The sequence below is a fragment of the Trematomus bernacchii genome, unplaced genomic scaffold (assembly GCF_902827165.1).
Source record: "Trematomus bernacchii unplaced genomic scaffold, fTreBer1.1, whole genome shotgun sequence".
Classification (NCBI taxonomy): domain Eukaryota; kingdom Metazoa; phylum Chordata; class Actinopteri; order Perciformes; family Nototheniidae; genus Trematomus; species Trematomus bernacchii.
Window position 1 is genome coordinate 19422867 of NW_022987739.1, and position 144179 is coordinate 19567045.

At 39.5% G+C, this 144179-nt stretch overlaps 1 protein-coding gene and 1 long non-coding RNA gene across 2 annotated transcripts; both read left to right on the forward strand.

Annotated features, from left to right (window-relative positions):
- The first annotated feature begins 14565 nt into the window (after positions 1 to 14565).
- Positions 14566 to 67855, forward strand: LOC117495936 (BMP/retinoic acid-inducible neural-specific protein 3-like). The gene is made up of 9 exons (XM_034147548.1): positions 14566 to 14887; positions 31335 to 31703; positions 48543 to 48733; positions 51219 to 51409; positions 56916 to 57021; positions 57204 to 57440; positions 59387 to 59609; positions 63761 to 64103; positions 66397 to 67855. Exons 2-9 carry the CDS (start codon positions 31483 to 31485, stop codon positions 67165 to 67167), a joined length of 2283 nt encoding a protein of 760 aa, XP_034003439.1. The 5' UTR covers positions 14566 to 14887; positions 31335 to 31482; the 3' UTR covers positions 67168 to 67855.
- A 62304-nt stretch (positions 67856 to 130159) lies between these two features.
- LOC117496172 lies at positions 130160 to 143483 on the forward strand. Its single transcript, XR_004557244.1, has 3 exons — positions 130160 to 130314; positions 140467 to 140471; positions 143473 to 143483. It is a non-coding gene; the product is annotated as an uncharacterized LOC117496172 (long non-coding RNA).
- The last annotated feature ends 696 nt before the right edge of the window (positions 143484 to 144179 follow it).

Sequence of the window (144179 nt, forward strand, 5' to 3'; positions counted from 1 at the left end):
TCTCCTCTTGTCTCGTCTCTGTGTGTGTGTTTGAATCTATCGTGCTGGCTCACTGACTGCACCGATTTGATTGGCTGAGTAGCGTCACCTCCTTAAAACATTAAACAATAACTTTTTTAAACCTTTTTATCTTTATGTTTTAAACATATTGTATACAACTCCCCCACTACTTGGACTATTCCTTGCACCCCTCTAGAATAAGCCCAAATGGTCTCAACCATATTGCATCAGTAATAACGTGCACTTTGTTGTTATCGTTATAACAAGATCGCAAGGACAGTGGTAGCGATCGGACAATTGAGTGTTGTTCAGTTTGTGTGTTGTGGAACATGCGTGTCCGTGCATGAAAATATACCACACACCCAATTACAATAGCATGTTCAATTCACTACCCTGGAAGTTAATAAAGTTGTTAAAGTTGGAACAGCCTGTGGACAGCCGTTCTTCCTTGCATGTCAGTCGCCGACACCTTCTTACAGAGGACAGGCAAATCTAGCTGCAGCACGACCCGTATATTTTCGCACGCCGTGTTCTCAACACATATTTTTAAAACATTTTTAACATTTTCAACATCGTGGATAAATCCTTATATGTTCCCGGCAACACACTGAACGTCAATTTTGCCTCCTTATTACACTCATCCCTACTTTAGTGGGAACAATGAGTCTGCGTCTTTGATGCACACAGGAATAAACGCAGATCATACTCTGCACTTGATTTTGATCAAAGTCCATGCGGAAAACCCGCACTCACACAGGTAGGTGGAGATGAAGGGAATGAGCACTGTTACAGCCTTTTTGGCGAAGTGGGGGAACTCGGTCTCCACAGACAGCCAAAAGTGGGCAAGTGTCACTTTTCTCATCTTTTCTCGTTATTTTTTTTCTCACGCTGCGCCTCCCCTGAAGCTCTCTGGCGCCCCCCAGGGGAGGCGCGCCTCACACTTTGAAAACAGCTGCTCTACGGCAAAGGGAAAGGTGGGTCCCCATAAATCAGTGTTTGAACTGGTACGAGGAAAAAGTCCTGACAAACCACCTGTGTGTGTGTGTGTGTGTGTGTGTGTGTGTGTGTGTGTGTGTGTGTGTGTGTGTGTGTGTGTGTGTGTGTGTGTGTGTGTGTGTGTGTGTGTGTGTGTGTGTGTGTGTGTGTGTGTGTGTGTGTGTGTGTGTGTGTGTGTGTGTGTGTATTCGGGGCTCATGGTCCACATAATACATCCATAAGGGCAAATGTTGAGATCTGCCTGCGGCTTTTTAGATACTTAAAAAATCCCTTTTGTAGAATAGAATAATGCTCTTCATCACATAAAGTTATAGCACAAAGGTAATTCAACCTATACTCACACCTATTGTCCAGCAGTCTCACGTTTCTCTTTTCCTCTCATTTTCACATAGTGATTTGCCACATGACTGACTGTTTCATGTATTAAAACCTACCTTAACCATGACTGTTGACATGGTTACGACTCCCAGCAGAATCAATATGTAGCTAAGCAGCAGCGGCACATTATGATATGGATTTTTCGAATCAGTACCCATATAAAAGCCTTCCATAACTAGTTTCTGTGGCATCTTCTGCCTTCGAATTCACTGAAAAAAAGAAAGAAAAGAAAGCCGGAGATTTTGACATCTTTAACGACGGAGGAAGAATCAACACCCAACTGGCCAGACAGCGCACCCGCCAGCTCCTCCCTGATAAATTAACTGTGGACAACACAGTGCCAAAGCCATCACTGCTTCGACAGCTTAAGTAGAGGTAGGTGTAATAAATGATTCACTATAGTCCTGAGAAGTAGGGTGCCAATTTGTACTGTCCTCCAAATGCCCAAGCAGCTCTGCCTACAGCCACAGAGCTTACAGATTTGTCTGAAACCAGTCGTAAATTTAATTTTAATGGTGCGACACCTTTCGCTGAGTCATGCACTTTCCCCCCTTCTGTGCTTTTCCCCACTCCTCTGCTTTTCCCAACGCTGTCACAAAACAGTCTTTCTCTCTCTCTGTATTATCTCTGTCAGCAGAGATCTTTCAGGCCAAGCTGGGAAATACAGATAGTGACAGGGGTAATGTGGACCGGGTCACTTCACAAGCCTTTACTTGTCCTTTTCTTTCAACGCTCAATCCTCTGCAAACCACATGCTGGGAATTTATCTGTGTGTCTTCCACTCAGCGTTGTGTCATCTGTTTACTCTGTTCAAGCTGAAAAAAAAAAAGTTGGATAAGAAGAATACACAAAGGGGAAAATGACAAGACAATCATTACATTTGCCAACACTGCGCAGTTGCAGTAATATTTTTTAATTTCTTTAAAATGTAGAAACCCACCCCCCAAGCCTAAATCATAAAGTGGTGCTGGGATGAGATGCCATAGATTTATTCTTAAAGGGAGCAACATCTCATCTCTCAGCAACTGATAACAAAGAAACATGAGATATCATTATTCTGTCCTTTTTCACGACCCAGGCAGAACTAGATCCCAACACCACACTGTCGTTCTTCTCTTTAAATCGACATTGGCCGAATAATAGTGAATAAGTAAACTGAAATCAAGCAAGATGGTTCAACGTGTACTTTCTTTTCTGCTGTTCTGTATGACCTTTTGAAAATACCATATCTGCCACATCTCCCTTGGGCAGCGTCCTTTTGCTCAGTGTCTTATTGAAAAATGTCAAGTAAAAGCAACGAGCAGCACATGGACACCATGCGCCGACCTCAGTGTCTGAGGAGTAAAACTAGTGCTAGAGTGCCTTAACCCTTGTGTTGTGTTCAAAAGCTGTTTCCGTTCATGGTGTTCGTGGGTCAATTTTGACTCATGATTTATCTCAGTCCAAAACACAAAAAAAAAATGACTATCATCCAATATTGTTTTAACTGCATCATAACTAATTTATTATGCATTCATAACCATATAGTACAGCGGATAAGCTCTCATATTATAACAATTGTGCATTTTATGAGAAAAGCATGACATTTCTAACATAGTTAGTGCATACCATAAGGTTTATTTTCAGATGTGGAGGGAAGTCAGATTTGACCTGTGAGGACCGTGAGAGGTCAAATCCAAGATGGCCGCCAGTCTCTCGGGTCAAATGTTCAAACACGCTTAATTTTGGAACCAAACATTGTAGAAAAACATTTAAGGTGTCATATCCAACAAAATTAGGGATGCCCAATCATTTGGTGATACTTTTGAGATCACCAGAATTCAAGAAAATGCATTTAGGTGAAGATAAAGGTAGAAATTGACCAAAAATAAGCTGTCAATCAGTTGAGGTGTGTGTGTGTGTGTGTGTGTGTGTGTGTGTGTGTGTGTGTGTGTGTGTGTGTGTGTGTGTGTGTGTGTGTGTGTGTGTGTGTGTGTGTGTGTGTGTGTGTGTGTGTGTGTGTGTGTGTGTGTGTGTGTGTGTGTGTGATGGCGCAGTTATGTATTGTATTTAATTTTTGTTGAAGTATTTCACTAAAAAGCAACCTTAGCAAAACAGGAAATTATGTCAAATTCATATTTTAAGAATTAGCAAGCACCTATCTATTTTCAAACGTTTTATTTAGCTAATGTTGCAATCGTTGCAAAATCGCTACTGTATTTTTTTAATGCGAAATATTGGAATATTTTGCATTTTTTTGTTGTTTACACTCTCATGATTTTAAGTTATTTCAGGTTGAAAATATCCCGTACAACCACAAATTAAAAAGGGCTTCGGTACAGGATTAGTGTAGCATCAGTGTGGACATGTATCATGTCTCTGCTGTTATGTATGGGTTGTAGATCTTAAGAGGATGACTACAAGGGATCCAAATTAAGTTTATTATCAGAGATATTTAAGTTAATTGATTTTCTACATAAAAAGAAGGCTCCTTGCACATTTGCTTGAGCTTGAATTTAGTTCACCTTATAGTATAGTCCCTGTTCATCCCTTTATAACCATTTATTGCCACCACGACAACGAAATGGTGTGCATAATATATATTTTAAAAGTAATAATTCCAATATTATGTCCTGCTCGGATAAAACTTGTTATATCCTTAGAGTCATTTAAAATGAGTTTTGTTCTCCATACCATGGAGTCTAAATGGGTAAACCTTTGTATTTGTAATTGTACAGCCATGCTAGGACAAACAAATCCCCTTTGCCCATGTTCTCTCTGTACTCTCTGTCACACACACAACATACATAACCCTTTCTTTGCATGACCTCTAAGTGTCCATGTGAGCCACTAAAGAACAGAAAAAAAGCTGCGCTACCTTGGACGTTTTATAGGTGGACAGGCAGGGAATCGAACCCCAACCCTCTATAAGTGGAAAGGGACAGCGGTGAACCTTGTAGTTGAGTGCATCCCTTTGTTATAACAGCGAGGGTTAAGAGAGCTGTTTGTGCTCTACATGGAACTGTTTTCCATCTCCCTCTTTGGTTTACATTATTTCAGCATGTTGTCCCTCTCTAAACCTTTCTGTTCCCCATTCTTCTTTCTCCAATAAGAGGTACATCATTATTTTTCTATTAAATATGACATTGGGGAATAAAACGCTGTTTTGTTGATAGTTCCATCCATTTATACATACTTCATCCTCCTGTCACGGAGTTCAAGCACTTAGACTTAGAGTGTTGGGCGGGGAACAAATATTATGCTCGTCACAATCATGTAAGTATGTATTTGAAGACAAAAACAAATGTTTTCTTCAGCATGCAGACTGTGCCAAGTAAAGCCATATTCCTCCAGTCTCTGTATTAATGCTAGCACTGGGTGACCATAAATCCACTGGAATATACTATACCACATCACTCACATACGCACACGCACACACACACACACACACACACACACACACACACACACACACATTTTGCAAATTTCAACTGATTGACAGCTTATTTTTGGTCAATTTCTACCTTTATCTTCACCTAAATTAATTTTCTTGAATTCTGGCAATCTCAAAAGTATCACCAAATGATTGGGCATCCCTAATTTAGTTGGATATGACACCTTAAATGTTTTTCTACAATGTTTGGTTCCAAAAGTAAGCGTGTTTGAACATTTGACCCAAGAGACTGGCGGCCATCTTGGATTTGACCTCTCACGGTCCTCACAGGTCAAATCTGACTTCCCTCCACATCTGAAAATAAACCTTATGGTATGCACTAACTATGTTAGAAATGTCATGCTTTTCTCATAAAATGCACAATTGTTGTACTAATACAATCCTGTTGTAATTTAATGTTATGGCCCAAAACACATTACACCACATATTGCACACGTGCATATGCAGTGGCGTTTTTATATGTACAAAAGTGGTGGGGCACAAAAAACTTAGATGTCTATATATAAGCTTCTGCAGTGACGTGCAGTGAGGTTCATGGCTGGTGAGGCACTGGCACTGACTCTTCAGGTTTACAAATTTATATTTTGACCTAAACCAAAATATAATATTATTTTCAAAAGCTTTTTTTGTCTGATGCTTCGATTAATTTTAAACAGACAGTTCAACAAAAGGATACCCAAAAAATGTCATTTTATCATTTAAATATTGAATTGTTCTCTCTTAGTAAGATCCCATTTTCAATAAAATGGCGGTCTTACCTTGACTTGAAGATGAAGTCCATTTGCCTATCCTTCTGGACAAACATTTCTATTACTTTTTTGTAAAAGTCCTCCTTATGTTCTTGTAGTTTCAAAAGTCTATCATAAATCTAATCCATAGATTTATGATAAAAAAATTATATAAGTAGGGTAGACATGTGGATGTTATCCGGCTAATCAAAACGTGCATTTATCTAACAGGTACGTTTCCCACAGATCTTATTTCGAGCTATTTTCTAAAATCCTCTGGAGAAATCTCATTGCTTTTTTGTGCTTACTTCCTGGTTTTAGGACGCGCCACTGCAGCTCTCTCGTCTCCTCTTCACACAGCACACTTTTCGCGGCACACGTACTTACAGCCAATCAGCTCTGAATGATTTGAGATGACGTATGGTGGGGATGGTAGCTCCATGCCCCTCTGGTCATTATTTTTTTGCCACACACATTTCATTACAAAATACTCTGAGCATGCGCAGTGAAGTTTTTACAGTCACCGTTGACTTCACAGCGAGAGGAAGGGGCATAATCAGGTTTTGTCCCACATGGCTCTAAACAGCTCAATAGGCACACACTGTGACTGTAGACACACTAATTAGAAGAACACAGACTAAAACAGCAATGTACAGACGAATCAGATGATTAAACATGATCTTAAAATATATTTTATATATTTTTTTATTTATTTTTTTGCATTTTTGTAATCATTATTTGTAATACTTTCTGCTGACACTAGGTGGGGCTGTGCCCCACCTGCCCCTAATGACCAGTCGCCACTGTGCATATGTGTGTTCAGGTTCAAGTGTTAGTGTACATATTCTTTGAGAAAGGTTGAGTTCCCGTGGGGGGAAGGGGGCAGAGGGAGGGGAGACCAGGTGCTTGTTGCGAACAATTATTGTTACAGTGGATGAAGGGGGTTGGGTGTCTAAAGTCAAAGACGAATCTTGATTGGGCCAAATTTGACCTCGAGTCACCCAAAACAATTCTGCCGGGTACCCCCAGACCCGAACACCAAATTATACACTTTTTTTTTTAGAGACCTTCAGACTTGGCAACAATTGTCAAAATCTGTTTCGTAGTGTTTATATAGCTGTTGTGGAGGATATCATGAAGCCTTGTTCCAATACAAAAAACTAGAGCGTAGTTATTATATAATTTTAACTTGAAACGGGTCACAGGAGACACGAACGCAACATAAGGGTTAAACCAAAAGGGTGTGACTCCACTGATCTCACAAAGAAGTTTGAATGTATCGAAGTCTACGAGAAAATTACCTGATTTCTCCCAACAAAAATGTTACCTTTTTACCACATTTACCAGTGGTGGTTGGCATCCCAAAGGATAGTTTAAGCATTATGTTTATTTTGTAAATAATGGTTCATTTCCTTCCTATAAATAAATTGAAAAAAACAGAGTATGCCTTAGGGCGTGGCCACATTGTGATAGATGGATTACATTACATTGGTAAATGTGGTAAAAAGGTAACATTTTTTTTGGGAGAAATCAGGTAATTTTCTCGTAGAGTTCGATACATTCAAACTTCTTTGTGAGATCAGTGGAGTCACACCCTTTTGGTTTAACCCTTATGTTGCGTTCGTGTCTCCTGTGACCCGTTTCAAGTTAAAATTATATAATAACTACGCTCTAGTTTTTTTTATCGGAACAAGGCTTCATGATATCCTCCACAACAGCTATACTGTATAAACACTACAACACTTATTTTGACAATTTTTGCCAAGTCTGATGGTCTCTAAAAAAAAAAGTGTATAATTTGGTGTTCGGGTCTGGGGAAACCCGGCAGAATTGTTTTGGGTGACTCAAGGTCAAATTTGGCCCAATCAAGATTCATCTTTGACTTTAGACACCTCAGCCCCACCCCCTTCATCCACTGTAACAATAATTTGTCGCAACATGCACCTGGTCTCCCCTCCCTCTGCCCCCCTCCCCCTTTTTTCTGAAGTCTTTACACTGGCTTCCAGTCTGCCAAAGAATTGATTTTAAAATACTATTGCTAGTTTTTAAATCACTAAATGGCTTAGGACCGAGGTATATAAACAATATCCTGCATAACTATGAACCATCCAGGAGTCTCAGGTCCTCTGGGTTGGGTCTGCTCTCTGTTCCAAGAACTAAACATGGAAAAGCAGCGTTTAGCTACTATGCCCCGACAATCTGGAACAAACTGCCCGAATCGTGCACGTCCGCTGAAACACTTCCTATTCCAAATCCAGACTAAAAACATATCTATTTGCCGCTGCTTTTAATTGAGCTGCCCATACTCACACTGCAGTATGTCTTTTATTCATGTATTCTGTACCTGCTGTGTTTATTTATTTCATTATATTTGCTTTTTTATGCCTGTTTTTAAATGCCATTCAATAATGTGTTTATGCTGTATTAATTCTTAAATGTCTTTTGTAAAGCGCCTTGCCTTGCCTTGCCTTGCCTCGCCTCGCCTCGCCTCGCCTCGCCTCGCCTCAAAGCGACTTACATACATTCAATACTGTGTGAAATCACAGGAACAATTTGGGGTGAAGTGTCTTGTCCAAGGACACAGCGGAATGTTTGACTGCAGCAGGATTCGAACCATGTGATCCGAAGATCAGCGCACTATCCACTGAGCCACAACCTCCTAGTTCTCTCTCAAGACTTCAGAATATCAGAATAAATATTTCATAGGAGACATGTGCACACCCCAAATCTGTCTTCTCGAAATGATGTTGATATGCAATATAATAATAATAATCTGTTTTCCCTATTATGTGGTGATAATATTTCAAAATTGCTGAAGGGAAAATGTTCACAAGCTTGGAAGCCAAAGGAAGTTGATCAGGGCCAATGATTGGGCTGGGTATACCTAGGAAATCTGTATTATTACGGACTTGTGTATGCATACCAGGTGATTTTAGGCAACAACTGTTAATATAAAAATAATACTTCCTGTTTCAAACTTTTAAGTTACTCTGGACTTTTACTGTATAAAACCAGGCCAAGGATCAGTCCATAACCTTAACTAAATACTGTGAGTGCCTTAACCAAACTTAAAAGTGTTAAATTATGCTTAAGTTGCTAGGAACAGCTAATAGGAAAACAAAATATGTATTCAGTATTGTTTCCTAAAAATTATGTATTCTGTTAGAAATGAGTTATATTTCTAAGAGACAGAGTTGGTACAACAGTCAATCATTAATAATAACACTGTTAGTAATAAGATTAACATTTCTTAAAATGTAAACATGTTTCAGAAGTGATTACAAATGCTTTTGGCTGACGTGTGTGTGTGTAATTCTATATTTTCTTCATGGGAAACAAAAAAGGCCGTCTGAATCCTTTCCAGATCCCTGCTAAAAAACAATATACAGGATATTACCTTTTATTGGAAACCCTAAGCTATAGGCTATATTTCTTTAATGCATGGACATACTTTTTTTTTTTAAAGTGTATAAATTGGCTCATTAACTTTAATGCATGCATTAGGCAATGCATGTACAGTATAAAAGGAAATGTAATATAAAGTGTCTGCTGATGGAGGTCAACCCAATATTCAAAGGAGTGCAATCAGGACTGTGGGCGAAAATCTTAAGTAGAACATTGCTATTAAAACGAGACTGTTATGGTCAGGATATTACCATGCAATGTTATTGCTGAGGGTCATGTCTTGTGCAGCTCTTGAAAGATGAGTCACATCGTGTAGGTTGAAAATGTCTGTTTACTTCACACTGAAATACAAAATCAAGTCTCTCCAGTGCGGCAGTTTGGGGCCACCAAAGTGAAAAACCAAACACAGCTTGGGACAGATTTTCTCAGACTCACGGTCGTCAAACATTTACAACAAAACACAACATGCAGGCTCAGCAAGAGTCTGTTTATCACCATCAATGTCGAATAAAACAGGTGCAAGCTAGTGAAGACACACTCCAGCTGCACGGTGTGACAATAGCCTTCTGACTTCACCTTCGAGCGCTGATGTTGAGGAGTGGGGGCTTTCCTTCCCGTGTCTGGAGACAAATTGTGTGTTTTTCTTGTTTTCGGTCAGTGCACACACACCACCCCCCAACAAGTAGTGTTGATATGAGTTTCCTCGTACAAAGACAAGCTCTGCTGTTGTATTGAAAAGAGGAGGCAGTGTATACGGGGATGGCCATGGGGGGGTTGTTGCTTTCATCAAGGAGGTCAGCCCCTCAGCAAGAGCTTCTGCTGCCTAGTAGTGTATCTGCAATACATCACCTGTGATGGATGGGTAATGGAGAAACCTTAGCCTTCTCATTCACTATATCATTTCTGATAAATCTCCAACCTATCTGTTCAGTGGGTTTCAATGATAGGCTTCCTCCCTACTACAAATAGTCAAGGTAGAAATGAACACAGGTCTATCCATATCTCGCCTCTCAATAACCCATTTATTTTCCTGGAAGAGGACTGACTGATAATATCTGCCGTTTTGAAATGTGTAACAACAAAGAAGCATAGACACTGGGCTACAGATCACAATTCTTTTTTACATTTTTTAAGTTTTCAACTAGACATTTGAAAAATAATACATTGCAGCAGCAACAAGGGAGCGTTTGCAGTGGGAATACTTCGTCACATGTTTATTACATCGCTGTTTTGTTGGCCAATGAACAGCTTAACAGAGATGGTTAAAAGTTCAGTACATCACCTAAGGGTACTTTAACGGTTAAATATTTTTTCTTTCAGTCTGTCCAGGGATTTGTGCAAACAACTTATTTTTGTTACTTCTCCAACAAGAAAGAACATTTGCATTTCCAGTTAAAACTTTACTAAAGCCCTCTAAGCCTGGAGTTGTATGGCATCATATGTGAAGAATAGCACTGATATTGCTAATGTGATCCATGTTTACTCAAGTGTAAACAAAGCAGCTTACCTTCCTCATCCCCCTCCACAGTTGCTTTATCAATCCTGAAATCCCACCGAATTAGCAGACACACTGTTAAGCACTGAAGCTGTCATACCATGATAAATATCTTGAATGAAATCACTGATGACTATCGCAGTATTACCGTCGCTGCTTTCAGCCCAAAACAAGGTTATCTCACCTTTTATAACACTGCCTGTGGTATCAACTTAATTCCTTCTCTCATCAGGGTCATCACGAAGCCTCGTATTCACCATTACGCAAAGTGATGTTATTCTTAATGGTATTATGAGTACAACAGTAGGGTGATTTAGGAACAACAGTAGGGTGATTTAGGAACAACAGTAGGGTGATTTAGGAACAACAGTAGGGTGATTTAGGAACAACAGTAGGGTGATTTAGGAACAACAGTAGGGTGATTTAAGAACAACAGTAGGGTGATTTAGGAACAACAGTAGGGTGATTTAGGAACAACAGTAGGGTGATTTAAGAACAACAGTAGGATGATTTAGGAACTGGTTATGATATGAGCAGAACCAGTAGATCAAAACATTAACCCTGGCCACCATTAAGTCTTATTCAGCGCCCAGTAAGAAGCCGTGTCAATGGGCTTCTTCTTGAGATTTTTATCAATAATGGTGATTGCTGCTCAACTTTTCAAAAAGTCAAGAGGTGTTGTAGCTGAATGTGCTCTGTGATCAGAAAAATTCAAAGTAACATTTTGCCTCTGAGCTTTTTAAAACTTCCTTCTGTTCATGAACCTTTTGTCCTGGGTAAGCTGTGATAAGCATACAGCCTAACAAACAGGGTATGATACCGCAGGCACCGGCTTATATTCTAATACTGAATCTGTAGTGCGGCAATAGATGGAAGGTAACACAAGATAGCTTGAGGTAATCTGTATGAAGTATGAGGTATATTCATCCCCTGCACCAAATAATCCTGGCTGCTTTAAATATAGAATAGATAACTGCCGGTCTGATGGTATTCTTGGGGAAATGATAGACGGTGAAATGGAGCCAAAATGAATGGGCCTTTAGTTGAACAGACCTAAATGCATTTCACAGGCCCAGCGGAATGGAGCTATCTGAATCAACTGTCCTCCATTGCAGCCGGAGGGGTATTGGAGACGGCTAAGGTCAAATTATAGAGGGGTTCAGCTTGTGTGTGACTGGGGAGGAATTGCCTTAAGAGTCCGATGGAGCCTGACTGTCAGGCATCCTGCGACGTTATAAGATCCCCTAAGATGGAGAACAGAATGGGGAGAAAATGCAAATCCCGTTGTGTGCATAAGTATTGTCAGAAATGTAAAAACAAACAAGCACAACCAAACTGCCTCAACCACTGAAAGGTTATCTGTCTGAATCAGACATTACTCATCTTTGACATGGACGTGAACTCTTCTTTGCCGGATTAAGGAAACGAAGAAAGTCAAAATGTTTCACATAACAGCCTTCCAGTTGGTGGAACATTTTCTGCACCCGTCCAGACAAGTCACAGGGCTACAATAAATGTGATGCTCTCTGTAGCACTCCCAAGTCCCCTAATGAGTCTGTGCTTAAGGTGTAAATTAGTTACACAGCCTAGCTCATCACAGGCGCTGCAGCGGCAAATCCACTGGGTTGCTCCAGTTCCACCAGACATGATGGAGATCCGTTTCATGAACATCGCTCATTAATATGCTAATGCCTGTCATTAATGGTTAATGGTTAAATTAATGGAATTACAGTTCTTAGCGGGTCGTGGCCAAGAAGAAAAGGAAATGTGAAGAGATAAAGGTATTTCCGTTGTTAAAGTGTTGACTCATGTTTTTCGTCAAACAAAACACAATCATATTAAGTGGTTGATAATTATCATGTTTTGTTTGCTGTTATGTAAGGAGAGCACTCTTGATAAGGCATGGATAAACACTTAAAATCACTCATCCAAAGCTCCATTTGAACAGATTTTAATCGAAAAGTTAAACCTTGATGATCACAGATGTTCCAAACAGCTTGTTGATGGTTATTCAGCACCACGGACAGCACCCCTGTCCACAAGATTATCACTGACAACAACAATCGCAGAACTGGAAAGCTTTAACAAGAATGATAAATGGAATGGGATGGGAACAGCGATGTTGTTTCTCTAAAGCTGCACGCGGATGGATGAATACACTTAAGGAAACGGTTAAATTAATGACACTTTCTCAACAAGTTGTCTCTTTTTGGCACCAACATCTTGATCAGAATTGACAGTTAGGAATATAGAACGGAGTCTTTGTCACACCAAATCTGGCACATATCTCTGCTGGGACGCGACATAAATCAACTTCAGAACCACGGACAGCTTCAGGACAGCACAGCATACTAAATGGACGCTGACATGCACGGGGAACTGGGTTAATTAGCACCACACTGAGGCTGCTGTGCCTGTAGAATTCCACGACCTGATTGCTTCCACAGATTAATTTATGCTGTTTCTGGGTAGATATTGTGTCTTTTATGTAGCCCCGGAAGAATATATAATTAACAAATGGGCTATGGACACCACCCACAGTGTACTGATACAGCACCCCAATCCTTCACATTAGATACATGTCTCAACAGTTCCAGTATTTATAACAAGCCTGCATTTGTCCACATGAAAACACTAATCACAACAAAATAGCATTTGAATTTCATCATTTGGTACATTGGACAGGTGTTCCCTACACACACTTATTACAATGCACTTGGTCATCCTGCACACATGCTAGATACTGTGATATCTGCATATGAAAACATTATAAAACGTATAGGCTATAAGGGGGGATTCAACAAACGTTTCTTATTTTCTTAATTAACTGATCAATTGTTCTATAAAATCTCAGAATAATGGATTGAACATCAATTGTTTGTATGGTTATTAATCTGTCAATTACTAACTCTCATTGATAAATTGTTGAACAAAATGTCAGAAAAAGTTGGTAAATGTTGATCAGTGTTTCCGAAAAGCCAAAACGTGATTGCATTTGATTCAAAAATATATGAGTAAATAAAATAAATTGAAATAAAATGTACATTTTAAAAGCAAAAATCGAAGAAATGTGTCTGTTTTGAGTTCAAACCCTTCTCTTGCACTAGTTCGGATCAATGAAATATGAATTGATCCAAGTAGCATTAGCATACAGTTTAACAGCACTGATCCCTATAATTATAATGTGTGCTGCCAGAGTCATTATGAAAATGCCAGCATATTCGTTCACTTAGTAACCTGTCTGCTGCATGGGGCTTTTAGCAGAGCTGCATTTGTAGTGCCACTTAATGACTCATGGCTCATGCATAGGCATGCTCCACAAGACAAAACCAAAAGAGGATTAAGCATTATGCTCAGCACCTTCGCTCCTCTCTGTCTAATGTGACAGCTCTCACAGATCAGGACTCAAATGTTGTTATCCTCTCTGGAGGACGCTTTTTTGAACTGGACTAGCAGAGCAGTAATGAGGGTATGACATAACTCCCATTGCTCCTTTTATAAATAACTGCGACAAGAACTATACTGGGGCATACAGTTAATGATACGAGTGCCATTTCGCTTAGTTTGCACCCGTGCTTTTAATTTAAAGTGAAAAGGAGAGACTGTTAACTTGTTATAATTCTCCCCACGTCGCCCACGTTAGTCTATACTCCTTTGGCGGCTAGTACAGAGGGTTACTTGTGTCTTAAACATGTGACTGAGTGAGAGAGGGCGAACACAGAGAGCTCAGGCGTCCATGCCTGTTATGCTGGGGCGCGTATCTCCAGCTTCCATAGCTCCTGCGCTCCTCCACACAGCGATGCGCAGTAGGCGGGACAAGTTGGGGAGAAAAACTCCGCTGGGGGTGAATTCATAACGGGATATTTAACAGTCTTCATGGGGTGTCTTTCTGCGTCCTGCTAGCTGCATTCCGTCGCATATGTCCGAGGCTGGACCCCGCCGGTGTGTGGCTGAAACAAATGCGCAGACGCGTCTTTTTAGTCCTGTCCGACAGCCCCTTTGCGCTCCTTGAGTCTCTCTCCTCCTCTTCCTCCTCCTCCTCCTCTCTCTCCTCGTCTCTCCTCTTGACTACATCTCCTGCTGGATGATTTCATTTTGTAAAGTCATTATCCCCCAGAAAGGTCAAAGCCTCTGCTTCCAGGAACTGAATTACACTGGGATAAGACGACTTTTCACCTCCCAAGCGAAAGTCAAAGTTTCTTGCCGGTGTAGAACCGTGCGACGGATTGCTCCGGAGCAGCCTTCAGCACCGATCACTGCTCCCTCTGCTCGGATCCCTGAGTCTGTACTAGTGTTTTTTGGAGTGCTGTTTTTTGCCTCTCTCCGCGGAGTTGCTGTTGAATGCTCATAAACTGTGACATGAGTTTACAATATCGGCAGTTGAGATCCACCGAGATTCAGCAAGAGAATGGGACATACTGAGTTAAACTTTACCTGCTGTTCCAAACCGCGGTGAGTTGTTGACATCATGCATTTTATTGTATCGAATTTGGATGTATGAATATAGCATAGAAAACATAAAACATATACATCACCTACCTGTGGATATTTTCTGCAAATGTGTTTTGTTTCTTTTCTGGAAAATAACATAACAGCAGTGTGCTCGACCTGGATACAAATCTGCTGTGCTGTTGTACATGTATTGCTTTCTGAGGCTTGACCATAATACAAGTACAAACTCCCACAGAAACACAAATACACACACACACACACACACACACACACACACACGCACACAGTCACTCATGCACGACCATGACTCATGCATATAAACAAACTATCTCCAGCTGCTTTCAGGAAAAGCATACACCATATTGCTTTTCATGCCTTGTCAGTACATACATGAGCACAATCAGACTCATCTCCGCCCTTCCTCACTCCTTGCCTCACTTCTCCACCCCCCCCCACCCCTTACCAATACAGCCACCCTCTATCTGCCTTTCCCAACAAACATATCTAATCTATATTCCTTAGGGTGTATTGGCATCCTTGCCTGTAGGATCAGATCTCAAACACTGATGTGTGCACGCAGCACCGTTTGCCAAGCACCAGGGAGGCACACAAAACCCAGCTCGCTTTCTCAAAAAAATAAAAAGTCTCAGTGATTTCATAATTATACATTTCACCCTCAAGCAATAACCCTGGAATAGGGCACATGAGTCAGGGCAGCCTTGTGGGACTGTCGGTGGATGCTCTGATTATCTGCCAAATGCCCTGGAAGAAAACAAATAACATTTTAAATGCAATCATATTGGCCCAAGGGCAGGCTGGCATAGGTGTTATTTAAACTTAACTTTATATTGAGCCAGTGAGAAACCCACTCCAGTTGCAAGAAGGTGGTCTTGTAGCAAAGCTTTATGGGGGAAAAAATATGTGAATCACCGTTGTTATTCGCATTGCCACTTGCCAGTGTTAGGCAGAAGTGCCAGATTCTTAGAGTTTTTATAGGGCCACAACAGGGCCACTGTTCAGTGCTGTCCTCATCTATCCTGGGAGACTGGTGAACCCGACCGTGTCTAGGCCTGAAAGGCACACTGTCTCCTCCTATGAAAAGAGAGATTTCTCTCCTTGAATTGCTCTCCTGCCCCACAAAAAAAGAAGAACTCACCCACTTAACACATTTCTAAATGTTCCCATTGTTAGCATGTCCATTTCAGGCTTGTGGTTTTTTCGTGTGTGCTTTCCTTTCAGGTTGCTTGTGGATTTGCTTGTCGCTGATAAAAAAACAGATGTCTCTGATGAGCACATACTTGAAAAGGAGACAAATTGTGCTTGAAAAACACTTTAACACGGCAACTGTGACTGAGCAGAGAGCCATCTATAGGCTTCTAGACTAAGGAGGGATTGCACGCCTGACAGGGCTCCTTGTTCTTACTGTTAAGTGTTGGGTGCCTGATATGGATGAGGCATCATCCGTAGGTGTGATGGCTGGGGAGAGAATGGGAGAGGAGGGAAAACGAAAGGAAATCTGCCACCCCCCACCCACAGCCACTGTAAACACATCACAAGGGAATGGAAATACTCTGTGGAGTAAATGGTTCTCTATTGCTTTCGGTAAGGGGTGGGTGGGATGTAAGAAAGCTAATAAGTGTTTGATGTAATGAAGAGCGCCTTTTCTGCGTGAAATGCCATGGAAATATATGCGATCATAACCTATTTTTGCAAGGAAGGAAGTGGGAGGTAAAGACAGGTAAAAAGTCTGAAATAAGAAGATAAGGGGTAGAAAGTAAAGAACTGGGCATGAAAAGAAGAAATGACTGACTAAGCAGGTTTTGGTGGTATTTCGGGGTCAAGTCTTGCCAGGATCTGCTCAATCTCCACATCCCATTATTTTATGATAATGAGCAAACAGACCAGTTTGACTTTAATCTGAGCCGATGGAAAAGAGTGGGTTGAGAAGACAAGATGAGAAAAAGGCAAAAAAGGGAGAATGTCTGTAAAAGTGGACCGACATTTTTTATCATTGGGCGGTTTGAGACTGACAAGGGTGTTAAAGTAAAATATGTCAGATTAAGTCGGACTGTTGCATTAAACTGAACTTCTCTCCGAGGTCACTGGTAATTGAATGTAGAGAGTGAACATAATGCTGTAAAAGCACAGAGAGACACTTCCTTTCTCTTGCGGCAAATGTGCAGTGAGGCACAAAAAGTAATGTACTCAATTTCATTATGTTTGAAGTGGGTACTTCTTTTCACTAAAACAGGCTAGCATCAGCGATTCAACTATCATAACCAAGGACGAACTAAATGCTTGACTAAAATGAATCAGTACGTAAATGTACGTCAAATATCTCCCTCGTTATGTCATGTTATCGCCACAAAACGAATCTTAAACACTCCTGTCATGTTTGGGTCAAATCTGACCAATTTACTACTGTCATCAATCACAAATATTGTGTTTTAGATTTGATTGCCTAAAGGACTTATGACTCCACTGTAGGCATTTGAACATACTATTTATACAATTGCTGATCAGCACTTCAACTTTGTAATACCTGTGTTTTTCCTGGTCAAAAATGAATCATAGGAATTGAATGGGTAAACAGCCTAGATTATATTCATCCATCAGATAGTTCACACTAACAAATCGACAACCATGTTAATTTTGGGATTCATTTTCAGTGTCTATTTTTTGCTTATTCACTGCAGTGACAGCATCTATGTAAACCAGTAGTCTAAGACAGTGTGTATAGCTTAAACGGGTGTTAAATAAAAGTTAGTGATGATTAATGGTTTTTGGAGCTGTTAAAACTGACCGAACACCAAAGAAAGGGGGGAGAAAATAACACGACGGGAAGTTAAAGCTGCCTTACAAAGGAAATGTTGAAGGGTGTATTTTCAACGTACAACGACAAGATGACGTGAAAATAACAGCCTTAACAGATTGCATGCTTTCTACATCTCCTAAAGGAAGTGAAGTAAGAATAGACCAGAATCATGTTTTATTTGGCCAATGTTCCAGTAGAAGACAGAAGCTAAAAAAAAAAATCCAGAGAGAAAAGTGCAAAAGGAATGCATTGCAACCTTTGTCCCTGTGTGTGAAAGGCCACCAGCCGAATAGATCTATTTGTGTTTTACTGAGATTTATAGAAGCCTTAGTCTCTGTTTGCTCACTCGGTGATATGCAGCCCATATAAAACACGTGCAAGCCAGAAGTTTTACAGTCTGAGTAGCAATTATTAAGGTGACTTTTCTCCTGTTTGCTTTCAACTTGAAAATGTACAATAGCTTCAAATGATTTGCGACAACACCCTTGAAGATTGGAAATTGCACACATCATTTCAACGTGTTAAAAGCCTCACATGTACACACATATGGACCGCCAGCTGAGTAATTGATTGACTCCGCCCGTATAATTAATCTCCTATTGCTGCCACAGTCATCAAGGAAAAGATTAACACGCACATACATTCTGAGATACACACACACACACACACACACACACACATGTTCTGTCTGTACTTGCCGAGTTATATTGACAATCAAATATCAAGGTTTGTATAGAACTGATTCGTGGGAGCATGGACATATGGGAGTTAGCTTTTTGTTATTATATTTAGCATAATTTTTTTCCTATTTGCGTGATGATAGGAAATGTATATTGCAGACTGTGAGGTGGCTGGCTTCATTGCAAGCCGTCTTCCATAATGAATTGTCGCCGTATTAAAAAAGGTCCATTTGCTTTGGTTTTTCATCAGGTTAATGCTTCCTGCAGCCAAAATACGATCTTGCTTCTGTGAGAGAACGGATTTGTTGGCCTGATCTGTTTCCATGCTGGGCCTTGGAGATGTCTTCTGGGTAGTTTCTCCATTTTTATGAGCAATGCTTTTTTTTTTTTGGAAATATTGGTTGAGGGATAAAATGGGATTTCAGATGTGATTTATTCCTTATGCTCCTTGACGCTTGAGTAAGCAGTTTTCTGAAAAAGGCAAACAAATAGATGGAATAAATGTTCTCGTCCCTGCAGTCAAGGGACGAGATTAAAATGTAATGTCACAAATTCAGGTCAAATGTAGTTGCTATTCACAAATGTATCTTTATAATCGTCAAACTATTTCCTAAAAGATTCCAACAACACATAGTGGGATCACTTTATTTTACATTTGGTTTGGATCACAGATAGGATAAATGCCTGTTTTGGTGAAAAAACAAACAGTTGGTAACCCTAAACAAGTACAAGTACAAGTACAATAGCTTCGCATATACTTTAAGACCTGATGTTAAAATGTTTAAGTTGTATAAAAATGACCCTTCTGTTTTCACATACTGTCTTTTTTAAGGCTTTTTTTTGTAAGGCTCAAGCTAGCTACATAAACATCAAGCTACAGTAGCCACAATCGTGAGCCTTTAGCTAGCAGCATTCTAAACTATTTGCAACATTTTCCTCTCCTTCTATTGAGACATGTTCTTAAACCTTACGTTATACTGTATGGATTGTTTGCCAAATAAAAAACCCAAAAAAGACTGCCTTTCCCATTTGTAATAAGATGCTGTCTTTGTGAATATTGGTTGAAATATCGAATGGGATCTTACAAAAGTCGTTTCTGATGTTAGGTACATTTCTGATCCTAGAAAACAATGACACACTATAACAAATCACTGGTGTATTTGTGGCACACACTGACCAGGTCTAACTGTTACCTGGTTTAAATGTTGATCAACTGCTTTGATTGAATTTAGAACACAGCAATTTTAGACGATTTGGATTTCTGTCTAGCAGTAACAACCAAACCCCAGCAAACTGACTAACAGGCAGATAACCTCGGAGCTTTGCTTATTCTTGTTTAATCAATGTTCAAACCGCTTGATATTTCATGACGTTTACTCATTTTTTGAGAATTGCTTATTAACATGAATGGATGGCATGTTTCAGAAGCCAGCTACAGAAAGCTGTTTGTTCTTTGAGACTCCTGCTGTATAACAAGGTTACAGTAGATACAATGGATTTTCATATGCTCCATAACTGTGATTGATGTTGGCGGTTCTTTTTTTCGCATATTTCTGCTTCTCCCAGGTCCCAAATTCGTCTATTTGGATTTCTGTTATGTTTGTTTTTGGAGTTTATTATTCTATAGCAAACAAAAAGGAATATATAACTACTGATGAATAGCCAATAACACAAGATGTAATCCGTAATAACGTAATGGTGGATTTTGTATTCTGTTAATGAAATGTTTTTTTATCAGTTGCCTTGACTGTTACAAATCAATCTAAAAAAAATCAGATTTACAATGTGACAATGGGTTTTTGGTTAAGACACAACAACGTCTTGGTTAGGTTTGGGGACAGATAGTAGTATATCAAGGGTTAAAATAACTGCAAAGTGTCAACGCCTCGCTCCGCAGACTTTGACACTGTATAGCAATGTTACCCTACTCTCTCCTTTGTTCCTGTCCTATATTTACAGCTGCTAAATGGTTACAGGCATAGTCCACTTAGAGGGGTATTTTTTAAAACAAGTTTTGTCCCTATTTACTCTTTAAATAAAGTCTTGTCCACAAAAAAAAAAGAAATCATGTCCATAAACATGCAAAAACACAATTGAATTGCTGTCATGGCCAGTGTACAGGTTAGGACACACACACAGGTAACATTTAAAACTGGTTTGGGGTCTGTGTCATCAGGATATTGTATTAGGGGAAATGTAGAACATTCTGGGGCCTTTGTTAAAACACTACACGAAAAGATTGAAAGTGAAGTTTCTCAAAAATATCGACCCTAGTGTTTTACAAATGTCAGTTTTCATTGACCTAAAACTGCTCGGTTGTAGAAAAAAGGCCAAAATGCATAGAAAAAGCTTTCGTTAGGAACAAAAAATACAGTGTTCTTAAGGACTAGGCTTTGGTAAAGACATGTCATATTGGGGCACTCTTTACGAATGTGGAAGCACAGTTTGTGGCAAAACAATTGAAAACGCTACAGTAAATTGTTATACTTTGGGTTAGATTCTGTCAGATGAAAAAAACAAACTAATTTAATACATTCTTCAATAATAATTAATTATTAAATATGCAGCACTGGGGTTCACAGACCCAAAACAATTAGGCTGTTTCAGTTTGTGTGCTCTTCTTATTAATAATATCTCTAAATATACAATCTCCATAAATGAGTCTGCATCATTATAACAGCAGCCCATGTAAAAAACCAAAGTAAATACATTTGTTCTTTGTTGTGTGGCACCACTTAACTAATTTACATACAAAATGGATTATAAGAGATAAATAATATTGAAGCTAAAATGCAAATCATCATAATTTAAGTCAGACTTTACGGTGCTTATCTTTTTAAATTTGTTTTAAATGTTATTGCCTTATGTTGGGGTTTTTGGTGGGTTATTTTTTGTATTATTTTTCAAACCATTCAATCCCTAATTTAGAGCTACAACATATCTAGGAGGTTAAACAGTTAATCCAGTAGTTCACAGAAAAACACCTTCACAAACGTTTGAGCAAAACAAAAAAGCAAAGCAACATCTGCTTTTCATGCACTATCACTTTGAGTTTTCATACTTTGAGTTTTCATGTCTGGCGCTTTTATACGCCCATTTGTAGATCTGTACGTGTGTGTTCGTGATTGTTTGTAGCTGCGCTTTACAATGCAACATGTTTTGCTTTGATGTGGTTTTTTTCCGAGGACACGACGGGAGCTCATCCTTTGTATTTATTTGTAAGACAGCCGGATGAGTGCAACTGGCAGTCATATATTATAATTTCACAAAGGCTGTGTTTCACCGCTGGTGCCAGTTTGAGAGGTATTGTTGACAGTTGTTGGAGGAGAAGATAACTGGGTTAATTAGGGCCAAAAACCTCATTAGTCAGCACGGAGGGGAAGATGTAAAGTTTATCAGTTCCTGTTTCCCTACTTTGAGGATGATTTCAGGGTTGGCTAGCAGAAAAATTACAAAGCGGATACTGTTGGAGAAATTATAATGAAATGTTTTAATCAAGCCCCCTCCACCCCCTGCAAAGCGTGCGCCTACACTCCATCTCTTTTTTCCCTTCAAATGTGTTCAAAGTGTGAGGTATCACAAAAAGAGACTCATTTCAATTTGCATACATGCAGTGCCAACTAAGAGGATCTGCTTTGGCGAGTGTTCCAGTACTGGATATGAACACACATTGCAACAACACACATACATACATCTACACACACGAGGCTCAGGTAGGTGACCGATACGGCTCCGTCATCCCAAAAGAGAGCAGATGTTTGGGGAATGAATGCTCTGCTTTGTCCCGCTCTCCAATGAACACGACTGCTGAAATGCTCGAAAAAAAGATTAGGCTCGGGGGTTCCCACATCTCATCAAGCTTACTGTATCCTCCAAAAGAAAGGGTGAGATTCAGGACCCAACACTGCATTTAGTAGCTAGACCTATAACTCTGCAGGGAAGATGGGATTCTGGCAGCCGCACAAAGTTACAGGAAGTGCTGCCTGGAAGAAGTGCTCCCAAATCTTGTGAAGACAGATAATCTATTCATCTAAAAAATCACAGATTGGTGGGAAAGGCAAATAAGTGAGCTTGTTCTCGTTGTCAAAATCAATTGAGATATTAACTCAAAGTGGCAAGACCGGCCATTTAATTTAATTAAGCTCTCAAAGTCTGCGACTCCATCACATCATTTCTTGAATAACGTCAATAATATTACCCACCATGGCTTTTTTTAAATGATGTATTTCACCAAAATGACACATTTGCACATTTACAATATGTCAACTCCAATATGGATGTTTTTTCAATGTATGTAATGGTACAGGGAAAGTGGAAATACAAAGAGAGATGTGATTCCACACAGAGGTTCCAAATAGCCGCAGGACGTGCCAGGCCCACACTGTGTACATCGTACCTTAATGTAACCACCAGTAGTGCTCGTAATGAAAAATGCCTTTGACTCACTCTCATCGTTTTGTTGACTTTTCTTAACATTATGCCTTAGGGAAATACATTTCAATATATGAGAATGTTATGAGCATGTTTTCCTTTTTGCTTGAGTGGTTGTCTTCCAACACGTACTCCAGTTTTTTACATTTTCAATTTGGTTTCTTGATTGAATTTATTGACTGAGGTTATCTCTATTTTTGGGTCATACCAGTTCAACGAGCAAATAGCATGTCCTTGGTTGAAGAGGCCCTATCATGCTTTATGGGGTTTTCCTCTCCCTGTAGTGTGTTACATTGTTTTAGTGCATGTAAATGGTCTGCAAAGGCTTAAATCCCAATGTTAATACCAGAGACAGTTTCTCACACACTCCTTCCCTGCCTAACACTCCTCGATTGGACTCCTTTGTTTTAATGCCGCGACATAGTGTCATCACCACGTAACACTCGTGTATCTATTGGCTGGTGCTACAACACATTGTTCGCGATAGGCTAAGGGGTGGTACATCTCTACGCGATTGATCAATCACAACAGAGCCGGCCAGCTAACCAATCAGAGCAGACTGGACTCTGGTTTCAGACAGAGGGTGAAAAGAGGTACTGCAGCACAGGCAATATGAGAAAAAATAGAGACCTTTTGAACATTAAAGCATGGAGACATATAGAGGCACAACATACAATTACAAAACCTTAAAATTAAAATAATATTTTTAAATCATTCCATATCCAATCATTTTTCTTTTCAAATATAAATGCCCTCAGGAAGAAAAATTACTGGGAAACTAAACTCTCTTTCTCTGCCATTGTAACAACAAGAGATTACAGGTGACATGAGTCATCACAGTCGACTTGTTAAGTAATTGTGCAGATAATGTATTTTATATTCACTGGTGATTACATAATTTAGCCTGTCATTATGACGGGCAGTGGGCTTTAAAATGTTGTAGCGTTTGATCCAGTGTTGGCTGTGTCTCTCTCGAAACGGCCATTTGTTTAAACCCCTCCTTTCTTGACCGTTCTGACAGAACATAAAACACTTTGAAACAGATATTCATTTCCTGCAGAAACACACAGGTCCTTGACATTGGTGTCATTTGAGAGATAAATTGCAAATATCTGCTTCCTTTCTATTCTAAGAAGGGGTATACTATACATTTCCTCTGCAAATGTTTCAGCTATTTTTTATGCCGGAAAAATAGTGCGTCACATGACAAGGCAGAGGCGATTTTGCAAGGAGGCCACAAGCTGAATGTTTATTTCGCCAGAGAGCCATTTCTAAACCTTGAGGGCCTGTTAACGGATGTTTCCAAAAGCAGAAAAAATGCTTCTGACAGCTCATACTGTTTTTAATTTAAACTTACCGTTATGATTACCTTGGTGCTGCGAGAGCATATCTGGCAAGGTTTTCTAATTCTGAAAGGAGGTTATGAAAACATTAGAAAACAAAACAGTCAGTTAAAAGCTCAAATCTACATGGGTAATTGGTAAAAGGCTGCTGTAGGATGCCACATCCTGCCTCTGAAAGATATTATTCCTGGCATTTGCCTGTTCAGAGACCAAAGTCCTCATTACATTCATGTGTGGGAAAATCTATTCCCCCATCATTTACACTCTCCTCACAATTCCATTGAGAGGACATCACAGGAACAAACAGAGATTTCATTTTATACAGAGGCTCCAAACAGCCCCGGGTTATTGGTGGCCCACGTTGTGCAAAATCATATTCAAGTGGATTCACTGCAGCCCGGGTGCTTGTCTCCTGTTTGAAATGAAAATTCTTTCTTGTTGAATCACCCAACATTTTGTTTCTTTTTTTTTCTGCCTAAAGGAGAAGCATTCACTAACATTGTTTGATGAAAAGCGGTGATTGTATTAGGTGGGATGTGTGACATAATACACTTGTAAGTGAAAATGGCATTTATCTGATCTCTTCTAGGCAGTATATAACAAAGGCTTAGTGGAGGGCTTTGTTTGGGTGATAATGTGATTATAAGACTGGCACAGACCTGCTTGAAAACAACCAATGTTTACAGACATGTCATTTCAAGTGGGTGAACAAATAACGGAGGATGTGAGTCCATATCGGGTTTTAGAGGTATTTGAGAATGCAGAGAAAGAAGGGAGTGTGTTTGAGGATGGAGAGACAAAAAACCAAAGACACAAAGAGAGTGAGAGGAAGGAAAAGAGAGCAAGCGAGCAACAGGGAACAGAGAGTGTTCTCCTGCATCAGCTTTTTGGACAGCTGCCTGTAGGATGATAGGATTAAAGAGTCTTTTAATGTCACCTCTGTGATATATTTTTCTATTAACACACCATGCACACCCCTTAGAGATAGGTCACTCTATACAAAACATGCACTTTGTGAGTCAAGGCAGTGTTTCACCTATAATATATTGAGTCACGGTGAAGACGAAGGGTAATTTTCAGACTCACCTAACAAAGGATGCACTTGTAGCTGTTTTGAGGCCAAGTTTATGGCAGTGTAGACATTGTCACATTACACATCATCATACAGCTAATCTCAAATAGGATGCTTTAAGATAACTATAATGGCACTCTGCCAAGAATGCATTCATGTGCTCCTTGGAAGGTGCCAATTCCCATTCCGTTTGTGTGTGTTCAAGAGATTAAAGTAGTACATTGGAAACAACATGCATGCTACAAAGACAATGGTTAGTGTTTCATCGCTCAGAGCGATAACAACACTGTTTTTTAAGTTGTTCACATTTAAGGGGGCGTTCACATGAATTCTCTCCCAGCTTTTTGATTATTCCAAAACCACAAAAATGCAGCACAAAGGCGCTATTTCGCAATGTTAACCTAAATGACACTTCATTCGTATATGCCAAACGTGTTGTATCTGCTACAGAAATAGGTTATTCCACGGTCCGTGCTTCACCCTTTCACCAACTTTCGGGTCAATTGGGTCTATAGTCTTTCCGTAATCCTACTCGCAGACAAACAGACCAAATGAGCCAAAAACATAACCTCCTTTGTTGAGTAAGACACAACCCTAAAGTCAGATGTTGTCAAACCACACACAGATGCTGCTGTCTGTGTGGCCCTCCGCTGCTGTAGGTAGCCTATAGAGAGCTAAGTGTGATGCTGGAACATTGAGCATGGCAGAAGATAACAGAAAAGCCGGAAAAGACAGCTCTTCTTCTGTGCGAATAAACTATTCAACACCGCTGGAATGAGAACAAAAAATTGCCGAAGGACTCTTTCACAGCTTAAAGGCATCAACAACAAAATAAGTTAATACAGAATTGGTGAGAATACACTCCGTTTCAGTATTGGGTATCTTTATCCCCGTTCTTATTTTTCTTTCAGTAGCATGCTGTGGAGACTTCGAACTGGAGACTTTTATTATTCAGACTGTGCGGGGAAACACGTTGCAATTATTGTGCCAATTATTCTTTTGGCTGCATTGACATGTTGGACCATCAAAGCCTGGAACCTGTTGTGTGGACAGTTGGGATATAATGTTTGATAGTTATCTTTAATTATGATCATTGGCCTTCTGGTCAATTTGCTGCCCGTTTGCAAACATGTCATCTTTAAAACTGGAATCTAGACCAAGGGGGAAAATGCAAACCAAGCAAATGGTAAAATACCTTTGGAGCTAAGAGTGAGAACTATTAAGCGAAATGATGTATTATGTTATGTTTGCACCAAAGAAACAAACACCTTTTGACATCAGCCCATTTCTGTTTTGGTACAGGAGCAAGGGAGCTTGTAGATTCAAGGCTTTTATTGTCATTTGTACATAGCTACAGTGTAGATATGTCAATGAAAATATTAAGTCACAGGCTCCTCCAGCAGTGCAACACAATAAAACAGATACAATAGTGCAAGTAAATACAAATAAAATAGAATATAAATAGTGCAAGGAGAGTCTATATACAAGTAATTGGAATATGATATATTAGATAAATAAAGAGTAGCGGCTTCTACCTCTAACACTTGTTATCCAAAGTGTTGTCCAACCTTACACATGTGTAGAACTAAAAGCATATGTGTATGTTGGTTGAAATACAAATATGTGTGAGATGTGTGGTCAGTAAATAATGTTTCAAAACATACTGAGGGTTGATTAGGACTTGAGGGCTCTGACACTTGATTTACTTAGGATTTAAAACCATAAGACTTCATTTAAGACTTAATCAAATGTAAGGGGCTGAGAGGCAGGGTAGTGGGAGGCACCTACATTCCCAACAGGTGGCTCCACCCTCTTCCAATTAGCAGTATTGGGAGCAGGTGTGGAGACCCACACACCTGGTGCTAATCACTCCCTCAAGGGAGACAAAGCACACAGAGTTGGTCAGTTGTGTGTGGCACATGGAAGGAGCAGGAGGCTCCCAGTGTAAGAACACGTTTTGGTAAGCTGGTAAGTCGGTTAGCGGCCCGGCTACGTTAGCCTTTGTTCTTTGGAAGGTATTTTTGAGTTTGATAGCAATAAAGCCTTTTTTGAATTTGAACACTGCCTCTGTCGTGATTGCTGCACTACCACTTTCCTCTTTATCTGCCCAGTCCTGTTACACAAATACCAATCGAACCAAAGCCTGATGTGTTTAGAGTGTTCCATGTAAAACACTACAGAGCTTTGAAAGGAATTTGTGCAAAGACTGACCTACAAACCTTGGAATGTGACTTGCGATTTGCTCAGGGGGCCGCCACCACTCTGTTGACAGGTGTTTGAGAGTACTACTGCATATGTACAAAAAAAGGTTGACATTAAGTAAAGCCTTTTGTGACTCCACAGGGAGCTTCAATCTGATGAATTAGCATTCAACTAACATCACTTGAGGCAATTTCAATTTTTTATGCACAGAGTGTAGCCTACTCTTCATCTTTGCTTGAGGCTAATGGTGTGGGGCTAAATTAGCTGCTACTAGCATAACATATCTGAACATCTTACTGAAATGTTGCAATGAAGTTGCATTTTAATTTAAGTCCAAGGTTTTTTAACTGTTATTCATGACTCAATGAATTTTTAAATGAAACTATACTTAACGAAAATACACTCTACCTGTAGAAAAAAATTAATATGCATACATCTGGTCCAAAAATGTTCCCTCTTCTATGCAATAGCCTCATTGCAAAAAACATTCCGATTCACAAAGATCATGCAAACGCAGTCACAATTAAGTTTTTGGTGACTCCACAAACTTTGTGGTAACTCTGCAACTTGTCAATCAGGATATTGAAATATCTCAAAACCAATAAAAAAAAAAAACGACATGTTAAAATGTTAACTAATTTCCGTGATCTGGGACTCATTCCTGCAGCGCTCTATTGCCAATGAAATCCTATTATCATAATAGCAAACTAAAACATAATGATAGTGTGATAGTGTATGTACACACACACAGACACACACACCGAGGTCAGGCAGGCCTAGTCCTGGGAGCAATGACAGTCGGCCTGAAATTGATCTGGTGTTATTTAAAAATATGATATGCGTCCACAAAAATAGGCAGCCATAGGGCTAATTATCGAGGATTCAAGCATGCAGGAGGAATGTAATATTGTTTGTATTATTACATTTTAAATCTCTCTCTATCCACCTCCGGCTGTTGTGCCCTCATCCCATTCTGTCTGCTGTGTTTTCTGAGAGTAATGATTTCTGAAACGCACATGTGCACACACACCCACACACATGGTCATATGGCTGAGTTAACTTGACAGATTGTCATCAGAATACTGTAATGGGACTCAAACCCTACACACACACACACACACACACACACACACACACACACACACACACACACACACACACACACACACACACACACACACACACACACACACACACACACACAGCAAAGGAGTGTGTAACAGCAGGGGGAGATGATTGACAGGTCTCAAGGTGGTGATGGAGACAATTGTAAGCCCTGGACAGCAGTCTGAACAGCAGGTAGTTGGATGAAACACAGCGACTTCTTATTTCACCAACAAAAGTGTGACTCTGGGTGTGTGTGTGTGCATGAGTACTTTACTTAAAAACATTTGCATTTGAGGTACAACTTTTGTTGCTTGTTAGAGAAAAGCGAGTGTTGAAGGAAGATGAGTACAATTTTCAAAACAGCTGCACAGCAATTAGACTTGACGGAATGAATTCACACTTAGAGGCAAAACTATTTAATCACAAAGTATTAACAGTATAACAGCTATGTGTTTCATTATTAATCACCGGTATGTACAAAAATAAAGTTATTGTGGTAGGAGGGAAGGATGGAAGTGATGAATCATAGCAAAAGTGTTAAATTGTTCTTTCCTCAAAGAAGAAAGGTTGATTCAGAGCACAGCGCATTTAACTTTAAAGTGCTTGGATTTATTTGATGACTCATTTCACCAGCAGCCCTTGAGAAAACCAATTTTAGTTTTGTCGGGCAGTTTATTTTATTATGGATCAATCTTTGATTCATTTTTTTACAAATCATCTTCAGTTTTATAAAATGTCAAAAATAATTTTCTTTTACTTTTTTTCTCATAAAATGTTAAAGGTTTCGTTTTAAAACACCATTTTGAAAATGAAAATGGAGGAAGAATATTAGAGTGTTTATTAGAGTCAAGCAGATGGTGTTAGCTTATATTGATTGATATTGCAGTAACCCAAGGTTTGAGTGTAGGGAAGTCTCCCAGCATGCCCTGGGGTATTGAACTCATTGATTTCTCACATTGTTGGCGGTGTTATTCGGTTCTACATCATGTTCCACAGTACAATATTTCCACTCTTTGTTTTTTAGAGAGGGGGGCCTTTATAATTCACGTGAATCATGATCTTCAGCAACCTTAAGCCCACCTAAAATATGCTACGACGTGGCCCTTATTAAAGCACTTTATTGGAAATGATATTACTTGCATGCAATCAAATGCACTTCCATTAAATCAGGTGAATTCGCATTAAATGATAGAGACCAGGAAAAAAAGGGAGTGAACTTTCATCTGTCGTGGCTGAAAAAACTTGTAAATGTAAATCTGTTGTATTATGTGGTTTATGAACAGATTAAACTTGAGGACAAGGTCATTGCAAGGGCGTTTTACCTATCAGTGATAAGGGTTATGTTAACACTGGGGTTCGTAGCTGAAGAGGTTTTTTCTTTCCATGTGACATTTTTTAAGTGTAACATCGATAGAATATAAGGAAGAAATTCGTAAATGTATATTTGATGTGAGTGCACACAGTGGACAAAATGATTAATGAAAAGACTATTCATGATTATATTAGGCACACTGCAATAGTTGGTCTGGCTCTGTCCTATTATATATATATATTTTTGTTTTTCAATCTTAGGCATGTTTCTTTGTTTTTTTTTGTTTTTATACTTTTTGTAACAATATGAGTTTGTATTTTTAAACAAATAAATAAAAGGTAGGAAAAAGAAAATCAAGAAATATTGATTTGTCATGATATTGAGTCAGATCTCTTGCAATGCTCCTACTTTCATTCAGATTTTCATCATGTTCTACAATACAGTTTCCAGGAATCCACTTTTGCTATGTTTGGTCATTGCCAGTGAATGTGGCTGGATTGTGATTAATATGTGAACAATAGGTTCCCCAATTCAAGCACTTTGAGTGATCAAAAAACAGTGAGGTTGTGCATAAGCCTGAGTTATGGGAAGGGGTTTGAATACTTTAGCAAGCCACTTTAAAGGACATTTTGTGCGTCATGTCTGCATATTTAACAATTTGTGTGACATATACGACCGCAGTCTCATTTGCAACTTAACACAGTCAAATTAATACACATTAGTATGATTCTTTTTCAAGATAGACCCTGTAAAAGCAAGCATTAATCAAAAAAAGAAATGTGATTTCTGCCGGTACCATCTATTAGCTCATGTCCATCTGCAGTCCCTGGGCATGAACACACAATCAACAGTAACTAAAAACATCCATTTACATGCAACACCATTACATAGTCTCTGTCACACTGAGAATTATACAGACAGCACACATCAACATACAAATACCAGCAAATGTGGTTAATGCTGTGAATCCAAACAAAACAGCTTGGCTATGTAAACGCAAAAAATGGTTTTGGAAGACTTTGCTCTTTGATCAAGACCCAATTTGCTCTAAATTAGTAGACCAGTGCATGACATGCTAATATGAAAACATAGCTCTGTATTTTTTTGCATGGTCACAACCATAAAAAGAAGATGACATTTTTGAAAATGTCAATGTGATATTTAAAAGTGTCGGATTCACATGCTGCGTTTGGTTCCATTAATAAAAACTGCCTATAATTAAAGTATTTAGCAGTTGAAGAGGTTTCTTCTTGAGTCACTAGTAAAATGATCAATTCCTTATCAACAATGTTAGAAATGACCGGCTGATATCACATGTCTTTGTAATATTTTCTTTTCAAATAAATAACAATTCATACAACTAGCTGCACATCATGCTGCTGCTAAAGTTTGAAATATTGTACATTTGATCTTTCTCTGTGGCTTTTTATTTTGTAAGAGGGTGTTGTTATGTATACTTATCCGAACCTTTGTCTCTGTGTGTAGGTGTTCGGGGGGCGTTGAGGTGATGCAGGTCCCCCGGTCATCCCAGTGGAGGAGCCAACTAACGACAAGTGGCTTTGGCTGCTGAACCCCGGCCCTCCTCCCCTCCACCATCACCACCCTCACCCCTCCTTCGCTCCCTCCCTCTCTGATGGCTCTATGGGGCGTCCTCAGCCTGAGCCTTCACTGCTGGCTGTGTTTACGGTCTTCAGTAACAGCAGCAGGAGCGACAGCCAGCCTCCCCAATGACAAGCCCGGGGGCCCCCTGGACTGGCTCCTGTCTGATAAAGGGCCTTTCCACCACTCCCCGGAGTACATTGACTTTGTGGAGAAGAACCGGCAAGGCTTCTCCACCAGATACAAGATATACAGGTGAGTCGTGACAGCAGGAAGAAGGGCCACTTTAAACTCCTACTATATCACTGCCCCTTGTATATGCATGACAAATCTCCCAGCAGCCACATCAAACCGTCACCATGGTTGTCCTTAGAAAGATCGTCTGTGTGTAAATAACTGCCACATGCATAATCATCATCAGCTTTTATTGAAGAGACTCTTGGTCCATTATTAAAAGACATACAAGACTCAAATATAAAATAAAAAAGGCAGTTATACCAATGTTTCCACAGATGTGACTGGTATCGTACAGCACTGAGACACGGATTTGAAAGCAGCATAATGACAGTTATGAGAAACATTCAATCGACAGATGAATTTGTACATCAGATTTCTCAAGAGAGCATGGAACGTGTTGACTTGTGCATTACAAAACATTTCACTTGCACTGCACCACCTTGGTTTTCTAAGCAGTATACTAGGGTGTGCATCTCCATCACTGAGGCCGATGCGATGCGCTGCCAACGATACGATACATTAACGATACATTTGAAACAGCAGGCGATACGATATGATACGATTCACCCCTGTTGCGATACAGTTCGATACGATTTGATTCAACATTATGCGATTCGGGGCGATACGATAGCGATTCAACACGATGCAAAATAATGATACTTCAATATGGTACGACAGAGGATTTTTGTTTTATTCCTTATATGCAGCAAATCATAAATTAACAAAAAAGTGCTTTACATATTTGGTTCTCTCTACTAGTACTGCGCATCCCATCATGCTGTTTCTTTTTTGCCTTTTTTACCTTAAAAAACTCTCCAGAGTAGAGTACAATTGTACTTGTGTACTTTAAAGCGGCACGGCATCGTTTACAATTTGCGAGCGATTTTTCAAGTTGACCGTCTTTCTTGAAAAATCCGAAGTGTTGCCAAACGTTTGATTTGTAGGTATTTTTCGGTGCGCTGTGTTTCTCTTTCTCCTCGACTTCCATGTGTGTTGATAACTGAGACTCTCGGCCTCCGTAGTGCGAAGCAAAGATCAAAGATCGTCTATGCTGAGTGCTGACAGGATGAGAGGATATTATATGAATTAATAGTTTTTTTACCGATGCAAAGACGCTACAATCGATGCATCGATGTGCACTCTTTCAACCGGTGCACTCGCATCTTGAACGTTTATGCCGGTGCACCGATGCAAATCTGGTTTACAATCACATTACTAATCACACATCCTGTTTTACAGACACTTAAATCATCTGATAGATCATTCATATAGATATTAAAAAGGCATGGTGAGAGGAGCCCCCCCTGGCGAACTCCATTACCAACACCAAATGGCGCCGAGACTGCATTCCCCCATTTTATCCGCATGCTCTGGTTGGCATACCAATAAGCCAGGATCCTAATTATACTGTTGAGCACACCCCTTTGTCTCAATTTTTAAAACTGTTTATGATGGTTAACTCGGTCAAAAGCCTTAGAGGCATCAATAAAACCAATCAGAACAGTGGAATTATATCTTCTACAGGTTTCTACCATTTCCTTCAAAGCATAGATGCATAGCTCAGTACCATGCTTAGCCTTGAAGCCAAACTGGTTATCTGAGGTACATAAATAAGAACATAATCTATCTAACACAATTATTTCCAGGACTTTGGATAACACACTGGCTAGACCAATTGGTCTATAATTATCCAAGCTCCCTAACTTGCCCGCTTTGTCCTTATTGACAGGCACCAAAGTAACAGTCAACATGGAGTCCGGCAACACACCATGAGTCATGAGGCCGGCAAAACAAATGGCAAGAAGAACTGCAACCTTCGGGCTTGCCAGTTAAAGGTGCGCTGCAGTGATTCGGTCAGACCCGCTTGCTTTGTCGTATAATCACAAGCACTAGTTGCAGTGTAGTGTAGTTTAGGTTCAATTAACATGAACAAACAGTTGTTTGTTGATTTTACGGATTAGCAACAACTGCAGTATTCATATTAAGATGCCAGCAGCCTCTGCTAACATTACATTCTTCACTCCTAGCGGCAACCTGCTTTTTCTCTTGCAGGTTTATCACAAGGTGAGTTCTTTTTTTTATTTCCTGCTTTTTAAACACATGTGCTCTACAGCACAGGTTAGCTCTGAGTGTTAGCGAGGCTTGCTAATGTAAACAAAGACGAGATTACGTCCAAAACACGTCAGGCATTGTTTCTGATGGCAACTTTCTGTGGGTCCGCCGCCGATATAACGTCATATCGGCAGCAAATCTGTATCCGCTCGTTGTCGCCTGTTTTTAATCCCTGACACACCGGGGACACATATTTATGTATAAAAGACATAAAAAAGTTAATTTTGCATGATAGGTCCCCTTTAAATCTAGTCTAGGTGTGTGAGCTAGCTTGCTCAGCCGTGTTTAGCATAAGATGAACAAGTAATACTAGCGGACTGCATATATTTTCGAACAACTGACATTGCAATTGCGAACTGATAAAATGTACCAGTTAAATCATACAAAATTGAGCTATATATTGCTGCTGCAACAACAACACATCACAAAAGCAGCAAACATACGACTTTTCTCTTTACAAACAATAACATTAAACTTCCCAAGGTTGCTAATATGCGCTTTGTCTGATCGGGAAAAAGATTGATATATTTCCCAAAAGTTGAAACTATTCCTTTAAATGCAGTAAGCTCAGCCATGACCCAGTTAACTGATAACAACTATAGCTGCCCAAAGGCTGAGTACCTCCAATATATATTTGGGGGGGTATACAGTATGTATTCAGTACATACATGTAGGGTTTGCAAATATAAATCTAATGATTCAGTATCTTTTTAGGACATTGAAAGACATATCTGGATGTTTTTCATTAAAACTGAATGTCGTACCACAATCCAATCAACACCCAGCTGTTTGTGAGTGTTCAGACAAAATATAAATTAAGAGCGGTCCTCATAATTAATATGAACCATGAACCCCACCCTGAACATGTCCCTACCTTACCCTTATTAAAGCAGTCTAGTGGAAACCAAATTGCTTGCAATGAAATGCATCGCAGTTAAATCAGGTGAAGTTGAATAAAATTATAGAGACGAAGAGGGAAGGGAGTGAACTTTCATTTGTCTTGGTTGAATTAACTTAGGTATGTACATCTGCTGTAAAACAGTTAGGAAACTTATAAAATGGAAGACAAGGTCAATCCAAGGGCATTTTATCCTAACAACTGAACAGTAGATCCAAAGCTGCAGAAGGCTTTTATTAACGGTACATTGCTTTTCCTTTCTTTTTCTGTAACATCAAAATTCAATACAGCTGCATATTTGATGCACAACAGTGGAAAATATGAAAAACCCTATTCATGGTTATTTAGTAGGCAGACGGCATTATTTGGCCTGTGCTGTCATGCTGAAAAGGTTTCCCACAGTCTGTGTTCACATCATCTGGGACATGCTGGGACGGATATTTAATGTTGCTGGCTGTAGATTACTTTCAGCTGTCTTGCAAACCCTCAGGGAGTCACCTGATCAGGTGGTCAAATGAAATATGTTGATTAGCAGCGGAAAAAAATTATGATTTGTCATGACAGCAACACAGTCCAAGGTATCGGCATGCCTCCAAATTAGCAGAGATAGTGTCATGAATCATATCCGTCGTCATTTAGCAGGATGTTGTCCAGGCTCCTGGAAATAGACAGACATGGGTTCCTGACATCTATGGATCTGTGCAAGCATGCTTTATGGCTTCAGTGATCGGTTGCCGCGTTAAAGCTTTTTAATATTTCGCTCTCTGGCTAAAAAGGCAGAAATCCTTCGGAGCTGAGCTGCATGGGCGGCAAGATTAATGGTCTTATCATGTGGCCAAGTGATTAGTGAGCTCTTAGTACTTATTACTCTGCATTATCACAGAATCCCCCGAGAGGTTTCTGTCAGCTGCAAGGTTGTGTTTGAGGCTCTCTAGATTACCACAATGCGGCATTGATTAATAGCGATGATATTAAAAGGAAAAACGAACCTAAAAAGTAAATAGCCTGTAAATCTTCCTGAATTGTATTCACTTGGATTCAGTCCCATTCGATTTTTAGAAAGAAATCTGACAAAGACAGAAGAGATACAGCTGTGGGTAAGCTTCTGTTTTTGTTTTGCTTTGGCACATAATAGCTCTCTTTCAGTGGATGTGTTGGGAGAGTGAAATGTGGTGATGATTTTGGGAGCCTACACCTGGAGCTGGCTCATACAATATTCAGTGTGGGATATTTTATTAAAGAGAGTTGGCCCCCTTCAATATCCTTCCAAGAGGGCCAAACTTCATAGCTACAGTATGCTCCTGCTTTGTGTTGGAGGTCGTAACATTTCAAAATCACGCTCTAAAACACATGTACAAACAAATAGAGGGTGCTCACATCTCAGCCTGTTGCATATGAATGAAAGCAGAATTATGTTTTTGTTCTTGGGTTTGACAGAAAAGGACAAACCTTTCAATGCATCAGTGATTTGAGCAGCTGTAAGGGAAAGTGTGTAAAACGTATTAGAGCTGCAAAGTAGTGTAACATGAACAAACAGTTGATACTTGGTTTTAAGGATAAGCAAAAACTGCATTGGTCATATTAGGATGCCAGCAGCCATTGCTAATGTTAACTTATTCACTACAAGTGGCAACCTACAGGTCTAATAATGGAGGCTCAGGCAGCTTTAAACTTGCATTCTTTCTAATGAAGCGCCAGGGGGCGACTTCACTTATTGCAAGAATACATCTAATTGTAAAGAAGTCTATAAGAAAATAATAGACCTCTATACAATCAAATAATACATCAGTAAAACATTTTACTGACAATTGTATGGTTTTAATCACTACTTTCAACTTTAATACCTATTGTTCACTTTTGTAAATGTAGTTAATTTTTAGAGTAAAATTGCAATGAATCGAAATTATGTGATTATGTATCCTTTGATTCTAGACAGATATCGATACTTCAATTCAAACTTCAGATAAATCAAATATTGATGTGTACTTGGCCAGTGATTCCTTATTAAAAAAAAGATTGTTGTTCCATACATTGTGTGGGATATTCCTTTAAGGTCAAACACAAAAGGAATTAAAGAAATTAATTGATTTCTCTCACAGAATTGTAGCTGAAAATGCTGTCTAGACAGATTCTAAAATCATCATAAACACTCAATTAAAACTAATGATGGAAATAACCCAAGGGTTGTTAGAAACAAGTAAATAACAATAGTGTTAACAAGCATCTCGACACACAATGATTTTTTTAAATACGACGGATAATGATCTGCAATTAGTTTATTCTGAAAACTGGAGCATGTGGGACAAGTCTAGCTTTGTGTTTCACTTGATCAAAATAAAGCTGCTTCCTGTCTGATTTAAGAGACACTTCAAGTTAGATGAACAACAGCAGATTTCCTAAACCACAGGGGAGTGTGCAGGTGCTCTGAAGAGCTTTGAGGTTAGTGTTTTAGAGCAGACTCCCTCAGCGCTGCTTCTCAACATCCCACTGCTACTCTCATTGATGTTCTTTGTCTCCTCTCCTAAAATTCCCTCAGAGGTTTTGGCAACTTTGCTTTGCTCCATGTGGTATTTGAGGAAACCGTATTATACAATAGTTGTTTGTGCTAAGGACACTTTTCCTCAGCCACTATTAAGAATATGGGAAACTAAATATTCAAGTATTAAAGTCCCAAGAGACATATTCAACTTTTCCCCTTGAATCAGCACAATTAGTTGAAAAGTTTCTGCTTAAGTTCTTACTCCCTATACAACTTACTATTTCTCTCTAGTTATGCTTTTCTCACTCGATTCAATAATGAGGATGAAAGTGTGTAAAGCGGCCATAACTCCACTATTAATAGAGGGAAGCCTCATCGTGATTTCCTTTTTATCCTCTATTCAGGTTCTTGGCCACACTAATGCAGTGAAAGATAGCGGAGTCAGTCCGTATGTCGGTCTACCATTTTCAGACTGAAATATCTCAACCAATATCAAGTAGAATTTCATTGCCATTAAATATGTATAGACATGCATGGTCCCTAAAGCATAACTCCTACTGACTTTGGTGATCACATGACCTGCTCTATAGCTCCCCAATGAGGTTGTGATCTGTGGTTTTGGTTTATATGTTTAAACTTCCCCTTCGTAAGATTAAATAACTTTGATAGTCCCTTACACTTATATGGTAAACATGGTAAAAGTCATGCTAAACAGTAGCATGTTACAGTAGCATTGCTATTGGGATAATACCAGCAGGCTAGCACGTACAAGCATGGCTTTGCTTATGAACATCCTCAAAGAGCTGCTGGCATGACTGTAGACCCTTAACCCTCCTGTTGTGTTCGTTTCCCCCCCTTACTTTGGTGTGTGCGGTCTAATTTGACTGGTCCTGTTTTAACTGCTATTACATTAACACATAAACCATTAATCATCACCAAATTTCATTTAACACCCTTTTAAATTGTAAATATTGTATCGGACTACTGGTATACATGAAAAACTGCAGTAAATATACACTGAACATGTATTGCGTGTGCCAGGTGTGATCCATGTGGGGGGATGCGATGCGTGCGTGCGTGCGTGCGTGCGTGCGTGCGTCCGTCCGGGTGGTTCCTAATTCCTTTTCTTTATGGCGGTCACCAGGAACACCATTGGTGTTACAGAGTTGGCTAAATCATCCAAATTTCAAAGAAAGTGGTAATCAGCAATTTTATATGTTCAAATGTCTACTGTGAAGGATATCATAAAGGCTTAATGCAATCGAATGTAAAACAAAAAAGTTATGATTGATGAAAGTAGTAAATCGGTCAGATTTGACCCGAACACAACAGGAGGGTTAATATGAATGACTTATTGCAACGATCTAAAAAAGTCAGCGACTAATATATTTCCATTTTACATCATTACGTTCAATTCCCACACTCTGCCTACAGTTACTGCTTAATAGTGAGTGAATCGGTGTCAAGATTTGTGATTAAATGAGAAATTGCTTCCTGAGTGCTTATTATATTCACACAAACTGTATCGCATTATTGATAAGGTTTAAGATAAAGATATTTTTTATTTAAAAACACAGGTGCTTGGATTTGTGTCGGGGGACAGCAGCTTAGATTTAAAAAAAAAATTATATAACGGCTGTAATGGCTTTACAAGAGACACATTATGTTCGAAAATACAGTTAATGTCTTACGAAGATACAAAGTTGGACGTGCTAACATCTCATTGTCTCAGCAGTTTCTGCACTGAGTAGCTGCTATTACACATTGTCTTTTTGAGGAACGTACATCAATAAGTGTCAGAAGAAATTGCTCAGATAGAACAATAGCAACAGTGGACATCTTAAGCTTGTGTTTGTTGTAAATAATCATTTTTGAATGTCCATCGTTGGTTAAGAGGCACCTCACTGTGCAGAATAGAGGGCGGAGGTGATTGAAAGTGACAATGTTATTTTCTGGTCTGGTCTTCCTCATGTGTAGTCAAGATCTCTGCTAAATCCTAATAAATTCTCAATGACAGAAGAAGATGGATCACCAGAATCGGTGCTTCGGGGTTACAGTTCTTGAGCTACCTCAGCAACGATGGGGTAATGAATTCACACCACGTTAACCCGCTACTTAATTTCCCGCCTTTCTCACTGATTGAATTTGAAAGGATTTTTAAGAAGTCCTCTGAAGCAAAAAAATAAAAGAGGGTTCATGTTTTTGTGTCTGTGTGTTTGTTTGGGGATTCACTCCAGCACATTCTCATTGCTTGCAGTGCAAACACAATGTGGGCCTTCCGCCTCGGCCACCTGTCCACAGGAAACATTGCCAAGGGGAAAGCAGCAGTATTCACCAGGGTTAAGGCAGGAGTGTTAATGTGCATCTGCATCTGCATTTGGATTATTTTTAATGGAACAAGATCAAAATATTAATATTATTTTAAAGTGAAAAATCATTATACTCATTGAATATTATTTAACTGTTTAACGGTTAGACCACATGCCAGCCAATACATGTGGATAGTCAAATAACAGTATTTATAACCTTTAATTAAATAACTGCAGCAGTACATCAAGCTAACGATACTAAAATAATAGTTCTGGTTTTAAAATCATACTTGAGTATTTTCTGCTAAATATGTTTGAAGTACCAAACAGTAATAGTGCTTCTTACTGCAGAAGAATGGCTAACCCTAACCTCATACTGTGGCATTTGAGCTGATTGTTTCTAATGAATCAATGCATACACTAACCGTTGTAGTTATGTAGTCATTAAAGGTCCCCTATTATACTGTTTTCATCAATATATTATAGGTCTCAGATATATACAAAACATGTCTCTGAAGTGTTTGGCTCGAAATACCAAACAGATCATTAATTGTAGCATCCTATAATCCCCTCTGTTTCAGCCCTGTTTCAAAAGTGCTGATTCTCTGTTACTTTAGATGAAAATAAGGAGCCACTCCCCACGCCCCTCTTGCGGCTTTCACACCAGCGCTTTTCCCTTTCTAGCTCCTAGAGCCTAGAGCTTTTCTGGTTCAGTTCCGGTTTCCCTTTTCAGCTCCCGCTATGTTCACACCGCCCAGAGCTGCCGCTGCTGCGTCATGACGTCACAGTTTACGTCGCTGATTTTCTCCCACAACAACAACGGGCCGGGGACTGCGTCGGGTCGATGATCGTGTTGCTTTTAATCATACGAAGCCAGATTAAATTAAATAACGACTTCTCCAACCTTATACTTTTCTCCAGAGTGCCGTGGTTCATTGTTTATTAATGTGTTTCAGCGGCATTTACCGACCGCTGCAGTGCTGGCTGCTCTCCACGGGAGTTTATTCTCCCGTTAGCTCCGGGTTAGCTCACACGGCTCTAAAGTATTCACTGTCTGACTGTTACACAAGCAGCTGATACATATCCCCAGTTCCCCTTAAGTGAATGTGTGTCAGTCTGAATTGACGCTGTTTGGCATCAGAATGCTGTTATGAAAGTTTCTCTGGTATAACATGGGTGATGTTAGCATAGCAACCGAAGCTAAACTGACTACTTGCTAAGCCGTTTTCTACAGGCACATTTTACCAGCGTATTTTTCATTATGATTCTACTTGTGATAGTCGGACATGACAACCTGTACAGCCCATGTATTAATTCCATCCGATAGCTGCTATAATAACAAACAAAACGTCTGCCTGCTCTCCACAATGATCAATAACAGCGAACGGATGGTCAAAGTAAGGTTTCCTGCACGCCTCGATGTAAGAGAGACGTAAACGACGCCGCGTCATAGCTCCGAAGCTCTTGCCTCTGGACCGACAATTTTTTGGAGCTGGAAGTGAACCGCATTCCGGAGCTATGACGCGCCGCCGCTGCGGTGTGAACAGGAAAAACCGGCGCTTTTCCAGCTCCAGCTCCGAGCAGGAGCTGGAAAAGTGCCGGTGTGAAAGGGGCATCTGAGAGAGATTTGGTTAAAAAAAACACAATGGTGCTCTAGGAGGAGATTCAGGTGATAAGGTGTGGGGGGGGGGGTTACCTTGGTTGGTTATTGGCTAATGGTTACACAAGCCAAAAAATCATTATGACATCATAAAGTGGCCAAAATCTAATCAGCTCATTTTCAGATAGGTTTTTATATAAAGGGAAGTTTCCTGAAACTTTCAGAGTCTCTTTATACAGAGGGGACATATGTTTATGTATACAAGACATGAAAAAGTGGATTTTGCATAATAGGTTACCTTTAAATCATTACATACAGTGAGGTATAAATGCAATACTTCCCAACCTAGGGCTTGGATGTTGTTCTGTAATAGGGTGAAGCTGAGTCTCAACATAAATTCAAATATAACTTTGTGATGTCTGTAATACTTGCTAACAACTCAGTGATATCTTACATATTTTTGTGAGGAACTACTGGCCAAAAAGGTTGTGTTTTTTTTGGTTTCAAATTATAAGAATTTATTCTGATATGCAGTGAATTACAAGCATATTTTGGAGCTCGAATCTACCATGTTACTTTCCACAAACATAGGAAAACAGCCAACATAAATGGTTTCTCTTTGAATGTAGAGAAAAGTCAATAACTAAAACCAACTTGACTATGATAGCATCCAAAGTGTTAAACTGATGAAACTGATGTACCTCGGCGAAAGGGAGCAACAAAATTGATAATAATAATGACTTTGCTAGTTCTAGGGAGGATTGCAGCCCCTAAAGTCAACTTCGTGGTGAAACCCATTTAATTTCCTCCTCTCTCCTTCAGGACGAACCATTTGGCCTATCGGGGGTTTAAGATAAGACAGGGCTAGCTTATCACAGCCAGCGATAACTGAAGAAACGAACGACAGCGGGGATTTGCGAATACTCTTTCTATACCTGTTCTCTTACCCCCCCTCCCCCGACCTCTCTCCTTTGCGCTCCCTCCTTGTGTATTCCTGTTCTCCTACGGAACGTGCTGCAGCTTTGAAATAGTGCTTTAAGGCTGCAAGGCACAACTCAAGAGACACAGTGTTCCATTTGAAGAGGTCATTTATTTGTATGGCATGAAATGAGGTGAAGATTAATAGCTACACTACATTTATCTGAGCAAGAGATCAGTCAAAGGCTTTGTCTGAATACCATAGCGTCAGCAAAAAGGTCAACGGCTACCACATATCCATTTAACATCATTATGTTTACTTCCCACTCTCTGCCTACAGTTTCTGCTTAATCTTGTGTGAATTAGTTTCCTCGGTTTGTGATGACGTATAAGAGAAATTTAAATCGATGTGCGTTGAAATCTTCGCCTTCAGCTTCTTCTAACTTCTGTGGGAACAGGGATTTACATTGTGTATCATTCAAACATCTGGTTGTTTGAGATTTCCTCATTACTCCTGGTTTAATGTGATATATACCCTTTCAAAAGGCCACACTCCCTTCATCCATCATAAGCAAGGAAGGTTGTTCAAGCCACTCTGATTATCGCAGTCAAGGTTTCACTTTGGAGAGAGAACAAGTGCAACATTTGACTGATAGAACAATGCATTTGTGAATGTTTATTTTCTTGTCACATTATGTAATCTGACAAAAACATAGCCTAAGTCATGACATCAATCATGTTTATGTTTAGGTGGCTCCTTTGTTGGTTTTAATGTTTACCAAGAAAATGTTTGGGTTATTTCTAAAAACGAATAAGAATGGAGCCCTTCAAATAATATATTAAACTTTCTTAAAGGCAGGTGTGTCTTAGAGGAGCATTTTTTTCCTGTTGCCTCCTGTTTCTTTCATCTCATATACGCGTAATTATGTGAGTAAATTGGGGGCAGTGCCAGGCATGAAGTAAAAAATTGGCACTGTTCATTGAGCCTTTTCGAGAAATGTCAAAGTAATCACAACTGATAAGTTATAATTACATCTGAGATATCTGCCTGCGACTTCATAAATGTCTCTTTATACATTCATTGCTATGCAGATTTGCGATGGAGGTTAAGTGTTTGAAAAAATAAATGCAATCTTGCCCATGGTCTAATATCACAGTCTTACTTTTTGATCATCAAAGATAGTTATGGTCTTCAAAGCTAGTTATGGTCTTCAAACAGTGTTTTCATTTAGCAAAGACAGAGGTATTAGTCCTTGGGGAATGGGGAAACAGGTTATTTCTCTGTGGGTGGGTTTTCTTATTTGTTGAGCAAATGTTACGTCTGCATCCTGATTTGAACCAATACTTATCAACACATTATACAACTGCCTTTATTCTTACTCTGATGACTGTGGTTAAGCTGTTGAAAGAGATCACTTGCTTTGCTCAAAAAACATTTCATGAAGAACTTACCGATAAGCCAGGCTTTACCGATAAATCCATCCATTGACTGTATTCATAAAAAAACAACTGCATGACAACGATAACAATACATTGTGAACATAAGAAAGGAAAAGGTAAGGGGCAGGACTCAGATGGCATAATGTGTTAGCAAAGGTTGTGGAGAAAATGTGAATTTCGTCATTAATATTGAAATGGAGTCTCTTTTAGTGTCTCTCCTTGGAGGTCATGACATTTATCTTCTGTATCAGTTGGCCACACAGCATTTTAAAGAGCAATGTTCGTATTATGTGCTGAGACTTTTAATTTACGTTTCTTTAAGTAGGTATTCTATTAAAGTACATTAAAAAAAAAGGAGAATTTGTGAACTAACCGAGAAATGAAATTTAGCTGCAGGTTAAAGTATTTTGTTGCCTGCATATATAACATGATTAGCATCCTTTTAACATTCAATATGTGTTTATTGAGCAGCAATCATTGTAGATTAGTGACTTAGCAAATACTCTATGTATGTCAGATTTGACTAAGTGCTTTTCCCTGTAAACATTAGCAAGCAACCTAGGAAATTAGATTATGAATAGCTTTGGAAACTTTATTCGACACAAGTTTTCTTACATTTAGGTTTAAGGAGACTGTATCACAATCTTAAGCTCTGGCCAGTAGTCATGGAATTGATCTATTTGTTGTTAAAATGTAATTGATAAGTATAAATAAATGATGTCACATTTAAAATGACATCTTCATATTGTATGGCCTTTAATCGCAAAGCAGTGATACAGACCCAGAAGTCCTAAACTGAATGCTCACTTCTGAGAGAAAATGTTATGCTAAAAAACAGTTTCGACCTTGCATTTTTTATCTTGTTCTGCTTAAGTCACAAGGAGTTCAGCCCACGGTTATTTTATCCAATTTGTTATGACAGCAGGTTAGCAGTGGTCAGAGTATGAGCCGTAACTTTGGCTCCTTGGGGAAAGTGGAAGCACTTTCATCTAAATGAGTTCATTGAATTTTACTTTGAGAGGCATTGAGTTAAATGACCAGGCAAAACAGCTTCCTGGGTACATGTGCACTTTGTGTCTGGAAGACCTCACCATAAAAGGTTAGGTGCATCTATTAGCAGGACATATTTGAAGAAACAAAAGCAAGGGCCTTCACAGTGTGAATGACTATATATTGTATCACTTCTGTTCAACAATTTACATGATTCCCATGTGGCTCTCTCACAGTGTGTTGTCGGTACATCACATTTTTGAACTTTTTTCATTGGAAATATTGCATTTTTAGCCATGCTCTTGGCAGAGCTCTAGTGATAGGAATGAACACTTACCATGAACTGGGCGACTATGGGTGAGGTGGGGTTGACTGTCAATCGAAATGTTGTGGGTTCGATCCCAGCCCCTGCAGTCAACATGTTGATGTTTCCTGGGGCAACATACATAACTCAGAGTTGCTCCCAGATGGCATTGCCAATAGTGAATGTTTGTTAATGTTAGCGTCCTTGAGCAAGCGGAACATTGCTCTACAGTATATGAATGGGGTGTGAATGGGTGAATGATGACTTGTTAATATAAAGTGCTCTGAGGGGACTTAAAGACTTGATATAGCACTATATAAAAACAGTCCATTTAATCTCAACAACTACATTACATTACATGTTACTTGTTAGACACTTTTATCCAAAGCGACTTACATACTCAATACTGTGGGCAATCCCCACAGGAGCAAATTTGGGGTGAAGTGTCTTGCCCAGGGACACAACAACATGCTGACTGCAGTGGGGTTTGAACCTGTGCTCCCTTGATCCGAACACCAACGCTCTTACCACTGCGCCACACGCCTCCACCTTTTGGTTGATTTCTTAGGAATTTTTTACAGACACAGATGGTCACTAGAGGATTAAACATACTGACTTGTACTGTAGTGCCACTAGATCAAAGTTTTAACTTCTCATATGAATTCAAAGATTTGATCCCTTTTTCCTTGAATCATTTGTAATTCTCGGTGAAGACTGCGGTTTGGATTGCCATGCAATTTGCAACATTAACATTGTTATCCCACTGAGATGTTATTGTGAATCGTAATCATTTTGGTCATCTTTCAATTTTTCCACTTGGGCCTTCATAACATTTAAATTCTGACATTATTAAGTTAATGACCAAAAATGGAATACTAATGACCAGTGGATAGAAATATATTAAGACTCAGTCTTGTATAGTACCGCAACAAGCATTTCCTGTCAGTAATCACAGTTCAGCCTCCATTTACAAGTTCATGAGTTAGTTTTATCTCTGCTTTTGCTCCTCTGGTGATTAACTTGACACTCATGGGGCTTCTCCAAAACATTCCAGTCATTAGTGTCTTAGATCAAAAATAAAATGATAAAATGGGGTACTCTCAGCTATCGTTAGTCCCCGATGTATGTCGTGTTCAAATTCCAGCTGCCGTAAATGCAACATGATGAAAATAAACTATTAGAGGTTAACCATTTAAATGTCTTTGGGCAATCTTGTTCTGAATCCAAACAACAAATAAGGAGATTGGCATGTTTTATTCCAGTAAACTGAACTGCTTTGAATTGATTTTCAAAAACAATAAGTGACTTTATTTGATTTGCAAAGCTTTTTCCTCAAAACACAATGCCCTGAGACTACAATGTGTACTGTTGCCAAATGTCAGACAAACAAAACACATTCAGGTTTTTAATTCATAGCAAGCTCTCTCTGTTAAACCAAGTGTGGCACTGCAAGTCAAGCAGTACACACAAGTATCTGTGAAGGTCATTTCACAGGGAAAGTTTCCAATGAATACCTTGAACTTTTTTGAAGTAGAATAACTTTGTATGTAGTCAAAGCACTTCCAAATGTAACATCAGTCCAAAGAGCTTTTCCCTGGGCAAATCTTGTACAAATAATAATAGAGAGAATGTGTGTAGGGGTCTAGGATTGAACATCCATATTCTTTGGTTCCTCGAGTTTTGCTAGAGTTCAGTTTTCTATGCTGCCAATGCCTTTCTTTTCATAATGTATGTGCCAAGTGTGTACATAAAGGGAGAAAATCACATTTACTTGAGATAGGCACGTCGAAAATATTGCCTATGGTACACAATGCTTTATGTTAAAATTCAGCTCATTTCCTGCTGCTAGCATTGCTATCATCTTAAAGCTGTCAAATATGTCATGCAGGCAATCAAATATGAACATTTCCAGATATATTATAATCAATGAAGCATTAGGGATTCATACAAGCACAGCACTTACGGTTGAGGTCAGTTGTCAGAAGGAAGGAGAAGAACATGAAAAGGCAACAAAAGGCTGACAGTCTTTTGTTCGCACTGCTTTCATTTTTATGACATTTTTGCTCCCACTTTGTATCTCTCTCATTACAGAAGACATTCTACATTTAAGCAATGGGGCCATTTCTTGTACCACCTTGTACTTTATCCATTCCGATGTATATCTCTGTCATGATGGGCTATTAGGGAAAACATCTGTCAGCTGTGTAGCAGGAACACATGTATGTCCCAGGTGACAATCATAGTTTGATAATAATAAAGAATTTTGTGCGTCGAAGAACAAGTAGTTGGAATGCTGTATCAGCATTCCAACTACTTGTTCTTCGACGCACAAAATTCTTTATTATTCCGCCGGGTTATTTTGCGCATCTTCCACATCGCAGAAACTCTGTTCAAACATCAAAACGTTCAGCTCGGTCGGGAATCGATGGCTATTACTTTTCTCATTCATAACTTTCATAATTCCAGAGATATATCCCATAATTCATCACATTTCTAACATGGAAGTCAATGGAAAATGCTCCAAACGGCCCAAAACTTCACAGGTTTGGTAACGATGCAGCCATCAACGCATCTAACCGTATTATGGGGTGTCATCAAATGCCGTTGCCATGGCGACAGACCACTCACCACTGTAAGTCCAATGGACACGGTCCGATTGTCCCCCAAACTTCGCTTGTATATCACCGGTCCAGCCCTCAACAGCTCTACGTCAATTATGGGGTTTCTTCAAATGCCGTTGTCATGGCAACACAATACTCGCCATGAAACACGGTTTTCTCATAACTTCAGTGAAAATGCTCCAAACGGCCCAAAACTTCACAGGTTTGGTAACGATGCAGCCATCAACGCATCTAACCGTATTATGGGGTGTCATCAAATGCCGTTGCCATGGCGACAGACCACTCGCCATGAAGCACAATGTCGCTGTAAGTCCAATGGACACGGTCTGATTGTCCCCCAAACTTCGCTTGTATATCACCGGCACAGCCCTCAACAGCTCTACGTCAATTATGGGGTTTCTTCAAATGCTGTTGCCATGGTAACACAAGGCTCGCCATGAAACACGATTTTCTCATAACTTCAGTGAAGATGCTCCAAACAGCCCAAAACTTCACAGGTTTGGTAACGATGCAGCCATCGACACATCTAAGTGTATCATGGGATGTCATCAAATGCCGTTGGCATGGCGACAGATCATTCATCAAGTTAGTTCAAAAGTTTGCAGTTCAAATATTCTGCTGCTTTTCCAAGCCTTTTTACTTTATTTTCTTCACTCATCACACATTCAAGCCCCCAGTGTTCATGTATCATTTCAATCTAAATTCTTCACTTTCTTCTTACACATTACATTTCAGCATAGCAGTTTAGCATCAGATTTTCAGCATAAAGCATTCCCACTAGCAATTTCTTCAGGAATTGCATTCTCTAGTTTTACTTACAAATGCAGCTTCAGCTAAATAATAGACCTACATGATGGGATTATATAGATAATAAGAAGTTTAATTTGACATGCAGACCCACCTCCACCGTGTTAACCCTGCCACAGGGAATATTCTTAATAAGACTTCAATTTTGTATTATTAGACTATACTAAAAAAATCCCCAAAATGTTAAGCTCAAGATTATGTTAAATTAATTGCTTTTTTAGACAAATACAGTTCACATTAAAGAAGATGGCACTAGTAATTGTGAGGCTGTGTTGGTGTATAAATTACTTGTTGTTTTGTTACTTTTAGACTTAATAATGTACATATTATTGCAGTTCTCAAAACTGAACTCTATATTGAACATGTTGTTTTTTTCCAGGGAGTTTGGGAGATGGAAGGTGAACAATTTGGCAGTGGAGAGGAGAGATTTCTTGGAGTCTTCGTTACCTCTGACTCCTGAATTTATCCGGAACATTCGACTTTTAGGCCGCAGGCCCACCACCCAGATGATCACTGACAACCTGATCAGGAAGTATGGGACTCACTTCCTGTTGTCAGCTACACTGGGAGGTAAACAAAGCATCTGTTGTTCTGAGTATAGATCTGTTACAATGTTACAGTAGATATCCTCATGGTAACTTATCGAACCCTTGGAATAAACTGACTCCACCAGCAATGTGTTTTTTCACTGTTCCATCCACCGCTTACTTTTTAATTTCAAGCCTTGCATTCTAGCTCACATGAATGCTCACAATTACCAATAACAGGCAGTCAAAAACCATACTAATCATTGGAACAATAGGCATTTGATTTGAGGCAGAATAAGACTGAAGCAGCCCTATCATTATAAGTGTCATTATCATCATTAATGAGCAACTACCATTCTTGATGCAATAGTTACCGCCAGCTAGATAATTAAGAATAATTGTTGGAAACTGTCTTTGGTTGATTTAGAAATGTTTCAACTGATTTGATTGAATATGAGAACCCTGTAAAAAGGATGTAATTATGATAATCATGCTTAGTCAATACAGACGCTATGCAAATAAAGGTTGAGCTGAAGTTTATAGGACCCAGGTAAAATCAGAAAGTATTCCAGAATAAGGGAAAATGTGTAATTCTCAGAATGACCTGAGATTCCATTTTATGTTTATATAAGCTTTTAGAGTATGCTAACCAAGGCGTCACATATACATAGCCTGGACATGTCCAAACTCAGTCTAGCTGAATAACTCATCATAGCAACATAACGTGGCACTGGCAGCACAGATATTGCTCTTCAGGGAGGTTGGAATACATTTCAACCCTTTGTACAGTAAACCAGCCACTCACATTGTTGGTCCTCTATGTGAAGAAAAAAAGAACAGACAAAAAAGATTCAAGATGCCAGAGAGGTCGAGGCGAGTCTTGCAAATCCGATTTGCTTTTACAGAGCAACACTTGTCAATTATTTTGTACTGAGTCCTGGTTTGGAAAAAGTCGCAGTTGTGAGTGGCTGTATATAATGCAACAGAACCAGCTTCCTGAGCTGATGCAGCCCCCACACACACACACACACACACACACACACACACACACACACACACACACACACACACACACACACACACACACACACACACACACACACACACACACACACACACACACACACACACACACACACACACACACACACACACACACACACACACACACACACACAGGCTCCCAGCCAGCACTTAGTGGTATGAAGAGAGGAGAATGAGGAGTTTGCCTTGGATTGTTGCCAGAGATATGCCTCTGTGGTTCTCAATGGATAGCCTCTATGTTCGGAAACATATGGACTTAATGAAATTAATAAATAGATTATGATATCAAGAGGGTGCCCTTCAGCATCTGAGGAAGAGAGGCAGTGGGCAGAAAAAATAGCCATATAGCATTAACGCTGCATTATGATGAGGAATATGACGTGCAGTGTCTTGGAGACTCTCAAGCAAAGAGTGTGTGCTGCACCATGGCCCCTAGACTGATTGCTATGATCTACGGCTACTGATGGGTCACGTGGCTTATTCTAATTGTGGTCAAGTATCCATAGCGCTTCAGGGGCTCCTGTATGGCTGCTCCAGGGCTCTTAACCACGTGGAATATAGTGTGTGTGTGTGTGTGTGTATATAATATTATACTGGAGCAAAGCAGGACCCAGTTGTTAATGTTATGTGATATTGTAATGTAATCTTTATACATTCAACACTTAAAAGGTAAGGTATCATTAGCAGTAATGAAAAGATTGCAAAAATGCTGACACTTGAACTTTAGACACTGATAATCAAATGTCTGACACAGTTGAAATGCTTTTTGATTGACATATTTGTATTTTGTAGGAAGTGTAGCACATAAACATCTCAGCAATGAGTGCTTTTAGGGCAAACATATAAAAACAACTACCAATAATCACTAAAACACTTAAAGATGCCTTATTATGTCTCTTTGAGGTTTTCTTGTAGTGTGTTATACATGTTTTGTGCATGTAAATGGTCGGCAAAGGCTTGAATCCCAAAGTTCCCTCCAGAGGGAGTTTCTCTCCCAAACACTCCCCCCCCCTGCCTGAAACGCCTTGATTGGACTCCTTTGTTTACTACCTTTTTATTCTGTAAAATAGTGACATCACTACATTACACTTGGCTCGCGCTCCAAAACATTGTAGGTGGTAAGCTAATGGGCGGTACATCTCCAACACATCTGTAAATAGTGGAGCAATCACAACAGAGCTGGTCAGCTAACCAATCAGAGCAGACTGGTCTATGGTTTCGGACAGAGGGTGAAAAGAGGTGCTGCAGTACAGGCAGTATGAGAAAAATAAAGCCCTTTTTAAACATTAAAGCATGTAAACATGTCACTGTAGAAGCACAAATATGAACCTGAACATGAGGGGGCCTCTTTAAGACACTAACTCTTTGTTTTTATGTAGGAGAAACACACTTAAGCCATGCAGAAGCCCGCATTAGCAACACTGTATAATGTCACTTTACAAATTGTAATCTACATTTTCTGAAATCATGCGTTTTCTGTGCAGGAGAAGAGGCTTTAACGATATTTGTGGACAAGAGGAAACTGAGTAAGAAAGCAGAGGTGAGCGATTATTCCGGAAACTCGTCCACTGTGACTCTGGAGGCTCTGCACCAGCTGGCTGCCTCCTACTTCATTGACAGGGAGAGCACTCTGCGCAAGCTGCACCACATCCAGATCGCCTCAACTGCCATCAAGGTAATGCCTTTGTATCTCTATCTCTATTGTTCATCAGCCCAAAATCAAGTCAATATCATCATGCAGACATTGACAATAAGCTGAGATGGTAAAGATTCAAGAGGCTGAGTGTTTTGGTCAATAACTGTTTGACTTATGTCCTTGACAACCTTTTGTTACCATGTCTTTCATATTTGTACAAACTTTTTTTGCATACACATTTTGCAAATCCATCCATCCATCCATCCATCCATCTTCTCCCGCTTATCCGTGGTCGGGTTGCGGAGGTAGCAGTTCCAGCAGAGAGCCCCAAACTTTCCTTTCCCTAGCCACATCAACAAGCTCTGACTGGGGGATCCCAAGGCGCTCCCAGGCCAGCGAAGAGATATAATCCCTCCACCTGGTTCTAGGTCTACCCCTTGGTCTCTTCCCAGCTGGACGTGCCTGGAACACCTCCCTAGGGAGGCGCCCAGGTGGCATCCTTACTAGGTGCCCGAACCACCTCAACTGGCTCCTTTCGACGCGAAGGAGGAGCGGTTCACCTCCGAGTCCCTCCCGGATGACTGACCTTCTCACCTTATCCCTAAAGGAGACGCCTGCCACCCTGCGGAGGAAACCCATCTCGGCCGCTTGTATCCGCGATCTCGTTCTTTCGGTCATGACTCATCCTTCATGATTATAGGTCAAAAATGGCCCGGTAGACAGAGAGCTTTGCCTTCTGGCTCAGCTCTCTTTTCATCACAACGGTGCGGTAAAGCGACTGCAGCACCGCTCCCGCTGCTTTGATTCTCCGGCCCATCTCACGCTCCGAGATACTTGAACTCCTTCACTTGGAGTAAGGACTCATTCCTTACTTGCAGTCACTTGGCATCGGTTTCCTGCTGAGAACCATGGCCTCAGATTTGGAGGTGCTGATCCTCATCCCAGCCGCTTCACACTCGGTTGCGAGATTTTGCAAATCATGTTATGTAACTAGTACCAAGCCAAACTAGGTTTATTTTAGTTAAAATATCATTTACTTTATCTACTGGAGACATATGGCCGACTCAAAAGTAATCTAATCTCAGTGTTTACAGACTTTGAATAAGCAAGGTACCTTAAAAAGGTAACATTTAGAAATAATGAAGCCCATTAATATTGTTCGAATTACATTGGAGTTTAATTGACTAATTAAATTACTTGAATACACTCTTCTCCAAAAAGATTGTGTTAAAAAACAAACATAATACCTTGTGCTCATGTCCCTCTTTGTATCCTTGTTAAAAAGCGGCAGACCAGCTTTGATTCTGAACATGGAAATCTACAAAATCAAAGTGTATGATTTCTGGTTTTAAGGATTTAAGATGTACCTCTCACTGCCAACTGGAGCTGCTTACATGGGAAGCTGCCCAGAAGAGCTTTATATGAAATCCTTCTTTGAAAGACAGAAGAACAAAATGACCATACTGTAGCTGGAAGTGTTACAACATATTGTTATATCCTAAACTACAGGATATCTGAACTATATAAGCTACGTTAAAATATATGATGGCTAGGGAACTGTAGAGACCATCGTACAGTAGATGCACCAAATGTAAGGCTTTACCACATTCAACAGGGAATTATATGGACATATTAGCAATAAAGAAAGATTGTAGCGACATTGTTTGTGTTTATCTTTAGTGATAACATTGCAATGCAATACCTAGCAAGTAATACATATATATTAACTATAAAATAAAAAGGCATCCGCAGAGCGCAGTCCTCCGTCAAGGCCAATGGTGCGTTCAATGCTCCTAGTATGGTCCCATTTTCCAAGTCATTCTTCCGACTTTGAAGTGCGATGAACATGAGCATGAACGATTATTGGAAAATTGAAAACAACATAGAGGCTACAAAGAAAATGTGTTTTATCGCTCAAAGCATTTAAACAACATGTTTGCAGTTACAGAAATGTTCCCAGTTCTTTATAATAATTATAATTATTGAGCACAAATGCCTATTCCTGCAATGGGTAACTATATACTCTATGTCATCAGCTCCCTTATTTATTTGTTTTCCCTTGGCCAACATTTCATCCAGTTTCATAACAATCAGGCTAGACACATTTCCATAATCTTGCTAATAGACAAGGAGACAGAAAAAAACGGGAAAAAAAAACAGAACTTCCTGGGCATAGGTAAATAAAAATGTTCAATATATAATAACCTCATATCAAATAAGAAGGCCAATAATCAGTAAAATCAATATAATTTAACACTGCAGCACCAAATAAATAAAGTGAGTCTTGAAATACATTTAAACTATTTGTGTATCTTTTAACTCTATGTAGAGTGAACGCAATATAAACAATTTCAATTTCAGAGTTTAAATGTGTTGCATTCAGGTGTCATTTGCACAGTAGAAAAATGCACCAGAAGGAAATTATTTCCTTGTTATAAAACAATGACTACGGTGATAAAAATAAAATGGGAGATGACGCTTTTTATCAGCCTGCTTGTGATGAGATATAATCTTCACCCATCGTGAGCACATAAAGTCTGTGATGAGCACATATGGTGAGGGGGAAGATAAATGAATCTTGTGAGACACAGCTTGTGACAGGTTTCTGCCTCCGGTGTCACCTTCAGGCCGCATGGGGTTAATAGGGCTACGGAGCGAAGGATGACCCTCCTTTCTGTCTCTTTCATTCCTCGAAAAAACAGCTGCAGTGGGCTTGTGAAATGTAGCTTTCTCTGCTGTAGCAGAACATGAATCAGACTTCCTGCACTTATATCAAAGCTCCATCCTCACACAACATTGTGTTCAGGGAGGGTCGGGTATTTCATTTGCAGCTAAGGTGGGCGCATCAGAGGTGCCGAGAAAGATGCTTTTGTCTGTTTCATTTCTTGGGAATTAGGGTTTTTCTGTAGCTACAGAGAGGAAGAGAAGAAGAGAGAGTGTGCTTTCATGCTCCAAAGGCACTCATCTGGCGTAACTGACAGGTAGGAAGTGGAAAGAGGAGAGATTCACCTCCATCACTGGTAAAAAGCGAGTCAGAGGAGCGATACATTCCTCTACACTTGTGCATTTTTTTGCACAGGACGTTGACCTACCAAGCAGCGGAACAGATACAACTAAGCACTTTTCTGCATGAATTTGTAATCGAACAAGTTTAGGTATGAATAACAGAGGGCTGGCGAGGCGGAGACCCCCCTGCTGTCTCCATGCAAAAGGGGAAATTGAAGCTCATTTTGGAGGAAAAGCCTGTTACTATTGTTGTGTGCTGGGGATTGGTTGTGGATATTTAGGCTCCCTTGAAAGATACACGGAGCAGAGCTAAGTCTGGGATCAAGCCGGGTTGTTTGTACAATGAGTAATGAGCCCATTTGTTCGAGAGCGTCAGGGATCAGTTTTGTTACGATTTGAGTATTTGACTAAATCGATGACAATATCCCCACCTGACTGAGGCCATGTTTGTCAGTCTGTCTGAACAGTAATGAAAAAGACTATAGACTTGAATGAGGAAACATTAGTATTGCATTGTGTTCTTTTGTATTGTTGATCTGACTCAATCACAGAGTAGACAGACGGCTGACTTGATAATCTTTAACAGTTAAACCTTTTTAAGTTTCACCTTTTTACGGAATATAGGGACACCATTTACACCTTTTATTTAAGTAGTGTACCACTGCCTCAGTATTACATTTCAGACAAACATGGCAGTGATTATCACCATATACAGTACATCTACAGCTTTTGAGCCCAGTGAAGCTCATTGTTTTGGTTTTGGGACCCATCGCTGTAAATAACATTTATTTTGGGTGAAGAAACCCCCCACTACCTGAATTGCAGCTAGCTTTTGATTACTTGTTAAGATCTTAAACATGATAGTTCACTGAGGAGCTGGTATAAACCAAACAAGAGCTAAAACTCTTTTAGGCAGTGGGCAGCAACTCCTTAATACAGATGCACCTGTGCTTAAGTGTTTCTTATAAACATTGGGGTCTCCTAGTTAATATCATAGACTGTATATATACAGGTTAATATATTAGGCAGGAATCAGAGCTGCACTTACGTGTTTAGCATTGTAGTTGGAATCAAAACAAGTTATTCCATTATTACCCAAAATCTGAAAGAAAATGTAATAACTCTATAGATTATTGCAAGAGACCCACATGAAATAATTTACCAGACCATCGATCTTCAATTGTTGTACGACTGACTCACTAGACAGACGCTCATGCCCACTCAGTCATTGAAGTTTAACTATAACCACTTCTTAACATGTCAGGCAGTATGGCACTAGCCTTTATTGGCAAACAATCATTTTGTGCTCAATATGTTGGATGCCGGATAAATAATTATAATTAAACAAATAAATGTTTAATGTTTTATCATTTGTGAGTATTTTGCTCTCAAGTAATTAGTTGGTAATATACTCCCGGGACTCTAGCACATTGAAGTTCCTATAATGAAATAAAACCAAAAATATTCCAAAGAAAGGCACAAATCTAGCAACAGTTCAAGTATTTGCTTCAATCTCTCAACCATGTACCGATACAGGTGGCCAACAATGTCCTATTACATATTTGTAATATACCACAATGTATCTACAGTGAATAGCAGCTGCTATGCAAAGCGGAAATTGAATGCTCTGCTCATCAGTCAACGTTTTGCCATATGGCTTATCATATGGCATATCAAATAATTCCTTATAAGGATTCAATATTCATGTGGTCTGAAACCCAGGGTTGTTTTTCATTTCCTCACATTCATATCAGCATTAGAAAACCCCATGAGGGAAACAAGGGATTTATAATGTGATAGTCATATTATTGCTGAAGAATTGTACTCAAATTATCTTCATTTCCTTTTCTCATTCACAGAAGATATGTATTATTCCTCTATCAAACCCCTTTATTCTGGATTAGGGTTTTCATTAAAAAGCCTCAGTCTTCCCTGCATGCAACACGGGCATCATTTGAGTACCCAGGCCCTTCAGCCCTTTATGATTGTGTTACTGATCGACTGACCCTCATTGTCTCACCTCATCCATCCGTCACTTTATACCAACTGTCCTCTGACAAGCCTGACCAGGACAAATTGCTGAACAAAATATGGTGTCCTAGAACCACAAAGAGAGAAAAATGAGAATCAGTTAGATGCTCTCCGCCGTGTCAAAGCAAGAAAAAGGAGAGCGTTGAAATAAGATCTCTTCTTGCAAATGAAGTGAAAACAGATGCTTTGCTGGAATTGCTCTGTGGCTAAAAGGTCAATCGAAACAACTTCAATCATGGACTAGACAAACAAAAAAAGGTGTAGCATTCTCGCAGAATAACGAGAGAAGGAAACCAATCTTTATTCCAGTTTTCTGTTTGACATTCACAAGTACATATTATTATGCAGAAACCACTGTGATTCAACCTAACACAGAAAGCCATTACACAAGGCATATCCTTCCCATCAAACTCATTTTGAATCTGATGTATAGAAACAACATTTTTAAAATGTAGTATCATTTAACCAGAACATTTTACAAATGAGCTTTTTCTTTGTTGTTGCCCAGGTGACGGAGACCCGCACAGGTCCTCTTGGATGCAGTAACTATGACAACCTTGACTCTGTTAGCTCTGTGCTGGTTCAGAGTCCTGAAAACAAAGTCCAGTTGCAAGGTTTGTCTAATTTTGACCACTTTCTTGTGTAATTAAAGATGATTCTGAAAAATATGTACTTTGGATTACCAACATAACATACAGATTCAGAGATTGTGTTAAGTAAATTATTTCAGGCAGCATTATATTGTCATGAAAAAGTCACTTCCCACATTTGACAATTGTTAACCTTGGTTTCCCAGGCCTGCAGGTGATCCTCCCTGACTACTTGAGAGAAGGTTTTGTGAAGGCTGCTCTCAGCTACATAGCCTGTAACGGCGAGGGTGAATTTGTATGCAGGGACAATGACTGCTGGTGCCATTGTGACCCCAAGTTCCCAGAATGCAACTGTCCCTATTTGGACATCCAAGCCATGGAAAAGAGCCTGGAAAGGATCACAGAGACATGGGGGATACTCTATAAAGAGTTTGAGGAGTCAGGTAAGAAAGGCAAGACCATCATGGATTTTTACTTATGTTCACGTTGCATGCCTCATCCTAAATGCAGGAGTAAAAACCTTTGGAATAATACATTTGAGAGGGAGTGATGAGGAATTCAAAGGTTTTATCTGTACCGTTAAATCTGAGTAAGCTTCCTATATATATTTTCCTCCCTATTCTGTGATTTATAGGTGAACTACCCTATAGTGAATTGTTAGTTCTGGAAAACTTTTTACATAGAAGGAAGTGAACTGTAGAAACGGATAAAACAAATAAAATAAATGAATTGCTTCTGGCTCAGGTAGTTTCCAATAGGTCTCGAGCAGATTAATCAGCCATAAAACCCACTTATTGCCCGTCCAGCTTTTTATATCACAGGGGGAAACAAAGTTTAGGCAGAAGCTCTTAGTCTAATGTTTGGTTATTATTGCTGTGCTAGGTCGCTCTGCCTTGGTGATTATTACTCCGGTGAAATAAAAATATCTGTCTTTTTTTCCACTACTTAGCTTTGGAAAAAAATATCCTAAGTGCAATTACTTTTAAAGTTTATGTTTTAATAGCTGGGTGTGAAGAGAGGGCAGGAGTGTGCCCAGAATACAGACACCCGCAAGTGTTATAGATGTGTCCTTCAGCGAGGGATATAACATGCTTCTAGCCGGCTGATTTATCAGCAGAGGGAGATACCAGGAATATAAACTCCCACACTAGTTTGGTTAACCTTGAACCAAATGACAAAACAGGTGAAAATAAAAATTGCAGTGTTTTTCAGGGTTTTATGTAACTCATTGTTAAAATATGTGGCATTTGCATTCAGAATGAATATACTTGACTGGGTTTATGTGCCATTTATGGAGCAATACAGTAAGTGCAGATAATCAGTGTGACAAAAAGCATCATATTTAATTTTAATTTTAAATAAAAAATTAAGTCTCTGACATAATAAACACATTGGCCAGTTGTAAAAGGAGAAAAGTACATTAAGGAGGTTAACCTTATGGAGATACATAGGACAACGTTCATGATTGTCACACTCGCAGTATTACAAATAGCTTCAGTCGTACTGTCATTAGTAATCTGTCAACCAATCAGTGAGATTATATTGAGCATTTAAAAAAATAACATATAATGGTCTTTCTATTCATGACACTGAACCTCTTAAGGACGGTCCCCCCAGTGGACCCCCCCCCCACCGTTTTTGTTTGAGACTGTGTCTCAGGGCTTCTTAACATTTATGAAACTATTAATGTTACCCTGTGTCACAAGAACAAACGTCCCTTTTAAATTATTTCTGCTTTAAAGTGGACACTCTATTGTCTTTTATCGTCTCATTCATTATGGAAGCTTTTGGTTTATTTTTACTGACCATAGTCAAATTGTTTGAGTTAAATTTAAAAGCACCACCTGCTAGATGCTGTACCAGAATGCAAGGTAAAATCTACATGTCAAGCCCAAATAGAAAAGCCTGAGGTCTGACGAATTTCAAAGGGCTCTTCAAAAGCAACTGAGAAGCAAAGCATATATTGCCTCAAACTGAATGACACATCTGTTGCATCCTTTGCATTGTATAGCATCACACAATCAAAAGAGCACTGGTCCAAAGATAAATTGAGCGTTGAGGTGGTCCTTTAAAGGTTTTTAAGCACACCACGTTGTATGATAATCATTGACATAAATGATGTGAGAGAACAGAAGTTAAAAAAGGATATAAACACAGGACAGAAAAAAAGACAGTAAGGCAACATAGGCAACATAGATATAGTATATTTTTTGTCAGGGTCCCATTATGCGTATGTAAAAGTAAAATACCACAACTCATACTGTTTAATAAGGTACCAGTGAATCAGCATTTATAATGTAAATACCTTATATTGCATAAGAGGAAGTCAACATCCAATAAAACAATTAGATATCCCCTTGTAAAATATGTGTCTTTTTTGTTGTTACAGATGAATTCAAGGCGTTCTACTCAAGACTTCCGCAGAACTATTTCCTGAATGTGTCAGGCATACAACACTTGTGGGCGTTGGACAACTTGTTCCAGTGGCGTTATGAGCAGCTGGAGAACAGCATGCGAGTCCTCTCCAGTAGAGCCCAGAGAGTCATCTTCAAGCTCTTCAGTCTCAGTAAAAGATGTCAGCGCCAGCCCCAAGTCCGCCTACCGAGAGAACGGTGAGCAATGAAACACTCATCTTATGTGCAATACAACTATGTATGCCAGATATATTTTTTCACAATTTGACAAAGCTTTGATGATTTCATGTCAACTTTGGTCTTCATTAAACCTACTGCCGCCTATATTTTTCGTATAATTTAATGTATTTTTGTATTGAAGTTCATTTTCCTTACTGTTTGATTTATATAACTCCATGTGATTCTGAAATGATTTGCCTAAAGCCACTGATCAACAAGTCCTGCAGTTATTTATATAGACTAATCAAGGGATATAGGTGGAAGTAACAAAGCTGGCATTGCTGTGGTGGCTTAGCCATTACATTTATGGATTCATCATCTCTTTTTTTACAGCCGTCGCAAAGAAATATGTAGATCCTGCCCCATGTTGAAAAGCAGTAAAATGCCATTATAACAAGCCACACATCTACTGCTCACAAGCTTTCCTTTTTATAATCTTTATTTGGATCCTGAAATATTCATGGAATCAAGACATCCTTTAATTGGACTTCATTGGACTTCTCCATGACATCCCTCTGCAACCCCATTCTCTGCTTTTATTTAATGGCCGTAAACAAGAAAATACCACTTCTTCTGCATATTAGAGGATTTATCAAACTCTGTATTGTTAGGGTTTAGTTTAGGGAATATTATAACCAAGTTGGTTAAATTAGGAAATACTGCCCTAAAGCGAAACCAATGTTGACTGTTGTCAGAAAACCGAGTAAAGATTTTATAGAAACTAACTTCCACTTCAGCCTCAGAGACCTTTTGAGATGCTGTAACATCACTGCCAACCTTCAGCTGCTGACAGAAGAGAGTCATTTTTCACATGCCGGCAAAGTCAATAAAATAAATACATACATACATACAGGTCCTTTTGAATGTTTTACAAATGCTGGTAAACACATGTTCTGAACATTCAGACTATTGTTTTAGATGTAATGAAATTCACATTCACTCAGGCTACATGTATTTGTCAGTGGACCTGATTGCTGAAGGTGACGGATCCAACCATTACTGTCAGTTACAACACATCAATCATCTACCGCTCTATTCAATGTCCAGTCCCTCACTCTGTTTCTTCGCTTCTTCTTTGTTTCCTCTGTCTCAGTCCCGATCTGTGTTATTCTCGCAGCCGCCACATTGTCACAACACAGATTAACCTCTGATCTACGCAGCTGATATTTCCAAACACTTGGCAAGAAAAGAAGTGGGAGCGCCATAGCCCAGGCAGTGTTTATCTATGTTATTACCGCCATGGCAGCTATAAAGCTTTCCCTTTCTTTTCCCTCTTCACAGATATATCCATACTCAGAAGAAAGAGATTGAGAATGGGGTGTTTGTCAGTTTTGCCTTGGAGAGAAACGGAAGCTCTCGAAAAAATCCTCACTCTTATTTCAAAATCCTGTTTGAGGCACTTGAGATAGATGAGGGATATGTGATTGATTTTGCTTCCTGGGGGTTACTTTTTTCTCCGCGCTGACAATTATGAGCGAATAAGCCAGTCGAAGCAGCAGTCAGCTTGGCTTTTATTAGGCGGGTAATGATAACACTGAACAGCTCGCTTTGTGCTCAAACTTTTGCCATTAGGCATAACGATGAATATTGTCATTCATGTAGTGATTTCACTACTTTTGGTTTAATCAGCTTAGAAAATGCCTTTCTTGTGTGTAGGCTTCAAGAAAAGGTGCCAATGTTGTGCATGTATGCCAAGTTGTTCAATGCTTCACTGGAAGATTCCTCTCAATTCTTTTTTTGACTATAAGAGAGTGCAATTATAATTTCACAACAAAACAAGAAAAAGGGAAAGTTGAATAGCTTTTTAATTAACTTGTCAAGGGATTGAGTAGATCAGACCAATTTCATCTTAGCAGCCTTACACTGTTTCAATTACATGATTTCACACTGAGGAAAAATTGCCAGAAGGCGTAATTATTGCATATCATGACACTGGTATTTTCTTCCTTTGATTTGTCTTGCTTGATTCAAGCTTCTGATTGACTGACTGTTTTGCCTCCGTCAGAAGATCAATATAAGTTATTTGGAATTAATATTATTAGAAACAATACAATATATTATTTACAAAAACAAATAAGGTGTTACCCAGCTTGTTCCTATGCTATGTGAACCAAAATATATCTACCCCCCAGTTCTTGACACATACGTCCATTTGGTTTGTGGATGATTGTGGTGGTTTTTAGACATTGCTGTCTTTCTAACTGTTCTAACATGACAATGTGAAAAGTTAGGTCCATAAAGAATGGTTTGCCCAGTGTGGAGTTGACTACCGCTCAAATAATCTTAAACTTGTTAGATATATTTTAGATTAACTGGATCACCAACTGTAAAACAGGCCCTATAGTCCAACATCAGAATCGCACCTCATTGATGCTCTTGTTTCTGAATAGGAGCAAATTTCTGCCATGTTCCAAAATAGTGAAAGCCAGGAACAACCAGCAAACTGCAGGCTGTTTAGAGCCAAATCATGTTTCTCAATGGATTGGGAATGGCATGGTTATTTATAACATGTGGGTGTAATATTTGGGTGTAGACACTTCTGGCCAATAATTGTACATTACTTCAAGGAAACCAAATATTTTGTATTTTAAATTCCACCAACCTAAGGGAGGTCCCTTTTATCTTTCCCTTTATTAAATAGTATTTTATCGATAGAAACAGAAATTGAGTGTCCTTTGAATTTTTGGCTGAGTTGTTTTATTCAAAAAACAGTCACTGTACATTTGGCTGATTTATTTTCAGTATCACTTGCTCTTATAAAAGCGTCATATGAGTTCAAAGACACTGTGATTTACAGCAGCTGTTTGTAGGAAGTGTAGGAAAAGGCTGTACGTACACCGGGGAACTAACAATACAGCCACAGTCTCGTCTTGGTGACCGCTTTGCTCTACTGAAGCTGTCAGAGATGAAATGCCTTGTCCACAGGTAGCGCGTGATGGAAAGAAAGAGCCTTTCCGGATCATTTCCCATGACCGCTTTTTCCATTAGGGGGTTTTGATATTTAAATCAGTGATTCTCTGAATTCAGACTAGCTTCCAACTGCCAAGCACACAATATGATTTGGATACAATGGAAGGAAGCCCCATATGTAATCCAGCACACATTTTAAGATTAGCATAAAGTTTACCACAATACACCCTCATCAAAGAAAGAGGGTTCTTTTTTTTCTGAAAGGAAAGCCAGCGATATGTACAGTGTGTTCCCTCTCTTCAGCGAGCAAAGAGGATAAGAGGCATAAAGGGATCACAGTCAAGAAAGTGCTACAGACGGGAATCAAACTCGGGCCCACATGTGGGAATTACATGCCTGAGAGTCATTTACCCTGCGGCTGCAGCTGCTTCTAGTATTTATGTCACAAATTGATCAAAGACAACTTTCTCTGTCTATACTCTTGCGCTTTCTGTTCCTTTTCAAACTCCGAGGTTTGTGCTCACATTCTTTGCTTGTGTAACCTTCACTTTTTAATACAACAAAAAACTGGTAGTCAACAGAAATGTCCAGCCAGCCTGCCTCAATAACAATTATTTTTGCAAACCCTTCCATGCAATCTTAGGACAAAAGGCAGCTGTGACATTAAAACTAAGATTCAAACGTAGTGGAGCCAATACATTCCAGTAGGATTGGAGGTCCTATATAATCTTATAAACCATATTGTACTATGTAGTTAATTATTGAAAAAGTTGTTGAGGAAATGTTTATGTAACTTACACAGAATTGTTTTGTATTAAATGTATTATGTCAACAGCTTCCACATAATTGTATTAGGTTAGTTGAAACAATAGCATCAAGTTGAACCTATTCTTTTTTATTTCAACTTAATATTATTGCTTTCAACTAACCTAATACAATGAGTAATTTGTTCAACGTTTAAATGTTGTGTAGATATCTAAAAAACATCCACTTATGACCCTACCTAAACCATGCTTACTTGAATCCTATGGGGCAAGCTGCATGCTTTACATAATGCTGATGATGCTTTCTATTTTGTAATGAGCAAGCTGTCTGCACACCCGACAGGTCTCCTGGACCCAATAAAGCAGCAACCTATTAAACTAGCTCAACCTATAAGCCCTGTTCAATAACACTCCCCTTCTTCCTCTCTCTTTCCTCCTGTTTTTTCTATGGTGCAGGTCTCAGTCATACTGGCTGAGTCATATACAGTCCCTCCTGTATTGCTCAGAGAACAACCAGCTTGGTGCTTTCTCTGAGGAGCTCCACAGCTGCAGCTGCCGATACGAACACAGCCCCTGTCAGCTGCCCCCGCCATGCTCCGTTGGGGAAGGCTCGGCCTGTGCTGCCTGTGCACCAGACAACCACACACGCTGTGGGAGCTGCAACCCTGGCTTCGCCCTGACGCAGGGGGCCTGCAGGTCCATGGTGGCTGACTCTACGGAGAACTACCTGGGATTTGAGACGGACCTCCAGGATTTGGAGCTGGGCTACCTACTGCAGAGAGCTGACCGCAGGCTAGAGGTATTTTTCTTTTAGCCTTTTGTTAAATCAAGTCAGCATGAGCTGAGCTGTCTTTCACACCAGTATCCTGGGGAGGATATACTCACTTATGTGAGCAACTCAGCATTAAAAAAGTCTTGCCCTTCTGGCTACTGAGGAACTTCATTGTTTCCCCATACTTTTCCACTTTTTCAAACACATTTTAGATGTTCTGAAAATCCATGGCAGCTTGTAGTGCATTGATTAGAAATAGGCTAGTTTTAAGGGTAATTCTTGACTTGGGAATTGGCAGATTATTGCTTTTTGTTGCTTTCACAATGGCATTGAAGACCAAAGGCTAAAAAATAACTGAGAGAGTGCAACATGTACATGCTCCTCAGATGTTCCTATTCTTTTGACTTTGGTGTGTTCATGAGCTTTAAGTCGAAACGTTGGAACATGAGAGGTACAAATACAGATGTATGTATTTTATTTCTCAGAGCATTTTAAAAACATATTGATTTCTCAATGAAGGTTTCTCATTTCTCTAATTCCCCTCCTCGACTCCTATCCTCGTGTCTTAGTCCCTCCCACAGGAGATGCGAGCAGAGGAATCGAGGAGGGGAACCGAGGAGAGAGGAAGGGAAGCAGCAGGCGGTTAGAGAAATGAGAAATCCTCTCCTCTGAGTGGTCATTTTAAAGAGACGTCCATTAATGATGACAGGAGGCACAGCCCTCTGTCTGATGGACAGATGTGTTCATGATGACTTATATATTTACTTTTAATTCATTCACAGTGCGATATAACGAGACAATAACAGGCTACAGATGCGGACATATATACACACACACACACACACATATATATATATATAATATATAATCACAATCAACTCGAAATGCGGCGCAGCTTTTGCGGGCTTCACGTAACGCCCATATTTGCCTATAAATAGTCAAAGAAACGCCCATTCATTCATTCATTTTGACTGACTGCATGAAGAAGATCGCAGGAAATGACGACAGAACAGCTAAAAAATACATCTCACACCGTGTCAGATTTTGGTTATTTTGGGGAGGTCGAGATAAATCATATTGTTTGGTGGATGCAGTTTGAACCAGAGTAGCAGCATGGAGGTCGGATCGTCACCAAAATAAATAAATAAGTGGTCCGAAAAAGGTTAATGACAACAAAAAAAAACATAGCCTAACCTTCCTCAGGCAGTGTGTTTGTACCGGGGACAGGAGACCCCCCTTGATGAGAAACTGTAAGAAATGATCGGAGAATCCCTCCGGAGTGGAGTCATGACGACTGGATCTGAATTATTTTGTTGTATTTGGTGGTTTGTGTTCCCGCTGTCGATCAGCAACTATAGATCCATAATCCACCAGTTAAAGGAAATACAATGTGTTGTTATATTACCTGTACAATTTACCACATATGGTGTTCTTAGTTTCCATACCTCCTGTGTTTTATGAGCGACTTACAGTATCAAGTATTGGCGAACGGCATAAAACATGATTAAACATGATAGTATATAAAACCATGCTCGTATTTATACAACCTATAGAAAAGCAAAACGGCGTCAGTTTAAAGTAATTCTGTTATTCTGTTTACCACATCATTTATGAGAATACATTTCTTAACAAGAGAACATAATCGAGGGTTGATCAATACCATTTCCGTATTTATTTATTTCTCCAAGTTAGGTTTTTGTGTGTACTGAGGAGTCTCAAACAGGCGTTTGTTTAATCATTTTAAGATTGGCTTTAATCAATGTTTGCAAATGAATTCTTCATATATGATACATGAGAGGTAACATTTTATTTATGGTATTATTTCCACATATTCCTTCTGCCAACGGTGTCGCAGTTTCTCGTCTCTCTTTGTGCTTAGTGCGTACGCATGGGTCAGAGTTTGCGTGAAGGAGTCGAGGAGGGGAAATTACAGAATTGAGAAACCTTCAAAGTGTTTCAACTAAAGTTCATTTTGCAAGTTGGAACGTGTCCATTCAAATAACTCTGACATAACATGAAAGCCCAAAAAATACTCAACAAAATGGGGTTCTTACTTGGCTCCTGCTGCACCCTTTCCGAAAGTTTCATAAAACATGTCTTTTTATGTAATCTGCCTGTTTCTTAGCCAGATTTATTGCATTTTGTCCCCTTATGAGACATTGCAAAAAGATATACCATACCGTATGTATGATTTTTCTTCTTTTTTTTAACATCCGATTGCGAGTTTAAAAAAAAATGTTGATACAATTAACTTCTGCATGTATTCACTGTGTTCATGAGTGCTGTAAGTCTATCCTGTCTTCATGTCTGTCTCTGATAGGTCCATGCGATCTTCATCAGCAATGACATGCGACTGAACAGCTGGTTTGACCCATCATGGAGAAAGAGGATGCTGCTGACGCTGAAGAGCAACAAGTACAAGTCCAACATGGTCCACATGCTGCTGGGAGTATCCCTCCAGATCTGCCTTACAAAGAACAGTACCCTGGAGCCTGTCCTCACCCTCTACATCAACCCCTTCGGAGGGAGCCACTCAGAGAGCTGGTACATTCCTGTCAATGAGAACAATTTTCCAGACTGGCAGGCCACCAAGTTGGACCTGCCTTTCGAGTGCTATAACTGGACTCTGACGCTGGGCAACAAGTGGAAGACATTCTTTGAAACCATTCATATCTACCTTCGGAGCAGGATAAAGACTCAAACTGGAGTGAATGACAGCTTATATTATGAGCCGTTAGAAGTGACAGATCCCGCTAGGAACCTGGGTTATATGAAGATCAACAGCATCCAGGTCTTTGGCTACAGCATGCACTTTGATCCGGAGGCAATCCGTGACTTGATCTTGCAGCTGGACTACCCGTACACCCAAGGGTCCCAGGACACTGCCATGCTTCAGCTGATGGAAATTCGAGACCGGGTGAACCGGCTGTCCCCTCCTGGTCAACAGAGGTTGGACCTGTTTGCTTGTCTTCTGCGCCACCGGCTCAAAATGACTGCAAGCGAGGTGGTTCGCATTCATGCCACCTTACAGGCTTTCAGCTCACGTCTGCCCAACACAATGGATTATGAGACCACCAAGTTATGCAGTTAACAGATACTTGATGGATGTCGGGACTGTACACAGCCTCAAGGAGAACTCCTGGACATATGAAGTGCCCGTGGGGTGGAGATGCTTACGGGCAGGGTTGGGAGGGTTACTTTGTAAATGTAATCAGTTACTGATTACTGAATACATGGCTCTGAAAGTAATCCGAATACAGTTACAGTTACGTGTCTTAAAAACGTATTCAGATTACTTTTAGATTACTTTTGGATTACTTTATTTTTCCATCACAGATGGGTATGTTTTGGTGTACAGGAGACACAAAAAGCAAAAGGAAACTGAACGTGTTTATACTCTTTTAATGGCTTATCAAGAGCAGAACTGAAACATAACATCTGAAACGATGTAACAACATAATACACTTTTGGGGGATGCAGCTTGGGATGTGAGGAGTGAGGGACACGGCTTAGAACGGGCGTGTCATCTTCTGTCCTGCCAGTGTTGGCACACGCCAACACTGGCGTTAGCGAGGTTGGCGAGGCTGAGTTAACCCTCCCGCTGCCTCCTGGTGCTGCAGAGATTTCATGAAGTGAAGGAGGTTTTCCTGTGGTGTCGATATCGCCACGATTTAAACGCAGACTTTTGTTCCTCCATGTTTCGTTGTTATTGTTCCACGTTTTTTTCAAACGCTCCCTTTTTTGGTCCATCTGCGGCGGTAAAAGTTTTTGTGCGCTGTGATGATTCGGCTGTACCTTTAGTAATGAATATTAAATGTTGTGAGGAAATCTTTCCACCAATAATTCCAATAAGTAATCCAAAATGTATTCACTTCAGGTTTACTAAAGTAACTGTAATCAGATTACTCGTTTTTCAAATGTAACGCGAGCTGAATACAGTTACTTGATTTTTGTATTCTGATTACGTAACGCCGTTACATGTATTCCGTTACAACCCAACCCTGCTTACGGGTGTGTCTATGGATTACCAAACTGTAGGGTAAATCAGGAGAGAACCGACTGTGGACAGCTGAAGATTGTACTTATCGGGTTGTTTTGGTTTCTGTTTTGTGGCAACCTTTTTCAGTGCTATATGATTGAGTATGAGGTGGATCACCGAGAAAACGCACAAGAACAAACTCTTTAAAACAATAATTCTTCATTACAAATTCCAATTCCAATTCATAAAAGTTGAACCATCCTGTTTCAATATGACTCTGCTCATTTCTACTGCAACTACCAGTGCCAAATGAATGGACATTTTATGGTAAAATTAAAATGGTACTGTCTGTTTGTTTGTAACTTTTATATGTTCTTTCGCTTTAGTGACAGTGCACTTTCCATGAAGACAAGAATACAGTGGTGTAAGTCAATATTTTGTAGATAAATTGATATTAAAACATCATGTTATAACAAATTCCAGCTGTTGGAATATTTGTCATCATTCGTTTAGCTAGCTTTCTCTACATACATTTCATGAAGTAATTGCATACACTGTAAGCAGTCTTTTCAAACATCAATCTAAAGCTGTCACTGATCTTGGAGGGGTAACTGATACACTGATTAGCCTCCATGTTACTCCATTAGTTTACAGTACATATGACATCTCAAATACTGTGATTTAGGCTACTACACAATGCAGATTGGAAGTGAGTAAAAGGCAGAGGTCAGCTACAACAGGGGTTCCCAAACTGTTCAGCCCGCGACCCCCAAAATAACTGTGCCCCCACACACACACACACAATTCACGTGACGGGGGGTTGTTAGTGAATTGTCAACGGGGGGAGACATTCTACAGATGGCCAGTCCGCCCCTGAAAAATGTCTATGCACACGCTATTATTAATAATAGTAATACAAATAACAGTGTTTCCCATACATCGACATACAAACCCCACAGATCCTCAACTCCGGTGTGTCTCACTCATTAAGGCGCCTTAATGAGTGAGACACACCGGATTTGTATTACTATTATTAATAATAACGTGTGCATAGACATTTTTCAGGGGCGGACTGGCCATCTGTAGAATGTCTCCCCCCCGTAAAGTACCGCGACCGCTGTTTGCACCATGTAATCAGAGGTATCGTTCGAAAGCTCCGTCTCTCCTGCACAATCTCATTGGATCCAAATATGGTCATTTCCTTTGTATCATTAACCAATCGTGAAAGTGCAAAGGGGTCTTAAACCAAAAAACTAAATCTCATTGGCTGGTGTCAATTTCTGACAACGTGATTCGTTCAGATGGATCACGTGGTGTGCTAAAACACTTCTTGGTTTAGCTTTCGCTGGAAATTTAAATCTCAAAATGGCAAAAGAACAGCGAAAAAAACGTTCACAGAGAAGACAACAACAATTGTCACTTGCACAAAGCAAGGTTAGACAAAAAACAAATGCCCCTACAAATAGAATAAAATTATGTGGGAAACACTGGATAATAATAATAAAAAATATAATTGTTTTAATTTCATTTTAAACCCCCACTTTGGGAACCCCTGAGCTACAACACATGATTGTTGAGGGCAGGATTGTAGGCCATTTGTTCAAACTTTCAAGACCAGTGAGAGAAATGGTAATGTTTGGCAAGATCTCTCTCTGCAATGTATTTTGCAAATATCAAGTTGACGATATACACCAGCTGTGTTGTGATTTGTGCCTCACACTACGCACTTACACAAAAAGATATGCTTTGTATTTGGCAATAAGCTTTGTCAAATATGTTTTGAGTGCACACAAAAGTAAGGCTAAACAGATCCAGTGCAGAAACTGATAGAAGACAGCAGCTGCTGCTATTGTGTTGCTGATGAGCTGCTTCTATTTCATGGCCAGTTTCAACAAGGTGATGAGACCAAATACCAATTAAGCTCAGGCAGCACACAGCACTTTCCGTCCAACCGGAGTGCACAGCAGCTCAAACAACTATTGTTAAAATGTGCATGCAAGACAAGTTGTAAATGGTGGTATCAGTGTGGAGGCAAACAGGAGCATTTATTTGCCATGCCATTTTGCACCAATTGGTTGTTGTCTTTTCCACAACAGTTAATCAATCTTTCCCTAACTTTTGTAAATTGTTTTAATAACGTAAATAGCATAATGCCAGTTTATTTGCCATATCCCAAATCTTTGCATTAGCTGAAGTAAAAACGTAACTATATTATTAAAGCACAATAGTTTACATGCATTTACATTTTAGGGATAACCAATGGCTGAGGTGCATTAATACAGTATGACGTTATCGCAACCTTAACATCCCCATTCATTCAAACGCAGGTCATGACCAACGTTTGTCAATTCAAAACCAATGGCAGTATGTCAGTGTGATGTGACGAGACAAAGCACTCTGCAAATGGATGCACTCCAGCTTCAGCAGCACATAGCTGTTTAATAAAAAGATGAATTTGATACAAAGGTCACCACTCACGGAACCTGATCAGAGCTTTTCACGATTTACATGAGGAGTACAAGTTTGATAGCGAGAATACTAGCCATGTAAGCGCCAGACTGTCTTTTAGTGTGGGTTTATGGCTTGTAATTACTGTGTGCAGCCTACAGCAGGTTGCAATTGGATCTCTATACCAGTTTGGGAAAGTGTTGGCGGACTGAAAAACATGAAGTAAAACTAACTTTATAACCCTCTGTTGATGAAAGTTTTAAGTCAAGATATGTGCATTAATGTTTCTTTTTTTTCCACCAGTGATTGAAACATCGTGAAAATATCACATCGGTTTGTGTGAGGGTTCGTGCGTAACAGAGTTGCCAGGTGTGTATGACAAAACCAGCTCAATGGCCTATAAAACAAGCCTAGAAAGCAGCCCAATAGCAGAACTGCAAATGTACCCCTTTCCAAAACATATTCACTGCTTTTGAAGTCCAACAGCATTGCTACTGTATATTGCCAAATGTATTTTATTATCTACAAAGTAACACCATAAATATTGAGTGGCCAGCATTAAAAGCAGGTTACCCCAAACAGGTATTTCACCTAGGTTCCAAAATTGCCTTGTGTAATTACAATTCGCTGACACACACACTTATACTTTCTTTTCCCTCTCTTCCTGGACAACGTGAATGTTGTTCAATTGTTTGCTTTGCTAGCAGATTGCAGTTTGTGTGTGCATTGGTGTGTGACACATCCAACACAGGCTCACAAAAAATGTGTAATAGCTACGTTGGTCGACAGGGCAAAACGTAGTATATTCACAAATAACCCTCTCAAGACGTGACATGGATACAATATTTTGTAAAAAAAAACATGGAGCTCAAATAATCTTCGTAATATCTATCAAACTATAGATCCTACACATCCACTGGATGTGGATTTTAAAAGTACAATATAAACTTCTCGCTAGAAATGTAATCAAAAAGCATTTTAATGGCCAAACTATCCTATAATTTAGGATTTTCCACAAAAAATTAATCGGGTGTCCGCCATGTTTGTTTTCTCACTAAAGTTTGCGATCATGTGACATGGGCACTGGTCATTAGAAATGAATAGGACACAAATATTGTATCCATGTCACGTCTTGAGAGGGTTATTTGTGAATATACTACGTTTTGCCCTGTCGACCAACGTCGCTATTTCACGTTTTTTTGTGAGACTGGGCTCAACACATCCCATATCCATGTTTCCATGCGCCAGTCTGGAGTTGGCTTGGTCGGATTTGGTTATTAATACATTATTTCTTTTAAAATATTCCTTTTCATTTATAGGAATTAGTTATGTAATTGACATGGGAAATAGGTCTACCAAACCAGCAGATTACAAATTCAAGCAGAGGCAACACTTTAACCTGTTAAGCCCGATTGCCCCCGTGGGCGGGGGCAAACACAACAATATTCACAAAACTGTGTCTCAGGTAGGGATGGGTATCATTAAGGTTTTAACGGTACTACTACTTTTATCGATACCGCTTATCGATCCGGTCTTTTAACGGTACTTTTATCGGTTCTTTTGGAGAAAAAAATAAACAAATTGTGAACAAAATTAACATTGCTTTTTATTTAAATTAAATAAATAATATTTCACATCAAAAGAAACAACAATGTTTTAACAAATCATATTAAATAATCTGATGACAGAATTGTAAACAGAATATCTGAAACTTTAACAAAATAAATAACTCAGTTACCTCTAATCATTAACCCATGTTTGTATCATTGAGTTAACTCTGTGTGTTGCTGCTAGCATACATAACATACCTGACGTGGAAAAGTTACTCGTGGATGGGGCTATAGAGCTACTAGAAAGACAGTCGAAAACGGTGCATTTCTCCGTCTGAATGTGGTGCACTTTTTCTAAATGTTTAGACAAATTGCTCGTGTTACCGCCCTTACATGCTAAACTCCCTTACATGCTAAACTCTTATTGCACTTTTGGCAACGAGCATTGTCCACATCGAGACGGGTAAAGTTTAACCACACCTCGGAGCGCGTTCTCTTCACCATCTCCTCCGTGTGTGTGTGTGTGTGTTGCTGCATGTAGCAGCCGCGTGTTTGTAAACTGCCCCGCCCCCTCGCAAGCAGGCGGGGGAGAGAGATCTCTCGTCTGGATTGGAAAGATCGAAAATACAAAAAAATACGCATTTTGTAGTCTTTTTGCGTATTAGAAACGGAGTTGGCGACACTAAAACTGCAATATAATGTTTGTGTAGCAATAATACATATGACATATTTTTTTAGATGTCTCCAGTACCGATAAAAAGACCGATAACGTCGGAGCTTAACAGTACCACAGTCTTTAATAATTCAGACCCGGGGCCCGTTTAATACCGGGGCTCGGTACCCATCCCTAGTCTCAGGGCTTCTTAACATTTAACAACCTATTATTGTGTCATACCCACTTAACGGGAAGAAACTCAGCTAACTGACGATATTAAGCATTTTTAGCTAAACGAAACATAAGGGTAACACCAAGCCTCTGAATTAGCACTAAGCGAAAGAGTGCTAACCAGTGGCGTCGCCTGGCCTGGGCATCCGGGGCTTTAGCCCCGGATGTTTTTTCTGTAGCCCCGGACAATTCTCCCTCAATAATATAATACATTAACCGTGCTTTACGTGAACCTCATCATGACACGAGAGGACGGCAGCACTGTAATTTCCCGTGTTCAGTGAATGCAACAGAGGCATGACACCAGACCAATCAGAGAGTTGCATGGAAATAAACGTGTGCTTGTGTCATTCAAGCTCGGCTCTGTGTGTGTGTGGCAATAGCGCATTTAGTGTGATAGAGAGAGAGAGAGGGGGAGAGAGGGACCGGTGCCAGCAGGGACCGTGTTGTTAGCATCTGGTAAGCTAGCTGCGCTAACGGACATATGGAGCTGTTTGTTCCACAACAAGCTGGAGGAGAGTCCTCTCCTCTCAGACTGAGAGACTCAGGTGAGCTAAAGGACTCTATGAGTGTTTAGATACTTAACTTTAGTCTAAGTTATCTCAGTGGGTCTCAAACGGTTTGGCACTTCACCCCTGCCTATATGCCATGAGCTGATTATCGAGCCTTCATTGTAACAGTCGCGGGTGTATTGTGTGTGTGCGTGTGGGGAGTGTTGCAGTAAAAAATGCCACTGTAGTGCCGCCGCCACTGTGGGCTAAGCCCCGAATGTTTTCAGGTCCAGGCGACGCCCCTGGTGCTAACGCACTTAGCACATAACTCACGGTAGCAATATTTTATACTTCATGCTATCTGCACTAGATATCATATTAAAGCTGAGATTCCACAGATTCCATTGGTGTAAGTATCATCACTGTGCGACCAGAACTCACGGCAGCGAAAGCCAGGGAAGACAACACACAACTTCATTTTAAGGGGCCAAAACGGCAAATACGTCTTACCTTTGCCGTTTTCTGATCAAAAGTTCTGTTCAACGGCATTAAAACGCATATAAACGCTGCTCAAGGTTATTCCAATGTCTCTGTGTCACTTTGAAATGATTACTGATAATCCATCATAACATTTATGGCAATAAACCTATTTTTCAGTGTAACGGAGCTTTCGGTTTTGGGCAAACTGCGTGCAAATCACTCTAACTCCTCAATGGTAATGTGTAGGTGGATTTAGGAACCCCCCTCGATTCTATTGGCTCTAACGGTTAAAAACTGGTGTCAATCATCAGAATCGGCCAATGGGTTCCAGAGATACGGCAAATACACCCAAATGTACCCAGAGGTGGGTTTTTTTTCTAAACCTCTCTAAAAAGGTCAAATTTGACTTGTTTTGCATCAATCTTGATACAGGGTACTTTATTATATGTTATACTTTGGATTCCTAAAGGTTTTTGGCTACTATCCCATCATTCAAGGGTGGTTTTCACTATAAGTAATGTTTTTTCTTTTTGGACGGACACTATAATTTACATTTCTTTACTATGTTGAATCTGAATTTACTTTAATATAAAAAAGTCTATATTGATTCTGACTCTTCTACATTGAACTCACAGGTTATCATTGCTTTGAGAACAAAGATTATTCATTTACCTCTTTTAGAAGTGAAGATATAGGCGCCGTTTACACGAGGACAAAACTGCTTGTATCTGCATAGTTTCGCGTGCGTATAGCCCTATTATTTACACGAGGCCCATAGAAACGGACCCCACAAACGATAACGGGTCCCAAGGTGGATAGATTTGCAAACGAAACGCTCTGGGGGGTCAACCGAGTCCGTGTAATCACCTCTATACGAATATTTCCTGAAAAAATAACGATAGCCCCACCTCTCCCCGCCTCTCCTGCTCACTGCTGTAACGGCCAGTAGCCATCTGTAACGATCAACTATCAAAAATAGCTGTGTTAATTAAACGCACAAGGGGTTCTTGAATGAAATAATATTATAAAAGGCAAACCAGAATTGTTAACGCCCAATATAGTCCTTAAACAAAATAAACAGAGTCAGATTTCATGCATTGATCCATTATATTGACAATTTTCCAGCCAAACAACACAAACAAAATTAAACAGTCCGCTCTGCGATACACCAAACTTGTCTTTACTGCCTAATCCAGGCCATTATTGTTCATTGCTCCTGCGCCCGTCGGCGGCAAAAAGAGAAATGTTTGTAGGCAGAGGACCGGCGTGTCCCAGAGGAGCGATCTCACCCGGTGTTTGTAGAGAATATCTCTCTTTCTGAGCGCGTCCTCTCCACGGAGACGTGCTTCTTGGTCGGTCGATGCAATATCCACAGATTCGGTTTCTTTCAGTTAACTTCCCCGTTGCATTTATCCATATGCTGAGGAAATTGCTATATCCCGCTGAATACCAGCAATCGCCACACACACTTCCTCCTGTCAGTAGCTACTGCTAGTGCTACTGCTACTGACCATGCTACAGATATTAGTGCAAAATCTACAGCTCGTCTACCACAACCATCAGCAACAAGTGGACATGGAGAATTACATGAACTACATGTTGCTAAATCCACCGCGGGGCATAAACAGAAGGGTAGCCATGGCAACATTGCTGCGGGGCTGCTCGAGAGTCTTCTTCGCTGCTTTTGGTGTATTTTGTGGCGGAAGTTACAGCGCCACTTACAGTCCCGGCATATGTACTACAGCGTTTCCAGCGGTCTCGTTTGAACAGACACGTTAAATGAAACAAATGCATGTGAACGGAAGACTTTTTTGAATACGCATACTGTGCATAAACGCAAACGTTCCCGTGTGCACAACGCCATAGTCATTTGTTCTGGGCATGCCATTTTCGAGCCTGAGGCCTGAAAAACAGGCTCGGGGTTTAGCAGGTTTAAAGGCAGTCCATTTACACAGGACCTTGGACACAGGGTCTGAACATAAACTGTAAACAGCAAGGCTCGGCTGTGTAGGTTCTATCAGTCATGGGCATACTCATTGTCTTTCTTCTCATTTATTTCAAAGATCTCCTATTATGCTATTTTTAGGCATAGATTATGGGTCTCAGATATATACAAATATATAAAAAACATGTCTATGATGTGTTTTGCTCAAAATACCAAACAGATCATGCATTTTAGACATCCCTCATATCCCTCTAGTTCAGCCCTGTTAGAGAATGGCTGATTCTCTGCTGGCCCCGCCCCCTTTTGAGCATGGCAAGGCAAGCAGTGAGGTCTGTGACGAGAAGGCCTACGGTCTACTCTGCTCAGATGCAGCTAAATACTGCCGTTATTAAACGCCATATCATGTTCCAAACATGGAGCTCAAATGCTTTTTCTCTTGCGGGTTTACCACAAGGCGAGTTCCTTTTTTTATTTCCTGCTTTTTTACACATATTCTCTCCAGTACAGGTCAGCTCTGAGTGTTAATCTGCATCAGCTCCGTTGTACCCCCTTTTTTTGGAGATGTGGGTAGGGAGGAAAAGAGAGAGGGTTGTATTTTCTGACACTTTGTGAGTTCCCTGACACACCGGGGACACATTTATGTATAAAAGACATCACAAAGTGCATCTTGCATGATAGGACAACTTTAATTACAAGCTGATAATGTCTGAAGATGACTCTTTGTTAATGAGATACACACACGTGGATGTTTAGTTCTTTCACTGATCAAACCCTTTGATGCCTTTGTACACTACGTCGAAAATGAAGCCCCTAATCTGTGCTTTAGAGACAGTGAAGACCAAAGGTAAGTCAAACACCTGGGAAGGTTAAAAATCATCACATAAATGTGTCTGTTCCTCCAATCAAGTCATGTCAAAAGTTACGTTAGAAGAAGGCTGTACATGGATGAGTAGACTTTGATGAGATGTGCAAGTGCCGGAATGTGTTAGCAAATGTCAGAATGTCTTTTCCTCAACACAGCCGTGTCAATTATACGTGGTTTGCTTCACCAAACCATGAAAAGAGCAGGTCAGGAAGAGTGAGTGACAGATTGCTTGTGAGAGTGTGTGGTGACTTTGTTCCAACTTTAAAGTCATTAAATGTCCAAAAAACAGTGTTCTGCACCACAAAACAGCAAACTAATCTTTTTTTTAGTATACGTTCATTGTGTTACTGTGTAATATTCTTTTGGGTTTAAAATGTGCTATATGAATACATTTGCATTGCATATTCTTGCTCTCAGGAGTACAATACTAAAACATTATACTTATCGTAACCAACACTTTTTTTAGACATCAGCAAAGAGAGAGTAATTAGGGATATAGATGGTGAATACTTCCAAAGAGAAGTGGAAATGGATGTCAGAAAAACTAATCTGCCCTCCCTACAATAGTGCTCCATCAGAATAAAAAGATCCCATGGTAGCGTACCCATAATTATGATTTTTTTAAAGCATCCTGCTCATATTGCAATTACCAGAGAAATCTGTCCTGCAGATGTTATTAATGCATGTTGGTAATGTTTTATTCCAACAGTATCTCAATGCAGCTTTCCTTATGACAGTGTGAGTGGGTGTGAGGAGGCAACCTTTGATTAGAGAAGCTCTGACCTTTAGAAGTCTGTCAATCAGGTATCAAAGGCAAGAAAAGCCCACCCGATTCACTGTAATCCTGCTCGATGTAATTCTCGGTTTGTGATTACTGCCACTTTGGGTTTTTTATTGGGCTTTGAGTGAGCCTGAAGGGAAATGTTACCCAACGGCAGAAAATGTACTCTGATGTTGACCTTGGACGTCTTAAATCAACGCTTAGGGAAACTCTCATTTAATGATGGAAGCCAGACAGGGCAGGGGAGTTAATTTGGAGAACACTTAAGACATTTCATCACTCTGACTAAAGAAAGCTGAGAAAAACAAAGGGTTGTGGCATTCTGGTCTTTTAGTAAGACTGATATCTAGCTGAGTCAGGTTGCTTCTGCTCTCACATCTGTCACTTCATTCATTCCTGCTCGCATTTTGCACAATTACAGATGCTCACTCTTGTTTTGACAACCCAAGGAGATCATTAATCCAAGAGTGGAGATCATCACAAGGCCTGTTTTGTAATTTGAGTCAGAAAAACAACAGACATATTTACACTTCTTTCTAACACTGGTTCAAGAATTAAATGTACTTGCGCAGAGAGCTTGAATGTCACTGTCAGTATAGACGGGCAATGTACTGAAGCAAAGTGTACAGCTTCCATACCGACCAAACTTTTCCTCCCCAGGGACCCGACAGTGAAACGAAACAGAGAACAGGAGGAGGAGGCAAAAGGTAACTGTCGCCTGCCAATAAATCAATACGCTGCTTTATTACTCCAGAGAACAAAAGGCTCTGCTGCAGCGAGATCGATGGCACCACCGAGGAGCCTCCGAGAAGAAAAAACACAAAAAATAAATAAAATTCTCCTGGCATTTGGTTGCTCCGTCCCCAGGACCAGATCAGCATCAATTTATTACTGATGTGATGGTTTCCGCCTGATGTGTTTTTGTATAAGCACAAATCAATCCTGAGTTTATTAGCCGCTATGATGCATTGTAAAATCACATTACTCAGGGTGCCAGATGAATGCCATTCATTAGAAAGAAGGCTGCATCGACTTTGGATGTGCAGAGAATACAAGAGGGAGATAGTATGAAGGAAAAAAGTTGTGGTGGTTGGGGTGAACTTATTTTAAATTGACTAGAATTTTTTTCAGTTTTAATTATAAAATAGATTACTAGATAAAGCAGTCATGGCAAAACTAGTTTTTAGGAGGAATATCACAAAATGCATGTTAATTGGTAAAATGAAGTTAAAAAAAGATAGAACAATAAAAGTAAAATATACTGGCATGTTACAAAATGTGTATAATAAATTATTATTATTATTATATTTTTGGTTATAGTATACCGTCAAATGTTCATATTGCAAACACGCTATACAAATCTGATAAATGTAACCTTGTTATTGTAAAAATAAATGATTATTCTGAAAAACCATCAATGTACGAGTTTTAAAAGATAATATAGTACTTTTTAAATCTGTGTGTCATTATTTATACGATGTATATGGAGAGGTCGAAGAAATACACAGATCTTGTACATAAGTAAAAGTAGAAGTACAAGAGTGTAGGAATACTTTGTTACAAGTAAAAATCGTGCATTCAAAATGTTACTCAGGTAAAACAAGTATGAGCATTAAAATATACCTAAAGTACCAACAATACTCAATAAGCAGATTGGCTGTTTTCAGAATAATATGTATTATATTAGGTTGTGATTATTATTGATGAGTTTATCAAAGCTGGTAAAGGTGCAGTTAGTTTGAATGACTTATTTTCTGCAGAGTAGCTTATAAATTGTGTTGATTTATTGTACATCATTAATCCAAACCTGCAAAGTAACTAAAGGTATTAAATAAATTCAGTGGAGTAAAAGTACACAATTTACCTATGAATTGTAGTGGAGTAGAAGTACAAAGTAGCAAAAATGTAAATACTCAAGTAAAGTACAAGTCTCTCAAAAGTGTTTCACCACAGTCTATATGTTGTATTATTGGACTATCCCTCATGCATTGACAAATAAGCAGCATTGAAAAGTTGTATCTTGTCATTTTAAAGCTATTTTACCTTATTTACCTGAACTTTAAGATGAGCATATTACAAATATTTAGCACCACCATCAGCACAGCAACACCGATTTGCAAATAACCCATTTAACTCCAGGCAACTTTTAAAAAATAAATCAATGTCAACTCAGTTTTATTTATGTATTTCCCTTTCTAAAGTCAACAGAAGATGTGTCCTAAAAAACACAAGATAATTGTGGCCTTGCAAGTCAAAGCACACAGAGTGGAAGGAAACAGCATGAAGGAAGAGGGACTGGCTTGGACAACACTTTTACTTTTATGGAAATATTCCTTCAAAAATCACACAGGGCACCATGATAAACACTGGTAAAACAGCACAACAAAACACAGTTATTGACTTGAAATGCTGCTCACAAGTCATCCAAAGCACACTGTGTGCTCGTTTCAGAGCATTATCATTAATGTCAGATTACTAAAGCATATGCTACACACAGTGCGGCATGCATGGGTTTAGTACTGCTGGGAAGCTGCATGGAAATCTAACACAATGTTGAATTCATAATGTATGATGCTGTACTTGCTTTATTATAATATGTAAGCGGAGTACGTGGATCAGGACATTTGCATTGACTCCTGAGAGTCCACACGTCTGCGAGTGCTGTGAAGTAAAATAAGGGGGCTCAGAGAAAGAGAAAAATAGGTTCTGGGCGTTTTCACAACAATAAATTATAGATTGCATTCAATGCTCTGAAATCAACTCTGTCTGTGTTTGATTTCACCACTGTGCATCAATGCAAGTGATAGCCCATAATCAGACTTAAATATTAATAAGCAAACCCTTCTGGACTGCAAACAGACATTTAGAGACGAGATGAAAGACACACTGAGACACACGAGAATGCGGTCTGGCTTAATGGGATAATTGGATGTGACTGTGTGGTGTCATTCCACCTGGTGAGTGACTGTTTGTGAGAGGCTTGCGGCTAGACGGAAACAAAAAAAACAACCTAATCAGCCTGGCCCACTGAGAGCCATTTTATGTTGCTACATCAATTACAAAATAATTGCTTTAGGGATCCTCTGGCCAGGCTTTCCAATGCATCACTTATTAGACAAGCCTTTGCTGTGACATGTACTCATCAGAGGACTGAGGCACCGGCGCTGCACAAGGTCATTTATGAATTATTTGGATTTGTGTCAAATTTTGACAAATACGCTGCACTATAGTCTATATCTGCGTCTGTGTGTTATCAGAGTAAAGTGTGAAATGCACTATTTCTCCGGATAAGTGAGGCCATGGAGTACTGCAATGCTTGAATAAGTATTACTTAATGACTTAAAGCTCCCCTATTATACTGTTTTGAATCAATATATTATAGGTCTCAGATATATACAAACATGTCTCTGAAGTGTTTGGCTCGTAATACCAAACAGATCATTGTAGCATCCCATAAACCCCTCTGTTTCAGCCCTGTTTCAAAAGGGCTGATTCTCTGTCTGTTACTTTAGATGAAAATAAGGAGCCCCTCCCCACGCCCCTCTGAGAGATATTTGTTTGAAAAGAACACAATGGTGCTCTAGGAGGAGATTCAGGTGATAAGGTGTATGTGTGTGGGGGGGGGGGGGGTACCTTAGTTGGTGATTGGCTAATGGTTACACAAGCCAAAAAACCATTATGACATCATAAAGTGGCCAAAATCTTATCAGCTCATTTTCATTTTTATATAAATGGATCAGGACAAAAAGAGAGAGAATCTTTTTTCCTGACACTTTCAGAATATCTTTATATCGAATCATGAATCTAATCGATAGATTTATTATTCGAAAATGATAAAAGTAGGGTAGACATGTGGAGATTATCCGACTGAACAAAATGTGATCTGTCTCTTAAATGTGTGCCAACCACAGACCTTATTTCGAGCTATTTTCCAAAATCCTATGGAGAAATTGCATTGCTTTTTTGTCGAGGGAACCGGAAGGTACACATGCGCAGCTTACTTCCGGGTTTTAGGACGCGTCACTGCACCACTCTATTTATGTATAAAAGACATGAAAAAGTGGATTTTGCATAATAGGTGACCTTTAAAGCTAATCAAATGTAAGACTAATAATGCTAACTTTCAAATATAGTCATTTAAATTGGGCTTAACACACAATGTATCTTGAAGGTAGGGAGACCAACGTACTCCTCCTATAAAAGGGTAACAACTCTTGATAGGTATGTTTCTTAACACAGTATTAACGCAATTACTGATGTCACAGCCACTACTGTTTGATGGGTTTCCTAAAGCACTGGTGGGATGAGTAATCACATCTTTTATTTCAAGGACCAGTGTGCAGGATTTAGTTGCATCCAGCAGAGAGATGGCAGATTGCAATCAATGAATACCCCCCCGGCATTTTCTTTTTAAACGCCACCTGTTCATCACCTAAAAACTAGCACCCATTTGCAGCAAGCCATCAAAAGATTTAGGCTGGTGTTAAAAAGTAAAAAAAAACACATTCTTTCTATAAACCATCACATTTGTACAACTTCCCTACTTTCACCACTGCTTAAATGTGATCTTCATCATGTTACCTGACTCTAGCATGACACACGCAATGTAGTTGTTAGTTCTGTGACGCAGTTACAACAGGTTGCTGATGTCTGCTTTGCACCACCGTGTCAAAATGACAAATAGTAGTTCACCCAATTTACACAAAAATATAACCAGTTTAGGCTTGTTCATCAGAACGGCTCAAATCGGGAACTGATCGAACTCTAATGCAAACCTTTTGACAGTAATAACGTCAAAATAACCTTGTAATAACATTGTTACAAATGTATTTGATGAGTGTATGTATAATCATGTATTCTCTTTATAAAATTAGCTCCACATAAGGGCGAGCCATGCATTATGCTTTCATTTGCTTACTTGACTTAGCATCAATGTCTTTCAATGTCAGTTTCTCTTACCCAAAATAGAAATCAATCAATGAATCTTCAAACGCAAGAAAAACATTGAAGATAAACACACCAGAAGATAGAAACACACTCAAATATGAGCTTTAAATACATTTGCTCCAAAGCCTTCCTGCCTAATATGATTCATATGGACACGCTTATTTGTTTATGACTCATCAAGGTTAATGGCACACACACATTGATCGTCTCTTTATGATACAAGATAGCTGTTTCTATACCTGCCCTGGCTGAGTTTAATTGAAAAAGCCTAGAAATCAATAACATATTACAAGATCAAATGAGATTATTATTTAATCGTATCGAGTTCCTGTGGTCTATTATCACAAATCTTAACTTCATGTAACGATATCAGCTTCTGTTTATGTTGATTTGACTGTGTTTTTTTCCCTCAGCTATATAAAATCAAATAATATCCATCTATCCATCCATCTATATATCTATATATCTGTCTATCTATCTATCTTAATATTAATTCAGTGTCATAATTGCTACACCCTACGTAATTTAATACAATATAAACACAGGTTGAAATTAAAGCATGTTTGTGAATCAACATACTTCCTATGTAAATGCAATATGGAAAATAACTTATCTAATCACTTCAGAGGCAAACCGGTGTTAACATCCTTCAGAATGATGATTCAAGAATAGGCAAGTTCATGAAAATGCAATAAGTGTGTGTTTGTTGAAAAAAAAGCTCCCCATTCAATGACACATGCACTCAAAATCAAATCCTGAGGCGCCTGAAGGGCTTGAAAATGATCATTAGGTGCCTTAGTGGCACTTGAAATGTTGCTGTTGACGTTCGCCTTGCTACCTTGTGGTGACATGCGTCAGCAATCAGAGGGAGGAGATGCGTACCAAACTGCCGGGATAATTAGGGTTGAACCAACAAACATAATCAACGCCCAATCAGGCTGCATTGTGGCAAGCAACTCTGCGTGAAGAAGCCTCTGTTAATTTTCTGTAGCCAAGTTGTTAGTAGTGAGAGCATACCTTGTGTCAAGGGGTGAACTCAGAGGCATGAACCCAAATGCACAACTCAGACTCAGACTCAGACGGTGGCAAAAATAAAGTACTTTACTGGGTATTTCACAGTAACAAAACAGTACAAAAAATCACTCTTTTGAGGAACAACTAAACTTCCATACGGAGCTTTGGAACAAAAATAACAAACATGGCACAGGCTTGAGGGTACGCTGGTAATTCGAGTCATGAGAAGAGACGAACTGGCACAGGACAGGTGGAGACTAAGACAATATATACACATGAGGTAAGGGGCACAGGTGGAATCAATCAGGGCGGGGTAAACAATCACAAACGCAGGAGACACAAATGGGCGGGGAGCACAGTGACCTGAAACGAGAGGGAGAATGACTTTTCAAAAATATAAACAGGGAGACACAAGACAAAGGGACATGACAAAGCTAATATAATTTAACAATAATCTTTCGAGACATGACACCTTGCCTGCATTCAAATGAGTATTTTGCTCCAAAGAAACCACAACTTTACAAAGGTTTAGCAGTTTTGTTGTAGACAGTTAAATCCAAATCCCAGATTACCTAGAAAGTTGGCCGACAAGTGCAAACGCATTACTTAGCCAAAAAACATGTCCATTAGGGGAAGCGCGCTGCAGTTTCAAAGATGGTTCAACTAAAAAAAAAAAAAAATGGCCAAAACACATGGAATAGAAGAAACTTATTTACCAACTTCATAACACATGTACACATAATAAATAACACACATAAATAAAACGCTGCGAAATACAAACAATTGAAATACAAAATGCTGCAAGAAGCTCAAAACACATTGGAAACAAGAGGACACTAAACGTGACGCACACAGCTGGGACCCGAGCGCTTGTTGGCGTTATGGGATTATAAAGTCGGCCCACCATCACTATCGCAGAGCTATTATTTTTCCATAATTGTAAGAGTTTGGTCAGTATATTTGCCCTTTCAGTGCATGTTTCGTCAAGATGGTGAATGTTTTCTAAATGCTGCGCGTGTGTTGTCAATTTGGTGAAGATGTTTCTACATGTGCATGTGTTTTGACACAGTTTTTATATTTGCAACATTTTTGAAAGTCCAGTGTGTTTCTTAAAATTGAAAGGTTTTCGGCCATTGTAGCGTGTTTGCACCTGTCGGCCAGCAGGCTACTGTTACGTGTCAGTTTGTTGGCTTGTGTGTGTTTGTTTGTGTCTTTCTCCCTCTTCCCCTGATTGTCTCCCTGCAGGTGCAGCCTCTCCCTCAGGTGATCCCTAATCAAGGCCTGCATAAAGGGAGGTTTCAGTCTCTCTCTCCATCTTTCCCCTCCACAGTGTCCACACCATGACACATGGCCCTGTCTTTGCGTGCCCAAGTTTTCTTTGTGTGATAATAATAAAATATTTGGTTTATTCCCACTAACCCTGAGTTTTGTTCCTCATTGTGTTGCGGCTTTCAAGCCAGTCGTAATGTGACCACAACTTTTCAATCTCCATGACAACTCTGTTTACATGCTTGAATGGTTTGTCTTTTTTTAGAAAAGAAGAAAGCTGTTCCTTGTTCATTACATTTTGATTTACATATTGATTAAGACAGAGTGAAAATTAGATTTTTTATATCATATTGGTAAATATAATAAATCTGGGACACAGAAACTGTGTCTGCCGTCATTTTGGAGGTCAATAGGAAATGGCTGTGTGTAAATTCTAAAAATAACAAAAAAGCGGAGCTAACCTGAGCGATGTTTTGGTGAGTCTGTAGGTCAGAAAATCTGATAAAGCTTGCTGCCCAAACCTCGGCGTTGCTGCCAAAGGGTTTGTTAAATCACCTGACAGGCTTATATATATCATCTCATGGACTGTGTCTTCCCCTCCCAACTCTGCCCTGATGAAAACAAGCCAGTACCGCTATGAGAAAAATACAGACACATCGAGTAGATTAGAAAACATTTGTCACTTGCATCAAAATGAATCACTACGAATCTAAGAAAGTGCAAATGAGGATTTCCCTCCTACTCCTAATACTTCTTCTTCTTTTTTTCTTTTAGCAGAGGCATGAAATTCTGTTAAATAATGACGAGGCAGGAAAGCCTCAGCTTTAATTAAAGAATGCTATCATTGTAATCATTTTGATTCATAAACAAGAGCTAAAAGCTGTAAAATGTGCTTTAGAGAGAGGGATATATTATTGATTGAGGGGATAGATTAGAAATTAATGACCCATGTGTCCCAGATTGAATAATCAATTTCAATTAATATCAATTTCACAGTGCAGCTGCTCGGTAACAGTTCCTCAGATCTGCCTTGGCGCCGTTCATTTTTCAACCTCTCGGGGAGAACAAACCCATTGTGGGAGGGCAGAGACTGTGCATGGGGGGGGGGGAATCAGCACCTCCCGAGGGGCAGAAGACTCAGTTACGTCTTTGATCCTTTTCCTCCACAGGTGGCAAAAGTGACTTCCACAGACACCTTACTCACACCACCCGTTGTTTTATCTTCACATGAGGAAAATATCAACAGCACATATTTATCCTCCTCCTCCTGGCAGAGCACAGAGCAAGAAATTGGAGGAGCTAGGGTGAGAGAACTCAGCGTTCCCATTTGGCCTTGAATACATCGCAAAACCATCCATCATTCAAGTCTTATTCCAATTGACAATGATGAGGTGCTCGATGTTGTGTGTGTGTGTGTATGCGTGCATCTGTGCATCCATCTACATGCTTTGGAGAGGTAACAATCTCCCGGGAAAAGTGCAAGTGATATTTTGAATCCAAATTGAATGGATGGGGTGATTGCACCGCGAGAGCCGAATAGTGACATCTCAATAGGCATGCCCTTATCAAGAAAATAATAAGGCTATTTTCATGACCAACATTAGACATGCAGACTGTCAGATGAGAGGGAAAAAGAATCTGGACCAATTGAACCAAAGAAGATGCTTATTAGAGAGGTTCAATTTGCATATATTGCATGTCAGACATATTGGCGAAAATGTCAAAAACGAAATAAAAAAAAGCCCTTCTGGTGTATCTGCTGAAATTGCTCCTTGATCAGAGTGAATGAGTTTGACAGAATGGTGACGTTATGGGTATCTGACGGAAATAAATCATTGGCGAGACATTTATGAGACACAGCAGCGGTGCAAGTTTCTCTCCTAGATTGCTTTGACCAAGAGGGGAGTGAATGGGAAAGGCTGTACTTCACTGCAATTTGCACCAATTTGTATTTTCTTAAAACCCATTCTGACACATCGGGAAATTATGTGGCGCTGAAAGTATGCAGTTAGATTATTTTGGAAGACATGTAGGAAAATGAGTATTAAACAGAATCATTTCCATCATCAAGTGCCTCTTGCAATCGTCCATCCCACCACTTTGGATCCAATTGTCCAAAGCCTATCATGCTCAGTGAATAATCTGTTCATCTGCTCATTATGCAGACATGCAACTCTGTACAGTTGAGGTCTGGTCTCAAGTTCCCAGAAAGTATTTTTCGTGGGTAACTTTTAAACTGCATGAAAAAGAGACTTCTGACAGATCAGCCCTGTCTCAGATGTCTCCTATTCTCCTGGCAGATTCCCGTCAACCTCTTTTTGAGATGTGAGCCAGAGGACCCGTAATGTCAAGTGCCTTTGACACTTAAGACAAATGACGCTCTCAGCCCAGATTTCAGGATATTTCAATGCCACAGATAGATGTAATGCAGACGGGTGCCTGAACAGACACACAGGAATCTAAATAGAGCTGTTATCATCAATGCCGCCATCATCGCGTTCACGTCCATTGATTCCAACAAAGCGAGTGCGGGCTGGTTAGAAAGCCATATCATTTGCTAAGGAACTGGCGCCTTTCAAAACGTACAAGCATTAATTAAGAATCCATTATGAGTGCAAATCCATCAGAAATGTGGACATTATGCAGAGTGACACCCCATTATACGAGCCAGCGTTGTGTTTTGCATGCAAGACTTGTACCAATTTCTGGTGGGTTTATGTAAAAAGAGCAGCAAAGCCATCTGCTTGGTAGCGGTTCAGGACGCAGAGTGAATATTGATAGAGACACCAGTGTTCTCCATAATTTGTCAGCTGGCAGCGCCATCAGATAAGCTGGAGTATCAGGATATCATGTAACGTTATGTCATAACTATCAATCTGGCAGAAAACAGGTACAGCATTTTATCTCTCCGCTGGGAATCCTACATATCCTTACATGACAAATTCCGCTGAATTATAGCCCATTTGCTTGACGGAGACTAATTTCCACAAGCATTTACTGCTTCCAAGCATTAGACATTCCATGCAAGGTTACTGCAGGCCTCACAATGCAACGCTAGCGGACAATATAGGGTTGTTATGATACCTGTCTTTGCACATAATTCCGACTCAGGTGTGGGTCAGTGAGTAATTGCAAGTGAACATTATTCAAATATCCATTGACGAATACTTTCTTATTTTAAAAAGGTGAATAATTGGCTCTTTTTCAGCTTTTACTGTTTATGTAATTAAGTCTGGTTTTCTCAAAAGACCAAGGGTTATTTTGAATATGTGTGGGAGATAAAAACAGGGTTTTTCTTGAAACTGAAGCTTTCATTGCAAGGTGACATTATTCTGTATGAGGCATGTATGAGCAGATTGGAATATAACCACTACATTGTGTCAGAAAGCATCAGGATCAGAACTTGATCGAATTTTGAAATCTGAGGACAAAAGTATTTGGAGTGATTGTTGATACATATTTTTCTAAATCTGCAAAGCTATAGGGTCATATAAAGTCATACATAAATCAGCGGAAGGGTCAAATGAGAGACACAAAGCTCCCAACACATAATTTTAATGTTGCACAGCTCTTCCAGCTTTCAACAAAAAATCAAACAGGAAGCAGCAAACTACAGAGAAACAAGATTCATCTCAAATCCCTCTAAGCCTTTATCGAATAAATGCTCACTCACAATGAACCCAGCACACTGGAACAGATGTAAACAAGGACTTCACACACACACACACACACACACACACACACACACACACACACACACACACACACACACACACACACACACACACACACACACACACACACACACACACACACACACACACACACACACACACACACACACACACACACACACACACACGGCTCAAATTTGCAAAGAAAAGCTGTGACAAACAGCCCTGTAGATGCTCACGGATGCATAAAGAATTATATTTTACTGTAGGGCTACAACTAATGACGATTTCCATCATCCAATAGTCTATCGGTTCATTTTTAGGTTCACTTGTTTTGAATAGTATGATCGATCAAATGTAAAAATAAAATACAAGCAATAGTGAAACATTCCCCAGGCCAAAGCTCTATATCTTCTTATATGTTTCCAAACCTTCACCATTCAGAAGCTGAAGCTGCAAATGTTGTCATTTTTGCCCAAAGGGGAACTCCCAACGATTTTCAAGATCAATGCTTGCGGAAAGAGTTGTATAATGTCACATTTGGCTTTGAGGGGGGACTACACATTTGTAATGGAAAGCCTGAGTTATGAACTGAAGGGATGCAGCTTTGAGGCATACAGATCTAATATCCTCTACTCACTGGGGGTGGTAGGAGCTGTGTTTGTTGCCAGCTGGTACAGTGCAGAGGCAAACTGTAGATTAGATTCATGGTACCAACTGTTTTAGGTTGCTAGGAAAGTGCCTGAGCAAGGATTTTTTTTGATTTATTTATTTTAGTTGAACACAACAGATGGTACTTGCAATTGTCAGGAGGACAAAAAGAACAGATGAGAACAGAGATAAAGCTCCTAATCCATATGTGTCATTTTCAGGTTTGGACAGCTGTCATTTTTGATTGAGGAACCAGTGGAGAGCTATTGCTTACAGCTCTCCACAGGTTCCACAATACAAAATGTCAGTTCAACAAGGTCAAATTTGAAAACGACTAAACGTTGGTGAGTTGATTAAACTTGTATTGATCTCTCACGTTCCTGTCTGTGACTCATGCTCATGGGTCTACCCTTTTTCTGTTCTCTGAGCTGTTACATCAATGAACAGATGTTGGGTCCAGTAGGAACTCACACACACTGTACTAAATATCTGTACCTCCCCCCTTTATACCTAGGCCCTCCGACCCCCACCAATTCCCTCGAAAAAAAGAAAAAAAAAGAGTTATGACGTCACAGCGTATACTTAAGCGGAATATCAAAACAACGGCCCAGGGTGCAAAACGCATCAATGACAGCGACCCTCAACCACACAAAACAACACCTGGGAACCCCATTTGTGTTCTTTGACATTGAAAATGATATTGCATTGTGTTTGTTACTTTCGTTGCAGTTGTATGTCTTAAGTGTAATTTGGCATGCTTTTATTTTGAAGGCGAGTTCACGCTGTTGACAGGAAGTTGTTGTTGCTATGGAAACAAGAAAAGTTTCACAGCGGGCGGAACTTGTCATAAAGTCCGCGATAATAAAACCCACCCATTTAGAGGGAAGATATGATTGGTCAATGGTACTGTCATTTGACATTACTCTCTCGTTCAGTTATTATAGCGGGCCCTCTGTGAATCGCAGAGAGGGCCAGACGAGCTTCTTTCATGTAACCCTTCACATTCAACAGAGACTGAACAGGCAGATTCGAAGGATTTATTTCTTTGGAAATGTTATTTTAAATACAATTAAATCAAGTTTTTTTTTCGGTAAAACTAATGAAAAATATAACAAAAATAATATTAAAAAAATATATATTTAAAAAATATATATATTTTTTAAATGTTTTTAAATATTATTTTTTAGAATATCTTAGGCCCTCACAGAGGGCCTAGAGGGCCCTGACGGCTCGCCACTGCCCAAGAGACAAAACAAGGGTTTAATGCATGTTGGTTGTGGTTTGGAATAACAACATCCCAGCCTGTCCCAAGACATCATTAGACCCAAAAATACTTTTTGACTTACATTGGGGAAACTTTTTTTTTCAAATACTAGCAGTAAAAAGAAAAACCTTATTTAATCCATGAGATTGTGAAGTTATACCTACATTTCACTATTGGCTGTATCCAGAGTTGTTTTTGTTTATTCATGTGAATAACAGTGAGGACAAAGCAATCAGGAAATTAGGTTAAAGGAAATGCTAGTGTGCTAGCTCAATGAAACCTAGGAATGTGGAAGATCCAGGTAATTTTACACACGATAGTCAAACTTTTTCGGCATAAAGCAACACTGAGCAACTTTTAGAAATGAACAGGGCCCTACCTCTGTTAGTGCAATGTATGGCTCACCAACCTTAAATGTTAACACAGAGAGAGATCAATAAAACACAAACACAGAACATGGTTGAGATTAATTATTATTTAGTTGCGCAACAACAAATAACAATCGGGAAACATTTACCTTGCTTCTCAGCAACCAATCACAGAAATGTCCCCCAACAGTAGCAACAATCATACAGCATATATAGCCACTGCAATGAACACACACACATTTTATCATGCAGCCTACCACACAACCGTCACATGTTTTTCTCTCTGAAAGCTATACTGTTATATGTTGAAAAGTCATCATCTCATGACGTCTTTAGGAGTAATTAACTAACAAAGACTTAAGTGTATTATCTCTGAGTAGCCTCTCGCACGTCCTATGACCTCGGCATCAGCTCACTTAAAATGAATACATCTATTGATAATTCAAAACGACCATTGTCTCTCTAAACCTGTGTGACCCAACTCAATAACACACATCATATAGCTTACCATGTGATCTTAATGAATAAGCCAGACATACACTGTAATAAGGATTGCCATAACACCTCCAATGCTGTATATAATAGTCTTTATACATACATTATTTGTCTAGCAACATTTGTGCTGCCAAGTCTTAGCAATTCTGTCCAGAAGATGTCCTTTGACATTTCCCCTGCCCACCACCACACCTACAGTAGATGCTTACTGCTGCCCTACAATAACCCCTGTCCCTACAGTTCCAGTCACCTGACCTCCTCCGCCCACCTGCTCCCAACTTTCTCATGATTGCTGTCGATATTTAATCAGCCCATTTTCCTCCCACTTATTGTCAGTATGTCAAAGTTGTCATCTTGCTTTGTGTTTTTGCTTTTGAACACTAAAGCTGGACCAGTCTATCTTTTGTAGTCCTATGAAGACACATTTCCTTTGGCAATGAATAACTGAGCTGATCCTGTCTGTCTTCTTTGTCTGTGTTCAATCCATTTCCTAAATAGTGAGAGGAATAAAGGATTTGGAAAACATTAGCCAAATAAGGAACTGAAAGCACAACCTGAATGACAAGAACATGCAAAATGATTAAGAGTCCTTGAACATGTCCAATACCATGGTTTTCAAAATTCTCAAGAAGATTGAGGATGTTTTTTCACCATTCTTATTTTATCCAAGCCTTTTCCAAGCTCCCAAGATGGTTTAGAGTTCTCCCCTTGATAAATTAATTATACGATTTATCAATAGTCCAAACTAATACATTTTTGTTCATCAGCTTTTTAATCAACTAATTATTATATGCATTTTGTCTTTGTCTTAACTTTTTTGCTATTAATTAACAATTGTAAAAGTCAAATAAAGAATATCGAGTCATTTACATCTACTTGTAATTATCATGGAAAACAAACATTAATCCCTTCTCGAGGAAATGAACTCGAAGCACCAAGACTATCTTTAATGTCAAATTGTCTGGAGTTTTGTGATTGCTTCTGGAATAACTGACCTGGTGGAAAACTGATTAAAGCAAATTGCTCCCCAGCGTGCTATGACCAATCACGACATATTGAATAGTTACGTACAATCACAATTACGCCCACATAGCCGAGAGTGAATGGATACCTCTCTGGGTGCTGCCAAAAGGGATTGCCGAGTAGTGCTAATGTGAAATCTATCCATCATGTTTCGATCACTATATTCCTGAGTTCTACTCAGAGGGAGCCGCCAATAAACTGCTAAAAACCCTTGAGCCTGAAAGCGCTACAGCGTTTTTCTTGATAGAGAGAGATTATTTAGAGTTAATAGTTAAAATATACAGTAAAGGCTGGTGTATTATTATTTTTTCCACAACTTTCACAGATCCAGTTCTGTCTTAGTTCAATCAATCAATCAATAATTAATCTACCATATCACGGGATATGAACATACATCATAATGCTAAATATTGTCCGAACCAGGATGGGTTTACCAATATATTACGAAAACAATATACTGCATGTAAACACTTGATTATAACCAGAAAGACCAAAGGCTCCTCAGTGTACTTCAACTGGTTTTTGTCATTTCGTAAAATAAGTGCTATCTCATGGTGACACCTTGCAATTGAATGAAAGGACGTATTTATTGCAGAATCTAGATACGCCACGTCAGTAAACAGTACGTGGAAGGGGGGGCATATGGGGGCTCCCATCGGCTGGCAACTGGTTGGTTTTGAGCTGGAAGAGGTAACTCATAGGTGTCTGCATCTGTTTAAACTTGGCTCTGAGGAATTTTGTAAATGTATACGCTAGATTCCCTAACTTGCATAAGAGAAGAGCATTATGCAAATACAGTGTGAATTAAAAACAAATCTAATCATTTGATTAGTATGGGGTGACGGTCATTAAATATTCAGAGACTGTTTCCTCCATTTTCAGCTTTGAATTCACGTCAACACTCTTACCCCAGTGTTACGTCTCTTGAAAAAATATGTCACTTACATGTAATTAATTTTTCTGTCAAGGGACAGTCTAACTAACAGGGCTGGTAGAACGAGTTCGTAAAAACACATCTTCGGGACCATGACCTCATCGAAAATGATATCAAATATTTGCACATAGACTGTCAAAAAGACAATTAAGAACAAGATGGGACTGTGTCCAGTGCATTTGCATTTTAATTACTTTCTTTCATACAGCTATTGTGTTTTTTGATACATTTCTAATTATGTTTTCCTGAAGGTGGATATGGTTCCATTTGTAAATTAAACACCTCTTTGATGAAGCATTCATAACAAGAAAGACAACATATTCACCAACTTGCAAATAATTAGGAAAAACAAATAAATGCAGTCGGAGGTAAATAGTTCCTCCAGGGGAACAAATCCCAGCTCCAGTGACGCCTTTCCTGGCTTCAAACGATAATGAAGAATACAAACTCGTATGCTCCTTAGAGATTGTTGTATTTATTTTTCCCTCATATCCTCCATTATGCCTAAAAAGCACAATACAAATTCCGTACACATTTTCCACTGTATGACGTGTTTGACTGATGTTGCAACTAGACAATAGCAGAATAAAGGCAAACTAAAGGAAGAAATGTCGATAATTATTAACCAAATTACTTAAAGTTTTATTTTCCTTTCGAGTCCCTAACAGTTTTTTAAAGAGGGACTCCAAATAAATGTGATGCTGCACTATGAGCAACTTTTACGTAATATGACTTTGAGTTGTACATTTCCTGACACTATTTACAGGCTGAACAATAGTCATGTCAGGTTTATTTTTGCATGCTCAGACCTGACTGCACACTTTGCTTTAGTGTTGCAACAGCACAATAGACAAATGTCCACAACTACCAACTATGAGGATAAAACAAAAGCATTGTTTGGCAATGTCAGCTTCAGTAGGTGGCATAATTAGTGGTAATTATAAGTACATGCCAGACTGAGGTTAGTAGGAAGAGAAGTGACGAACAGTACATTTAAAAGAAACACCCTCAGTGTAACAGTAAGTGGAGTGACAACATGAATAATGATGGTATAATGCATTCAAATGTATTTGAACACTGCAATAACACAATCTAATTGTAAGGCAATCTGATGTCATGATTGACGTTTTGCATTGCTTATGATGACAAAAAACCGTGACCTTACCAATCCGGATCAGATCAATGTCCACTGAGTGTGTAATATACACTGTGTATTGACTGTTCTCATACATTGATTGTATACTTTAAAAAGTGTATGCACTGAAATGCACATACAAACCCATACAATCAACCCTAAACCAATTTGTAAGTAAGCAACATACATTAAACGGTTGGGGCAGATAGATATGTCCAGAAATGCAGGATATACATTTGTAACTTAACTTCTGTGCTGATGTAACCCCTCTTTAGTGGCTATTTGGAACCAAACCACACTTGTTTCTTAATCATAACTAAATAGTTGTATTGCTTAAACAGGTGCATCACTGCAGGGGCTTGAGCAGTCTCACTGATAGCTCATGTTGGTGACCATTCCCAGAAAAATACAAGAAAATGACTTTTCACAAGATATCATGCAAACTGCACCATGACATACAGTACATTGACATTAAAACTGATTCCCCTGCAATTAAAGTCTACCACTCTCAGTTGGATCAGTGCTACATTCCTTAATTAAAGATGAGACAGAAAAGGCTAAATGTGTCTTCAAGATGAACTCTTCAGCAATTCAGTTTCACCAAACAGTGTCATGGCACTTTGCATTTGAATGTCTCAAAGTCAATTATTTTTCTCTCTCTGACCTTTTTAGTGTCTGTTTGTCACAACTCTTGGGAATCGAAGACACATGGTGAGGAGGAGATCACTTCAGCTTTCAACTACACAGGACTTTCAAGTGTCCTCAAGCAAGACAGTGCATTTCCATATCAACTCCTGCTTGACTTTTGTGTGTGATGACCTGCCTTAACCTCTGCATATCTCACACCATTCCTATCCATTTAGATTTGCCAATATTGGTATGTACTATAACCTTCTTACAATGCTTATCCAATAGATGAAGGAAGTAGAGTTTTGGTGCTTGAATAATAAAAGCAAGTAAAAAAAATACTCAAGAGCATCTTTAGAGATAAAACACTTCAAATGCATCTGCAAGTGTGCAAAGTGCCCATCTGTGTCTGCAAGGAGGATTTACATTTTCTGTAGATGCCTGTTTATTAACCTACAATTTATTGCAAAACCATGTAAGGCATGACATCAACATCCTACACAGAATGACCTGCAAAACAGTGTTTAATGAACAATCACTAATGCTTAAGATGTGTCTAGACTTAATGAGAAACCTTCGACACAGTGCTGACGAAGGGCAGCAATGACTGCTCATCGAAGCAGGGACTGTAAAAATGCTGTCGATTAACACAAATTAAGAATGTGAAGTTAAGTAATTTTCAAAGAGTGTTTATGTTCTTTGTATATGTTCTGCTAGTATATCCAATCCTGGTGCAGAATGCATCAACTTTTGCTTTAATTTGCCTTTCACTGACACATTTCTTAGATCTTAGGCTGGAACGCTGATGTCAACACGGAATCCACGCTCCCTCCCGTCAGGACAGGTTGTCTGCTTTAAGCAGTTCTCAGACGCGTCTTAACCTCGTTATGCGATGTCCCAGATGCTACAGCAATTTATGGAAGCCAAAGCCTAGATTCACTAGAGCACCTCGGAATGCAACAGTGGCGAGAGATATTTGGTATGAGAGAGAAACAATCCCAAGGGAGAAGGCTAAATGAAAACGAAAGAAGGAAAACGCTCACACACACAAAGACACGCTCATACAAAGTGACCTCTTGCGTGTTTTGTTGAATTAAGTGATCCACCACTCATGGATCTTTGTACATGGAATAATCTTTTAATGAGTACGTCTCAGATCGTACAACCCCACGTCAGTATGAGAATAGTCTAGGAGCATGACAGTTATTATGAGAACTGCTCGTGTAGTTTGCACTGCCTTTTGGCTCATTGATTTGGCAATTCTGAACCTTCAATGAGTTCAGTCATTGTGTACAATTATGTGGCATCTTTTTCCATCGAGATATTGACAACAGGTGTTTTGGTTATTGAAAAAACAACAGCATTGATATACTATTGCAATTAAGTCATGCACGTTGATGGATTGCTCTACAAAATGCCTGACTTGGACAACAATATGTCATTTTTTCACCACTCATACAATGAAGAACATTTAGTTGCCTATATTTGGTAAGATAATATGAGAACTGCTCCTGTAGTTGCAATGCCTTTCAGCTCAAAGTCTTCATTGATTTGGTGATTCTAAACCTTCAATGAGTTCAGTCATTGTGTGGCATTTATTCCCATCAATATATTGATAACAGGTGTTTCAGTTATTGACACCAAACACCAACATTCTGTAAAACAAAGACTGCCCTCTTGAGGAAAAAACAACAACACATTGATCATTATGCTTTTGCGATAAAGACATTAACGTTGATGGATAGCTGATATTTTTCTGATATGTTTGCAGAACTGAACCCTAAGCATGACAATAATGTGGTTGTCTACATTTGATTATTGCACTGCTGGTATTCCTTTTTCCACAGAAGGGTCCAACAGCATAACACTCACATTGTTGGTTATATCTCTCACAGGCTCCGCCCTCTACTGGACTCTATGGGTACTCCCCTCGATCCTATCATGCAAGCATTCCTTCACTGAGACTTTTCTAGACGTAGCCGCCTGGTGCCCAAAAAGACAGGCGAATTCAGGCCCATTCTGGATTCGCAGTCTGAATCTCCACATTGCACGCAGAAAATTCCAGATGTTAACTATAAAACAGTTACTGGGACTGGTGCAGCCAGGCGATTGGTTTACAACCATCGACCTGAAGGACGCTTACTTTCATGTCAGGATTGCTCCGAAACACAGAAAGTATTTGCGTTTTGCCTGGGGAGAGCTATAGGTGGGCGCTGGTCTCTAACAGAGACACGGCACAGCAACCTCCTAGAGCTGCGGGCAGTAGTGTTGGTCCTCCAGCATTTCAAACCCTTAATTCAGGGGAGACATGTAAATGGTCAGGAGCGACAACAGCACCACAGTGGCATATATCAACAGGCAGGGCGGAGTCCGCTCCGCCGCTTTGTTGACCACAGTGGAGAAAGTGTGGTTATGGGCTGCAGAGGTGGTGTTATCTCTGAGAGCCCTCCACTTTCCGGGTCTGGAAAACAGGGGGGCCGACCTCATGTCGAGGGGCGGACCCCTGCCAGGCGAGTGGGCACTTCACCCGGAGGTGGTGAAGCGGATCTGGGCCCGGTTCGGGACAGCAGAGGTGGATCTGTTCGCCAGCCGGCGCAACACCCACTGCGCCCTGTGGTTCTCCATGGCTCTGAGCGACGACCCGCCCTTGGGGAAGAAGCTGCTTTACGCCTTTCCACCGTTGCGTCTCATTCTCCCACTCCTCGGGAGAGTGAGGCGAGAACGTCTGTCAATCATCCTGGTAGCGCCGGATCGCGTGGGGGCGCCGTGATACTCAGAGATGACACAGATGAAGGTGGGCCAGTCCTGGGCGCTCCACCAAGTGACGCGCACATGGGCCCATAGGGGCTGGAGGACTCTTGTTCCCCTGCTTTATGGCAGGAGGGGGGAGTCCTCCACGTTATAGCACACCTCCGCGGGGTAAGCGCGTCAGGGTGTGCTCTGTCAGCCGTAGCCTATTTTCTCTCCACGGTTACGACCGAGGGAGAGGTGAGTGAGGCGCAGCGGCTGCTAACCAGAAAGCCGGTCAGAAAACAGTGAGATGGAATAGTGTTGTTGTGGGACGACAGCGCGTATATACATCGGGCTCCGCCCACTGTCCAGTAGAGGGCGGAGCCTGTGAGAGATATAACGAGGGGTTACGTATGATAACCCTTGTTATATAAATACAGGTGGAGCCCTCTACCTCTGGGGCCCTGTCTGTCCCATGCTGCTTGCTGAAGAGAAGTAAAGGATGGCGGTGAGATGCACACGCATTCAGGTAGGCCCGCCAAGGGTCCGGCTACGTCTAGAAAAGTCTCAGTGAAGGAATGCTTGCATGATAGGATCGAGGGGAGTACCCATAGAGTCCAGTAGAGGGCTCCGCCTGTGTTTATATAACAAGGGTTACCATACGTAACCCCTCGTTTTGGATTGAGCCCAGCAGGTATCAGGGACAATACTCTCATCAAAAGTAACCTCAAACTTCTTAGCTGTGTGTGAGAGTTATAGATTTTAATGCGTGACTAAGACATTTGGGTGCAAACAAAGACTCTGCTCTCTAATATTTAATGTGTACACTCAAATTAATGACATGTTCTCTCAAATGAAAAGCATCAAGTTAGGGTTGCACCAGGTACTGACGTAACACATTTTCTTTGGTGTCCATTGTGTGCATACTTCTGTCATACCTGTTTACTAAGAATTGGGGGTTATGTATTGCAATTTAATTGTCCAACATACAGTATTGCTCCATATAAAGACAATACCTAGAAGATATATAAGTTCCTGCTTTAGTTATACATCAATATTTTAACATAAACCTCACTAAAGCAGCTTATTAAATACAAATGTAAGCACCATTGATCAGAAAGGTAGAATGTTATTATTGTACCATATTTGAGTTCAGCTGTTCCTTATGGGAGTATGTGAGCTATGCTGAAGTTTCTCCCAAAAAGCATTGCTGTGTTCAGCACTAACTCTGAAGAAATATAGGTAGCATATATATATGATATCCTTGTACCTTGAAAGTAGCATTCCATTATGAAAGAATCATAACCAGGCACACCTGCAGAAACTGAAAAGAGGGATAGAGAGAAGATTATTTATACGTTCCACGTTGAACTCTGTGCCCTTTTTTGGGCTGTTACTGGAATAAATGCTCACCATCAAAGTTTCTCTAAACATATTAATTGCTGGATTTGATGAGACCTACATTCGTGCTCTGCACCTGCTTATTAAAACTGTGCACATCCTGCCTGGCTGCATTTTCTGAGTCATTAACGCTGTGCTACTGCCCAGTGGGTTGCCAATTTTCAACAGAGGGGTCAACCAGGAACAAAGGGAAAGTAGCTATTTCCAGCCAATGCATGGCGTAGTCATGTATGCTTTTTGCTTTCCTACTTTCCTCTTTATATATTCCAAAGTATCAGATGTGGACCTCTGCGATAAACCTCCCACCCATATATTTTGTCTGCTAATGTATACTCTTATCTGCATTTAATATGTCTACGTTCCTAATTGTCAGCAACATAATGGTGATTTGTATTCAGATGGACAGTCCTTTTTCACTAATTCTGAAGATTACCATGGGGATACGCATGGGGATACGCATGTGTTATTTTCATGTGTTATTTTCATTAATAAGATAAAAACAAAGGCCCAAGTTTACTGGCTGGTTACGCTATGTTAATTATACATGTGCAAATTGTTGCAAAATAACATTGGCTTTGTGCAGTTAATGACCGCCTGCCAACATTGTTTTCCCTCTGCACAAACTGATACTTTTCTCTTGCCATAAGCAACAATAGTGACAGATGCTCAAGCTCAAATTCCACACGCTAATTATGAAGGCTTGGATTGTCAGCTTGGTCAGATCCTTCTGTGGTTTTTAGTCACAGTAGCAGCTGGAGTCAACGGATGGAGGTAGTTTGGTGAGTCCACTGCCAGCTTTCTGTAATAAATATCATGTGTTACCAAGCTAGCATGCATGCTAAACTAAGATGGGGAACATGGTAAATATTATAGCTGTTGAACATCAGCATGCTGTAAGCACCATCTGCACCACGTTAGCATGAGTAGCACATCCATGACTGTAGTCCTTTTTTAAACAAAAAAATGTACCTTTTTGCACATTTTATTGGTTAATTTTGTTGTGTAGACCACTTACCAAAAATGTCAGGATAATGCATGCACATTTCCCACATGATAACATCAGAGTATTTACTTTTAGAGACAATAAAGAAAGTTGCTTAAAGGGCCCATGTCATGGCCATTTCCACTGATCATAATTACATTGTTGAGGTATACTAAAATAGATTTATACTGTGCAATTTTCCAAACTCACATTGGTTTCGCATACAGCATCTCTGTCAAGCATGTGTATTCAGCAGTATTCACTTTCTCCACTAAACGACTCGTTGGAGCTCTTGCCCCCCCCCCTCCCTGTGAGCCTAGTGTGCTCCGATTGGTCAGCTCGGCCACTCGTTCTGATTAGTCAACCACCAGAGAGGCTGCGCCCATGTCTAACAGTGCTTTTCCCGGCTGCTCTCAGCGTAACATCAGTCTTATCATGGCGTCGGCACAGCCGTATATTTTATATACATATATATTTTTAACTGTTGTTATAGAAGAGTGTGACGGCCCCAGGGCCTTTGTCTTACGATGGGGTGGGAGCTGAAGAGGCTAATCAGCACGATCACGGACACCTCCGGACACTACGGCCCCAGTCTCTCTCCAAAGCGGCTGCAGGAAGACTAACTCTGCGATCCTCTCAACCACCTATCTCTGCATTTACCACAATAAATGTGCCGTGGTTTTGTAAACTCGTGTATGTCTCCTTGTCTTTGTGGCCTACGAGCCGCTCATAACAAAGAGTAAGTTATTTTTACCCGTTATAAACTACTACTGTTTGATGAGAAATCAAATCATGGTTTGCTATATATGAATTCAGGGAAGAAAGGATAGGCCTACTAAGTATTTCCATTAAACTTTATTTTTAGAAATGTACAAAATGAACATAAATATACATATATACACGGTATATCATCCATTCCTCCTCCTCGCATCTCGCCTGCGCACAGTCGGTGCGGTGCCTTTTAGCACGACGCCTCAGTAGTAGTAGAAGTGCCTTTTAGCACGTCATGGATTGTCCGCCAGGATCTGGCTGGACGAAATCAAATGCAAATCACAAAATATTAGAGAAACTTAGTTGTTTTAGATTCGTTAGTAGTAGTTGTGTAATGAACAGCTTGCCTGCTAATATGCTAACCTAGCTTTGTTTACCTTGGTAGCTAACACGATATGAACGTTAGCTTGGAGGAAAGGCAACTATAATGCAGTGTAATAAAACTACTATGAACAAAAGCTAGTGGTTCATATTAGGCTAGCAATAACGTGTTTATAATTGCAATCGTATACGGGTATTCTGCTACCATACAATGTAACTTGCATGAATACATTGTTTTGCGCTAGCATACAGCTAGCCTCGTTAGCTACATGCAGTATATGTACGGTCACAATGTACGGTAAATCACAGTACAGTATACTGTATGAGTATTCCGTGTGTGAATGCAGACATTCTCCTGCTATGAGATACATGTATGCAAGGCCATCTGCTGATATTAGCGTTGATATATGGAAACTCTAGCAACTTAGTTAGCACAGTTAGCACTGTGTCAATGGCTTAGCAGTCCAACACAGTTTACACATTTAAACAGTCTTGTTTGATAAATACACAAATAACAATGCAAACTTACAGGTTGTATACCCAGATCTTCCCCTGCTCCAAACGGTCCAAACAAGCTGTGCATATCCGGCCTCAAACTGGGCAATGTTTTGGAAGCTTTCGTCTGTGAAATGCCGGTTCTTCGAACCTCTGGAGGAGGAACACGCCGCTGCTGGTGTGGCCATAGCTCTTCGGGATTGGTCCATTTCGTTCCGGGTACCGCATGACATCAGGCGGTACCCGGAAGAATCAAATGGGCAGTGACGTATCTCCAGCGAGGCGTTTTGGGGAGGTATTTTCTGTGTTAGAGTTTTAATCGCTACAGGGTGTACTTTGAGGGTTTTGACTCTGCACACCGTTTACATGCATAAAAACCTTCATAACACACAAGGGGACGGGTAATAACCGGAAAAGCATGACATGGGAGCTTTAAGCTAACATGCTGCCTTGAGGTCATTTGGGGAATCTTTAAATGTGTGCAAATGGCCGGATTTATGTGTTTTGTTTATTAGTTGCCAGAAGTTACCAAGTGTATACAAATGAAGTTTTACACTGTTTATCATAATCTCCTGGCTCATCTGCAGTAAGCACGTAATAAAACACACTCAGATATATCCTAGACATACTCAATCTGCCTCTTCGTCTCTTCACTCCCCAGTCCCCCTCATGCCATTTTCCATCCGTCCACCAGATGCTTTTGGACTTTCCCTCCTTTCCCCATCACCTGACTGCCCTTCCCATCTTCACATCTGTTCCCACTTCCCTCATCTGCACTGCAGATGCCAGCAGGCCTTCCCCTGCACTCCCTTAACTGCATTTCTTTCCCTCCTCAGCCACTGAGTTCATGTACCGTCCCAGTTCCATCCTTACCAGTTCAAGTTTCTGTTACACATTTTTGTTTAATGCTTCTGTTTTCTGGCCACCTGCACTAGTAACTACACCTGCCTGCTGATTTGTTTAATAAATCATTTAAAATCTCCATCTCTGCCTTCTGCATTAGGGTCATTCCCCTGTTGCCTCACACACAGCCGTGACAAAAGTGCCCCGCAATGATATTTGCTCCTGGCATATTTTTTAGAGCCCCAACACAGTTTAGGCTAGCGCTTGACAATCTCAACACCTCACAACCCTGTGTTTTTTCTCACCTTTAACAGAATGATAATACATTTTGCCGAAGCTTCCTCCTGTGCTGGCACCAGGCTCTAGAATAGTGGAGATTAACCTGGCAACATGGGATTATGTTCACCCAGATAAAGAAGGGACAGGGGAAAACCGACTAACTCGCCCTATTAGAAGTGTGAAAACTTGATTTATCCAAAGACATCAACAAGTCTCTAAAGCTTTGTTTGTAATAGAAAAGCAATTCACACGTTTTCCGCTTTTACTCGTGGGTGGTCTGAAATGAAACATACAAACAAAAGTTATGTGGAAATCTGCAAGCAGGAAAAGTGCGAGCCAATTATACACTTTGCCATTAATGAGGCCTGAATGAGGGCTGGAGGGTTTCACAGGGAGTCTCAGCCTATTTGGGACTAATGTCTGGCATGGCAGAGCTCTGGGCCCTGGTGAGATCAGCTCTGGTTCCCTCCGCTTTGAGATATTGCATTGACCTCTGCAGCCCACATCCCAAGATTACCTTGACATCTGCTGGGTAGGTTTCAAAAAGCTAATTAATCCCTGCTGACCTGAAGTTTGGCTGTCTGTTCTAAAAGCAGCTTGGGTCTTGGGGTAAAGACCCACTATAGGTCAGCCTCATAGCTCCAACACGACTTATTCTTGGTGCAATGCTTTTCTTGGACAGTTCTTTAGAAAGTCCTAGTAACATTATGTGAAATATTTGACAGGAAATAGCATCTTTGTGGCTGATTTCCCCCCTGTGAACTTATTTATAAAGAAAAATAAATCAAGTGCTTATTTCAATGGCTGCACTGCACCAAAAGCCCACAGCTCCCTCTTCACATTAGCCAGTATTATTTTCCCAGTTCTATTTCATGGCCTCTTCCAGCCCACTGAGTACTGCAAACAGATCCCACCATGAGGCAACATTAATATTCATGAATAATGTTATGCAAAAAAGAAAATATATAAATAAACAGCCAACACACTTGGCAATGTCACCCCCTAAAAAGTGCCAAGGGGTCCCAGATGGAGCTTGTGATTTTTCTTCCATGACACGTGTAATTGTTACAGTCTGAAAAAAATACAATTGAAGGCAATATTTCCCAAAAGTCCTCAAGGGAAAACGATATGCCCCTGTGGAGGAATAGTTTTTGCAGGTTCAGAGAAGAGGGAAATCTTGAAGGTATTTGCAAATGTATGGCTCCAGTTTTCAGGCAGGTGAAGAGAGCCTTGGGCAAAATTAGGTTTATCTAAGCGATGTTTGTGAGGTATTCTGAGGGGACCGGATAACCCTTTCAGTTTGCCATCGCACAGACGAGTCTGCTCAGCTGCTGTGTCAAGGGAAATTACAAGGTTGTTGCCTACATACAAAATCCTCCTCTGAAAGGGGATGGCTCTCAGGCAAACATTTCTGATTGTGTTGGTTAACAATATGGTCTTTTGTGCCACTGAAGGTCAGACAAAAAGCAAATAGGAATATCATTTTCAAAACATTTGCTCTTTTTGCATGAGAACCACCTTGTTTACATAAAAGCTTTTTAGGATTGGTTTTGTTGAAAATGTACAAGTGATGAGTATTTGGAGTTCTGCTTTTCCTACAAACAAGCATTGGTTTAAATTAGGGTTGTTTAGTCAAATTAAACAAAATTACATTAAATAGCAATGAAACAGAAGGAAGAAGAAAACCAATTAATTAAAGGGACAGAGAGACCTTTTTCTAACAACATGTTTTGAAACGATATTAACCTGTTAAGCCCGGAGCCTGTTTCTCAAGTCTCAACAAATGACTATATCTTCACTTCTAAAAGGGGTAAATTAATAATCTTTTTTCTGAAAGCAATGATAAACCTGTGAGTTGGATGTCGAAGAGTCAGAATCAATATAGAATTATTTTATTTTAAAGTAAATTCAGATTGAACATAGTAAAAAATGTAAATTATAGTGTCCGTCCGAAAAAAAAACATTACTTATAGTGAAAATCACCCTTGAATGATGGGATAGTAGACTAAAAGCATTAAGAATCCAAACTATAACATATAATAAGTACCCTGTATCAAGATTGATGCAAAACAAGTGACATTTGACCTTTTTAGAGAGGTTTAGCAAAAATAATTTGGGTGGATTTGCCGTTTCTCTGGAACCCATTGGTCAATGTTGGACCGTTAGAGCCAATATAATCAAAGGGGTAGTTCCTAAATCCACCTACACGTTACCATGAGGAGTGAGAGTGATGCGCACTCAGTTTGCCCAAACCGAAAGCTACAGTATGTTACGCTGTGAAAACTGAAAACTAGGCTTATTGCCATAAATATGAAGATGGATTATCAGTAATCATTTCAAAGTGACACAGAGACATTGGATTAACCTTCAGCAGCGTTGTAATGCCATTGAACGCAACTTTTGATTAGAAAACAGCAAAGGTAAGACTTATTTGCGTTTTGGCCCCGTAAAGCTACGTGGTGTGTTGTCTGGGTTTGTCTTTTCTGCCGCGAGTTTTGGTCGCTCAGTGATGATACTTATAACTCTAGAATATGTGGAATCTCAGCTTTAATCTGATATCTTGTTTGTGCAGATCCGATAAGTAATAAAGTATTTTTACCGTGAGTTCTGTGCTCAGGGCTCATTTAGACTCTTTTTGTGAGACTTGTGTTTTGTTGCGGTAAAAATGGTTCATATCGTCAGTTAGCTGAGTTACCTCCCGTTAAGTTGGTATGACACATTAATATATTGGTTGTTAAATGTTAAGAAGCCCTGAGACACAGTTTCGTGAAAAAAAAGCACGTAGCTTTTCGTGAAAAAAAAGCACGCACCCCGGCCATAATGGCAGCCCACTGCTCCTAACACTAGGATGGGTGAAATGCAGAGAAACCATTTCGTTACATAGTAAGTAGGCCTACTGTGTAATGACAATAAAAGTATAAAAAAAATAAATAAATAAAAAACAGGAACATGCACTAATGTGCTGAACAAAAAGGTTAAATCTAAAATATTAGCATGAAGGGTTGTTGTACAATGCCTAAGAGATTCATCTACTCTATCTAATCTAAAACAGGTAGAGGTTAAATCCTTACCGATATTCCAACCCAGTCTCACGGCATTTCGTGTTATAGTCACGACATTTAATCTATTGATTCGTGTTCACCAACACGATTTTCCCCTTTTTTTTGTGTCACACAGAACAAGGCAATGTATTTCTATTGGTAGTGTATTTCGTGCAACACGTCTTTTTGTTCGGTCGGGTCTTGGAAGACCGGAAACTGTGTGGTTCATAAAAACATGTTCTTACTCAATGTCAAGCCACGATTATTGTTTTTATTTTAAATCGTATAATGTCTGACTTTTTTTGCCGTCCGCGAGGAAAAGAAATGGGGCTCAGAGCCTCAGAATACTGAAATCTGTATTTTTTAAATCTTTTTTTCCTTCTAATTTGTTATTCTTTTCTAAATAACACACTGTTATTTACTCAACAATAACACACCATTATCCTTGTTTTTATTTATTTGTTTAATTCTATAATCTCTGGCTTTTTTGGCGTCCGTCAGGAACTGAATTTCAAAATAAAATAACCGGAAACAGACGTAGGCCTATAAGGGACATTTCTAGCATCATTGCGATACACACCCACGGAACTGATTACCCAAGATCCTCAGCTATGGTTTAAGCTCAGTGATTGGATGTTTTAGCCGCAATGCACGTTGGGATATGGTGTTAATGCGATATGAAATCCGAAAAACATTTCGGAGTTTAGGATGGTCGAAGACACTACACTACCCATAATCCTCAGCTATCGTTTGGACAGTCCCTATGCTTGAAAAACCCTGTGATTAATCTTCAAGCTCTGGGATTGGATATTGGAGTGGCAGTGTGCCAAGGTTACACCGAGCATCAAACAGCACTTTGAAATGGAACGAAACCACGGCAGACTATCCAAAACTGGACTCGAACGGGACCAGCCCACCCCCGGAACTACACATGCTGGCTATTGTGTTTCGCAAAATGTTCTATGGGACGTCTCGACTCATGGGAACGTTTTCGTTTTTCCCACAATTAGAAGTTGCCAGTATTAAACACATTGGTGTTATCAAATTTAAAACATATAATTAATAAATGGGTGAAAATTGCTTGTGTCCATAATGGGCAGCATTAATATATACCCACATGACAGCTCATTGTTATTTTGTAATTCTACTTCACTACATTTCAGAGGTTAACCTGGTATTTTTACTCCACTACATGTATTTTAGTTACTTGGCAGATCCTGATTAATGATGTGAAATATAAACAACCCTTAAAGCAGACTTTAGCTACACCTGAGTAAAATTCAGGGAAGGTGATTGTCAAGTGCCAACAATCAGGCGAGATATTTGATAGTTGGTGCTTGAGAAGACTAAACATTTATCTGCAGATCCCTATAAAGTATATTCATTACTCGTTATTCTCTACTAATAGTTCATTAAAGACTGTATATAATGGCTATTTTGCACATCCCTTTCAAGATTTCAAGATTTTCAAAGGTTTATTGACATATTATATACACAACTACGTTGAAGTTATGCAATGAATCAATCAATCAATGTTTATTTATATAGCCCAATATCACAAATGTTACATTTGTCTCAGTGGACTTCACAGTTTGTACAGAATATCAGTATGACAATACGACACCCTCTGTCCTTAGACCCTCACATCGTACAAGGAAAAACTTCCAGAGAAAAACCCCACAGTTTAAAGGGGAAAATGGGAGAAACCTCAGGGAGAGCAAAAGAGGAGGGATCCCTCTCCCAGGACGGACAGACGTGCAATAGATGCCGTGTGTAAATCGAAGAGATAATACATTTTACAGCATAGGTAGACCAAATGTTTGGAAATGCATGTGTCTATAATAAGAAGATGAATCCACGAGGATGTCAACAATCCTGTGGGAGCCATCAGGGAAGTAGTATGATGAGAGTCAGGCAGGACCACAGTGAAAGGTTCAGCCACGACTCAAAGTCCAGGACTCAAATCCAGAACTCAGGATAGAGGATCCAGTACACAGGACCGCAGCAACAGGATCAGCCACGACTCAGGATCCCGGCGTAGATAGACACCAAAAAGAAATTTGGGGGAAGCTGGGTTATTCGGAACATGAGAGTACACAAGTACAGACAGACAGAAGGAAGAAGTAAGGTGTCCCCCGACAGTCTAAGCCTATAGCAGCAAAACTAACGTGTCTACGTACATGGACTCCCTTAGGATAGGTTGAGGGAAAGGGGTAGCAAGTAAGAAGTAAGGAACAGAGGTGGAGAGGCACAACGTGTCTACGTACATGCACTCCCTTAGGATAGGGTGAGGGAAAAGAGTAGGAACTAAGATGTATGCGTCACATCTATACCATGAGCGCATTGCTCCTAAAAAGTTTTTTTGGCACTGACACCAATCAACAGTTGTGCGTCGACTCGGCAGGGATCAAGGCACGTATATGCCTCTCCCTGCTTCCACCGTCTACACACACAACCAAATTACATACCATCAGTAAGGAAAATGAATGAAAAACTTGGGTCGCAGGTTCCTCAACAGTGCATTACAAGACATCTATCAATATGTGTGTATACCTCCACCATTAAACTGTCATATTCTGCACATTTCTTATACTATCTACATACATCTTATAAGAGTATAATTCATATGTATAATATCAGTTAAAATAAGTGCTTCAACATAGTTAACATTGCAGGAAAGCAATATATTAGACGTTAAGTACTTTGTCAGGCTTAATATTTATCTGTAGATACCCCCAAAGCTTTTTTCTTATTTAAAAGAAGACCTTAACCTAAAGTATACTTTAATGTTTAAATATAGGTTAATTCGTTTTTCTGTTTTGCACATCCTCCTATTAATATCTTTGTACATCCGGCACTAAACTGTTTTATTGTAGAGATCACTTACAGTATCTTCTTGATTTTTTATATTCTATATTTCTATCATTGACCTTCTACTTTCCCTCTATTTTGTATGTACTCTTAATATTTTCTTCATCAAATATAACATATTAAAAAATAATTCAATAACGTGCTTTAACCACTAGGCGGTGCGGGTTAAAAAACTGTCAAGTTTAAAGTGTTAACACAACAAATTATACTTTTTATTATTAGTGTAGGACACTTATGTATGTATAACATCTGAAGATGTGTAGTTTTATAATTTTACAGGATATTGCTATATTATTTCACATGTTTTACTTCTACACATTAATATCTGATTTGTAAAACATCACAGACAGAAAGGTATATCCTTCATTTAATGGTAAGCTATTGGAATTCTGAATCCATAGATGTGTCTCCCATCACCCAAAACCCCTAAATATTCTCTCAACTCAGTATTTACATTCTTTAATTAAAAGAAAATCAGTAATATCTTTAAAAACTACAAGTCCTTTTATATCAGCTGTGCACCGTTATGGGGTAAATATAACCAATCTACCAATTGGATCAAATATAAAAGTCAGCCGAATTAGTATTGATAATGCAAGGAGACGTATTGTGTGAAGAGAAATTGAAGAAGTTGTTTAATTGCTGATATATTTATGATCCACGTCACGTATTCAGTTTCGGCGGCATTTCCAGTTTGTCCAAAGGTCTTCTAATCAGGGCTCTATAAATAGAGAACTACGGCAGATGTGTAATATTTAATGCAGCCGAACCGTGTATTACAATGCCGTTATGTGATGACTTTCAAAGAGAAAAGCAAGCACACTCGGATTAAAGGATTATTTTCTTTTTTTTTTTAAATGTTTTTCGGATTTCATATCACATAAACACCATATCCCAACATGCATTGCGGCTAAACAATCCAATCACCTTAAACCATAGCTGAGGATCTTGGGTAATGTTAGAAATTAAAATGAATGTTGATATGGCGTAATTTGAATTAAATACACTGTATTTAATTTAAATCTGTTTTATTCTAAAAACCGGAGATTCACACGTGACTTCCGGTTTTCCGCTGTAGAATTTCGTCATTTCCGGTTAGCATTAGCATGTGGCGAAATGCTACGGTTTCAAACCGTGAATTGAAGGTGAAATAACGGATGTTGTACACTAAACACCCTGGGTTTAACACTCATTTATTGACGCTGGAATGAGGTTTATTAGGGAATGTTTAAATAACCACAGACATCAGAGTGATGTAATTCAGCAGCAGAAACCAACAGGATTTGCATTGGACACGCCCCCGCCGACGCCGGCCAATAGGAGAAGACTACAGTTGTTACCCGGGAGCCACAAAAAGGATCTGGCTCTTTCCTTGCCCCGAGCTGACCCAGCGCGGACGGGACCAAACAGCTGGCAGGGGGGAGTCACCAACGCGAACATTTCATTTGTACACCACCGCATCTTTTGTGTAATTAAATTATGTTAACTTTTATAAGCTTGCCTTGACTCTTTTCAGTCTCTCCTGCTCTCGGGGTTCAAGAATAACTAACAGTAATCAGTTCAGTGGGTGTGTATCTGTTTCCGGTTATTTTATTTTGACAATAATCGTGGCTTGATATTGAGTAAGAACATGTTTTTATGAACCACACAGCTTCCGGTTTTCCAAGTCCCGACCGGACAAAAAGAGGTGGTGCAGGCAAGAAACATACTACCAATAGAAATACATTGCTTTTAAAATCGTTCTGTGTGACACGAAAAAAAGGGGAAAATCGTGTTGGTGAACACGAATCAATAGATTAAATGTTGTGACTATAACACGAAATGCCGTGAGACTGGGTTGAATATACAGTACGTACCATGAATATGAAGTTAATTGGTTTGCAAAATAACAAGTAATTACCATTATTAGATATTTTTGCAATAACCTTCTTTCTAACAACATCCTCAAAGAGTCTGCAAATATGTCATCCTGTAAATAATATTTTTGGTAGCAGTTGAATAATGTAGCAGTGACCTTCGTTGCACATTCTAAAACTATTTTGCTCACAAAAGTGGAAAGGTAGCTGAAGATTACACCACATTGAGCTTTCATGGATGTATTTGTGCCATTTCGCAATGACTTGCCATTAGTCTAAATGGCAACACTGAAAATGTTTTCTAAAAAACCCTCACCCAGGGGACAAAAGTTTTGATTTTAGGGAACTAAAATGCCATAAGGTGAAAGCCAAAGCTAAGTTTACACAAAATACATATGTACGTTCAGACAAGGCCCATTTCTCTAATTCCAAATGTAGCCACTACCTCTTTTTTGCAGCAATGCTTTTCCCGCCAGATGACCGTCATAGTCATTAACCAAATAATTCTGTAGCATGGATAGAGTATATGCCACTATCTGTTCACTCTTTGCAGCAGGATGTAGTTTGTATCTGCTGTATATTTACAGCACTATTCCTTACCTGAGTCTTATCCACTCTGCCTGATTCCTGGACTTTTGACTCTTTCCCTGCCTGCTTTTGTTTGCCTACTCTAACTGATCTCTTGGTTTTGACCCTTGCCTGATATAGGAATAAATCCAGCAAGGATTTGTACATAACCATGACTTTGCTGGGCATGCATTTGCGTTCAAGTTCTGTTTCCCACCCTGTTAACATAATTGTTGACATAATAAACTTAACATAAAACTATGTGGAAAAAATAAATAGATTCAGTAGTCTTTTTCGGTTTGTTCAGTTGTCAAAAGTTACAAAGTAGACATTAGGGACATGTTCCCTAATCATAGAGCAAAGTATTTGAGCAGCCTTGTTTGCATGAAGGCTTTTCAAGGTTTACCAAATGGATATTTAGACTGAAGCCTTTTCTATTAAACCTGTAACCCTAATTACAATCATTGTTATTTTTTTAACAATGATTGTAATTAGGGAGTTGAGTTGTTTCCCAAACATGCTACAAATTGGAACAAACCAAAGCTACAAAATAATTATAAATAAAAGAAAGAACATAGAGTAGACCATTTTTAAATGTATGGATTATAGTCAATGAAAATTATAATATCCAATGATAATTATAGAAATATAGACCAAACCTTCCTTCTATTGTATGTCGTGTTTGATATTTATGTTGAGCATACTGCGCTATAAACCTTTGTGATAATATATGTGGTGAGTGAGTCACTGTAATATTTCTGACAAAATTTAACAAAATATAAGTTGACCTCTGTCTGACACTTAACCATTTCAGTGTCTCCAGCATTTCAGTTACTCTGGTTCTGTAGGAGCATTGCAGTGCACATCGTGCTGCCTTATTTTGTGCTACTTGTAGTTTGTTTAAATCTTTTTCTGCAGTACTAGACCATATAACCAAACAATAATCAAGCTGCGACAGAACCAAAGCATCCAGAACTTGTCTACTGACATCTATTGGCAAATATTTTACAATTATTTTTACAAGTGACACACCCCTTCCCATTTTACATACAACATTATCAATTTGTTTAGACCAAGATCATTTATGATCCAGGGTTATACCTAGCCATTTTGTATCCTTGACCTGTTCAATTTGAATATGGTTTAAATGTAGTTGCAATTTTGGTTCACTTTTGAACTGATGATTTGATCCTATTAATAAAGATTTTGTTTTTCCAGCTTTAAGTACTAACTTATTATTTATGACCCACTCTGATATCAGTAGTAGATCTTTATTCATAACATTTGTCAACTCTCTTATAGTCGATGTTGCATAATGTATTGTTGAGTCATCTACATACATTACATTACAATTTTGGCTTTTTCTAACACTAATGGTAGGTCATTTGTAAAAATAGAAAATAAAAGTGGTCCCAAACAACTACCCTGAGGTACTCCACAAGTGACTGTCTTCATCTTTGACCAACCCTGTCTCCTAAAAATTACGTTCCCACAGAACTAAACTGCATTCTCAATTACGTTTAGCTAGAAACGTATTTTCTCCCACATTACGTTTGTTTTGAACGTATCTCAAATACGTTTATTTTCTACATAATCTTCTAGAAACATATTTTCTCCCACATTACGTTTGTTATGAACATATCTCAAATACGTTTATTTTCTACATATCTTCTAGAAACATATTTTCTCCCACATTACGTTTGTTATGAACGTATCTCAAATACGTTTATGTTCTACATATCTTCTAAAAACATATTTTCTCCCACATTACGTTTGTTTTTATTTTCTACATATCTTTGCCATTTATTGTCTTGCTTATAATAATGATAATAGTCATTTATAAATATCATTTTAGAGCACACATTTGAAATCGACGATCGGGCTCGATATCCTATGGTTAAATTAAAATCAGTAGGCGAGGCTGTAATTTCGCCAGCTGCGAGGCAGAAAATAATAGTTTTAACATGCCAAAAAGCTGCTGTGTCGTTTATTGCACCTCAAACACCTCAAACTTCCTCTAGAAGAGCTCTGTGGCTTCAGGCTTGATCGCCGTTCAAATGACAGCGTTGGTTTCCCCAAAAGTGGGCGGAGCTGTAAAGTGACGTAGATTTGACTCTCATCTATTATTCAAAACCATTCTATTTATTCTAACGTAAATTACATGCCAGTGTTTTATCTTTTTATTTAGCGATTTGTTTCTGTTGTTTAACTGGGAATGTTTTCACATTGAACCGGAAGTACGTCACTTCACTTTGTCTTCTTCGTCCCTTTTACGTTCCAGACAATGCATGGCTCAGCGTAACAGACTGAACAGCGACCCCAGGTGTGTCTACATTGGAATTACATCTTCATTACTGAAGGAAAAATACTTTACCTAGTGTTTGTTAACTGGGTTTTTAATGCAGTTGGCTTTTCTTAATAGTTACAATATTGCTATGAGTTAAAGTATATCTGAAGCAAATTATGTTTCTGAAGATGTGTAGTCAATTCCACCCTTCAATGTAGCATAAATGTGAACTCTCATTACAGGAACAATACCGGAAACAGACGTAGGAAAGATCCTCAGCTCGCTGATTGGATGTTTTAGCTGCAATGCACGTTGGGATATGGTGTTTATGCAATGTGAAATCCGAAAACATTTAAAAAAAATAATAATAATACTTTATTCCGAGTGTTCTTGCTTTTCTCTTTGAAAGTCATCACATAACGGCATTGTAATACACGGTTCGGCTGCATTAAATATTACACATCTGCCGTAGTTCTTTATTTATAGAGCCCTGATGAGAAGACTTCTGGACAAACAGGAAGAACTGCCGCCAAAACTGAATACGTGACGTGGATCATAAATATATAAACAATTAAACAACATCTTACATTTCTTTTCACAAAATACGTCTCCTTGCAGTATCAATACTAATTCGGCTGACTTTTATATTTGATCCAATTGGTAGATAGGTTATATTTACACCATAACGGTGCACAGCTGATATAAAAGGACTTGTAGTTTTTAAAGATATTACTGATTTTCTTTGAATATAAGAATGTAAATACTGAGTTGAGAGAATAGTCAGGGGATTTGGGTGATGGGAGACACATCTATGGAATCACAATTTCAATAGCTTACCATCAAATGACGGATATACCTTTCTGTCTGTGATGTTTTACAAATCAGATATTAATGTGTAGAAGTAAAACATGAGAAATAATATAGCAATATCCTGTAAAATTATGTAAAAACATGAATAAAACTACACATCTTCAGATGTTATACATACATAAGTGTCCTACACTAATAATACAAAGTTATTATTAGTATGCTGTGTGTACCTTGTGTGCACCGCCTAGTGGTTAGAGCACGTTATTTAATTATTTTTGTTGAATAATGTTATTTTTGTTGAATAATGTTATTTGATGAAAAAAATATTAAGAGTACATACTTTCATAGGGTGAAAGTAGAAGGTCAATGATAGAAATATAGAATATAAAAAATCAAGAAGATACTGTAAGTGATCTCTACAATAAAACAGTTTAGTGCCTGATGTACAACGATATTAATATGAGGATGTGCAAAACAGACAAACTAATTAACCTTTATTAACACATTAAAGAATACTTTAGGTTAAGGTCTTCTTTCAAATAAGAAAAAAGCTTTGGGGGTATCTATCTACAGATAAATATTAAGCCTGACAAAGTACTTAACGTCTAATATATTGCTTTCCTGCAATGTTAACTGTGTTGAAGCACTTATTTTAACTGATATTATACACATTAATTATACTCTTATGTATGTAGATAGTATAAGAAATGTGCATAATTTGACAGTTTAATGGTGGAGGTATACACACATATTGATAGATGTCTTGTAATGCACTGTTGAGGAACCTGTGACCCAAGTTTTTCATTAATTGCATAACTTCAACGTAGTTGTGTATATGATATGTCAATAAACCTTAGAAAATCATGAAATCTTGAAAGGGATGTGCAAAATAGCCATTATATACAGTTCTTAATTAACTATTAGTAGAGAATAACGAGTAATGAATATACTTTATAGAGATCTGCAGATAAATGTTTAGTCTTCTCAAGCACCAACTAATATCTCGCCTGATTGTTGGCACTTGACAATCACCTTTCCCTGAATTTTACTCAGGTGTAACTAAAGTCTGCTTTAAGGGTTGTTTATATTTCACATCATTAATCAGAATCTGCAAAGTAACTAAAATAAATATAAAAATACCAGGTTAAACTCTGAATTGTAGTGGAGTAGAATTACAAAGTAACAATGAGCTGGCATGTGGGTATATATTAATGCTTCCCATTATGGACACAAGCGATGTTCACCCATTTATTAATTACATGTTTTACATTTGTACACACCAATGTGTTTCCTATCCCCTAAACCTCCAGGGCTGTACACAGTTTAATACTGTCAACTTCTAATTTTGGAAAAAACGAAAACGTCTACCTGTTAAGCACCAAGCCTGTTTTTCATGTTTCAGGCTCGAAAATGACATGACCAAAACAAATGACTACAACTTCACTTCTAAAAGGGTTATATGAATAATTTCTTTTTATCAAAGCAAGGTTACATCTGTGAGTTGGATGTAGAAGTGTCAGAATCAATATAGATGTTTTTTATTTTAAAGAACATTCAGATTTTACATAGTAAAAAACTGTAAATTATAGTGTCCGTCCAAAAATTCTTTTTTACAGATAGTGAAAACTACCCTTGGATGATGGGTTAGTAGACTAAAAGCTTTAGGAATCCAAAGTACAACATATAATAAGTACCCTGTATCAAGATTGATGCAAAACAAGTGACATTTGATCTTTTTAGAGAGGTTTAGCCAAAACCACCCCACCTCTGAGGTGATTTGGGTGAAAATGTATTTTTTTCCATATCTCTGGCCCCCCTTGCTCGATTTGGATGGTTGACACCTCTTTCTGACCGTTAGAGCCAATAGAATCGAAGGGGGAGGCCCCCACACACACAAGTTGTGAAGAGAAAAGGTGGGGGCTGCGCGCATGTAATTTAGCAGCAGAGTGGACCGATCTCACGCTCTGACATTTGGAAACGAAAAAGCAGTTTTATTGTTTATGGATTATCAGAAATAATTTCAAAGAGTACACAGACACATTGGATTAACCTATGGATTAACTGCAGCATCGTTTTTTATCGTTTTAATGCCATTGAAGACCAGTTTTGACCAAGGTAAGCCATGTTAGCGTTTCTAGCTATCTAGCTCCACATGTTATGATGTACGCTTTCGTTTATAGCGTCGCAAATGTTTATCACTGAGTGTTGAGGTGGGCACCAAACGATTCTGTGTCTCCAGGACACCCAAAACGAGTGGTTGGCTGTGCATCTAGGATAAGTAATAAGGGAGTTATTGTGAGTTTAGTTGCAGAGATAGGTTACATTTTTTTTGCTCGTGGGTAATTCAGAGGCTGAGTGTTAGCATTGTGGGTTTTTTTTTATTTTTTTTTAAAAAGATCAGTTAGCTGAGTTTCTTCCCGTTACATGTATATAAAACATTCATAGTTTATTAAATATTAAGATTCCTTAGACGTTGTTTCCTGCAAATGACGCGTTTATCCGCCCGGTACCGGGGGGATGGTGCGTAACAGGTTGAAACTACAATTCCCAGTAGAGACGTGCCATAACATTTTGAATGCAGGACTTTTTATTGTAACCGAGTATTCCTACACACAGGTACTTTTACTCAAGTACAAGATCTGAACTTCTCCCACCTCTGGCAATAAATCCTGAGTGGTTACCAAAAAAAAACCCTGCTCTGAAGGCTATTTTCATTTTACAAATCCTGCACTCAGCTTTGCTTTCTCCAATATCATTGAAATGCAGCCCGATGCTGCTTCTTTTTTCAGTTTTTGCACATTTCTTGACTTTTTCCGACGCGCTTGCATTTAAATCCGGCTCCCCGTCTCCCCGTGGCTCTGTAGCTGGCCTGTACCACTACACCTGCTGTCTTTGGAGCGTCTGCCCCCCACCCTTCTTTCACATAATGGTATGATCCTAGTGTGTCCTCGCATATGATTGGCCACATGGTGGCTCAGCAAAATAAAGTCCCGCCCCTGCCTGCATGGATTCACAGCAAGAGTTGCAGCGGCTGAAGATTCTGCTCTCCCCGACGGGAGTCTGCTCTTCTAACGGCAGCTCGCGATCGGCGTGTTGGAGACCCCTGAATTAAATTATCAAGTCACCTCAAGTCAAAAGGCTCAAGTCCAAGTCAAGTCCCGAGTCATTGGTGTTCAAGTCCAAGTCGAGTCGCAAGTGTTTTGTGATTTTGTCAAGTCGAGTCCAAAGTCATCAAATTGGTGACTCGAGTCCAAGTCATGTGACTCGAGTCCACACCTCTGCTGTTTGGCACTTGGCGTAACATTGGCGCACTGCCACTCCAACATCCAATCCCAGAGCTTGAAGATTAATCACAGGGTTTGTCAACGGGACTGTAGTCCCAAACGATAGCTGGGGATTATGGGTAGTGTAGTGTCTTCGGCCATCCTAAACTCTGAATTTTTTTTCGGATATCATATCGCATTAACACCATATCCCAACGTGCATTGCGGCTAAAACATCCAATCAGCGAGCTGAGGATCTTTCCTACGTCACTTTACAGCCCCGCCCACTTTTGGGGAATCCAGCTGTCATTTGAACGGCGATCAAGCCTGAAGCCACAGAGCTCTAAACTGTACTTTCTTCTTAGAGGAAGTACAGAAACATGTAACTCTGGATTTGTTTTAATGTGTGAGGTGCAATAAACGACACAGCAGCTTTTTGGCATGTTAAAACTATTATTTTCTGCCTCGCAGCTGGCGAAATTACAGCCTCGCCTACTGATTTTAATTTAACCATAGGATATCGAGCCCGATCGTCGATTTCAAATGTGTGCTCTAAAATGATATTTATAAATGACTATTATCATTATTATAAGCAAGACAATAAATGGCAAAGATATGTAGAAAATAAACGTATTTAAGATACGTTCATAACAAACGTATCGTGGGAGAAAATATGTTTCTAGAAGATATGTAGAAAATAGGGCTGTCAGTCGATTAAAATATTTAATCGCGATTAATCGCATGATTGTCCATAGTTAATCGCGATTAATCGCAAATTAATCGCACATTTTTTATCTGTTCTAAATGTACCTTAGAGGGATATTTTTCCAGTTTTTAATACTCTTATCAACATATGAGTGGACAAATATGCTTTATATGTTTGTTTATTATCATTTGAACAATGACAAATATTCTCATGAATATTAAACACAACAACCTCTGAACATTACAAATATTCGATTCAACCTGGAACCTCTCATACAATAATACAATACAGTGTGTGTGTGTGTGTGTGTGTGTGTGTGTGTGTGTGTGTGTGTGTGTGTGTGTGTGTGTGTGTGTGTGTGTGTGTGTGTGTGTGTGTGTGTGTGTGTGTGTGTGTGTGTGTGTGTGTGTGTGTGTGTGTGTGTGTGTGTGTGTGTGTGTGTGTGTGTGTGTGTGTGTGTGTGTGTGTGTGGACACTGTGATGGATCGTTGGAGCTATGTGCAGCTCAAGGCATATATGCTCGAACGGGAGCTGCAATCATGTTGCGCGCACTCTCCGTGCTGAGTGTGCTGACTTTTCGTACAATGTCCCACTGTCTGGCTACCTGCATAAAGTCAAGTACTCGGCGCAGTTGTCGGCGAAATGTCATTGAAACAGCTCCTTATATCCGTTAGCGCAGCTAGCTAGCACCAGATGCTAACAACAACACGTAAGGTGTGCCTCGCTCGCGTGAGTCGCGCCACGCATACACACACCCTCCCGGTCCTCCCGATGGCCAGTCTGGGCCTGCCGGTGAGCGTGGAAGTGTGGTCTGCCACAAGCGGGCGGCAGGAGCGGGGCTGTCAGCATCAGCTTGTAGATGGTATTTTAAACTCGATGCGCTCTGAAACTACGGGGCGGCCGAGGAAAAAAAATACACATGCGTTGATCGCGTTAAAATAATTAGTGGCGTTAATATTTTTTTCCGTTAACGCGTTATTAACGTATAAATAAACGTATTTAAGATACGTTCATAACAAACGTAACGTGTGGGAGAAAATACGTTTCTAGCTAAACGTAATTGAGAATGCAGTTTAGTTCTGTGGGAACGAAATTTGTAGGAGACAGGGTTGCTTTGACAGACTTCCATTAAAAAAAACTGTTTGACTTCGATTTGTCAGGTAACTTTCTAACCACCTCAGCATATCAAAATTAAAACCATATTGTTCCAGCTTATGTAACAACAAATAATGGTCAATGACATCAAAAGCTGAACTAAAATCAAGTAGTACTGCACTTACTAACTTCCTATTATCTAGTTTGTCCTTCCAGTCATCTGTCATTTGTGTTAAAGCAACACAGTCTCACTCCCTGATAGTCCAATAGCGACGCTTGATCAGGGTCCTTTGGCGGGCAGTTGTGACGCGCCGAGTCTCCTTCAGCTTCATAAACGGAGGCAAAGAGCTTTCAACTGATTGCAATGTATTCCCATCGGCGGCGGTATTTGACGCTCAGGGAAGCACCGCATCGGTCCATGTCGGCGGCAGTTAAAGGCAATGTGAGCGTCCATTCCCATTGGGTAACAGAGGATTTTACACCCGGAAGTAAGTATTCTCCTTACTGTCGATGTGCATGTCGAATGGCCAGGTCTGTAAGCATGTTGATACACAATGTTAAAGTTGTTACCTTCAAAGTATTTTTGTATTTGATTGAAAATTATTCTCTCCATTATCTTTCTTAACGCTGGTAACAAACTTATTGGCCGGCTATTTGTACCAGAAAATGGTCCAGCTGGATTTTTTGCAAGTGGAATTATTTTTTGCAATTTTCCATGCCTGTGGGTAAATACATTTGTCAATACTCAAATGTATATTATGGCAGATAGGCTCTGAAACACAATTAGCAACATATCTAAGAAATGTACCAACTAAATTATCCACACCTGGTGGTTTATCAATACATGTAGCCTACCTAGTAGACATTCAACATCTGTAATTGTCACTTTTTGTATTTTAAATGTACACTTCTTATTTTTCATAATTAAATCATTTATTAGAAATGTGGAGTTAATGTTTATAGTTCTATTTCTCCTCAAATGATTCACTTTATCAAGAAAATAATCATTAAAATAATTAGCAATTTGTACTGGTTTAGTCAAAGATGTCCCTTCCACCTCAAGATATGTTGAGGTGGATTATCATGCCATTTACTAAACTCCACAGTTTTTTCTTGTCATCCTTTATATCTTTAATTTTATTTCCATAACACAATTGTTTTTAGTTTTTATTTAATGCTGTAACATAATTCCTTAACCTTCTATACATTTGCTTATCTGACTCATAACTTGATGAGAGAGCTACATTTTTTGCATCATCTCTTTGTTTCATGAGATCCTAACATAATATACTGTGTGGTTGATATTGTGCCACGAGCAACTGACTTTAGTTGAACATTGGTTTGCTTATAGCTGCCACTACAGGCACAGCCCAACAGCAGTAGTCTAACATTAACTGTTCTGTCAGATCTGTTACCAAGTATTAACAGGCATGTTTTGAGTACTTCAAACGTATTCTTGTTGGACCATTATCTCTACACAGTATATAGTTAATTAAAGATCAGTGATGGCTGCATTCTCCAACAACTGAAAGAAAGGTGAGGGTTGCTGCGATAAACACAAACATGTACTGTAACACACACAGCACTTTTCCCATTCTTCCTATGAAACCTGAACCCTCCACCCACTACACTCACCTCTCCATCTCCCTGGACGCCCAGCCTCTTGATTTCCACTCTCCTTCCTCCCACTTCATACCTCCCTTTGTCCATTCTTCTCCCTGGACTTCTAAGGACCTCAACTTCTGATCTCAGTCTCTATAGACCTGACCAAACACTTGCTCATTCTCCATCTAGTTCTCTCAACCTTGTAGTAAGTCGCAGCTGATATCCTCCTGGTCATTGATCTATTCTGTCTCTCAGAGGAACAGAGGAGGGTAGTGGAAGTTTTGAAAAAGGTGAAAGTGACCATCAGCTGAGCAATCCTGAGGCTTCTTGGTAAAGAAATGGAAATATGGTGCATGTCGTCCTTGACAGGACTGGTGTGGCAGCTACACTGCGCCCTCAAGAAAAAAGGAGCAGAAGTGTCAGTGATGAGTGTGGTGAGTGTATTGTAAAGGTGTCAGACTGTTAACATGAGCCTGAACCTATCTGCTTCCACCACCAATGGGGTCATGTTGTCTGCTGTGTCCCATTTGACAAGAATACAAGTCTGAGGTCCTTAGGAGTAATTGCATAACCTCAGAAGGAATGAAAAATCACCGTTGACTCATGTGACCATTATGAAACTCAAAGTAGCTTTTTCCTTAAGCAGTAATAGCCCCATTGCTGTTACTGCTATTGTTGTACTCTGGTGTAATCATGGTTTGACTGTATAAATATTCTAAAACTGTTAGGAAAATATCACTCGACACCAGGTTGAGAATCAATAATCAGGTACTAATTTATTCTTGCAAGAAGGAGCAGAGTTAAATCACATACAAAGGATATGGTTTAACTCACACACATGGGGTATGTTGCTCAACGGAGCAGGAAAAAACATCAGGCTTATATAGTCCAAAATACGGAGATAACAACAAAGTCGTAAATCAAGGTGGCGCTAATATCATCAGCAGGTGTCGGAAAGGTGACAGGGACATCTGCGACGTCTTCTGGAAAGAGTCACGTACTTCCTTCACGCCTCATAGAAGTGGGATATTTAGGAGACAACAAGTATGTGTCTTCTCATAAATATCAACAACCTGAAATGCCCTGCCTCCTCCTATCATTAGAAGAGGCAGCTGCAAGGTCATACACAGTGCAGAGTCACACATAGTATCAGTGCATTAAAACAACCCATAAAGAGGAGACAACTTGTATGTTCTCCAACAAAAACAGTGAGAATGAGAAGGAAGGAGGCTTGAAATTACAAAAAAAATGTAAAGTGTAATCTCTGTCTCCCCTGTGGTTTTGTTTGTTTTCTCTGTGCTGATGATACAAACAACATTTAAGATAAGTACATATGAGGTTAATGTTTCATGAAAAGTATTGGATTCAGCGTTTCACATAATCCTTCATCTGATTTTATGGATGAACAGATTAGTATACATTACATTACAAAAAGGGAAGGAGTTTTCTCTCGCCCATGCAAGAATCTAATAACTATGAATGTACCATGGTGACTTTTTGGATGTTTGCTAAGCTGAATGCACTGGGCCAGCTAATACAATTGGGGAATTCATTAAGAGGAAAACTACAAATTGTTTGGATGTGACTTGTAAGTGCTTGACATATTCCAAAGCTAAGTAGGAGTCCAACGCATTGTATTATACTGTGCGGTACAATAGAATGCAGAGAACTCATGTGTAAAAGCTATTGATTAAAGTGTAATAACCCAAAAAAAAACGTAATCCACCTCTCTATTAAAGTTAAAAGGTTTTGAATTTATGGGGCATAAACACAGACCAATGTAAAAGTTTCTCTAGTTTAAAGTACTTTAACTGTATTTACCTTTCAAAATATATTTATAATGTGTTATAAGAATAAAATTGATAGTGGTGAAGTAAAAAAAAAGCAAAACATTATTTATTATTTATTCGCTATGAGAAAATGTATAGGATAGGTAGTGTTCATTGGGTTCTATTCTATATTCTAACAATGTATTTTATTAACAGCAACTGCTGTGCGGCATTAATGGTTGCCGGTAGTAATAGCAAGCTGTCCTTGCAATAGATAATATATCTGAAGTAACTCATTAAAGTACTTCAAATTTAAGGAAAACGTCTAAAAAATTTGAACTTGAAAATATGTTGAAAAGGAGGCAATGTGAAGATGCATTTGAGAAAAAAGTTTTTGCCTATTCAACATATCTCTGCAGATGAAATATAAGTTGTCTACCCAGGTATAGTTGTTGTTAAAGTAACAGTGATTATGGAAATAATCATGTTTAATATGTTATATATGGAATATATTAAGAAACTTTACAGTATTAAGGTGGTTCCATTTCAACCATCTACCATCATAAAATGCAGCAATAATCTATGATAAATAATATGAGCTTCAAATGGAGAATCTGCATAATAGGTACTTTCACTTTTTAAACCTTGGTCTTTTTTATTAATTCAGAGTGTTTGCCAATTTTTCAGGGCGCATCAAAACATTTTTTAAATAATAATTGACAGCAAATGTAATTGACAGCAATTTTAAAAGGGTCAAGGTTCTTTATTTGTCATACGAACATAGCTACAGAGTACACTGTAAAATGTTTGGCTGTAAAATTACAGTAAATTACTGGCTACTAGTTGCATGGATTTTACAGTAATTTACTGTAAATATTTCACAGTAATTGACTGTAGATATTTTACAGTAAATTAGAATAAAAGTACAACTAAATACTGTGACTTTACAGTTGCCATGCCCATGGAATTACTGTGATATAGCAGTGCAGAGCTGTGGTATTATGGTACCTTCACTGGAAAAATATTCACCGTGAATTCACAATAAATACCTGGCCAAATTTTGCATGACTTTCACAGTAAGATTCACAGTAATGTATTGTAATTTCACACCCATGATATTACAATACATTGCTGTGAATGTCTTCACAGCAATGTATTGTAATTTCACATCCATGATATTACAATGCATTGTTGTAAAGGTAAAACTGTATACTGTAACTTCACAGCTTCAATGACTAAGGAATTACTGTGATATTACAGTATGTTACTGGGGAATTACATCATTTTGTTGTACATGCATTACAACAAGGGCCTGTACTTTTACATTTCTATTGTGAAAGCAATGCAGGAGTTGCCAGTAATTTACTGTGAATTTACAATGTGTACTGTGAAAGTAATGCAAAAGAGTTGCCAGTAATTTACTGTGAATTTACAATGATATACGTGCATAACTGTAGTCCCCAGCTCCGGTACTTCCTGGAGGAAGCTCATACAATGGTTTCCTGTCAAATACTATTGGATGACGTGACTAATCACGTCATCCACATACAGCAAGCAAAAATGCACAAAAAGCATCTCACCCGTGAGTCCAGTTGGGTCAAATCAAATAGGCTACACTGTAAAAAAGAAAACTGCCAAACAAAAACCCTTAAATTAAAGTAAAATACTTTCACTGAAATAAAGTGCTAAAGCAATTAATAAACAGGAATTGTCCTTAAAGATTTTACAGGAAAACACTGTAGTGTTACAGATGTTTCCTCTCTTTTCAAAATCCATTGTCTTAAAATGTTACATTCAAATACCTTAAATAAAGTTCTGATGAGAAAAACAGTTTTTTACATTTGTTTATTAGATTTTTATGATCAAACACAAAAGTAAATACAGAACCTAAAGTTCTACAGGTAGAATACTGTTATTTTACAGCTTTTTTCTAACATTTTCCAATCAAAGACGTTCAATAAAAAGACAGCACAAAATGTTCTGTAGGGAACAATTACTAGAAAAATGTTAAAACTTAAAATATAAAAATATTTGTAGAATTATACAACCATTAATGATTACAGCATTTAATATTTAAACATCTACTTATAAACAGTATAAACAAAAAGTAAGTTTAATTTTTTAAGATTACTTTGAAACATTCTCAACTGAAAATAACAGAAATTACAAAATGGCGACATATGTTGACATTGTCCATTTGAAGGAGCAGTGTGCAGGATTTAGTACGTCTAACAATGGTAGGTTCCAACCAATGGATAACTTGTTCACTCACTACCTCCTATCCCAAGTTTGTAGGAGAATGTATATTGGCTGCAAAAAACTTGAGGCCCAATCATGTTTCCTCTGTCCATTCTGCGCTACTGTAGATGTGGCAGTGCAACCTAGAGGACAAAAAGACAACAATTAGTAAACCATAATGATGAATGTTATTATCAGCAGCTGCCAATAGATCCCCCATCTTGTATGATGGACCTTTGAAGCAGGGTTGGAAACTTAAACACACTATTGATTGTAAAACAGTTCTTGATAGCATCCCAAGGGAATTGATCAAATGCTAAACCCCTTCCAGAAAAAACAACTTTCTAATACCTTAGAAACTACAACTAGGCGCTGGCACAAATGCAATGTTTCAGCTTCCTACAACTTTAAAGCTGTGTGGATGTGGCTCTATGAAGAGTCGTTCATATTTTTCTCATTCATTTCATAAGTTTAGAAGGGGGGAACATAGTCTAACAACAGTTAGCTTTTGTTAATGTTACCTCGAGGCAAACTTGTGAGACTTGTTTCTGAAATCCCTTTCTCTTAAAGTGAATACATAAAAAAAAAACAATGAAGCTTACCCTAAAACTAACCACTGGATTGCTTGTCTAACATGACCTAGTCCATAAATGAGGTAAGGGTGGGAACAATCAAACGCACCCTCGCAGGCACTGCGTGTTAGCGAAGTACAACTGGGATTTCGAAGAGGAAGATATGCTTGGTCAATTCTTAATAAAAAAGCAAAAGTAACTAATTGAGCGCTTGAGTTTTCATTAGCAGCACCTAGCTACAGCTGCGGAGCTTCAGTCAATACCGCTAACAGTCTATTTCCTTAAAATGGTACATATCGCTGAATCTATATTTTCATCTTCAGTTGATGAAATCTGCATAATGTCCCTGTACAATAAGATTCGAGCATTTTGTAATCCAGTGAGGAAATTCAAGACCAGTAAATATTGATTGATTAAACAACACTAAATAAAATTGTAGGGTTTTCTTCAAACTCAGACTCTCTGCTGCGGCTGTACCTCAAAAGACAAAACAATTGTCTGATGATCTTTGTTGAAAAAGGTCTGATTGTCCTGTACATGTACAATGTGGGGTATTTTTTAAATACTTTACTAAACCACATTGAATATTATGTTAGACACAAGTTATTACTCACATATCAAAGTCTTTTCATCTGCAAGATGGAAGAATAGCTGGGTGCTGCCTGGAGAAACTGATGAGGGACACAGGCTGGCGTCAGCAGCTTTCCACACAGCCATCACATCTTCTCTTCCATAGTCTTTACTGTCCACTGGTGCTCTGTCAAAAGAGTGAACATCACAGCTGTCATGTTAACCCTTTGTTACACAACATACAACCAACATGCGTCAAAAGTGACCCAAATTAGTTTTAATTGTAAATATCTTTGCAATAAATTACTTTAATCATTCAGGATTCCAGGTATTCCTCAATTAACCTGTTTTGGATCAACACCAATTTTAATTTTTCCTTTCTTACTTTTTGAATACAAATCATGTTTGTATCACTACACTTCTAAGGCACAACATGGGTCAAAAATTATCCGTATTATTTTGCTATATTATGTCATGCATGGCTGAGTGTTTCTTTACTATACATTTTCAAATCTATTCCTTTAGTCATTAATATTCAAAGTATTAATTAAATGCCTTGTTTTTGATTACCACAAATCATTATTTTCATTCTCCCGTTCTTAAATGATGAACTAAAATAGTTTAGGCCAAGTGTGATAAAAATGCAAAAAAAAATACATACTATAATTTTAGCAGTGATTTGGACCAAGCATGTATGATGTAGTAATACAAAAACTATTTTAGTTCACAGTGTGACATTAGCTAGTCATGTTAGCTTGTAATATATAGAGCAGAGCTAACTAGCAAGTTAGCTAAACGTTAGCGGTTAGCCGTTTATGCTATGCTAGCTGTAACTAGAACATAACTATAACCAGGTGTGCACATAACTTTTTGAGTGAGTTACTCAGATGAGTACCAGGAGACAGCGTTTGGTACTCACCCCACATGAAGCGTGGTGTTAATAAGTGCAGTCTTCCTCACTGTCCTCCTCAGTGTCTCCTTCACTGTCCTCTATTTACACTTCTTGCATGCTAGATGATGAAGATGATGAAGATGCACCTCCCTGTCTCTTTGTAAGCCTCCAATTTGCTTTCTCCAAAACTTGTTGCCAAAACTGTGAAGTCCTTGCATTTCCTGAGGCCAAGTTGAAGGATCAAATACTAAGAAATTATCACATGACTTGAAGTCATATCTGATTTCAGAGGTGGGAAGTAACAAAGTACACTTATTCAAGTACTGTACTTAGGTACAATTTAAGATACTTGTAGTTTACTTGAGTATTTCTATTTTATGCTACTTTGTACTTCTACTCCACTACAGTTCAGAGGTAAATCATGTACTTTTCTTCCACTACATTTATTTAATACCTTTAGTTACTTTACAGATGTGGATGAATGATGTGAAAATATAATCAAGTGTTAAATCAGACTTTAGTTCCACCTGGAGTAAATCCACAAGCTACCCTGCAGTATACAAAGTCATTCAAACTAATTTTTAAACACTTTAATGATCAATAATTATAAAACATATCATATACATTATTATGAAATGGACCAATCTGCAAAATGACTACTTTTATTGTCGCTACTTTAACTAGATTTTGATGATAATACTTTTCTAATTTTACTTGAGTAACACTTCTTCCACCTCTGTCTGATTTCAAACTCTTCCATTAACAGCCTGAGTAAGTTTGCAGCTGTGTGTTTTACTCCACTTTGTTGTAAATAAAACTGCAGCAGCTTGACCACAGAGCGTGAACGTTGTGATCAGCTGATTTTGCGCAGTTCTCCAGTGTGTGCGCGGGGCACAGAATGTGCACAGGGGAGTCTCCCACCGCAGCCAGTTGACGTAGTTTTGGTACAATTCTGTTGTACACACCGACGTTAACAGCAGCTCCGTCTGTGCACACGGCGACCAACTCTGTCGTCCAGTGATCTAAGCCTCTTTCTCCTGTGAAGCTTCACAGGTCCGTCGGTTATGTCCTGCGCGGCACGGCCAGCACCCAGTTCAATCAGTCATAGAAAGTCTGAAGATTTTAGCAGGGAGCGAAACGGCAAAGTGGCTGCTTAATGTCTTTGTTTTTTTTGGACATGTCTAATAATTTACTCCACTGAGTATTGACAAGAAACATGTGTAGGCGAAATATGTGTTTTGTTTTGATGACCTATCAGGTACGCAAAGGCGCGTTGTGACACAAGTGACGTTACGCATTTCAGATTGTTGCCGCGCATGCGTACCTGCGTACCAGTTATGTGCACCCCTGACTATAACTATAACTGAACATTAACTAACTGGATACCACTGTAAGAAAGCTGTGAAACTTTACAATAAACTTGGCAACAACACTGTGACACCCCGCTGCATGTTTATGTGTAATTCTCCCGTGTTGGAGATGAGAGGGTGGCGCAGCAGCACTGCAATAAACTGTAAGCTAACGTTAGCTGCCACCTGTTAAGCCCGGTTTCCCGGGCGCAACATCTTGCAAGAAACAGCATCTCAGGGCTTCTTAACATTTAACAACCTATTAATGATAACGGGAAGAAACTCAGCTAACTAGAAGAAGAAACGTAACCTTAAATAAAAAATAAAACATTCACAAACTAAGGATATTCTAAATACATGTTTAACTCCATTACAGTCGCAGGACTCACCAGATCTCAAGTCTTCTGTTCTTTGTTGACGACGTCCCGATGCTCATATTTAACGTGTAGATGTAAAACGATCCCGATATTAATCCATAAACTCCTGCAGCAGAAATACAGGAGACCCGCTCAAACTGACGTGGATGTTTCAAATGTGAACGACAGGCGCAGACAGTTCTCATTGGCAGGTTTCTTCGATGACGTCTATATTAACCAATCAGGAGTGTTGTGGACTCATTCCAAACATGCCTGATTTGTCTGCCGTGTTTTGGCTGAATTCTATTTCAAGTGCTGTAGCTCTGGCTGTCGGCCAGAATCCGAAAACCATACATTATACTGCGTGTAAGACTATAACTAACCCTTATTACTGTATATTGACCAATGGGAAAAAAAACACAGCAACATAACACATAAATAAAACAAGGATAACTGTGACTTATTGTTGAGTAAATAACAGTGTGTGTTTTAAACCTTGGTCCTCCCTGCAGAGATTTCTCCACTTTCTATGATTTTTATTTTTTTAAATGATATTGTCAACTGTAGATGTTTACAATATATATAAGTATATAAGTTAGGAATTTCATGAAAACATATTTATTTACTTTTGTTTCAACATTGGATATTTTGTGTTTGTGGTGGATTCAATCGAATATTGAGAAAATGATTTATGTAAAAATGTTTGACACTTTTTTTTTTACAGTTTCATGTGTAGGTACCTTAAAATTACAAAGAAATATCTTAAAGTCTTATAATAGTAATACACTTTTATATTACGAGGAGTTACATATTTAATTGCAGATCATTTTTATTTTCTGAAAGTGCAAAAATACTGTAAATATGATATAGTAAATTTACTTTAAAAAAAAAATGAAATAAATGTTATTTGTTGTCAAAATACTTAAAATAATGTTTTGGGTTGTTAATTTATAGTTCATATCTGTAATTTTACGGGATTTTGCAAGTTATTTAAAAAAACATAATTACTATAAAAAATTAATTATTTCCTGTAAAATTAGGATCTTTTTTTACAGTGTATAGAATGTCTCAGTTCAAATCTTCCAGACGGTTTGAGAAGTAGGCTATGCTGCAGGACACACGCCGGTTAGAATAGTCTATTCTGCACATGTGCAATGCTGCACGATTCAAATTTTACAGTAATGGGTTGTGCTATTACAGATGATTTTGAGTACAGTGCTTTACTGTGAAATAATAGTTAAATAATGTCAAATCCAATTTTACTGTAGTTTTATAGATATTTTGTTGTGATATTACAGGGGCTTTTTATTACAATATTTCTCTGTAATATGATACTCTTAAATGCTGTGAAATCCTTGCAATGTTTACAATGTTGTTGTGATATTACAGGGGCTTTTTATTACAATATTTCTCTGTAATATGATACTCTTAAATGCTGTGAAATCCTTGCAATGTTTACAATGTTGTTGTGATATTACAGGGGCTTTTTATTACAATATTTGTCTGTAATATGATACTCTTAAATGCTGTGAAATCCTTGCAATGTTTACAATGTTGTTGTGATATTACAGAGGATTTTGATTGCAGTATTTTATTGTGAAATAATAGTTAAATGCTGTGAAATCCAAGGATACAGTCCTTTTTACATGTATTTGTTGGGATATTACAGGGGGCCTTGATTACAATATGTCACTGTAAAATGATACTGTTAAATGTAGTGAAATGCTGGTACATTTTTACAGTGTTGCTGTACCTAAATTACAGTAATTACCTGTATCTTCACACTTTTACTGTATAAGTAATGCAACACAGTAGCCAGTAATTTACTGTAAATATAAAAATGTAATTACGATAATATATTGTAAACTTGACTAGTTAACTGGGATTTTACCATAACTACACAATTCAATCAGCTCAATCAACAAAGAAAAACAAAGAAAATGCCCATTTTAACTTTGTATTACTCCATTGAAGTGCAAAGTACATTTCACAGTGTCTTGGACATGTTGTTACGGCCCCAACCTCTACTCCGCGGTAGTGGCTCGTGCTGAGACCCGCAACATGAAAGAATACACTCAATAACCGGTACTTGGTAATGAGCATGTATTGATAATCAGCCGTTTGCTCACACAAGCGAAACGGGAAACAAAAAGAGGTCTGGAGGACGGGCCAAAAGGAACAAACAGAAGGAGGGAACCCGAGCCAGCCACACCACGGGCCGTAGGACCCAGAGCTCCCCCCCCTAACCAGAATTCAAATATAAACCCTATGGGAAACATAATAAAGCCGCGAAAACTGGACTACCAGGTCCTCCAGGCTAAACATAAACACATCTGCAAAAATATGGCCTACAGCTCAAAATGGCAAAGAGGTATTCTAAGGAGAGTGTCTCGCGGCGTTAGGATAGGCGAGACATCCTTCTCCTCCAGCTTCTCTTTATATATACACGGCTGAGTGGAATTTGGAACACCTTGGCAGAGGCGGAGCCAGGGGCAGATCAGGTGCACCTGGGCAGAGGCGGAGCCAGGGGCAGAAAACAAGGAGGGGAGCACGTAACACATGTCTACACGGGGTCCTTCTCAGGTCGATTAAATGGAATCCCTAGCCTCGTCTCAATACCCCTCCTCGACTCCTCCTTTCCCTCACTCGCATCCCTTCCTTGCGTCTTAGCTCCGCCTCCGTAAGATGCGAGCGAGAGACACGAGGAGGGGACGCGAGGACAGAGGAGTCCTCAGGTATTAATTGGGATGTCCTCGTTCACTCAAACGTCACTCTTAAACGACGTCTGTTAATGATGACATGTGCACAGCTGTATCCCCTCTCATTGGGTTTAACTGAATAACCCCTTAGAACCGGCCCATTTATTGTTAAATATGTATTTAAATTATGAATCTTTCTCTTTTTAGTCAAGGAATTCAATGTATGATGGTTGGTCCAGCTTTTGTGTTCCGTTTTGGTGTAAAATGTACATTTCAATAAAATTATAATTATAATAATGTGAAAGCCTTTACTCGGAAAATGTGTGTCCTGTAGATCCCCACATTCACCAGAAACCAACATTCAGGACTGTGAATTTTAAATAATTTAACTCCTGAATATCTTAACACAAAACAAAACAAATAATTTGTATTTATCAAGATCTAGCCATTTATGAAATAGCTTTCTTAATAGCTATGTTTTAGTGACGTTCAAGATCATTAAACATGACTTAAATTGTTAGTATAACCTTAAGAAATGAATTGCACATAATAATTCCCACGGAGCTGTGAGCACTTATACATTTATGTGACGCTTTTCCACTCATTCTTCCAGTTCTCCGTTTTCCTGTGTTGAAATCGACCAGCTGTGAAGGTGGGGGCGGGGCTTTTATACGCGAGTAGTGAAAACACTTCCGCGTAGTCTGCTCTCGTGTATCCTCCCTTTCGTCTCCTCCCGCACCCCTCCTCGACTCCTCCGTGTGCATTTCAGCTATTGGGACGTCCTTCAAAATGGCGTGTCTTGATCGATTTCCGGGTCAAGTCCCGGAGGAGGGGAAGAGAGGAGTCGAGGAGGGGTATTGGGATGAGGCTCTTGCGTCCCTCACTTGCGTCGTTTCCCTGCTTTTAGTCCCTCCCACCAGGGAAGCATGGAGAGACGCAAGGAAACCACGAGAAGCAGGGAAATTAGTTTTAAGAGCAATGGGACGTCCTTTCCTCCGGAGCGTCACGTGAAGCGACGTCCGTTTGTGATGACGCCGCACAGCTGTTCGTCTGACAGCAGCGACGTCCCCGTTATTTTCCCCCGCCTCTGTTAGTACACATTTACTGACACAAACATTTGTATCATCTGTTGTAGACCCAAATACATTAAATAAAATAAGAACTCATTCTCAAAAAAGATAAACGCCATTCTTAAAATGTATAAACGAACAATAGTTGGATTAATATTGATTAGAGTGCACAATAAATAAAATAATTCAGAGAAGAAAAAGAGATATGTTATCTATCAAAACCCAGTTAGATTAACATTCATTGGATTGCACACTTTGTTTGTTTGTGTGGATATGTAGCAAATTAACATGTTAAATAGCACTTAATGACTGACTGAATGGAAATGACAATAAATGAAAATGTAAAACGAAAAAAGCGATCATGAAAATCTTTCCAATAAATGAATAAAATATTTTTTTACCACTTTGTTGTTCAGATATATCACATATTTGTAACTGAATGATGCATTCATTGAAACAAAACACAGTATAAACTGAGGAGTGAGTCCCGTGAGTTTCATGTATTTTCTTCACTCCGCTGGGAAACTCTGCTCTCATGTCAAGAAGCATCAGATCAGTGCATGCGCTGCATCGTCCAATCAGTGAGCGATACACAGTAAGGGGGCGGGGAGAGTATCTGAGGATTTCACCGGAGGATGGTCTGGTGGTTCCTCGGTTATCGCTCCTCCATTATCGCTCCTCGCTCCTCGCTCCTCGATCCTCGGTCCTCCGGCAGAAATAAGAGTCATGGGACGCTACTCAAGATGGCGCAGACAAATCAACTTCCGGTGATACCGAGGACCGAGGAAATGAAAATAGTCGACCTGAGAAGGACCCACAGACATCCACTCGAAGTCAACCATTTTTCTGAAGAATGTGCTGACATGGGGGTTTAAATTGCCATGCCTCTTTTTGGCTTTCGAGCCCGTCTCAGGATTAATGCCCAGGAAGCACCTGAAAACAATAAGCCAAGACAACAATTTCAATTTACATAGATTTATATGTTGCAACGTTTATTTTAAGGCACATGCAGCTGTGCCCCTTTCAATGTAAGTAAAACCTGCACCAAAGAAAGAAATTAGTATGTAAAGCCAAGCAAGAGCGATAAAAGCAAGAAAATCACTTAATTTGTTGTGTTATCACAGAGGATGGTCTGAATACAGTATTTTAGTATGAAAACATACAGTAACATGTTGTGAAATCCTGGTAATAATTGATCCTGTACATTCACAGTAATTAACTGTGCCTGCATTGATTTAACTGTGAAATTCAAAATTACAGTATTATATTGTGAACATTACAGGTAAAGACTGTAAAATATTACAGCTAAATATTGTGAAATCATGGTAATATTTTACAGTGTAGTTATGTCGATGAAAATCTTAGGTCACAGGATTCTCCAACAGTGCAACACAATAATACAGATAAACAGAAAAATATAGTGCAAGTAAATATTAAAAAGTAAATACAAAAAGAAAAATTGTTTTAAAAAAGTGAAATAGTGAAATAAGAGTCTATATGCAATGTATCATTTATAAAGCCTTGCGTATGATTCACGTGGGAAGGTTGCTTACGTAGGACAAAGCAAATAAATACGCACAGACATTTTCCGATTCATAAAACACTGCGTACCGGCGTAGGACTTGCGTGCGGCACGTCCTACGCCGGTTTCCCTTCATAAATCACAATCTACTCGAAATGTGGCGCAGCTTTTGCGGGTTATTTTGGGAAGGTGGAGACAAATCACATTGTTTGGTGGATGCAGTTTGAACCAGAGTAGCAGCATGGAGGTCGGATCGTCACCAAAATAAATAAATAAGTGGTCCGAAAAAAGTTAATGACAAAATACACATAACCTTCCCCAGGCAGTGTGTCAGTGTGTTTGTGCCGGGGACAGTAGACCATGATGAGAAACTGTAAGAAAGTATCGGGGGATCCCTGCGGAGTGGAGTCAATTAATGTTTATTTTTTTATTTGGTGTTCCAGCTGTCGATCAGCTGTGCGCAGCGTCTCCACTGCAGCCTGTGCGTTTCAACCCCCCTGCAGCAACTCTATCACCAGTTAAATGAAATAAAACTAATGTGTTGAGTTATATCAGCTGCCAGATCTACCAACTATATGGTGTTCTTAGTTTCCATACCTCCTGTGTTTTATGAGCGACTTATCAAGTCTTAGCAAACGGCATAAAACATGATTAAACATGATAGTATATAAAACCATGCTCGTATACAACCTATAGAAAAGCAAAATGGCCTCAGTTTAGATGTAATTCTGTCCTTCTGCATACCGCATCATTTATGAGAATACATGTCATAACATTAAGACAACATATTCGAGGTGGTTTTCAATAACATATCCGTATATATTTATTTCTCCAAGTTACGTTTTTGTGTGCACTTAGGAGTCTCAAACAGGCGTTTGTTTAATCATTTTAAGATTGGCTTTAATCAATGTTTGCAAATGAATTCTTCATATATGATACATGAGAGGTAACATTTTATTTATGGTATTATTTTTACATATTTCTCTCCATTCTTCCTTCTGCTAACGGTGTCGCAGTTTCTCGTCTCTCCCGTTTTTGTGCTTAGTGCGTACGCATGGGTCAGAGTTTGCATGGAGGACCGCACATTTTCCCGTCAAGTTTGTTTTTTATAAATCGCAAACATTGCTTAGAAACTGGCGTACGCCACCTTTTGAGCGTACGCACCGTTTATAAATGAGGCCCCAGGTGTTTAACAGTCTTATTGCCTGTGGGATGAAACTGTCTCTGAATCTGGTGGTTTTAGTCCGGATGCTGCGGTAACGCCTGCCAAACGGCAGCAGACTGAACAGTTTGTGGCTGGGGTGATGGGGGTCTTTTATAATCCGGAGGGATTTCTTCTTGAGCCGCTGGGAGTAAAGGTCCTCCCTGGATGGCAGCTCCGTCCTGGTGATGTTCTGTGCAGTTTTCACCACCCTCTGTAAAGCCTTACGATTGAGGGCGGTGCAGCTGCCGTACCAGGCCGTGATGCAGCCAGTGAGGATACTCTCTATGGTGCACCTGTAGAAGTTGCAGAGTATCCTGGAATCCATGTTGAACCTCCTCAGCCTGCGGAGGAAGAAGAGCCGCTGTCAAGCTTTTTTGGTGATGGTGGTGGTGTGAAGAGTCCATGTCAGGTCCTCAGTGATGTGGACACCGAAGAACCTGAAGCTACTGATTCTCTCTACCGTAGTCCCATTGATGGCGATGGGGGCGTGTCCCTCTCTCTGCTGCTTCCTGTAATCCACAATCAGCTCCTTTGTTTTGCTGACGTTGAGATGGAGGTTGTTATCCTGGCACCAAGATGTCAGGTTTTCGATCTCCTCTCTGTACGCCGTCTCGTCGCCGTCTGTGATCTGGCCGATGACGGTCGTGTCGTCAGCAAACTTCACGATGGTGTTGGAGCGTGTGTATGGCCACGCAGTCATGAGTGAAAAGGGAGTAGAGGAGAGGGCTGAGCACGCAGCCCTGAGGGGCTCCGGTGTTGAGGATCAGGGTGGAGGATGTGATGTTTCCCACCCGCACTGCCTGGGGTCTGCCCGTCCAACACAGTCTCACTCCCTGATAGTCCAATAGCGACGCTTGGTCAGGGTCCTTTGGCGTGCAGTTGTGACGCGCCGAGTCTCCTTTAGCTTCATAAACGGACGCAAAGAGCTTTCAACTGATTGCAATGTATTCCCATCGGCGGCGGTATTTGACGCTCATGGAAGCACCGCATCGGTCCATGTCGGCGGCAGTTAAAGGCAATGTAAGCGTCCATTCCCATTGGATAACGGAGAATTTTACACCCGAACGTAAGTATTCTCCTTACTGTCGATTGATTTTACAGTGATATCTGCACTACTCATCAACTCAAAAACACCAGATTATACCTGTTAATTACACAACATTGATTGGTTTAAATTGTGTACAATGCTTTTGTATTTTTCCCCTTCGATTCGGAGAAACAAATATTTTTTATCTGAGCTTGATGACCAGCTTGGAGGGCTCAATGGTATTGAAGGCTGAACTGTAATCAATGAACAGCATTCTCACATACGTGTTCCTCTGGTCCAGGTGTGAGAGGGCAGTGTGGATGGTGAGGGCTATGGCGTCGTCTGTGGACCGGTTTGCTCTGTAGGCAAACTGCAGGGGGTTCAGAGAGTCAGGAGGTGATGAATGATTTGACTAACCGCTCAAAGCACTTCATTATGATGGAGGTGAGTGCTACTGGAAGGTAGTCATTGAGGCTGGTGATTTTTGTCTTTTTGGGGACAGGAACGATGGTGGAGTGTTTAAAACATGTGGGGACAACAGACTGCAGCAGGGACCTGTTGAAGATGAACTGCAAACACCCTGAGAACACGGCCAGGGATGCCATCAGGTCCAGGAGCCTTGTGTGGGTTAACCCTTTTAAAGGATTTACACACATCTGCACTGTCTAAAACAAAAGGGCAGGGCTCCTGATCCTTCTCTGCACCCCCAGCCTGGCTGCTCTCAAATTGTGCGTCATCGATGCATTTCCCAATGTAGCAGATGACCGTATCCGTGTGTGTGTTGATGTTATTGTCCTCAATCACACTCCAATCCGTAGATGCAAAGCAATCCTGCAAACATTAATGGCATTTTCTGTCAGGACCTTGACACAAACTGATAGACCCAAATATACGACCCAGAGACAAAGTCTTACATGTAAAACAAGTATATTTAATTTCAAACATCAGGAAATTCCTTTTAACAGAGTAGGTACTGGAATTAACAAAAAGCGCTCACAAGGAGGAAAACATTTGCATAACAAAAATAAAACTTAAGAAAGAAACTTAAGCCTACAAAATTAACAAAACAACAAAACCTGACATGAGTGAAAGCGATATTGTCTTAGCTGAGGCTTGGCACGACCATTCGGGGAAACAAACAAGACGAACTGACACAGGACAGGGGAGAGACAGGACTATTTAAACATGAGGTGAGTGGGAACAGGTGGAAACAATCAGGGGCGGGGCAGACACTGATGATGGCGGGAAAAACACACAAGAGGAGGAAGAAACAGGGCCTGAAATGAAAGACAAGAGTTAAGTACAAAATAAAACAGGAAATTACAGACAAAATACATAAACATAACTAACACATTTCACGAGACACGACAATTTTCATTTCATTGTAAAATGGACTACACCAAAGATAATAGGAAATAAGAACAGATGTTATATTAATTCATTTTGCAATTATAATGGCTAATTATTATTGTCACATATGCATACATTAACCGTAACTGTGTATATACAGTATATTGTATTTGGAATTTAGAATGAATTGCTTCACTGATATTTTTTTGGATAATCTTTTGATCTATGGTCTCTTTTGGTATCCAGAAAGACGAAGGAGGGAAAGCTCCAATCATGCGAACATGGTACATATTACATAGTTCATTAAAGGTCCCATGTCATGCTTTTCCGGTTATTACCCGTCCCCTTGTGTGTTATGAAGGTTTTTATGCATGTAAACGGTCTGCAGAGTCAAAAACCCTCAAAATACACCCTGTAGCGAGTAAAACTCTAACACAGAAAATACCTCCCCAAAATGCCTCGTTGGAGATTTCATGTTTACTTCCTGGGTACTGTGATGTGTGAACACCCAGAGGCCACACCCTCTGCCAGCCTTTCACAAAACAAAGCTTCCCAAACCTTTCAGCGATTCATGCCGGATATGTACAGCGTAGGGAACTGAAGAACGATGCTGTTCCTACTTTGTTTGGACCAGCGGGAGATTTGGGTACACAACCTGTAAGTATTCATTGTTGTTTGTGTATTTATGATGTTTAAAACAAACAAGGTATCTACCACGACTGTTTAACCTGTTTCACGCCTTCCCCCCGGTACCGGGCGGATAAACGCGTCATTTGCAGGAAACAACGTCTAAGGAATCTTAATATTGAATAAAACTATGAATGTGTTATATCCATGTAACGGGAAGAAACTCAGCTAACTGATCTTTTTAATTTTTTTTTTCAAAAAAAAACCCACAATGCTAGCACTCAGCCTCTGAATTAGCCTCGATCGAAAAAACGGGACCTACTAAGGCACTTAAACTCACTCATAACTCCCTTATTACTTATCCTAGATGCACAACCAAACACTATTTTTTGGTGTGCTGGAGACACTGAATCTAACGGTGCCCACCTCAACACTCAGTGATAAACATTCGCGACGCTATCAACGAAAGCGTACATCATCACATGTGGAGCCAAGAAGCTAAACATGTAAATATGGCTCACCTTGGTCAAAAGTGGTCTTCAATGGCATTAAAACGATAAAAAAACGATGCTGCAGTTAATCCATAGGTTCATCCTATGTGTCTGTGCCTTCTTTGAAATTATTTCTGATAATCCATAAGCAATACAACTGCGTTTTAGTTTCCAAACTCCAGAAGGAGACATTCCTCCAGTTTAGTTTCGCTTTCCACACGCGAAGCGGCAACATTTTTCTTTATAATGTATGTGTATGTGAGTCTCCTCCTTCGATTCTATTGGCTCTAACGGTCACAAGGGTATGTCAACCAACCAGATCGAGCAAGGGGGGCCAGAGATAGGTCAAATCCACCCAAATGACCCCAGATGGCCCAGTTTTTGGCTAAATCTCTCTAAAAAGGTCAAATTTCACTTGTTTTGCATCAATCTTGATACAGGGTACTTATTATATGTTGTACTTTGGATTCCTAAAGCTTTTAGTCTACTAACCCATCATCCAAGGGTAGTTTTCACTATCTGTAAAAAATAATTTTTGGACGGACACTATAATTTACAGTTTTTTACTATGTAAAATCTGAATTTTCTTTAAAATAAAAAACATTTATATTGATTCTGACACTTCTACATCCAACTCACAGGTTTATCATTACTTTGAGAAAAGATTATTAATTTAACCCTTTTAGAAGGGAAGATATGGTCATTTGTTCTGGGAATGTCATTTTCGAGCCTGAGACCTGAAAAACAGGCTCAGAGTGGAACAGGTTAAATGGGTAAACGTTTTTCGGGCTGCTAAGTTGGGATCGCGGAGTAATGCTCTCCGCAGACCCATGCTCACAGCGTTATAAAAAAATGTCTTACTCAATATCAAGCCACACTTATTGTTTTTACTTCGGCTGTGAGTGTTTGTGTGTGCTCAGGATGAGTTTCGCTTGTTCTAGCTGTATCGCCAAGCCTGTCTGCTCCTCCAGCAGTGTCTGTGTGTGTGCGAGCAGTGCTAACTGGGCTAACTAAGTTGCTAGCGTTTCCATATATCAACTCCAATGTTAGCAGATGGCCTTACATGTATCTCATAGCTGGAGAATGTCTGCAATCACACACAAAATACTCATAGACAGTATACTCCGGGTGATTTACCGTACGGTCAGTACATTATAGTTGGCGTTCCTGGCGTGTATGCTACCGAGCTACCGTTCATAGCGTGTATGCTACATAGCCAAACAAGAAGGCTACCTAGAGCTAGACATGCTAGGGAAAAACATTGTTTTCATGCCAGCTACAATGAATGTCCGAACGTAGCAGACTACCCGTATAAGATTGCAATTGTAAACATGTTCTTGCTAGCCTAGACTAGCTGTTGTTCATAGTAGATTGGCATATTACGCTGAACAACTAGCAAACGTAGGTTAGCATATTAGCTGGCAAGCTAACTGTGTTGATTAGATAGATAGATTAGATAGATACACACTCCTACCACAACTACTACTAACAAATCTAAAACAACTAAGTTTCTCTAATATTTTGTGATTTGCATTTGATTTCGTCCAGCCAGATCAGGAAACTCCTGGCATATCTGGCGGACAATACACACACGGGATGACCACTCTGATGCCTCGTCCTAAAAAGCCCCGGCAGGATAGGCAAGATGCCGAAAACGCCTATAAGGGGAGGAATGGATGATATACAGTGTATATATGTATACAGTGTATATATGTATACACATGTTCATTTTGTACATTTCTAAAAATAAAGTTTGATGGAAATACTTAGTAGCCTTTCTTCCCTGAATTATTTGCTCCTATAACATATCATTCATATATAGCAAACCATGATTTGATTTTTCATCAAACAGTAGTAGTTTATTACAGGTAAAAATAACTTACTCTTCTATAACAACAGTTGTAGGTACAGTTCGGTTAGTTAGCTTATAAAATATACGGCTGTACCGACGCCTGATATTCCGCTCAGAGCGAGCCGAAAAAAGCAGTGTTAGACATGGGCGGAGCCTCTCTGGTGGTTGACTAATCAGAACAGAGTGGCCGAGCTGACCAATCGGAGCACACTGGGCTCACAGGGAGGGGGGGGCAAGAGCTCCAACAAGCCCTTTAGGACAGAGAGTGAATACCGGTGAATACACATACTTTACAGAGATGCTGTATGCGAAACCAATGTGAGTTTGGAAAATTGCACAGTATAAATCTATTACCTCAACAATGGAATTATGATCAGTGGAAATGGCCATGACATGGGACCTTTAAGGTAAAATTTGCAAATGATACTTCATCCGTCACTGTCAGACCAGAGCATGTAACAAATACAAAATAAAGCAACATGCTTTCTTGTAAATGTCAAAATATGTATAGAAAATAATAAAAAGTACAAGGTTAGATTTCCACGAGAATTTGGTGGTGGTGACAATCCCTCTCATTACTCCTTGGTTTGTCTCAATGGTCAGCTTGTTTAAAGTGGACCTATCATGCTATATTTAAATGATATATTGTAGGGCCATACCTATATAAGGTATATTTATACGTTTCTGTTTTCAAAATACCAAACAGATCATGCATTTTAACCATGCCTCATTTCGCTCTATGTGCTGTTTGCTGTCTACTGGGCTGATTATATGAGCTGCAGCTGACCACGCCCCCCTGCAGGAGAGGGTAGTCGTGCTATGATCAAGTCAAGAGGGGGAGAAAAAAAGATCTCCGTCCTCCGTGTTTTATTATATTGTTATAGGCCTATAGAGTCGTTATTCATTTGTTTTAAAGCTCAATAAATAACAAAGAAGACCTTTGACCGGCACTTTTCTAATTTTGTCCGGAAGATTTAAACTTTAAAGCTCCCATGTCATGCTTTTCCGGTTATTACCCGTCCCCTTGTGTGTTATGAAGGTTTTTATGCATGTAAACGGTGTGCAGAGTCAAAACCCTCAAAGTACACCCTGTAGCGAGTAAAACTCTAACACATTAAATACCTCCCCAAAACGCCTCGTTGGAGATACGTCACTGCCCATTTGATTCTTCCGGGTACCGCCTGATGTCATGCGGTACCCGGAACGAAATGGACCAATCCCGAAGAGCTATGGCCACACCAGCAGCGGCGTGTTCCTCCTCCAGAGGTTCGAAGAACCGGCATTTCACAGACGAAAGCTTCCAAAACATTGCCCAGTTTGAGGCCGGATATGCACAGCTTGTTTGGACCGTTTGGAGCAGGGGAAGATCTGGGTATACAACCTGTAAGTTTGCATTGTTATTTGTGTATTTATCAAACAAGACTGTTTAAATGTGTAAACTGTGTTGGACTGCTAAGCCATTGACACAGTGCTAACTGTGCTAACTAAGTTGCTAGAGTTTCCATATATCAACTCTAATATCAGCAGATGGCCTTGCATACATGTATCTCATAGCAGGAGAATGTCTGCATTCACACACACGGAATACTCATACAGTATACTGTACTGTGATTTACCGTACATTGTGACCGTACATATACTGCATGTAGCTAACGAGGCTAGCTGTATGCTAGCGCAAAACAATGTATTCATGCAAGTTACATTGTATGGTAGCAGAATACCCGTATACGATTGCAATTATAAACACGTTATTGCTAGCCTAATATGAACCACTAGCTTTTGTTCATAGTAGTTTTATTACACTGCATTATAGTTGCCTTTCCTCCAAGCTAACGTTCATATCGTGTTAGCTACCAAGGTAAACAAAGCTAGGTTAGCATATTAGCAGGCAAGCTGTTCATTACACAACTACTACTAACGAATCTAAAACAACTAAGTTTCTCTAATATTTTGTGATTTGCATTTGATTTCGTCCAGCCAGATCCTGGCGGACAATCCATGACGTGCTAAAAGGCACTTCTACTACTACTGAGGCGTCGTGCTAAAAGGCACCGCACCGACTGTGCGCAGGCAAGATGCGAGGAGGAGGCATGGATGATATACCGTGTATATATGTATATTTATGTTCATTTTGTACATTTCTAAAAATAAAGTTTAATGGAAATACTTAGTAGGCCTATCCTTTCTTCCCTGAATTCATATATAGCAAACCATGATTTGATTTCTCATCAAACAGTAGTAGTTTATAACGGGTAAAAATAACTTACTCTTTGTTATGAGCGGCTCGTAGGCCACAACGGAAAGACAAGGAGACATACACGAGTTTACAAAACCACGGCACATTTATTGTGGTAAATGCAGAGATAGGTGGTTGAGAGGATCGCAGAGTTAGTCTTCCTGCAGCCGCTTTGGAGAGAGACTGGGGCCGTAGTGTCCGGAGGTGTCCGTGATCGTGCTGATTAGCCTCTTCAGCTCCACCCCATCGTAAGACAAAGGCCCTGGGGCCGTCACACTCTTCTATAACAACAGTTAAAAATATATATGTATATAAAATATACGGCTGTGCCGACGCCATGATAAGACTGATGTTACGCTGAGAGCAGCCGGGAAAAGCACTGTTAGACATGGGCGCAGCCTCTCTGGTGGTTGACTAATCAGAACGAGTGGCCGAGCTGACCAATCGGAGCACACTAGGCTCACAGGGAGGGGGGGGCAAGAGCTCCAACGAGTCGTTTAGTGGAGAAAGTGAATACTGCTGAATACACATGCTTGACAGAGATGCTGTATGCGAAACCAATGTGAGTTTGGAAAATTGCACAGTATAAATCTATTTTAGTATACCTCAACAATGTAATTATGATCAGTGGAAATGGCCATGACATGGGCCCTTTAACGGACATCTTGACCGGCGAAAGAAACTGAAACTGAAACTCTGCCGCACGGTCCCCTCGTTCCTTGGAAGAGGCGGAGAGGTGGGTGTTTGTCATCTGCTGGTGGACTAACCGGAGAGAATTACAGTGCTTGCCTCGACGGGGAGGGATTGCATTGAATTAAAGCAGCGGGAGCAAACGCTTGCCTCGGGGAGGGAGAAAAAAAGCCACAGCGGAGAATAAACAGAAGGGTAACCATGGTAACTATGGGCGGGAAGTCTTCTTCGCTGCTTTTGTGGCAGACTACAGCGCCACTTACAGGCCTGGCATATGTACTACAGCGTCTCCAGCGCTTTCGAGCGGCAATGGCCGGCCGTGGCCCAACCCCACATTCCCCTGATAGGTGGAGAGTTGGCCCAATAGCCGTAGCGCCACTTCTGTGACGTCATTGAAGTGTTCAAATCTGGATCAGTTTTTATCAGATCCGTTGCAGCCCCTTTTTTAGAGATTTGGGTATGGAGGAAAATAGAGAGGGTTGTGTTTTCTGACACTTGGTGAGTTCCCTGGAACACTGGGGACACATATTCATGTATAAAAGACGTACAAAAGTGCATTTTGCATGATAGGTCCCCTTTAAATGTGTATCTGAAAATGTGTTATTTTAGATAAAGGAAGTGACATTTAGGCCCCATTTACACGGAGACTGAAACGAAAATCAACCGAATTTGATATAAAAAAAGTCTTCCGTTCGCTTGACCCCCCAGAGTGTTACGTCCGCAGATCTACCCACCTTTGGACCCGTTATCGTTTGAGGGTCCGTTTCCGCGGTTCCGTTACGGCCTCGTGTGAACGAACCGTCCATACGATAGAAAAAAGTAGCAGATACAACCCAAACC

What these genes read in the sequence shown, in the direction of transcription:
- LOC117495936 (XM_034147548.1), top strand. Translation starts at nt 31,483, where the DNA reads ATGGCTCTATGGGGCGTCCTCAGCCTGAGCCTTCACTGCTGGCTGTGT. An exon ending in AAACAAAGTCCAGTTGCAAG is followed by an intron (nt 57,022 to 57,203) that starts GTTTGTCTAATT and finishes TTGGTTTCCCAG; the next exon opens with GCCTGCAGGTGATCCTCCCT. An exon ending in GAGCTGACCGCAGGCTAGAG is followed by an intron (nt 64,104 to 66,396) that starts GTATTTTTCTTT and finishes TGTCTCTGATAG; the next exon opens with GTCCATGCGATCTTCATCAG.